This window comes from Eulemur rufifrons, chromosome 16, assembly GCF_041146395.1.
Source record: "Eulemur rufifrons isolate Redbay chromosome 16, OSU_ERuf_1, whole genome shotgun sequence".
Classification (NCBI taxonomy): domain Eukaryota; kingdom Metazoa; phylum Chordata; class Mammalia; order Primates; family Lemuridae; genus Eulemur; species Eulemur rufifrons.
Genome location: NC_090998.1, coordinates 40,132,308 through 40,276,486, shown reverse-complemented (window position 1 = coordinate 40,276,486; position 144,179 = coordinate 40,132,308). Strand labels below are relative to the sequence as shown.

Sequence of the window (144,179 nt, the reverse complement as noted above, 5' to 3'; positions counted from 1 at the left end):
CCTGCCTGGACACCTGTTACCCAGAGACGGGTGTAGTTTAGTCCTTTGCTTTATTTGGGTCTCTGCCCAAACACCACCCCTTCAGAGAGGCCTCCCGTGGCTACCCTGTCTAAAGGGAACCCAGCCACATGCATAACCCCATCACCCTTTGCCCCCTTACCCTCCTTCTGTCTTTGCAGCCCTGATCTCAGCCTGATACTATGTCACATATGAGTGCCATGTGTTTGCTTATTGTCTTTCTCCCTGCCTAGAAAGCCAGCCAGACGAAGCAGGGCCTCCACCTGTTTTGCTCGCTGCTGTATCCTGCTGCCAGTGCACAGCAGCCGCTAAATAAATGTCACTTGCTTGAATTCTCTAAGTTTCTAGACACAAGTGGAGAAAATATGACTAAACCTCCCTTTCCCCTCTCAACGATGGGCTCAAACCCAGCTTCCCCAGTCTCTTGCATTAGTGCTGTGTTCTCTGCCACCCACACCACCTCCCGCCCCCCCCCCTAGCGTGTGCCCAGCTTTTCTAGACTGGCTTCTCTTTGCCCGTATGCGGCGATTCCTCCAGACTTCTCAGCAACATTCTTATTTCCAGCAAGAATAAGACAGGAAAGAAGAGAGAAGGAGGAGGAGGAGGAGGAGGAAAGATGACGCGTTGGCTTTCCTTCCCCATCACCATCTCAATAAAAAAGTTGTCACTCTTGGCCATCAGGTTTCTACAGGGCTCCCCCGTTCCATATCCCCTGGCTTTGACATGCTCTACCCGTGTCTAAATTGCATAAAATGACTTCAGAGTTCTCTTTGACAGCATTCTGTAGCTCAGTGTTTTCTGACTGGATTCTACCTCTTAAAGGCTGTGCTTTTTGTCCTCTTTTGACCATTTTGAGAGGAAAATTATTTCCTCACAATTATGGGTTTAAAAGGGGGATTCAGTTGTTAAGTAGAGAAGACAAGGAACATATCAGTGTGAGCAACTGTTAGGAGTTAATATTCTGTAAGCAGAATATTAATGTTTGTATAAAAGGGGACGGTGGAGAATACATATTCAGTTTTTGCTTGTAAATCCATAAAATACAAGGAAAATATACACAAAAAATGAATAACATTGTTTCCCTCTGGAGGGTTCCTTCAGAGAAGGAAAACTTCATGGTTACCTATTCCAAGCATTGAATCAACCAATTAATCACAAGGGATTTGCCTGTGCAGGTGGACTAGGAAGTACATTCAGTCGTGTTCTGGAGAGGAAAGCAGCGTGTCTCTGGGTGCTCGTTTGTATCTGGAAGGTGAAGACTGTGATATCATCTAGGATGAAGTTGTGCAGCAGCTGGGGAAGAACGATCTTTGATACTCAGGGCCATTTTAAGAACTTGTAAGCCCCAGGGACTCCTAGTTTTATTATATTAAATATATTAATATTAAAATGGTCACGCCTGTAATCCTAGCACTCTGGGAGGCAGAGGCGGGTGGATCGCTTGAGGTCAGGAGTTCAAGGCCAGCCTGAGCAAGAGCAAGACCCCATCTCTACTAAAAAATAGAAAGAAATTATCTGGACAGCTAAAAATATATATAGAACAAAAATTAGCCGGGCATGGTGGTGCATGCCTGTAGTCCCAGCTACTTGGGAGGCTGAGGCTGAAGGATCACTTAAGCTTAGGAGTTTGAGATGGCTGTGAGCTAGGCTGATGCCATGCACTCTAGCCCGGGCAACAGAGTGAGACTCTGTCTCAAAAAAATAAATAAATAAAATGCACTCACATCTTATATTAAATATAATTTGCCCAGAAGATATGAAAGTTTTATAACTTTGCTTTGGAAATTATTTGGCCATGAGTAATATATAACTTACAACTGGCTACAATTACTCAGGAGTCACTGTCTCTACCCAAGAATTCTTAGGAAGTGAGAAAAATCTAACCCACAAATTCTTTTCAAATGAAATAAATATTCACAAATGCTAAATTTAGCAATGGATGAAGTTGATGTAATTAATGTTATGTTGTTCTGACATCTAATTAAACATTTATTAATTTTGTTTTACTGGGCTTTGTTTTTTGCATCTGGACCCAATAATTCCTTTCTGGGTCCTACAAGATCAAATGGCGCTATTAATACATGCCCCCAGAACTGTCCTTCCGGAACATCTACCCCAGGGTAAGTGGGTCTTCAGTACCCTTCTACTTCCCTCCAACCACCAGGCTCTCCCCAGCCTTGCCCACTCAACTATCTTCAGAGGTTGCTCATGCTCAACCCTCTCCTCCTTCATTCTTTACCCTTAGTCCTTTTCTAATCTTTCTTTGCCACCCAAAAACATTTCTCACAACACCTCTGCTCTCTGAGCTCTGGGATCTGCTAATGTGCTAATGCCCTAAATAGTTAATGACTCACAGTCCAGGCAACTTGTTTACATCTTCTCATAGTTACATTTTAATTGAGCCTTTTTGGAGATACAACATTTGAATTCCAAGGACTTTCTTTAAAGAAAGATGTGAATTTAGAACTTAGGTGTGGGAGACATTTCTAGGCAGGTGCAAAATCCTTTGGGAGTAAATTTCAACAACAACTAAAAATCCTTGTCCTCTGGGAGCTCACAGATTAGCTGGAGAGATAACATGTAATACATAACCAGGACACAAGGTAGACAGCACCCCATTAGGAAAGTGTAAATGAAGGGTGGTGAGAGCTTGCAGTAAAGAACTTGCTTCCAGGTTCAGGAATCAAAGAAGGTTTCCTGGAGGAGGTGACATTTAAGTTGGACCCTAAAGGATGCGTAGGAGTTGAGTGGGGTTTTGGAGCCCACCTGCTTCTGGCTTCTTCCCTCCTAACAAGCTGCTGTTCACGAGTTCCTCCAGCAGAGGGCAGGCTGAGCAAAGATGGGAAGGAAAATCCGATTCTTTAGCCAAGTCTCACGTGGGTCTCTGCACACCCAGAACTGTGTAGACAGCTTTCTAGGCTTACTAAGAAGGGTGAGTCCTCTCTATGTGAGTTTTGAAATTGTTTACCCCAAGTCTGGACTCCAGATTTACCCCTCTGGTTTTGCCCAGAATTGGCAGTGGATTTACATTTTCTATCAGTTTCCCAGGGTTTGGGGCGGTCTGAAGCCTGGTGCATTGTCTCCGTGGACACTAACATACCCATGCTAGAGAAGCCAGGCCAGGCAGGGTTGGGCAGTTCAGGCTGGGGAGCGGGAGAGGAGTGCCTCTCTGGGTTGCCACGGAAACAGGTCTAGCTCATTTCCCCTTCCTCCGGAAGAAGTGTAAGCCAGGGTACCCCCAGTGCTTTGGTGCTTGAGGTGTCTCCCTGTCTTAGGTCATAGGAGACAAAGATTCATGCACGAGTGGTTGACTAAGGAAATATTCCCAGGAAGATCGTACAAGGCAGTGTTGGAAAAAGCAGAATAGGGATGGAGTAAAAGCCAGGCAAGGGCTTGGTTTGCGGGGAGCTCTGGAGTACCCCTTCCAGCCCAGAGCTTGCCCCACCTCAGCCTGGGGGACGTGAACTCTCAGCCCTTCCGGTTCCTGGTGCACCTCAATGAAGTGCTTTGTCCTCTGAAGACAGTTGTCGATCTGAGACGTTGGGAGCGAACACACAGAGCTGGTGACGGCGATCTGAGGGCAGATGGGTGCAGCTCCGACAGCATTTGCTACTCTCTCCAAGGCCCCTTCTAGTTATCCAGTTTCTCCAGGACTAAAGACTTTGTCCTTCAGGGACAGCCACCTCCGCAGAAACCTCAGAAGATTCAGAGCCCTCTTACCTGTTCATAAGAGACCTCTTCTGGTCCCTCAGCACCTCCCCTGTTGCTCCTGGGAACCTAGATTTTTATTCAAGAGTCCTCACCTCTTTCCTCTAACCCCTCCTACCCTATCTCCTCAAAATGTATCACTTCTGAATTAGCTACTCTCAGCCAATTGTCAATTCAGAAGTTGCTATTTCCCATTGATGTTAATGGCAGAGAAATGCCCTGGAAGGCATTACATTTCACCCAGCTCTCCCCCCTATTATCAATAGTGTGAGCTCTTCATTTCTCATTCATCTTTCATCACGCTACCTAATGTCGTGTGTCTGGGTGTACCCAGACCTCCAGCATCAGACTCGCTGGAGGTGCTTGCTACGATACGAATCTCCCCACCCTTGGAAATCTGCTTTTTTCACAAGCTTCCTATATGATTCTGGTGTTCATTAAAGAATGAGAACCACTGCCCAGACACTCAAGGGACAAGGCAGGTCCTCTTGAGAACTTTTGAAGCAGGAACACACATGGCCAACTCCCTCACCTCTATCAAGCCACATCTCACCTTCTCAACAAGCCCCATTCCCACCCTGTGCTCCTGATCCCTGTATCTGTTCTATTTCTTCTTCCCACCATAGCACCTATCACTTGATTTATTCTGTTTATTGCCGACAGCCTCTCTCCTACCCCCACCATAATGTCAGCTCCCTGAGGGCAGAGATCTCTGTTTCACGGGCTAGTGTTCTTCAGTGCCTGGAATGCCGCATCTGCATGTTATAGGTGTTGGGGAAATACGTGTCGCATGAATGCATGCGTGCGTGAATGAAGTCATTCTATGGAGAGCTGTCAGTGCAACTGAAGACAAAGATTATTACCAATTACCCACTTCTAAGCTTCTTTGATCACAGACACTGTTGTTTGTGCCTTGAGACCACCCTCAGGTTCAATGATTGACTAGCAGGACTCACAGGACTCAGAAAAGCCAATGTACTCACAGTTATGGTTTATTACAATGAAAGGATAAGACTAAAATAAGCAAAGGGAAAAGGAACATGGGTGAAGTCCAGGAGAAATCAGGCTCAACCTTCTAGCTCTCTCCTCCCGGGAATGCACTTAATTCCCCCAGAGACTATGTGTGACAACACATGCAAAGTATCGCCAATGTGCATCCAAGCCTTGTCGTCCAGGGCTTTCACTGGGGGCCAGTGCCTGTGTGACTGGTCTTAGCTACTCAGTCTCCAGCTCCCCAACCCTTTGAGAGGTCAAACTGATAGAGCATGGCCCAGGGCCTCAGGCGTACAAAACAAGGGGTCACCATAAGTCATTTGTTAGCATAAACTATGATCTAAGTGTTAGGTAGGGATAAGGAGGAAGGGGAACAGCTTTGTCTAGGGGGTGTCCATTGAGGAGCAGATGACACTAGGAGACGCTTTGTCTATAATAGGAAAAAATAATTGATCATAGAGGGCTTCCAAGAAGGAGCAGATGACATGTCAAGGGGCTTCTAAGGACTGAACAGACGGTTGGTCTACGATAGGGCGTCTCCAAGAACTGATCAACCAAAAAGAGGTAGAAAGGCCACAGAGTGGAGATATGACCAAGACCACAAAAGAGGATCTTTGGAGCACCTAACAAGTAAGGTGACAGTATCCTCAAGTGACCTCCCCTCATTAACATAGTAAAACTCACACTCACCAGCACCATGACAGTTTGCAAATACCATGGCAACCCCCAGAAATTGCCTTACAAGGTTAAAAATGAGGAAGGTTCCTAGTTCCAGGAATTCTCCATCCCTTTCCCCCTAAAAAAGCAATGACTATTCCAACCTCCACTTAATATAAAACTAGGGAATCAACATAAAGGGAAAATCTTGTTAAACTCAGGGTCTCCTCTACTCGCGGGGTTGACCAGTTACTTCTCTGAAATGTACTATGCTTTAATAAGCTTTGACACTTTGCCTGCTTACGTCTGCTTGGTCTGCTCATTTGCTCCATCGACTCCACACCAGTAGCCGTTCTTCGGTACTGGGAACCAAGAGAACCAGGGAACACGGGCCTGACATCTGGTCCCCACACCTGACGTAAGGCCTCGGGCATAGAAAAAAAGTCTTATCCCAGGCAGGACATTCCAAGGGCTCAAAGGTCATCTCCCAGGACCCAGTCAAGGGCTGGTCCTGAAGACGGGCCTTTCTTTGGAATGTGCAAGGTTCCAGCAACCCTTTCCTGCGCAGACACCAATCAGCAGACTCTCTACACGGACCCACCCGAGCCTGTTCTGCAATTACCAAATGTGGGGTTGATCTGATGTCTCAGGTATCATTGTACCTAATTAGGGTATACTTGCATGCTAATGCTGCCTCGGAGTTCAGCCATACGTATGTTTTTGGGGTTTTTTTTTTTTTTTGAGATAGAGTCTCATCTGTTGCCCAGGCTAGAGTGCTGTGGTGTCAGCCTAGCTCACAGCAACCTCAAACTCCTGGGCTCAAGCAATCCTCCTGCCTCAGCCTCCCGAGTAGCTGGGACTACAGGCATGCACCACCATGCCCGGCTAATTTTTTCTATATATATTTTTAGTTGTCCATATAATTTCTTTCTATTTTTAGTAGAGATGGGGTCTCACTCTTGCTCAGGCTGGTCTCGAACTCCTGAGCTCAAACAATCCGCCCGCCTCTGCCTCCCAGAGTGATAGGATTACAGGCGTGAGCCACTGCGCCTGGCCAGCCATACGTATGTTTAACAGAGTTAACAAGCATGTGCTGTGTGCTAGATGTGGTGCTTTACTGGGAGTGCAAAAATGGACATGACCGACGTGGTCTCTGTCTTCAAGAAGTTTATAGTCTATTCTAGTTACGGGCCAGTTCTTGGACTTCGGCAAGCAAAGAATTTTTTGGAGATAAAATCTATTCCAAGGACAGTCATGGAAGAGAGAGGACCATGGAGTGAGGATGATAAAGATGTGAGTGAGAAAGCTTCTTCCCCATAGTCAGCTAAGCCCCTGAACCTGCAGCAAGCAGCTCCTGAGAGATTCCTGGGGCTTGTCCAGGGCCCTGGAGATTTGCCTGGAGCAAGGCTGCCTTCAAAGAAAAATGGGAACCAGGAAATATCAACGCTCTATCCATATTTACTTATCAAATACTTACATGGCCCTTACCACATGCCAGATGCTGTGCCAAGCATTCTGCAGATAGTAACTCACCACCACCCCAAGTCCCTGCCTGTAGCTCCTGGCACATTCCTGATGTTCTGTGGGCTGCATATCCTAGGGGAGCAGCAGATGTCATTTGCCCTGCCCCCAGAGCCCCTTCCAGCTCTAGTGCTTACGTACTTACTTAGTGCCCATCCCATCCCAGGCTCATGCCCTCCCTTTCCTCATATCCTTAGGAACCCCTTTCTTTAGTGAGCATACTCCCCTGTGTTCCTGAGTTTTCCCACTAACACCTCTGGCACTTTGCTTTTGCTGAAGTCTGACTTTCCCCAGGATATACTGATACCCAGGGCAGGTAATCAATGAGCTGGTGACAGATCAGTCTGAAGTCTAGGCAGCAGGCCAGGGCAGTAGCAAGGACAGAAACAGGAGTTCAAGAGGAAACACCCAAAGGCAGATCAAGAGGTCCCAGAGTCGCATTTCAGCAGGAAGGGATAGATAAGGAGCTCTAAGACACGGCAAGGGAGGATGGACCGAGGGGGTGGCGGATGGACTCCCAGGAGCTTGGGAGACACAGGATCACCATTAGCCCACAGGATGCCTTTTGCACATTGGGAAAAGGTGCTCTTTCCTCCAGCCAAACACAGCCATGTCAGGGCACCAAGCGTGGTGAGTGGAGTGTGAGCTGGGTTCCAGCCCCCATTCCCCCTTTAGCCAGCCACCTTTTCAGGGCACAGCCTGCACATGAACGCACAGACCAGCCCTGGGAAGCCCCACGGCAGAAGAGGCAGCCCTGCCTCCATTCTCCTGCCTGGGTGAGGCCAGCAGACCAAGTCCAAAGGGGGTTTAGCAAACTTAATTTGCTGTAAGCCTTCCCATCCACAGGGGCATGGTGGATTGCAGCTGTGGAGCTTGGCCGCAGTGGTTTTCAGAGCGCTCTGGCAGTCTGAGTTGCCCAGGAAGGCCTCTACCTGGAAAGAAAGACTTTGGAAACAAGGCAGCCAGGCAAGCAGATTTCCTTGTCCTGTTGTCACCTTTGCCCCATGCACCCTGAGACTCCCAAGTCCCTCTGCAGAGCTAGAACCTCAGACTGTGTTCCTCTATATCGTTTCTGTACCTCTCAGCTCAGCATCAGCTCTGCTCATGCCCAATAAATGCTTGTGGATTAAACACAGAGACCCATTCTCTCTGTGAATTCCATTTGTATATTTATGCACCATAAAATAAACACTAAATACATAATACGTGTGTTGCATTGTAGCAATTTCAAACACATCATAACATGATAGGGATAAAATGAAGTGACCTTCATTTCCTTCTTTTTACAGAGAAGAAACTGGTACCCAAAGTGGGGAAGTGTCTTACCCTGGGTGGGTCGCAGTAGTGAGTAGCAAAGCTGGGATGGGGGCTGAAATAACAGCCAGATGGGAGTGGAGTCGGGCCCAGGAAGCTGGGGGCAGGCTCACCAGTGGCTGAGGGGCCAGGCCTCGCCTTTGCCCCTCGCCTGTGTGGCTGAAGCCAGAAGAAAAATCCTGAGCATGTTCACTAGTGGGACAGAAAACCCTCCTCTCTGTGATGTGAATCTCAACATGGAAAGAAGTTGCCCTCTACTAAACCGGTGGGGTGGGTGTGTGGGAGGGTTTTCCTTGAAAAATGTAGAAATCCCCCAGAATCCAGGTACAGGTTTTCTAAATTTCAAAATATTTCTTGAAGTTCCTTGAAGTGCACGTGTACTGTGCTCAAGCAGCAGGTGACCCCCCGATAGCAGGAACCCTCTTTCTTTTCTCAGTGTTGGGATGTCCGAGGAGGACCTGGCCCAGCCCCGAGTCTGACACTTTCTTCGGCCTGGGGAAGAGCTGTGCTTCTTGGCAAAGGTTCTGTTCAAGTTCCGGTGGTTACAGAAGAATCTGTGCGACCCCTACTTGTTATTTTTTTTGGGGGGGTTGCTCAGTCTGGTGGGGATCTGGAGGGTCTGCTCAGGGATGCTTGATCATCTCTACCCAGCCCAAACCCAAGAGGTGCAAAACTGTCCTACTGCAGCAACACGGGCATGCGCAGACCCTGCTGGGGGAGCATCAGCGGGTGCTTCTGGTGAAAGCAATTAGCCAATCGTATCAACAGCGTTACAAACTGGTACATCCTTGAAACTGGTAATTTCCATTATAGAACATAATCTACAAAAATAAAGCGACATATAGAAAAACCTTTATGCATAAAGATGTTTGTCACAATGTTGATAATAATAGGCAAAAAATTAGAAAGAGCACTGATGTTCCACAGTAGGGAATTGGTTACATAAGTCATACTATATCCCTAGATGTCATCCAGTCATTAATAATGGTGTTTATAGTAACTTTTTGATGATATGATAGTGGTAAAAAAAAATCCAGACTCTTACCACAAGAAAAACTTTTAAAGGTAATTATGTGAAGTGATGGATATGTCAATTAGCTTGATGTGGTGATCATTCCACAATGTATACACATATCAAAACAGCTCACGCCTGTAATCCTAGCACCCTGGGAGGCCGAAGCGGGAGGATTGCTTGAGCTCAGGAGTATGAGATCAGCTTGAGCAAGAGCGAGAGCCCGTCTCTACTAAAAATAGAAAAAATCAGCGGGGAGTGGTGGTGAGCACCTGTAGTCCCAGCCACTTGGGAGGCTGAGGCAGGAGAATCGCTTGAGCCCAGGAGTTTGAGGTTGCCGTGAGCTAGGCTGACGCCACAGCACTAGCCCAGGCGACAGAGCAAGACTGTCTCAGAAAAAAAAAAAAGAAATCAAGTTGTACACCTCATAAAGTATTTTTGTCAATTATACCTCAATAAAGCTGAAAAAAGTCCAGATTCAAATGGCACAACTGCATGATTTTAATAATGTAAAAAGAAATATGCTCAGGAAAGTACTAGAAGGAAATATACAAAAATGTTAACAATGGTTCCCTTCAATGGTAGAATCATGGATGTATATGATTTGTCTTCTTTTCATACTGTTAAACTGTGTTGTGTTAGGCAGACTTCTCTCTCAGATGGGCCCTGGGATTCCCATCCTTCCTATAATCCCCTCCCTTGAGCGTGGATGGAACCCGTAAAACAACAAGCAAGTGCTTCTAACCAACAGACTGCAGCGAAGGTAATGGGATGTCACTTGTGATGACGTTACCTTATGCAGCAAAAGTGAAGACATTGTTTTCAAGGGCAATTAAAGCCCCTAATCAGTTGACTCTAAGTTAATCACAAGGGAGATTCTCTTAGGTAGGCCTGACCCAATGAGACGAGTCCTTTAAGAGCGGATCCAGGGGTAGGAAGTGTTCTCCAGCTGGCTTTGCAGAGGCAGACAGCCGGGCTGTGGCATGGCCGTGGAGACTAGTGGCCCCTGGGAGTGCAGAGCCTCCACCTACAGCCATAAGCATCTGGATTCTCCCAACACTTGAAGGATCTTGGGAGAGGACCTCAAGCCTCAAACAAGCCCAGAGTCCTGGCCAACACCTGGATTGCAGCCCCTGCTAGGACCCTGAGCAGGGAACCCAGCTGAGCCATGCCAGACTCCTAGCCCTGGAAACCGTAAGGTGATAAATGTGTTTTTTTAAGTCACTAAGGTTATGGTAATTTGTTACCACAGCAATGGAAAATGAGTACATTTGTACTTCTAGGTAACTTGATAATTTTCTGTACCTTCTGAATAGCTCTAACAGAACCTGCAGTGGTAGAAGCGTTCTAGCCGGTGCCGTTCAATACACAGCCATTGGCTACGTGTGGCTCTGGAGCTCTTGGAATGCAGCTGGTGAGAGTCAAGAGCTGAGCTTTCAAAATTTTATTTTAATTAAGTTTCAATAGCCACATGTCGCTAGTAGATAGCATATTGGACAGCACAGTTCTGTAATTTTTGTTTATGGATATTTTTAAAGATCTGACCCATGAAACTAACTGCAGGTAAATGTTCACTTTGAAAGGAAATGCTGGGAGAATGGACACATCTAGGCAGGAGGCATTGAGGTAGAGCAGCGACAGCATTAACCGGCCCTCTGGCCCTGAAAGGTCTTTTGTCTAAAAAGGAAGTAACAGTAACAGCCCGCAGTGTCAAGGGTGCAATAAGAAGCCAGCCCCTGTCACTCCCTCCAGCTGGGGCCAAACTGAACGGAAGAGGAGCTGCTTTCTGAGGAACCTGGACCTGGAACTTCCGGCCCGATGGCCCAGGCAAAGGAGAGAGGAGGGCTGGGCTCCTGGGTCCCACCCTGGGGTCCCTGGAAGGTCAGCTGTCTTGTGCTTTGACTGTGATTTCAGCTGGAAGGTGCGCGCGCCTCCCCCTCCCCCCCCAGGCCCTGGCAGGTGCCTTTCTTTCTGGATGTGCTCCTCTGGCTGAGCGCAGGGGAATTTTGGTCCCTCCCCAAATAGAATCACACCGCGCTGAAGCAGCTCACAGCCCTCGGGAGCTTCGGTGGGGGTGGCGAGAAGCTCTTCCTGTGAATGCGCACAGCAGACTCCGGGAGCGGGTGGTGACGGAGGAGCAGGAGGGGGTGCGAAAAAGCATATTTAATACTATGACACACTTGTGTATTTGGATCATAAAAAATTTACCTGTTGTCCTAATACAAGATACAGAAACTGAAGCTAGACAAAATCTCCTTGACTGGTGGGGCAGGAATTTAAAAAGCATAAAAGGGCCTCCCCTGGGAGAGAAATCAGTGTAGGGGAAAGAGGAAAGAGATTTGAAGACAGATCTGCCGCTTCATAGTTGTGTGACCTTGGGAAAGTGACTTCGCATCTGAGACTCAACTTCATCCATAAAATGGGAATAATTATACCCACTACACAGTGTTCCACGAAAGGTGTGTTTTACTCGAAACTCTGTCTGGCCCAACAGCATCCATGGACCTCACCCAACCAATTCCAGTCCTCTGGGGAGCCCAGCAGTGGCGGACCGAAGGGAAGGAAGCTGGCGGCCTTGCTGCGCATGCGCTGCGGGGGTGGGCGAGCGCAGGAACCAGGGGAGAGCTGGAGCCGGGGCCTGAAGAGAAGGAGGCCCCCCACATCCCCTGACACATGGCACGTCTTGGTGTGTTTGTCCTGTTCAAGGGGAGAGATGGACGAGAAGGGACCCGTAGGTGAAGATGTGGGGAGGGGCTGTGTTGGAGCAGTAGTCGGCGGGACGGGTGGGACCCGGAAGCAAGTGGGTGACTTCTGTCACCTCCTTGCAGCAGCTGGTGAGATAACTGTAGCGAGATGTCAGGAGTGAGATATTTGTCATGGAGATGATGAAGGGCAGCCCGGGAGGCCCAGCCATGCCCCGCCTTCCTTTCTGGGTGTTCATTTCCACCCTTCCTGGTTGGAAGACTGGCTCCGAGGATTGCATCTGCAAGGTCGCAGTGTTGTCTGGGGGTGTGGCTATCTCTGCAGTAACATACTGCAGGTTCCCTCTGGTGAGATTTTTCCAATAGCTCGTTAAAGGACATGCAAAGCTGAGTGTGTGACCTGGTGATAACGCAAATGCAGCCGTGTTGCGTTCTCCAGGCAAGAGATTGAAGGCCACAGACCCTTTACTTGGGACTTTCGTCAATGTCAATATGCCAGAGCCAGGAGACTTCTTAGGGACATGGGCACCAGACTGCCCCTAACAGGGTCCCTGAGGGCCTAGATCCTGTGAGTGACTTCTTCTCCCTGGTATGGCTGCCTCAAGCTCTAACCTGCTGGATTCCAGACTCCAGCTTGCCAGATCCTCCTAGACGTCTCTGGTTCCCTAACTATGATTCCCTGAACTCATACCTGCCCAATCTTCCATCCTTGTCACACTTCTGTGGCTCCTGGCCCACCACACCTAAGGCCCAGGGATGATCCTGCCAGGCAATTCCTGCCTTCATTACAGACTCAGGAAATGTTGGAAGAGAGCTTTGAAACCATCTAAATGTGTCCCTTCATTTATACTGATGAGGAAACTGGAGCCCAGAGAAGGAAACTGAAACTAGTAGCGAGCAGAGTCAGGACCAGAACCAGAATTTTATCTCTTGACTTCCCCCTGGCCAGGGCCACGTGACTGAGGGTAGCGGTCCCTCACAGAGGTGATCCGAACTGCCTGCCTGTTGGTGAGACCAGTCTCCTCCTCGGTGTGATGTACTCATGCATGTTGCTCCCTTCTAGACTGAAGCTCCATGAGTCCTTCACCTCTGTGTCCTAAGCCTCAGGGACAGTGCCTGGCACAGAGTAAGTGCCGCATCACTATTTGTTAATTCAATAAACAAGTCAGTGTAGGTATGGCCAAGCCAAATTACTCAGCACTCCAAGTGGGTTCTGGGCCTAGAAAACTGGACCAGCTGACCCAGTGTGTATATTCGAGCACAAATGTGCTTTGGACTCACAAAAGACTCAGAAAGACCAAGGTCTGAATCCCAGCTCTGCCATCTGCTGGCTGTACAGCATCGTGCAAATTACTTAATTTTCTTCACCTCAGTTTCCACACCTGTAAAAATGCAGTCGCAATGCCTACCTCAAAGAGTTGTTGCGAAAGTTACATGAATTATGCATTTGAAGTACTTGTCCTGGCATTTGGCACATCCTAAGCACTCAGAACATGGCAGCTCTTTATACGCGAGATGCTTCTCATTGCTGGTCCTGCCCACACCTTCTAGGAGCAGCCCCCACCCACAGCCTCTGCTGCCTGCATGGCCTGGCACTGGCCACAGCGGATTGGACCAGGGTGGGGAATTAGTAGGAAGCATCGACATGCTCAGTCTTCCTCTCTGTGGGACCTGGGCCTTGCAGGCAATTGTCACTTTGTAATGAACTCTTTTTCTTTGGCCCACTGGAGAAACCAAGGCAACGTAGCTTTGGGAATGCAAGCTCAGGGGGTGTCTCAACGCTGGGAGAAAAGGCTTCTCACTCCTGGATCGGGGAAAGCAGCTCGGCATTGCTGCACCGAGGGCCCTCGTGAGCCACGCCATCCGCACACAGGGTGCCGGCCCAGTGCGGAGAGCGGCAGCACAGCATGTCTGCAGGGGGTGGTGGAGGCAGTGGCCGCAGCAGGGTCACTCAGCAGTGGGTTGCCACTGAGATCGCCATGCTCAGGAGCAGACAGGATTCAGCCCTGGGGGCTTTGAGGAGGGTCTGGAGGTCTTACAGTAGAGGTGGGGGTGGGACAGTCAGGGAAAGAGCTTCCTGTGTTCTTATGGAACCCTACTTTTTAGCCTAGACCCATGAAACCTGGGTCCCATGTAACCCAAGACCCAGCCCCAGAGCTGTGGGGACTCCAAGTGCCGAGGCCCTCACCCACCTGCCGGGCCTCAGACGCAGACAACCTCATCCCACTCACTCTCTTCCTCGCACCCGTTTGCTCCCTGCTCTCGACTCAGACATCTGTTCCCCACCCACTCCTTCATCACCACCTCCCATCTCTCATCCTGCTCCCAGGCAATGTTGTCTGTCTGCAGCGCCCTCCCTGTCCCTGTCTCGGAGTCCCGGGCCCTCAAGGCCATCCTCCCACACCTGCGGTTTCCTGGCATCCCCGGTGCTGGGCGTTCACTGGTCCTGAGGCAGCCAGTTCCATCTTGGACAGCATTAGCCGTGAAACTTCCTCATCTTGAGCCCAAATCTGCCTCCCAGAAGCCGGTCTGGTTACGTCTTCTGGATCTGTCAAGTGAGTTTACTCTTTATTTTCCATGACAGCTTTTCTCTCAGACGCGTGACACTGGAGTGCTGTTTCACTGCACCTGCGTTTCCCCCACGTCCAGACCTCTCTGGCTCCAGGCCTGTTGTTTTTTCATTCGTCTCCATCTTTCCCTTCCCCTCCTTCCCCACTGCCCTGGCCCTGGCCCAGCTGCGTCAGGCTTTTTCCTCTTCCAATTCTCCTGTCTCACTGCTGCAAGATGAATTTTTCCAAAACATCAGTGAGCATACCTCTCCTCTTTGATGGTGCCTTGGAACTTATAGGATAGTCCTCACTCCTTAACCAGGTCTTCTCTCCTCTGTCCCCAGTTCTATGTACAATTGCTCCCTTATACAAAACCCTTAACTGCCAGCAAACTAGTTGATTCACTGTCCTCAGAACATTTCATTAGCACTGCTGCCCCTGGGACCCAGTCTATACCTCCTTTCCTTCCTCCAATCTTGCCTTCTTTCTGCAGGCCTCCCCGTGCCCTTCATAGGTAGGTACTCAAGGCATGAATTTTGAGGACAATCATGAGATAGACTCAGCTGCCAGGACTCCCTGAGTGTCTTCCACGTTTTCTTTGATATCTCCTCCCGAGGGCATGCTTTGGGCTTCTCTGTTTTTCCAACAGCCTCCGAACAGCCCACAGTACTCTCTGTGGGGTCTGACTACAAATATACCAGTGATGCCATAGTTGCCCTGAGTACAAGCTAGGGAGAGGGATGCAATGGATTATGATGTGACATTTTAGCCACCAACAATTATTTACTTGGGTTCCCAAACTATTTGATCAGTGCTTGAGCTCTTCGCATCTTAACAAGGAGTCCTATGTTCTTCCAGAGAAAATTTTTCCAGGATTGCTCAGTAGTGACCACTTCCCTTGTCCATTCATTTAAAAAAATTGTTGCATACCTGCCATATCTTAGGAAAGCTTTCTGAAACAAACTCCAGAATGCGAATTTGTTAGATTATTCCAGAATAAGAATTTGAATTGTTTTCTTGACTTCCTCTGCTATTTACAAGTCATGCAACTGGTATGTCACTAGTTTCACATTTCTCTATAATGTTTCATTTTCCATTATACCCTTTCACCTTTCTTTTTTTCATGTTTATAAACACTTTATTCAAGTCAGTATAGTGGGCAAGTCCCCAGCTAAGCCTTTTACTTTTCTATATCCATCAGGTGTGTGTTTTAGACACAAACCCCGTAGTCAGGACCCTGGAGTCAGACCCCTTGTGAGTCAGTGGGCAGTGGAAGCTGAGAGCAGGTTCCAGGCATAGCTTCCCCCCTGGCTCTGCCACTTACCAGCTGTGTGAACTTGAGTAACTTATTTCATCTTTTTGAGCTTCAGTTTTCCTCATCTGTAGAAGAAATAGTACCCATTGCATGCATGGTGGGGATTAGATCAGAGAATGTATCTGTGAAGTGCCCGTCTCTCTCTCTCTCTCTCTCTCTCTCTCACACACACACACACACACACACACGCACGCACACACCAGAAACTGGCCCCTGCTGCCAGTCATTCTCCGGGTGAAGGGCTGCAGCCCTGCTGGTAGGTTATGAAATGCCCAAGACAGGCCTGTGACGGTGATGATATAGTGATGATAATGCTCATAACAGGATAGGAGGCCCTTGTGGCTCAAAATTAGTGCCAGGATCACACAGCTCAAAGTTATTAGAAAACTGTTTTACCATATTGCCTGGGCAGTCAAGACCTGGGCATTTTCTCCTTATCCACTGTGGTTATGAGGGACATCAGGTGATAATAATTCATTGTGTAATTTCTGAGAGGGTAGAGGGGGTTTGGAGATTGTGGTAATAATAGGGAATGGTCATCACCCTTTAGGAGCTTGGGAACCTCCTACTGCCCCCTCCCCTCTATATACACCAAAGATCAATGGACAAACAAATTATTGACGATCTTAAAACTAGGCTAGCATTTCCAAATCCCAAATGAAAGGAGGAGGAACATGGCTCAGGCCGGGAGGCCCAAGCAAGGTCTCTTTTTTCCTACATCATTACTGTGTGTCTGTGGTCCTTGTCTCCTTCTAGGGGAGATTGACAAGTCACAGACCCTACTGAAGGAACATCCCTCAGCTGCCATATTCTTTACCAGTTGACCCTCACTCTTCCCCAGTTGGCCCAAAGGTGGCTCCAGACCCAAAGGCCCCTGATCAGTAAGCTGGTCAGGGACCTACAGTGTGGCCTGCTGAGAAATGATGAGCAGTGACCAATCACATTGTCAGCCTTGGGAATCTGACTTTGGAAATACAGAGCCAATGAAGCTGTGAGCAATGGGGGTTGAAGCTGAAAGAATCTGGAGGTGTCTAAACGGCTGTGATAGTCCAGGCGAGAGAAACTGGCACGGCAGCAGATCTCTACTGTAGAAGAGCGTATAGTGTGGAGGGCTGTACGTGAAGCAGAGAAGAGCTGAGCCGAGGCAAAGGTGACGCATCATAGCATTGATACTCAACCTGCCTGCACATAACAATCGTCAGAGAGTACTTAACACCTATGGCTGCCTGGCTCGTCCCTAGAGATTCTATTTAATAGGTGTAGAGTGGGACCCGGCATTAATAGATTAGAAATCTCCTCAGGTGAATCTAGCGTATAGCCAGGGTGGAGAACCACTGACCTTCAGAGAAGCTTCCTGGCCTCCCGAAGTTCCTGCTGCTGAGGATCCTAACTCTCTACAGTATGACTCCAGCTCTGCTGGAGGCCACATGGTTCAGATTCTCCTGGGTTCACTGGCAGACACTTCTGGATATTTAATCACTTGTAACTCCTGCCTTATTTTTTGCTAACAGAATCCTTATTTTATACAGGTATTAGAGCACCAATATGGTCAAGGAAGATGGGCCCAACTCCAGATGAAGAAGTCTAATTGGCCCAAACCAAACATAATAATCCCATCTCCCTTTTCCCATCTTAAGAGATGGGTGTGTGATCCAGTTCTGAACAATGACATGGGGGGCCACCTTCCGGGAAAGATTTGAGAGAGAAAGAGAGAAAGAGAGAGAGAGAGAGGCGGGGAAATTGCATTTGGAAGTTTTGCTATTGATGTAGTGGCTGGAGCTTCAGGAGCCATCTTGTGAATATGAGGTGAAAAAATAAAAGAACTGCAGAGAAGCTAACCCGAGCCCTGATATGATTATTCCTGAATTAACTAACCACCTACCTCCAAATTTTTATTGCTTACTAGGTGATTACTATAAGCCAGGTGCTGTTCTAAGCACTTTTCATGTATCAATGAGTGGAATCCTTAACAACCCTGAATGTGAGAATGATAAATGCCTTCTCCCTGCACCCACACCCCACCCTGCAGCTTAAGACATCAGAACTGGCTGTTTCCTGCAAGAGCAGTCACCCCCCCCCCCCACACACACACTACCCAACACAAGCATGTCTCTCTGTGAGACAAAGGACAGAAAGTGTATACTGCTGGGGTAAAAAAATAGACAAAAGACAGCAAAAGGCTGAGTAGAACTCCGTGGTATATCTATACCACATTTTATTAATCCACTCATGTATTGATGGGCACTTGGGTCATTTCCACATCTTTGCAATTGTGAATTGTGCTGCTATAAACATTGTAGTGCAGATGTCTTTTTTATAGAATGTCTTTTGTTCCTTTGGGTAGATGCCCAGTAGTGGGATTGCTGGATCAAATGGTAGTTCTACTTGTAGCTCTTTGAGGTATCTCCATATTACTTTCCACAGAGGTTGTACTAGTTTGCAGTCCCACCAGCAGTGTATGAGTGTTCCTATCTCTCCACAGAAAACAATGGTGATCTAGCACCTCTTGTATTATCCTGGATAGAGCTGGAGCCCATTCTACTATGTGAAGTATCCCAAGAATGGAAAAACAAGCACCACATGTACTCACCATCAAATTGGTATTAACTGACTTAACTGACCAACACTTAAGTGCATGTGTAGTAATAACATTCATCGGGTGTCAGGCAGGGGGGAGGGGGAGGAGGGGATGGGTATATTCACACCTAATGCGTGCAGTGCACACCGTCTGGGGGGGGGATGGACACGCTTGAAGCTCTGACTGGGGTGGGGAAAAGGCAATACATGTAACCTAAACATTTGTACCCCTGTAATATGCTGAAATAAAACAAAGACAGCAAAAGGCATCAGAGCTAGTGAGTTCTGTATCTACAGACCTGCACCGGCTCTCGCTTAACAAACGTTCACACTGCGCCATATATTCAGGATGCTTTCAGTGTGCCTTTCCTGTCACCCAACAGAGCTGCTGATGGCTCTCCCTCACCCTTTCCTTTCACCCCTCACTGCTCTCTCTACTCTTAATCCATTGCTTCCCTCTTCCCCTTTTCTCTAACTCTCCAAAAATGGGATATAAGAGGAAGAGAAACAGAGCACCCTCCCCCTAAATAAACCAACTCTGGAGTGACAGCAGATTTTTAATTTGGATTTCTAGGCAGCGGAGAGTCCTTAAATATTAACAATTGCTCTCATCAGCTTGGTTATATCTCCAAAATGGGTTTTGTTTTCCTGTGGTCCTGTTCCCCCAACGGAAGCCTAAGCACCCCCTAGGCAAGGGGACTGTGCACCAAGGAGGTACACACACCCCTCCTCGGTCACTCTCAGCGGCCACCACACCTTTGTTTCCCCCATCTTCAGAACTCTCACTCACAGGTTCTGCAGTTGGTCAGCTTTGGCGTGGTGCCTTGATTTCGGCTCAAAGAACATCACAGGTACAAATAGTTTATACAGACTTTATTTTTCACCCAGTGAGGCGAGCACACACAAGTCTGGGCAGGTAGCGGGTCCATGAGATGCAATGTCACAACTACCTGCCCTGGTTCATGGACACAGACCGTGAGACTTGGTGGTGAGGGACATGGGGTCTTTTTCCTACCACAAATTGCTACGGGATTATCACAATGACACATTTGTTCTCAGTTCTATCTACACCATGGAGTGTGGAGAGGGTACATTTCTTACACTAAAAATATATACTTTGGAATCTCTAAAACAAAAATATCTCTATCTCTACATGAGACCTACTAGAAAGAACATAGAAAACAAGGGAAATGTACCAGCACCTCGAGTTGTCCCCTTCCGTGGGAAGGTTGCTCTTCTCTCCACCTGACACCATTAGCTTGGAAGGGAAGCCGAATCTAACCAATCAGACAGACGGACACAAACAAACAAGAGAGAGGTTTATGATCCTGGAGGAGTGAATATGGCCGAAAGGAAGGAGGAGGAGGATTTTGGCTTCTTTTACAAAAGGAGTAATTGCACATTGAATCTGGTACTTCTGTTTCCAACATTATTGCACATGTGAAAAACCTGCGTGTCGAAGTCAATTGCAAACCTGCTAAGAGAAGCCCAAGCTCTGCTGATTTCTGCTGGTTTAGAAAAATGCCGTGGGTGGGTTCTCTCTGTCAGGAAATATTAATGCCATCAACTAGAAAAAAAAGTTCTCTATTCTCTAATGCTGAAAGTGGGTTAGGTTTAAGAAAAAATGCTATTCCTTTTCTCTCCCTAAGAATTAGAAACAACTCCATTCCCTTTGAGCACAGAATCTCCTAAAAGAATTATGCCTATGGATGAATCATTCTGCTTTCTGAATTTTCCTATTGGAAAGCTTCACATAACACTTCTTTCTCTTTTCACACTTCAAGCAATAATACAGTTACTTTACATCTCTTTTGGTTATGAGAATTACCCTCCTTTCTGATAAAGAAATGTTAACTGAGTCAACCGCTCATTCTCTATAATTAATGTTAAGAGACCAAGGGCACCAAGAATCATAAAGGAGAGATTTAGTAGAAAAATCACTTCTATTTGGCTTTGAAATGTCCTTTTCTGTTTACACTGAAACATGGATGAGCCTGAAAGCTTGAGAATTCTTAGTCCCTCACCCTAAATAAGGAAAATAACCATGAACTCCCCTTTCTGAGAAGCCCCAGAACTGTCCAACCTCACAGCTCTCACCATTCCCAACTGGTGGTGGTTTTAGGACCTCTGACCAAGAACTTCTTCCCTCCAAGAACTTGAAAGACTGAGGAACAAGCAGAAAAGAGAGGAGTAAAGGATGCTTGAAAAAGCTGAGATGGTGAAGGGGAGAGGAACTTGGATGATGTCTCATGTGGCCATCCAGGGCCTGCCTGAAGGATCTCTGCCTAATGGGAGGTTCAACAGCTACAACCAAAAGACAGTCAGGGACTGAGAACATTTACTGCAGGGATTCTGGATGCCCTGCTAGGATGTGGCTTGGAAACCTGAGAAGTTTGAGCAGAGTGCAATAACAAACTGGCAAAGATGACTGTTTAAAAGTCCTAGAAGGAGGTGCTGACTCCCTTGCAAAAGAAATTTAGAAAAGCTGATAAAGTGGCAGACAGAATATATTGATAGTGTTTCTGATGCTAGTAGAAAAGAAAGCTGGGGGCCTGGGTTGAGGCTGCTTCTATACTTCAGGAAAACTTGAAACTCAGACCATGGACATTGAAATCAACAGAGAAGATGCTGGGAGAATTACTGATTCCTCTACAAAGAGGGAAGTTTGGAGAGTTGAGTGAGAAGAAAATAAAGTAGGACTAGGAACTGTCTTTTTTGGTGACCAGAAACCACAGATTGCCCAAACCAGAAACTTCTTGAAGGTCAAAGCTATCATAGCCTGAAATATCAACCAAGCCTGAGACTTAGGACATACCAGGTTTTTATACCATCAAACATTTTTGACTAAGTTAAAAGCCAATCCCCTCTCAGACAAAGAGAAATAATGACTATTCACACTGTCTTTTTGAAATATGTGGTTCACTACTCCTCTACCTGAAAGGCAAGTTCCTACAAATAAGGAGACGGGGCTAGGAATTCTATGTGGTAAAGACCAGATCTCTTGAAAACCCTGTCTTCAGAAGCTGGAAATAATATCTAGCCACAAAGAGCCAGTCTGTGTTTTATGCAACCAAATGTATTTGGCAATTTCACAGCCTATTTCTGCTGATCTTCATCTTCTCTCCAGACCTACCCTTCCATAATAGTCGTGGCCAGGAAGTAACCTACCCACTTAGAAACTCGAGTTCTTTTCCCTTAGAACTAAGATTCCACTCACCATCACTTTCTTAAATCCCCAACCTTCCTCCCTTCCCATGTCTACACCACCAGCCTATCAGGGCATTGGACCTGCCAACACTTACACTGTTCCTGAAACCTCCTCTTGTCATAAAAGAGGTAGACCACTTCTCTGGCCCAAGCAAATGTGGGCACAGAAATCCCCTCACTACCTGCCTTGCTTTCCACCTCTAAATCCATTTCTCCTTCATGTTGAGCTTAAACACTTTTTTCTAAAGACTAATCTGCCTGTATTTATCCTCAAGCTGTTCTATCAGAGAAGTCTAAGATGGGAACCCCCTAGATGGGAGAATGACCATATTTTTGGATGTCCCCACAACTAGGTGCACAAAGGCTAATAGTGGCTATGAAATCTTGTGGCTACTCTCTCATTTGTCGAAACACATACATGCAAACACACATACACATGCACTGCTGCTGCTTCACCTTCACTCCCAGTTTCCTACCCCAAACACTGCCCATCTTCACTCTGCCACCACAGCCACCAGCCACAGACCTAAGCAAGGAAGCAGCCAGGACTGGGGTGGAGTGTTTGGTGGGATTTGGGAAAGAGGAGAGATTAAGAGTAAGCAATGGTTGCTACCACTGAGATGTAGCAGAAATGAGGCTGGCTACTGTTTGAGAAAAACCTAATGGCCTAAAAGCGCTGGCAACACCTTCCAAAGTAGCTAATGTTCCTAAGGTGCAGTGACCTGGCAGGGTCTGGCTTGGGAAGGACCCAAAGGTGCACACAGGGTCCTGCAACTGCACTGCACAGTTAACAAAGGCAGGTCTCCTCCCCTCAAGCAGCCTGGTGTACACAAGGCAACACAAGACATCAGTGTATTAAGAGGAGGCATTTTTTCTGAGTGATACTGTCACCTGGTTTTGTTACATTCCTTACAGCTGTGCTGAGGGTAGGGAAAGAGGTAAAATAGTCACCAACCTCCCTATACAGAGGATGGCAGGAAAAGATGGGAGGGGCAAGATGGAGCAAGAAAGGGAGGATGTTCTCCGGGAACAAAGAAGATGAAAAAGAGGCAAGCTCAAGAGAGCAGCTAGAGAGGGCAGGGAGAAGTCAGCAAGAGAGCTTCTCCCATTGCCGGGCTGCCTTCTAAGTTTTCCAAATTAGGTAGGTAGATGAGTACAGATATTACATTTGTCCTAAAGTGATAAAATATGAAGCTTTGGCTCACAAAGATTTTAATGCCCATATAGTTCAAAGAAGCATATCCAATCCAGTCTGCACCACCTGAAAGGAAGCCAAGGCTTTCCCTAAGACAGCCTTGTGAGTAGAAATCAGACAAACCAGGAATGATACCCACAATGCAGAAGGATGTCATTTTAATATTTGAAAGCAGCGTGATGTTCAGCCAATAGGCACTGGTACAACCACACATACTGCTTGTTTACGGCGGGCATCCGTTCTGAGTGGTTGGTGTCTGTCCTGTACCAGTTGTTAAATATTTTGAAAATCATCTCTGTATTAAAATAATTGTGGCCCTAAGAGATAGGGAAATATGAAAGAAACACAGGATTCCTTCAACATCGAAGGTCTTTAGAGTAAGGCTAGAATATATTAAAATACTTTAAGAGTTTAAGGAATGCAGAATTCAATAAAGTGATGTAGCCAACTCTTCACCTATGAAAGGAAGATACACCAGGGGAGCTTCCCACAGTACAAAGATTTTCCAGGATTGAAAACTAGTATGGTCAGATTCCCTGGGTGCCAATCGGCTAAGTAGTCACATTCTGTGCACAAAGGAAGGAAAGATCTACACACACTGGATCCCAAACCCTTGATATTCATTGCATCATAGAAGAGGAGAGAAAAACTATAAATGTAGTTTTAAATCAAACACAAATATTAATTTCACCACTTACAGTTCATTTCCCAGTGTGGCTTTTTACATCTGAGAGCCAGAACGTTGGCCAACCAAAAGAAATCCATGGTAATGAAGAAACCTGAAGGTGGTTTTGGTCCATTGAACTGATGATGGTTCACTACTAAGGCAGCTAAGGAGATAGTACATAAGCACTTGGATCTCACCAGGATGGAACCAGAATGTATCCTCAAGAGACAGCAGCAAGACATCACATAGTCCCACAAAATGGCCAATAAAAACACCATATCCCCCTTTCTACTCACAAACAACTGTTATCAAATCTCTTCCAGATATCTATTACAGAAAGCAGACACTATGACAAATCTTCAGGCCAGGAAGTCCTTCCTGGCCTCTAAACTAATTTCTTCTGTAGCAATTTAAGCTCATTCTCTTACTCTATCCTCAGTGAAAACCTAGAGAAGCTGCTCATCCTCACTTATCATTATTTATTTTCCCCTGAGCCTTTTCCTATCTTAAACAACTCCAGTGTCCCTCTTGGCCCTTGTATCAACCAAGGTTCTTGCTGAGTTATGTAGGCCGCTGCTAGGGAGTGATGAAGATGCAGCCAGGTTAGAGGCATCTTCCTGGCTGTGGTGGTTGGCACTGCCAATGTCCCAGTTGCTGACCCTCCTGGTAGCAGACCTCCTGACAACCTCTGGGTGTGACCAGCATCCCCCAGGGTAGGCAATCAAACCAAGGCCCAGGGCTGCCTAGGGGCCTGCAGCTACTAACAGGACTGGAGAGCCTTCCCTTTCCTCTCTGTTCCCCTCCTGCTCCCCTACCCCACCCTTTAGGAAGAGGGACCTCACTTAAGGAATCCTCAGTGGCAGAATGGACCCACATGACTCGGCAGGCCAGCAGAGAGTTCAGAGAAAATGTCTGGAAAATGGGAAGCTAGGTCTTCAGTGGTGGCAGTTCTGAAGAGGAAAAGAAGGAAGAGGAGGAGAAGAGCCAATAGGAGGCGGTCTTCTGCTTCCACATTCACATCTGATGACTGGCTGCTGGTAGGGGGGCTAGCTGGATGCCCTCCAATGCACATCAAGAATAACTGAACTGAATGCTTCAGCATGGCTTTGAGATGACCAAGGACAAGGCTGGTCTTGCTTCTTCTCTGAGAGACTCGCCATTTTCTCTGTAACCAGAACTTCCCTGAGGCACCTCATGGCCCAAATCTTCCATCCCAGCAAAGACTTAGTTGAACAGACTGAATAAAAGTGTTACAATTAGACAAAAAGGGAACACATGATTCATTCCTGCTTTTAACACAATACTTTGAAGATGTCACCACAATTTGGATCTGGCTATATTTTAAGTTCATTTACAAGTAGACTAGTTCTTAACTAAAAATAACCATGTGCGTTATACATTTCGACAGCTGCCTGGATTTTCCTCTGAAGGAAACAAGATTCTATATTTCACTCACATTCAGCACAGATCTATTTTAACCCATTCGATGAAGAGCTAAACCATCACTCCCACCCACTGGTGGCTGTGACTTTTCCAAGCACTTCAGTTTCTCCTCAGAGCGGCCTCAGGAGTGAGGCAGTTAGTTGTTATTATCTCCATCTCACTGCTGAGCAAACTGAGAGCCAGAAACTGAGGTCTGCCAAGTTATCTGTGGAATTAATTGCAGGACAGGTCTCCTGATTCCAAGCTTTCTTTTATAATAATGAGAAAAGTTGACTTTAATGAGCTCTCAGATTTCTTCCCTTCAGGTATTTGACTACTTAAACTTAGATGGTGTTTGGACTAAATTATTCAAGTAATTTGGGCACATAGACTACCTCAATGCAGGCACAGATGCCTCAAGTCCTTACATTTTCTTCATTAACCTGATTAAAATTGAGCTATGCCATTAGCAAATGATATACAGAATTTAGTTTACAAAATAAGAAAACAGTTACAATTTAATATTTCAAAATCTTTACTTGGCAATAATTCTCATTATGGAACAAGTTAGAGAATGTATCAATGCTATCAACGCCATCTGAATGTTTTAGCAATTTTCCAGTTTGCAGTTTCCAGGTTGCAGTAGCCAGAGAGATGCCCTTTAGATTTCGAAATGAGAATTAGAAAGAAGATTAAGGGAACTAAATAGGTAAAGCAAATTTACATCCCAAAATAATTCTATCCTGACTTTGGACCTGTGTAAATGGGCTGCTCAAAACAGCCTGTCTATTCAAATATTTAGAAAACATTTTTACTTTTCTTAATTTTATAGCTATTTTGGTGGGATTAGTGGCAGTCCTAGCAGTGCTACTTTATTAGATAAATTCAATTTCACAACTAAAATAGATTTTACCTTCAACATTGTCATTTTCAAAAGCCAGAAATAAATAAAAATAAGAAGTTATAATTCTTTTTACCTCTTTTCCTTTGTATTTCCAGGATTCATACTGAGAGCTTTCCAGACCGTGGTTTTAGGCATTTCATCAGATATATTAATCTCAGAGGGGTCACACCTGAAATCAATGCTTAGGACAGTGAATATCACAGACATGCAAGTAAAATACATATCTTGGTCTATAATGACCACCACCCCACCAGGAGGGAAAAAATTGGGTCTGAGGGAGCCCAGCCAACAGTTCTCAGGAGCTCTGGGAACCAGGTGGAGTCTGGTCATTCTGCTGCAGCCACTGAGGTTGGAAAGGGAAGAGGCAAGGTGGCTCATGAGGTGGTACACAAGGCTGGGCTGGTGTGCCAGGTGGCAGCCAGACCCATCCCCACAACTCTGCACTCCTCCAAAGGGCCACCGGAGATGTGATGGCCATGATGCCAACAGTGTAGCATCAGGAGCTACTACTTACTGAGTGCTCGCTGTATGCCGGGCACTCTTCATCCACTTTCCCACTTAAATGGCCAAATCTCTTCCATTTGTAGTTCACAAAGGACTTTCATAATACATCATCTTAACTATCACAGCAACAGAGATTATTAACATTCGCATTTTGAAGATGCAGAAACCAAAGCTCACAGGGCTTAATGACCATCTAAGGTCAAACAATAGTAAGTACTCAGTCAACTCCTTGAACCTGGTCCTTGGTCTCCTAGAGCCCCAGAGTACTGTAAAGTTTTCTGTAAGTGAGATGGTCTCCTAAAATGCCAAGACAGGAGGCAGCATCCTGCTCCTACTTTGCCGCCAGATAATCCAAAGCCTATGGCTCCTTCTGTAACAACTTGTAGAAAATTTATTAAGGACCAAAGAAAAAGACTTTCCCAATTTCCCCTGCAGAATAAACCACAACCAACTCAATGGTTGAGCAGTAAATTCTTCAAGATCTAGAATACCCAGATCCCCTGCTCTCTTCCTTCTCTGCCCGCTCTCAACTTCTGTGCTCTTTCAGCCTGTGTGTACCTCCTCCAGTGTAGAAACAAGACACCAGGAGCAAAACCACAAATGGACAAATTTAGTTTCCTGTGATTTGTGGTGAGCAATAGGTTTGATAGAGAAAGAGGCTAAAATCACCAGCAGAAATAAGGAATCTTTGTGATCCTAGTTCAGTTCCCCCTTGGCTCCCAGGACTACAGATGCCACAAGCCAAGCTAAAGTAAACTGTCTCTGCCTACCCCCAAAGGCTTGCCCAAGCATGGGAATTTCATGCTCTCAAGACTGAGAACTCTCTGAAAATAAAGACCATATCCTACTCATTGTTGGAAGGTGGCAAAGAAAGGCAGAAGGAGCACTGGTTTGAGGACTAGAAAGACTAGGGTTCATATCTTAATCTTTCTATTTAGCAGCATTGTAACCTTGGGCAAATTACCTAAAACCCTGTAGGCCTCAGTTTCCTCACTTGTACAAATGTGGATAGGGAGACTCGTATCAGAGAACCGTTGTACAGAGTAACTGAGAGCACATAAATAAACCTTCCAGCACAATCCTGGCCCAGAGGAGGCACTCAGCACTTGGGCTCCCTCCCTCGTCCTCTCCTTGTGACTCCCAGCCCCTGGTGTAGTGCCTGGCACACAGAAGGCACTCAACAAACAATGAAATGGAAAAGGTGTTTTCACAGGGGGAAACTTGGAGGCTGTTTTTACCGGCAGCTGCCCTTGTGACACCACCTCTATCACAAAGCCAGAACGTTTATAGAATAATCCAAACGGTAAAGTCCTTGGTGTTTTGGGAGTTTTACCTGAAACTGTTGTTCTTTCCAGGACTACTTAGTAACTTCCTGCTCTCTAAGGGGAACTTGTCTGCCCCCATTTCTAACATTTTCTCGGCCTCCTACAAGAAAAGGAAACATTATTATATCTTAGACCAAGTAAGACCACAAGTCTCCACCAGCCCATTCTTCTACCACCATGATTTCTACCTAATTTCCTCTCACATTTATTATAAAAGAATATAATTAGGTTCTTTCATAGATTTGACTCATCAGAAAATGAGATACAACCATGTATTTGTACATGTGGAATAGTATTGGGAAAAGAAAAAAGAACCTGAATCTGAGTAAGCCTAGAGTTAATGACCAATTTACTGGAAATACAGGGGACAGAAGAACATGTTAAATGACACCAAGGGACACATTTAGCAAAATCCAAATGGTGGGAAACCCTGGAGGTCAAAAACCAGCTTCCTCAATTAAAAAAAAAAATGGGACGAGAACCCCTAAAGAGATTTAAGAAAGATATCAACCAATTATAATATATGGCCCTTCTTCGAATTCTAATTCAAATAAATAAATTAATAAAAATAATAAGGCAATTGAGGAAATATGAATACTGACTTTTCTTTCTACTTTTTTATGTTTGAAATAATCTGTAATAAAATGTTTTCTTAAAAAACAATCCTGCTAATTTAAAGAAAATAATTACAGAGAAAAAAACATACATACAAAGATGTTTAAAGTAGTATAAGTAATAATAAAACCTAAAACAACTAAAAATCTTAACAAAGGAAGAATATTCAAATTAAATATTTAAATTAAATAATACTATAGAATATTATACATCTATTAATACAATAAATATGATTATATAGATACATAGAAACATGAAATTGTTTTATGAAATCAAGTTGAGGGAAAAAATTAGAATATATACATACTATATATATATAGATATATACACACAAATATACAATTATTACAGTTACATGAAAACTATATTAAGGATTTGAAAAGACCATAAAGAAATGAACATGAATGGAGGATGTTGAGGTGGTAAAATTTTTGGTGTTAAGTCTTCATCTTTTTAATTTCATTTAGCTTTTAAAATAATTACTTTTATAAAGTAACACATGTATTAAGAAATACATGCTTACTTCAGAAATTTTGGAAAGTAAGGAGTGTAACATCTACCAGCCACCTTGAATTTAACATCCAAAAGAAATCTCTTGATTTTCCCCCAAACCTGCTGTTCTTTGGTCTTCCTCATCTTAATAAATAGCTCAACCATTCATCCCATTGTTCAGACCAAAAATCTATGAGTCCTTAACTCCTCTCTTTCACCCATGCCCACCATCCCTTAGCAAAAACCAGGCAGCTTTAATTCTGCCACTTTCAGCACCTCTACCTTAGCCTCAGCCACCAGCACCTCTTGCCTCAACTGTTGCTGCAGCCTCCTGACTAGTCTCCCAGCTACCACTCGGACCTTCCAGCCTCCTGGCTTTCTCAGGGTTCCTCGAGCACACCAAGTTCTTTCCTTTTTCAAGACCTTTGCATTCTCTATACCTCTGGCCTGGAATGTTCTTACTCCCAGATATTCTCATGATTTGCCCCTCACTTTATTCAGGTCTCTGCTCAGATGTCTCCTCAGAAGAGTCATCTCTAATTACCTAAATAAAGTAACTCCTTCATCTGTTACCTTCTTAAAACATATCACTATCTAAAATTTTACATATATATAAAACACATTTTACATATATATAAAATTATACATATATATGTAAAATTACAGCACTATAATTAAGTAAAAAAATATATACTTGTTTGCTTATTTATAGTGTCTCCCTCATGAGAATGTAAGCTCCATGAGGCCAGGGACTCTGTCCTCTATACCACTGTGTCTGGAACCATGAGAACAGAATAAGCAATCAATAAATATTGAGGAAGGAAGATAATTAATTAATTAACGTATAATCTTACCACCCAGAGAGACATAGAGAACCATAACAAACATTTTGGTCTATTTTCTTCCAATCTTTTTCTAATGTGTGTGTGTATATGTATGTGTACATATATGTAATACATATATATGAATTAATATACTTTTTAATGAAAACAGAGGTTCTTACTGTATGTTCCATTTTATATTCTCTATATTTTTCACATAAACATGTCCATGTATCATCATTCTTTAAAATTTGATTTTTAAACTGTTGCACAGTATTCTATTATATTTTTATATATAATTTTCTTCTTTTGCAGTTGCTGTTTTGGATAACACCATAATTCAAATCTTTTGTCCACATTGCTGATTATATCCTTGGGATAATTTAAAAATTAGAGTTGCTGGGCCAAAGGGCAAATACACTTTTAAGACTCTATAATTAAACTGTTCTCTAAAGAGATTTATGCAACTTATACTACCATTTTTAGTACATGAGAAGACCATTTCAATTACAGTCTTGTCAACACTGGTTCTTTTTATCTTTTTAAAAATCTTTGCCAATTTGGTAAGTGAAAAATGTACTGTCCTTGTTTAAATTTCCATTTCTTTGATTTTTAGTGAGAATGAATTTTTTGTCATAAGGTAATTGGCCATTTGTATTTCTTCTTTTATAAATTATCCATTTCCATTGTTCATTTTTATTCCATTATTGTTCTTATTAATTTGTAAGAATTATTTGAATAGTAAGAGTATTAACACATATCTCAACCTGTCTGTTATTTTAAAATTTTGTTTATAGACTTTTGGATGTCTGAAAGCTTCACATTTTATATAGTGTATTCCAAAAATGTTCCCTTTAAAGTTTTCTTCCATTGCTTTTATATTTATAATTGCTAAAGCTTATTTAGTAATACAACATTCTTAAAATTCAAGATATTAGGGGAAAAATTCTTTTAAAATGCATTTTGAAGGACACAATTTTGGGCACTAACTGTATTTGGAAACACTTCTCAGCTCATTCATATCTTGGTCTGGTATTTTCATTTTGCTACACATTCTTTCTTTACAGGTATAAGCCACTGATTAAGGGTCCACTCTGTAGATGACAAGGTGCCAAGTGCTAAGGGAAATGAAGAAGGACAGAAAGTCCTATGCAAGTTATCTTTGCATGGTGCCAGCTGCAGCACCATCTGCAATTAAATACATAACAAATACCTTAGGAAATAATGGGTTCTATATACTTATTAAATTAGACCTTTTGGAAGAACATGACCCATTGGATCTGATAATAAGAGCAGATTCTATGTTCACATTCTAGGTGTGAACCTGTGAATAAACTGTAGACAAAACAAAGGAAAAATCACTGGTTATCGTCCAAAAATGAAGGACAGACAGGAGCAAGAATCCTTAATCCATTCTCAGCTGAGAACATCTTTGGGGTAATCTTCCCAGCTCCTAAATATAATAACCCTTGGGATTCTAGACATGCTGAATTTTCATGTGGCCCTATGTTCTGTAATTTGAGGCCCCAAAGTGTACAGTTAGTACAAGGACTATGACCTCTTCCTCCTTGGCCTTTTTTTTGGCATCATCCAACTTCTTCTTTTTGCTTTCTGGCATGAGATCATCTAACCAGCTCAACTCTCGCTTAGAGAAGCAGAGATCCATGACTTTCCTGACAAAGACCAAGGCTAAAACCTGAAAAAAAAAAATAAAGAAAGTGAGTTAAAGGGACTAATTTCCTTCCTGGAGTTGAAAGCAAAGTCTTAATTTCACAGCAGACTAGGACATTGCAAGCAAAATCAAACTCATAATAATCATAGTAGTTGTCATTTATTGAATGTTCTTTGTGCCAGATATCCAGGTGTTTTACACACAATATTTTAACTATCATTATAACAACTCTACAACTTAGAGAGCAACTAATTTAATTCCCTCATCAAAAAAAGAAACCCCTCGTCTGCAGATGATGGCTCACGGGCAGCAAGAAGGACTACAGGGCAGCAGTCCGTGGAAAGCCTCTGCAGGGCTCAGCCATGGTGGGGCCAGCCACACCCGGCCCAAGCCTGCTTCACCAGCAAGCGGATGGTGGGACTCCGGAGGACTGTCTTTATTTGCTGCTGCTTTGCCTGTACCTTCCCCCCTTCCCCCAATTCTTGCTTTTTCCTGCGTTGTGCATCTCTAGTGGTTTTTGTCTCTGTCCTCTGGCCTGGTCTGACACTCACTTTATAGATGAGGAAACTGAGGCCCAGAGAGAGGAAGTGACTTGCTAAAATCTGACAGCTAATTTCCCCAATGGAGACAGGCCCAGCATGTCTCAACTGCTGCTCCACTTTCTTTCCACGAGGGCCATTTTAGCGAAAGGGGAACCCATAATAACCAAGAAGGACCTACCTCGGTTCACTGGTGTTCACCAACTAGACAAGGAATGAGGCAAATCTGGTTTATTAAATTCAACCACATTTCTATCTAATTTTAATGACTACTTTCCTAATAAATCTAAAATTGATAGGATTCCTTCCAGGAGTTCCCAGGAATTTTCTATTTCTTTAACCAAATGCTCAACCTCTGAACATAACACACAAATGCAGAGGCTTATATGCATTCTGACAAAACTGAGAAAACCCACCAGGACTGTGTGGATCTAGAGGATTAAAAAAAAATTAAAAATAGAATTACCATACAATCCAGCAATTCCACTATTGGTATATACCCAAAAGAACTGAAAGCAGGGACACAAACAGATATTTGTACACCCATAATCACAGCAGCATTATTCACAATAGCCAAAAGGTGAATGTAACCCAAGTGCCCATAGACAGATGAATGGGTAAATAAAATGTGGTATATACATACAATGGAGTATTATTCAACCTTAACAAGGAAGGAAATTCTGACATGTTCTGCAAGATGTATTATCCTAAAAGACATTAAGCTAAGTGAAATAAGCCGGTCACAAAAGGACAAATACTATGATTTCAATTACAAGAGGTACCTAGACTAATCAAATTCATAGAGACAGAAAGTAGAATGATGGTTGCCAGGGGCTAAGGGAAGGGGAGAATTGGGAGTTAGTGTTTAACAGATACAGAGTTTCACTTTTGCAAGATGAAAAAAGTTATTATAAAAAGTTCCATGATGGGTGCAACGCGCACTATCTGGGGAACAGACACGCCTGGAGCTCTGACTTGGGGGGAAAGGCGGTACATGGGCAACGTGTGTAACCTGCAATTCTGTATCCCCCATAACAATAAGATGAAATTAAAAAAAAAGGAAAAAAGTTATGGAGATGGATGGTAGTAATGGTTCTACAACAATGTGAATGTATTAATGCCCCTGAACTGTACTCTTAAAAATGGTTAAAATGGTCAATTTTATAATATTTTATCACAACGTTAAAATAAAAATAACAACAAAAATAATTTATATATATAAACAAAACAAAACAAAACCTCACCATCATTGGGAAAACAATGGCGGCTGGGGATGCCTTGATGACCCAGAGCAGGACAAGGCAGGTCAGCTGGATGAGGGTGAAGAGGTGCACTTTGCGCAGCGGCACGTGCCGCAGGTAGATGAAATCTGGCTGGTGCTTTGCAGGCATCCCAAAGAGCTTCAGGCGATCAAAGAACTGAAAGGAAACAGCTGGCATTTATTTTCAGGAGGCTTCTCTGACCAGAAACCTTGTTAGACCCATTCATGTCTCTTGTATCACCTGCTCTGAAAGGTAGGTAGCACTGTTTCCACTGGACATAAATGGAAACTGAGTCTCAGAAAGAATGATTAATTTGGCCAAGGTCAGTACGTGGCAGAGTCAAGGTTCCAACCCATCTTTTCTTATTCTAGGTTCAAACACCTTTCTCCTATTTAACACTGTGGCTCCTAAGAGAGCTCCTTCTCAGGGAGTGTTAAAAACAAAACAAGCCAATTGCATCTTTTTGACTATTATCAAAACCAAATCTCTTACTTGTTCTTTGAGGAGCTATTCATTGATTATTTATAGTGAAATGAAACCTCAGAACATTCTGAATATAGAAAAATAATATCATCCTTATATGATAAAAAGGAAAACAGAGACCCAGAGATTAAATACCCTGCCCAAGGTCACATTAGAACTCAGTATATAAGAATGACCACTGGATATTCAGTACAAAGAAGAATCAGCCTAAGTGATTTTATTAATACTTAGTAAGTTATTTTATTACCTAGGGTACCCAAGTTGTCATTGACAAACTCCTGATTTTCTCTGCTTGAAGGACTCAGAGGAATGAGTTGCTAGGTGGGAAAGGCAGAGTATAACAGGAAGAGACATCTGTTTACCTGGACCAACTCCCACCACTCCCCAATCTCTTCTGCCAGCGTACTCCCAGAATTAAACTCCCCTCTTCTCATTCTTTAGCCTGGCATTAACCCAGAGGCGTCCATGGGTGAAAACCAGTTTGGTTTTTGACCAACCTTTCCGATCCAAGTTTACCAGCACCTGGCAAAGCGCCTAGTGTTTAGTATGTGCCAAATAATTGTCTTTTGAATAATTAACGAATGACTGGAACCATGATATCATGCCAGGCCACCCTGGAAGTCTCAGTACTCTCATGCCAACAGGACTGTATTTTGTCCCATATCCAAAGAAATGTCTAAAATAACCTAACTCGAGAGACTAGGAAATAACTTCTCAGGGACAAATTGTGCTTCCTGTGGGGAGCTGCCCCTCCCTGGACAGGACAGGTGAATTCACAGTGAGAAGACATTGCCCTAGCTGAAACATACCATACCTGAATTCCCTGTAATGAAGAAACTCCCATGTAGAGGAAAACTCCATAGAGAACCGGCATTGGAATAAACTGGAGACCAAAGGGCAAAAAGACCAGAAGTTAAATTTGGTATCACAGCACACTCAAGATTAGACTATATAAACTTTTAAATCTCTAAAAATGAAATAAAGTCACTATAAACATTGTGTTAATTTCTGCTGCCTTTACTTGATGTACAAGTAGAAGCAAAAGCAGAAGCTGACAATGATAAAAATCATTTTGTTCTGAAGTGGAATGAAATGTAAGCTAAATCGTAAGCCTCATATATCACCCCTGTCTGGCTATTCCTTCTCCATGAGGATGGGAAGACAGACAGACAGACACAGACACACACAAACACACCCTTCTTTTATGCTAATGATGCCTTTTAAATCTTCTATAATCACACAATCATCTCCTCAGGGATTTGGTGTATTTTAACATGGACTAAAAAAAGTTTCCTTTCCTTCTTACCGAGCAGACATGAGGGCAGGAGTGGGGAGATATCTTATCAGAGAGGGAATGATTGGGGGAGATACTAATATTATATTATATATTATAATTTAATATGTACACAGAACTTGAATATGACTTTCCCTTCACATCCTAGGCAATCTTCAGAGCAACTCTGAGGTACAGAAATGGGGTTTATAGAATCAAGGCAGGGAAAGTCTCATAGCTGAAGATTGAATTTGACTTACTTTCATACTGGGCCTAGAGAGCATTCCCAAACATAATTCCTCTCAGAATTAGAAAATACCCATTGGATTTTATGTTGTTCCAGCTCTAGAGTGACTAGACATCCTAATTCAGTGATAACCTTGTTTGTACAACTATTGAATGATGTCCTAAAAGAATCCTCCTGAGACAGTCATAGGAAGGCCAGGCGATGGCTTCGTTATATTCTTGGAGGAGCAGCACACTTTGGGACCCTCCAGATGGCACCTAGGCCAGGGGTGGGAGAGCGAGATGGGCTGGGGACAGTGCGTAGAAGGAGGTAAGGAGCATGAGGAGAGGTGGGTGGCAAGGATGAGTGGAAAGTGAGGGGACAGGACGAGGGTTTAGCAATCTTTACCATCCCTCTTAATTCTCGTCCGTGAAGAGCATCGGCAGCGCAGGCCGGGGCTGTCGAAGATTTGCTAAAAGAGGGAGAAAGGAGGCAGTGCTGCAGCATGGCTGGGGCCTGGTGATGCAGCCACAGAGCTTTCCTTTTCACCCCACTCTCCTACATGCAGGCCTTACACCCACAGAAAAAATTTTTCTCATGTTCAATGTATCTTCCATCTTTACAAAAAATCCTCTTTTAGCCCCACTCCTCACACCAGCCACTTCTATTTTTCTGTTCTGCTTCGCTGAAAAACCTCTTGAAAGAGTTGTTCGCACACATGCTCCTTATTGCCTCATCTGCTGCTCATGCTTCAGCCACCTGTAACTGGACTTCTACCCTATAGTTCCACTGAATTCCCTCTCTGATAAGATACCTTCCCACTCCTGCCCTCAAGTCTTTGCAAATTTTTTTAGTCCATGTTAAAATTTACCAAATCCCTCAGGAGATGATTGTGTGATTACAGAAGATTTAAAAGGCATCATTTCTGTAAAAGAAGTGTGGGTGTGGGGGTGTCTGTCTGTCTGCCTGCCCTTCCCCAAGGAGGAAGAAGAGCCAGACAGGGCTGAGATGTGAGGCCTATGGTATAACTTAAGTGTGTAATCATTTCATTTCAGAACAAAATGATTTTTATCATTGTTAGCTTCTGCTTTTGTTTCTACTTCTAAATCATGCAAAGGCAGTCGAAGCTAATGCAATCCACTGAATCTGCTCTTGTCAAGACACATTAGGCCTCCACGTTGCTAAATCCAATGGTCCTGGTTTAGTCTTTATCTTTCTAGACAGCTTCTAACCAATCCCTCTCCTTCTTGAAACACTCCCTTTGTTTGGCTTCCCTGACACCACATCCTCCTGGTTTCCCTCCTACCTCTCTGGCAGCTCCTTCTGAGACTCTGTTAATGCCTCCTCCTTTACTCAACCTCTAAACCCTGCTTTTCTCTTTGGTCTCTCTTTTCTTTAATATCTACCCTTCTCCCTGAATCATCTTATCTACTCTCTCGGCTTTCAATACACCCTTCGGGCTGCTGACTCTCAAATTTATATTTTAGTCCAGAACCCTCCTCACCCAGACATCTCACTCAAAATCTGATCACAGCCCCTGTCAACAAGGCCCTACATGATCTTCCCCTCCCCACTCTTCCATCTCATCTCACTATGCTCTTGCCTTGACTCAACATCCTTGAGCCACATGGCCCTGGTATTTCCTAGAACACATATTACTCTTTCCCTCCTCAGGGCTTGACTAGACTGCTTTCTTCCCCTCCCTCCATGCTGGTTCCCCTTCATCTTAAGTGCTATCTCCTCAACAAGGCCTTCTCTGACTACCCTAACTAAAATGGAACCCCCTTAATTGTGTGACACCAAAGAACATTACATGTTTCCTTTATGTTACTTATCACATTCTGCAATTATCATGTTTGTTTTCTTAACTAATTTTCTTAACCCCTTATCTTTCTTACCCTGCTAGAATAAGCTCTTTCAGGGCAGGGATTCGTATGTATATCAGTTTGGCGCCACTGTATTCCCAGCACCTAGCAGGATTCCTGGCACAAATCAGGCATTCAATATTTTCCTAATGAGTGAAAGGAATGATTACCTTTAAGATACCTGTCATGAAGACTGAGCAGCCCATCAGCACAAAAATCATAAGGCCTGTCACTCTCTGTTCTCGGATGCCCAAGAACTTGGGCTGTTCTCCAGGAGCGGAGCACTCAGATTCCAGTTTGAGGCTGTTCACGTGTGTAATGGACAGGACAGTTGCAGCCACAAACCAGGGCAGGCCCATGATGGAGCAGACACCCAGCATGATGGCCACCATCAGTAGGTCCAGGTGGTAGCCACAGCCTTTCTGTGGGGAAAAAGAGTCTCTGTCACCATCAGTGGGTTGGCTGCAGTGTGGCATAGAACAGTGAGCTAAGGGTCTCAGGCCCAAAGTAGAAAGGGGTGTATGGGTAAGAAGGAAGGGGTCCAGAGATCCCAGAGAAGTCTTACAGTCCCTACAGGTTTGGAAGAAACAAGAAAAAGGAAAATCTTGGCTTGTTCTGTATATGCCAATATCTATTCTTTATCCAAGTGCCCCTAGTTTACTCTGAGTCTCATACATTCAAAGATCCATTCTTCCCTGGAAGAGAAATCAGAGACCAAGCCACATCGTGACCATTCTAGATGGCAGATGCTACAGGAGTTGGGAATAAGTGTCCTTACTGAGTTCCTATAACAACCCCAGATCGTTGCCAGATTTGGATGTTGCCTACTCTGCTACCTCCCTAGGATCCTTGGGATCAAGGTTCAGTCTGGAAACCCTGGTAAGCGACACACACCAAAGGGAGAATACCTGCCTCTAAGAAATAGTGGCTCAGGCCCTGATTTGAACCTCAGAAAGACAAGCTACACAGTTGCCTGACTCAGAGCATGTAGCTATATAGGGATCACCAGCAACTCTGCCCAACCACCTGCCCACAGGTGGAGAGGACAGTAATGGAGTCCACGCTTCTTTCGCATCACACCACCATGCTCCACTCTAGTCTCATCTCCAGACCAATCTTTGTTATTAATGGAGGTAATGGAAACCCTTTCTGAGCCCCTTCTATGACTGTTTTTATCCAGGTTCTAAAGTTCCTGGTCTCGATGCACTGACCCTAAAATCAAAAAATGTAACAGGTTGCCATAGCAGTCTTCTAGGTCAGAACCTCTTGTTACCTTGAGCTTATGTTCCTTCCTGTTAATGATGACAGCTGTGATCTGCTGGTCCATGAATATCAAGATAGTGCAGAGAAGAGCTGGGATAATTGCAGCTATCACAGTCCACCAGGGATTGGGGCCAATGGGACTAATAATCCACCCTCGATCATCCCTTGTTGGCTAAGGGGAAAAGAACAAGGCATTATTTCTGTATTTTAAATTAACTATGGTCATAAACAGATCAAACTGAATCACAATATCCATGTTTCTGTTTATTCTTGAATAAGAATCCTTAAAAAAAAAAAAAGGCTTGAAATACAGCAACTCCTTAGGAAATCTATGACCTTCCTCCAAATCCCCTTTGAAATAGTCAATCATCAATTATCAACTTGCTGTGGAATAGTCATTAATCCTGCACTCTCCAGAAGCCATGGAATGTGTGCCTACAGCACAAATAAAGGCAAAGTGGAGCCAGCTGCATGGAATCTCTTGGGCTTAGATTGGATTGTTCCAGAGAACCTCTCAACAGCAGCAAGTCAGAGGCCCAGGCACCAGAGACTTGAGAAGGAGCCCAACACCGCTGAACTTGGACACTTGTTTGACCTAGGATCCCCTGCAATGCCCCTGTAAAACAGCTGTTTATAAGGTTTATTGGGATGTTCATGACATACCTAAACTCTCCTGGATTCTCAACACACCCTTCCCCCACCCCTAGCCTGTGTACTCTGGAGAAGACAAGTTCACCTTTTTTGGCACGTGGTACTGGAAGATAAAAGGCGAGGGATACAAACTGACCCAGAATTGACCCAAAGTCAATGAACAAAGACTGTCAGATCTGAAGCATTTGGTTCCATGTCAGTCATGATTCTAGAGACTCAAAGGCTCTCCAACAACACTACCAAGTCCCAAATTATGAGTGGGTTAGCTTCTAAAAGTTTACAGAATCTATGTTTCCTTAGTAACAGTGTTCTAAGTGGTAGTTAAGTTCTCAGACCAACACAACAACTTGTTAAACCCTTAAAGACATTATAACCCCTACTAATAGTACTAGCCTTCAGATTGGGTCTTAGGAGCTGGGAACCATACGATATAACAGGGAAGGGAAGAAAGAAAAAGACTTTCTCTCTGTCTCCTGAAAGTGGAGCCTGCCAAGAGCAATATTTTCTTTGACATCCTCCCATTTCCATTTTTCCTCTCTCTCCTACCTCCCAGAGGCCTTCTGCCCGGATGTCCCAGAAATTCAGTGCCTCCTGACTACCTTAAACCTACCTATCAGGGAATCTTTACAAGGACTGCTTAATGCTTTCAAATCACCTATTTTACACAAAATCCATTCCTCCTTCAGCACTGGCCTCAGCTAGGTGTTAGAGAGAAAGCTGATTGTGCTCATTCACACAAGGTGAGAATGTCACATTCTCAGAGGTATTATATTAATACTTATAAGAGCGTGTTTGTTAATTCATAAACTTCTAACTAGTGGCATTTCAACAAATTTAACAAAATTAAAAATTTTCAGACAATATGGAAAAGATATTTTTAACCAGGCCTCCTTTAGGGACACAGAGAGAAAAGACAAAGGGAAGACCAAGGCCAGCTGTACAGGGGCATTTACAAGTCAGAGATTACCTTTATTCCTTCTCCTCACCTCTCTCATCTTATTTCATAATTCTTCTCAAGCCACTGAGTACACCCAGGTTTTCTCTCCTTTCCACCCTACAGGGATCTATGGAACTGAGCTCAGCTCTTCTATCTTTTTTGTTTACTCAGTTAGTGTCCCCAGACTGAAACAGATTTGAAGTTCCCATGTATTGATAATTTGTTTTACTTTTTGTACAGGTTGTTTGAAAAATACTACAGATTATAGAGAGTTATAGAAACAGACAACACAATCGGGTTGAAGAGATGTCACGCTTACTCCAGCAACGGTCCTAGACTCCTGATGAGGTCCCTCTTAGTTCCATTCCCCTCCTCCACGGCAGGATCATTCAGGGGAGGGCTGAGTCCTTTACCTTTTCCACCCTCCCCAGTGCCCCCATACAGTGGATACTAAGTGAGTTAATGAGTAACTCAGTGCTGTTAACAAGACTTGTTCCAGGGACCCACCTTTCCATAGTGTCTGGTATATATTTATGTAAATGTACACATTCTATTGTTTTAAATCTTAACATATTAAAAACAATAAGTGGTATTAACAATACAAAATACTTTTCATTCGTTCAGCAACCTTAGTTTCTCTGTTCACTGACTCTTCTGATTTGAACTCAGCCAAGCCTGAAGAGTTGCTTTTCTGAATGGCAAGGTGTGAAGAGCAGGTTTGGATTTACAGGAATGTGTAACACAGCTCATCTTATGATTAGGATATGGAAAGGTGTTTGAAATCAGCTTGGGATCAGATTCTATGAAACTGCACAATGCACCAAGAACCCTGAGATCTGTTTACCTTGAACACACTGGGAACTTGAAGCTTTGGTGATGGGACTCCAATCAAAAAATCAATAATCACCATTGTGAAGATAGTGAGGAAAACTGCAAAGTCACTCACCATGGAGCGTACCTAGCATGAAAAGGAAGTAGAAAAGTGTTTTAGTAAGTTAAATACAGTAGAAAAGAATTCAGTATTGTAAAAAGTTTTAAAATCCTCAGAAGAATGCTTTCATTTTGCAGTTGAATTAATACAAGCATATTTAAACAACAGGAATATATTAACACACCCAAATTAATACCCATAAAGTACGAATATGATGAAGGAGAAGTAACCCTCTGACAAACTCTAATGTAACTCAGCCCAACCTCTGATGAGTTCTGTTTGGAGCACTTAGGGCCAGGTTCAGGCTCTAGTTCTGAGCACTTGAAATTATATTTTCTGGGAGCAGCCAAGGTTCTTAGCACTAGCCAAAACCTCAGCAGCAGTATCAACTCCACTTCTCCCTCATACCCAACATCCAATCTATCTGCAAGTCCTGTTGGCTCTGCCTTCAGAACATATCCAGAATCTGAGCACGTTTCACCACCACTTCTCCCATTCGGATCAAAGTCACCATCAGCTCATGTTTGGGTAACTATAGTGTTTTCCCAACTTGCTTCGGCCTTTGCCCTCTTCAGCTTTCTAATTTAAAACATAAGTTGGATCATGTCACTCCTCTACCAAAACCCTGAAATGGCTTCTGGTTTCACTGAGTTAAAAACCCAAAAAGCCGTCTTGGCCTGAGGTCCACACACTGGCATCATCACCTCTCTCAGCCCAGATCCTATTGCTCTCCTGCCCGCTCACTCTGTTCCATCCACACAGACCTCCTTGCTGTTTCTTAAACATGCCAGTCTCACTCCCATCTCGGGGTCTTTGTACTTGCCCATCCCTCTACCTGAAATTCATTTCCTCCGGGTAACCTCTTAGACAGCTCCTTCACCTCCTTCACTCAAATATCACCTTGTCCATGAGATCTTCTCTGATGATCCTACTCAAAATTGGCCATTCTCCACCCTAGTACTTCTTGCACTCCTTTCCTGCTTTATTTTTCTCCATGGCACTTATCTCCCCCAACTTATTGTTGGGGATTCCCATACAATTTAGCACCTGCCCTAAGAGGACTGTCCCACTTTATAGGTTAATGTAGCTTTAATAAAATACAGTGCCTATCAAATGACCTGTGCCTGCCTTAATCTGAACTTCCAACAGAGACAGAGCAAAATATATCTTAGCCACATGTAATATCACTGAGACCTTAAGCTGACTTCACTATGCTTTAAAGCCTAAGATTTCCAGCTCCTCCTGCATGGTTTTTTTCAGTTCTTCTCTGAATGTTATATAAACTCTCTGACTATCCACCCCCTCCCCCATCCCCTACCATGAAGCTCACTTGACCACCCTGGGGCCCCTCAATTCCTATGGCACTTACACCCCAGGTTGGCACCCCAGGTTTCATGTGTTTCCCCTTCCTATGTGATGACAGATACTATCTTTTAAACTTCTTTTACAACCCCCGTAGCACTTAACCCAGGCCTGAACAAGTAGTCAGTACCCTTGTTAATTATCTGTCCAGATAGGAAAGAAAGACCCAGAACTTATTTAATACGTGCTTCCTTGACTATTGTGTAGGCTCACTGAAGCCTAAGAATGTGTTTTAGTCATGTACATGTGTACGGTAAATATCTAATCAACTGAGTCCCCCACCCATTCACATGCCCTGTATTGTAAACGTGCTTGATTGAAACCTCACTTACAGAAAAACCACCATTTCCTCCAGATTTGAGCTTCCTTCCTTTCTTTCTTTGTATGTGGTGTAAAAATAGCTTTTAATTAAAACAATTGAAGCAATAAATCATCTATCTCTCTTTCTTTTCTTTTCTTTTTTTTTTTTTTTTGAGACAGAGTCTCACTCTGTTGCCCAGGCTAGAGTGCCATGGCATCAGCCTAGCTCACAGCAACCTCAGACTCCTGAGCTCAAGCGATCCTCCTGCCTCAGCCTCTCGAGTAGCTGGGACTACAGGCATGTGCCACCATGCACGGCTAAGTTTTTCTATATATTTTTAGTTGTCTAGCTAATTTCTTTCTATTTTTAGTAGAGACGGGGGTCTCACTCTTGCTCAGGCTGGTCTCAAACTCCTGAGCTCAAACGATCCGCCCACCTCCGCCTCCCAGAGTGCTAGGATTACAGGCGTGAGCCACCGTGCCCGGCCCTCTATCTCCCTTTCTAACACAGGCAAATGCTCTCCCAAAACATTTCATACAGTTTGAATAACTGTGACTAGTGCAAAATAAAATAAATGCAAATTCTTTCAGGAGCCAGCATTGAAACCTGCTAGGCAGGCGGGTACAGGCAATGGACTCAGCCTCTGCCAAGGCCAAGAGAAGCAGCCTATCAAGTGCAGCAAGATTTACACAGTATTTCAACACACCCAGCTTTGAACAGATGAAACAATACCTGGGGAGGGGAAACCAAAAGAGAATTTTGCCTAAAATGAAACAAATACACCCAATATCCTCATATAGCTAATAACCTTGGCACTTGGAAGATACTAGAAAAATTAGAACAAAGGTAGCAGCTCCCAGGCAAAGCTGAAGGTAGGCAGTTTGGGGCTCATTTATGTTTGTTTTTCAATTGGGGCCTTATATATATATTGGTTTTTAGGCAGAAAAATCTTCTGCTTTCTGGAAAGTGTTCCGTGCCTCACAGTGCTCCTGACACCAGAAAAAATATTTGCGTTGCTTCTTTTTGTTTGGATGCTTCACGGGATTACCCTTCCCACCTACGGGATTTCACTGCCTTACTCTACACCACGCAAGACTAGAGTAGCACTGTCCAATGGCAGTGCAACGTTAGCCACGTGTCTAATTTTAAATTCTTTAGTGGCCACATTTAAAAAAATAGAAATAGGTGAAATAATTTAAATAATATTTATTAAGTTATTGATATTTTATTAAATTAATATATCCAAAATATTGTTATTTCAACATGTAATCAATATAAAATATTGATGAAATATTTTATATTCTTTTTGGGTACCAAGCCTTCGAGCTCTGGTGTATATTTTATGTATACAGCATGGGAGAAAAAAAGGCAGCCATTGGCTGGGCTTGGTGGCTCATGTCTGTAATCCTAGCACTTTGGGAGGTTGAGGCAAGAAGACTGTTTGAGGCCAGGAGTTCAAGACCAGCCTGAGCAACATACAAAGAACTCATCTCTACAAAAAATAAAAAATTAGCCAGGCATGGTGGTGCGTGCCTGTAGTCCTAGCTATTTGGGAGGCTGAGGTGGGAGGATCCTTGAGCCCAGGAGTATGAGGCTGCAGTGAGCTATGATCGTACCACGGCACTCCAGTCTAGGCGACAGAACAAGACCCTGTATCAAAAAAAAAACAAAAAAACAAAAAAAGGCAGCCATAGCGCACTATCTTACAAGATGTTTAGGCATCAAAAGGGCTAAATTTACTAAATTGCTTTTTCTACTTAAAGAAATTAAATACTTTATAACCTATAATCTTAAGTACTGATTTTATACCATTGATTTTGTAAAGTTTTATTTATAAAATTTTATTATAAAATACATATTTTGTTCAAAATACACATGCTACCTTTGTCTACATTTTAATCCAAACCCCTAATCTCCCCCCATCCCCAAGAAAGGCTTTTTCTTTGTGACATCTTTGGAAACAATCCATTTTTGTTGTGTGTTTGGAGTCATTATTCTATGATACTCAGCCCTGAGGGAACTGGATTTGGTAAGGCTGCTTAGCGTAAGGATTTCCATGGGAGTCAGTGACTCGAGTAACAGAGTGGGACTGCTTTAGGATATCCAAGTCAACATTAGAAGGGGACCTCCAGTGAGCACACTTTAGTAGAGAATTACTGTACCATGAGCTCCCACTTTCTGCCAATCTCATTTGTTCTCAAATGGAAGAAAAGATCAGATGAGAGAAGGCAGGAAGTATACTCTACTAGGACTCACCATGGCGCACCACCAAAGGTTCATCAGATCAAATCTCACCGTATCCTCTGACTGGAAAGAGAGAGCAGGTATCATCACACCATTGTGCAGATGAGAAGAGAGAGGCACAGGGAGGATGAAGGACATGCCCAAGGCCCATGGCCAGATGATGGCAGCACCCAGGTCTCCAGGCCATGGGCCTTGGACACCGCGTCCCTCACTCATACGGCCGTAAGTGATCTCCTGTGAGACAGTGGCCTCAATCATAATCAGAATCCTGATTGTTCACAACTCACCACATCCTAATCCAACATTTGTTTTTTATTTCACCCAGTTGGTTCTGCTTTATTTTCCTGAAGTTTCTAGAAAGATCTTTTCAACCAAACAAATACATATTAAGCAGACAGTAATAAGTCCTTTTTCATTTGACTGAATAATCTGAAATAGAAACTCCAGAGACTCTGGAATTTGGTCCAGAGCAGTAGGAAAATTATAGAACACTATCGTTCAACTCTTTATCACATTTGAAACTCTAATTTGATCGCAGGTTGCAACTAAAATACCAAAATAACCAAAATGGGAAGGATGGTCTTCCATAATATCATATAAAGTTTCTTTGCATCTGAAACCCTTAAAGTGTCTAAGATCACACTGTTGGTCACATCAGATAAGCAGTGAAGGCAAGTCAGGAGGTGATAAACCAAAAAAAGGGCAGAGGTAAGACTCTGGCCCTAGAAAAACATGGAAATGGAGGCAGGCAATGAGTTCAGAGATGAGAAAATTACAGACAAATTTGGAGCACTTAACATGATATCAGGGAGGTATCATGTGGTATGATAAAAAGAGATTAGCTATTTTAACTAAAAATAAATACTATAACTTTTGGGGAAAGGGCTGCTGAGAAACAGAGAATTTATCTACCTTTGGCAAAGTACAATATTATGCTGCTATGGGCATCTGGCATCATACCACCAAATGTCACAAACTCAAACACAAGTGAATTCTTCACAGCACTTAAAGGGGTAACTCAGCCCTTTTTACTCCTTAATATCTAAAGGGGGAGCTCATTTTTTAAACTATTCCTGAGTTATAGTTTCATTAAAATGTTTACTTGCTTTTTCCAGATATGCTTGATACCAACTGGTTAGCCTTTAAAAACCAACTCATCACAGATTTTCTAGTGGACTGTAAATGTCTCACAATCTCACACACATTCACACAATTATATTATGAATTTTGGTATGATTTAAATTAAAAATATCTTTCATTGCAAATGCTCCATTATAGATACATACATACGTCAGAAATTATTGTGTGCAATGAAAAAAATTATGTCACAAATAAAGCCCCACCCAACTGATGATTTTCTATATGAAACAAAAGTGGGCTTTTCATTTACTGTGGGTAAGGCCACACCATTGTCCACATTAATAGGTTTCTCTGGAGGCCACAACCACTGACCCCAAAGCAAAATAGAGGGAGCACAACCCCATTTTTGAAGTGCCGATGGCAGATCCCCCACCAGCAATATGAATACCTTTTTTCTATCATCCTCTTCTTGAACATTCATAAAAACTATTTAGAATAGTATATCATCACTAATAGAAGTTTCTTCCCAGTTCTATTTCTAAAGGTATCAAATTACCAGGCTCTTTAAATAAACAAACTATAAATACTCCATGTATTCCTTCATGTCTGGCTGTCCCAACTTCTTTTTGTTTTTTGCAAATGAAAAAGGTATATGGTGGGGCACAGTGGCTCATACCTATAATCCCTGTGCTTTGGGAGCCCAAGGCAGGAGGATTGCTTGAGCCCAGGAGTTTGTAACCAGCCTGGGAAACATAGCAAGACCCCTTGTCTACAAAAAATAAAAAATTAGCCAGGCATGGTGGCATATGCCTTAGTCCTAGCTAGTCAGGAGGCTGAGGCAAAAGAATCACTTGAGCCCAGGAGTTCAATACCAGCCTGGGCAACATAGCAAGACCCTGTCTCTTTAAAAAAAAGTATATAGCTTCTTCTTGATGATTTGTATGTTTTAGGTTTAGTTTATTATACTGTGGTAAAAGTACATGTAGCCCAGGTCTATAGGGGGGCCTTTTTGAGGCACAAACTTTGTGGTCAATTTAGATAACCCATCTTCTTTTTTTTTTTTTTTGATATGGCAAATGGCAAATGTAATGGCTGCTCACTGTAGATGTTCCCATGTGACTGATGAATGCAAGTAATTCATACATGTATTATTTTTAGTGTTAACCTCGTGTGATGAGCTCCCAGTAGCCACTCTCGTCCTTCTTCTTTAGCTGCCTTTCAAAGAAACAGCCCATGTAGCTACTCTACACTGAGCTTCTATTAAATAATTCTGCCCTGCCAAAACTGGCAGAAGCCCTGCTCCTGACACAAACAATGCTATCTGCATCAGGGAAAGGTTGTGGAGGCTTCAAATAGTCATGTAAACCAAGTCAAGAGCATGCTGGCTGCTGTAGTCAATGAAGCCAGTGATTTCATAAGCTATCATTAGAGCCATCCCTGGGAGGACACTTTGGGGTCCCCTAAAGTATCCAAGATGATAATACCAATTTATTGTATTCAGGAGCCAGCTCTAGCTATTAATATTATATGCTAGGTGTCCCAGAATTCTGGAAATAAACTTAACAACATTCTGGAAATGCTATGTCTAATAGCTTTTAGACAACATTACTACAATTTTAAACTTACCTGGTACTTTTTTTTCCATTTACACTGTATCATTTAATGGTTTTTAGAATATTCTCAGAGCTATGCAACCATCACTACTATCAATTATAGAACATTTTCATCATCCCAAAAAGAAACTCAGTACCTATCAGTAATCACTCCCTTTCCCCTGTACCTGGTATTTTTAAGTCAAAAAAGTTTTAAGTATTAACCCCTCATTCTATACCACAGATCTATGAAAAAGGCTGCCAGACACTAGAAGAGAATGCCAGTATGGCTCATCAAGACATCTGGAGCTCTCCACCCTGCAAATCTACTACACGAGCAACAGAGAAGCTGAGAACAGGTTCTGTTATATTAGATTCTAACACAAAAGAAATGCATGAACATGCCACCTACTCTGGTTGGGAAATAGCGGCTTGTCTTAAAAGTCTTCAAGGTGCTCGAGAGGATGAAGGTGGTGAAGAAGAGAATACAGGACCAAAAAAGCACATCCGGAGTGTAGGGTCCATGATGGCCACAAGCGGATCCCATGAACTCTCCATGCATCTCCTGGCATTCCTGAAGGAACAAGCACTTCTGGGTAATGAAAGGCAGATACAGGGAATAAATACCTGTTTCCTTCTGAGTCTACCACTCACTGTCACCCCATAGTTGGTGGGAGCTCAGGCTGCCAGTAGCATCCACTTGGCCTCCATGTAGTTATAGGGCTCTCCCTTGCATAGGCGCCTTTGAAGTAGGATGACTACTTATGACCCTAACTAAGACACTTCAGAATGAAACCAGAACTGCTCTGAACAATCAGTGTTTCTAAGGCTCTAGGAAGACCTTGGTAATTTGTATCATTTTTATTACAGAGGACCTCCAAACTTGAATATTCCTCAAGTCCCCAAAAGCCTGGATCTACCCCTTGCCCTGCATGGTTTCATCCCCACCTATCCTTAGTGCAGGGTTACTGGGTAGGGTGTGTGTAGGAGAAAAGAGAGGGATAATCTTTCCCTTTTATGTTCAAGAGAACACTGGTAAGGAAAAAAGAAAGTAAGAAAAAATAGGTTTTTTTTTTTAATTTAAAAAAAAAAAAAGCTCTTTTCTGTAAATGCCAGAGTTTGCCAAAGGCCTACCCCTCTTCCACCTAGAAGTCCCTCCTAAACCTGGTGGTTACAAGGCTAGGACATCTGGCAGCTTCCAGACTTACACTGACAGTCAGGTTAGCCCAGTGGACTTCTGTTGTCACGATGTTGTGGTCCTTCCAGTACTGTAGGGTGTGATTGTTTGGATTCTCTGGGAGAGTACACCTGCAGCTGAGGGGAAACATAAAAAAGATTCCTAAGGAAAGCAGGTAAATATTCGATTAAATGTTTTTAGCCATGACTGAGTTAAGGCTCTCTCAGAGGCTGCTTTGTTTCTCCTTTGCATATTTCAGATCCCTGAGGTGGGTCCTAGTGGTTGAGGCCCATCTGTAGGCCCAGCCACACTCCAATTTTTCATTTGATCGTTACCAAAGATGGACTCAAATCAGGGTACGGGTCTTGGATTAAATTGTGCTGACAACCATGCTTGGCATATGATGTACCCAGAATGAGTCCTGGTCATTTTCTTGTTTGGTTTCTATCTCTTAGGCTCTTGCTATGAAATTCAGTCTACATCACAAGGAGGTCCTACTAATACCCCAATCAGTTCTCAACAACTTCCTCCAGGCTGGGCGCGGTGGCTCATGCCTGTAATCCTAGCACTCTGGGAGGCCGAGGTGGGCGGATCGTTTGAGCTCAGGAGTTTGAGACCAGCCTGAGCAAGAGCGAGACCCCATCTCTACTAAAAATAGAAAGAAATTATATGGATAGCTAAAAATATATATAGAAAAAATTAGCCGGGCATGGTGGCACATGCCTGTAGTCCCAGCTACTCGGGAGGCTGAGGCAGTAGGATCGCTTAAGCCCAGGAGTTTGAGGTTGCTGTGAGCTAGACTGACGCCACGGCACTCACTCTAGCCTGGGCAACAGAGTGAGACTCTGTCTTAAAAAAAAAACAAAAAAAAAAAAAACAACTTCCTCCAAGCCTGAATATCTTATTCCCTATATGCCCTCTTCACACTGTTGTTTTAAAAATTGTCTCCTAGAATTGTGATGCGCTTCCTGACAGTGTACTATCCTTGATAATATTCTACTGCCTTGGCCATTTCCTGGCTACTCATGCTACAGCCAGGCCTGGAAGCTCCTTTAACTTGCCCAGGCCTCCTCTTCTATCCAAACCAGACCAGACCACATCTGTCCCACTGGCCACAATGTTGACTTCTAGTTCCAGCATGTTTCATACCTGAACTGGCTCCAAAAAATGGTCAAATGACACAGCCATTCCTATCAACTTTGTATTATCCGTGAATTTAATAAGCATGCCTTCTAAGATATAGCATGATCAGAATTAAAAAAGATCTTAACAGGTTAGAATAATAGGAGGAAACCAACAAAATTAAAAGTAATAGAGAAAGCTCTAAAGCCTTATATTTAGGTTTGATAAATTCCAAATTTGGAAGCAACCAAGGTGTTCTTCAGTAGATGAATGTATAAATATAGTACATTCAGACAATGAAATATTATTCAGCAGTAAAAAGAAATGAATGATCAAGCCACGAAGACACAAAAGACCTTAAGTACATATTACTAAGTGAAAGAAACCAGTCTGAAAAGACTACATACTACTGTATGATTCCAACTATATGACATTCTGGAATATTCAAAACTATGGAAGCAGTAAAAAGATCAATGATTTTTAAGGGTTGGCGGGGGAGGGAGAGATGATGAACAGGAAGAGTACCGTGGATTTTTAGGGTAGTGAAACTATTCTGTATGATACTATAATGGTGGATACATGTCATTAAATATTTGTCAAATTCATAGAATGTACAACACCAAGTGTCAACCCTAATGGAGACTGTGGACTCTGAGTGATAATGATGTGTCAATGTAGTATCATCGATTGTAACAAATATGTAACTCTGGTGTGGGATGTGAATAATGGAGGAGACTGTGCATGTGTTGAAGCAAGGGATATATATCTCTGTACTTTCTAGAAACCCAACTTTGCTATGAGCCTAAAACTGTTCTAAGAAATAAAGTCTATTTTTAAATAATGAATTCCACACATATCAACATAAATTCATGTAAAGAGTTGAGGAGTTCTAGTTTTACATCAGCACCATATGAACCAACAGTGGAATACAAGAAAAATATCATCTTGAGTCTTATTAACAAAAAATTACAGTTTCCAGGTCCAAAGTCTACCCAGTTGAGAGCTGGTCACTTTTGGCTGTCTTCTCCCACTAGACTATAAGCCTCATAAAGGTAGATCCTTTGTCATGTTTACCACTATGCTTCCAGGGCCTAAGACAATGTCTGGCGCATAACAGGGGCTCAACAAATATTTGTTAAATGAATAATTGAATGACAAAAAGAGATTAAAGAATGAACCTTACTTACAGAAATTAGAATTCCAATGCTAACAAGCTAGGCTTGTCACTAGGCTTTGAAGATTATATCCCTTAATCATTGTTACTTTGTGATAATTAAAATTCTAATAATTTTTTTATTAATTCTGATTTCAAAAAGGTTAATGAATGGATAACTAGAATATAAAAAAGTGCGTTTGTGGCAGGCGGGAAGATGCCTCCATGCAGTGTGCTCTCTCTTCTCAGGCAGTTTCAGGCTAAAATTGTTTGCTTTATAACCAGATCCTCCACAGCAGAACTGTACAGCCAGAAGGAGGGGACTTGATGTCCAGAGCTAAAGGAAGAGGATCTTTAGTCATAATTTGGAGAATACTATTCTAGAGAAGAAATGATTTATAGGACCAGACTTTCCTGGATGGATGAAAGCACAGCCAGATTCTGTGTTTCTTTTCCACATAATCCAAACTATATTGAACACATGAAGAAATCATAGTCTCTTGGGTTGAAATCTAGGAAGTAAATAAGTGTCTAGATCTTTATGATATAGTGAGAGAGACCCCTGGATCTGAAAGGAATTATTAATACATCTCTACTTAATGATTCCTAAGAGTTGCCTGTATGTACTTTCAGAGAAAGAGAGTCCACTTTCTCACTTAGTAACATGGTCCAAGGGCTTACAATTTTTGCAAAAAGAAGTTCTTCCCAATAACTAGCTCAAATTCTCCCTGATACATTTACAGCCTATTTTTGTTTCAATGAATAGAATCAAAAGATATGCTCTGGAAAGCATTTCTCAAGTCCCCTCTGTGTCTCACTCTTAGTCTATCTTTGCAATCTCTTTTGATTGTTCTCCTCTGGCATTCCTCCAAGTCTCCTCATCCATCTCTGAGCTCTGTTTCCCAGAGGGCCGAGACACTTTACCAGAAGCTGCAAGCACTGCCTGGCACACTACATCAGCAATTTAAAAAAAGTAAGCAAAAAGCACACTTACTAATAGAGGCTAAGGTGGTCCAGCTGGCTGTGCATGTGGATGGGGTAGGTCTCTGCCAGGTGAATCAGCTTTTCTATTGCTTCATAGATGAAAATAATGCAAATCAAGGAGGCAAATGCTTCTTCAGTGAAGCGGGTTATGTAGCAGACAAGGGAACTGGCATCAGTTGCCACGAGGACAATACACAGGAAGGCGGTCCATAGTCCAATGCAAGCTCGAAGGGAGAGGTATGAAAGAGCATAGTCTCTGAAATAAGACCAAAGTTCATCAAAAGGCATGGATGGATGGCATTAAGAGACAAAGGGTCATAAATACAATTAATTCATCTCATATAACCCATACCAGCATTGGAACCTGGTTTATCTCTAATTCTTTTTTTTTTTTTTTGAGACAGCGTCTCACTCTGTTGCCCGGGCTAGAGTGCCGTGGTGTCAGCCTAGCTCACAGCAACCTCAAACTCCTGGGCTCAAGTGATCCTCCTGCCTCAGCCTCCCGAGTAGCTGGGACTACAGGCATGTGCCACCATGCCCAGCTAATTTTTTCTGTACATATTTTTAGTTGTCCATATAATTTCTTTCTATTTTTAGTAGAGACGGGGTCTCGCTCTTGCTCAGGCTGGTCTTGAACTCCTGACCTCAAACGATCCTCCCGCCTCGGCCTCCCAGAGTGCTAGGATTACAGGCGTGAGCCACCGCGTCCGGCCTATCCCTAATTCTGACTGCATTTCACTCCGAAATAATGCCCTGGCACAGCAGTAGTAAAGATTTCTCTCATGGGATATAGGCAAGGATATGAACAATGGAGAAGGAAGGAATTGTCTCACAACATTTCTGCCACTACTACCCAATATGATTAAGACCTTATTCTTGCAGTAAGAAAAAGGGGCTGACCTTAGTCCCACATGTTCCTAACATAGAATCAAAAAAAAAAAAAAAGATTTCATAGGAAAGGTAGGGAAACTGGAGCACTATTTAGTCCCACTATCACTAGCAACCAGAATATGAAGTGGAGATATCAGGATAAATTAAAAATTGACTTACAATGCAAATGGAGGAGTTTGAATTAGCCAGGAAAAGGGTTTTTTTTTAAAGATAAGTGAAGACTTCAATAATGACTGACAGACATTAATCAAGCTCTTTAAGAATAGGAGATCTGCTATTTTAGGGGTGGTACTACCTGAGGACAGGACAACAGACCAAATAATGTTCTTCTTTCAGGTTTCTTACAATCCAGAATATTGCCAGCTTGTGCTCACATAGGACCCTGGCATTCAACCCTGGCAGCACAATAAGCACATTGAGTTAGAGTTTTCAGAAAAACAAATGTCTTACTTGCAGAATTTGAATAAAATTTTTTCAAACACGAGCACTGGCCCAGTACTTCCCAGGATGGTCAGAGCCTGTCCCGCAAATAAGGAATAAGCAATCCCAGTCATGGAAGCTCCAAACAAGGATTCAATGGCACTCTGAGAGGAGAAAAAAGAAAATTGTCACTGAGGCCATAGCCCATCAGTAAAAAGCAACGTTGGTTTGTGTACATTCTTGACTTAGCTCTCATGTGTGCCTCGACAGTCATTTGCTTGTATCTCATCTTAGCAAGAGTGATGTCTACAAACCACTAATATTTTTTTTTTTTGAGACAGAGTCTCACTCTGTCACCCCAGCTAGAGTGCCAATGGCATCATCATAGCTCACTGCAACCTCCAACTCCTGGGCTCAAGCAATCCTCCTGCCTCAGCCTCCCGAGTAGCTGGGACTAGAGACGTGCGCCACCATACCCAGCCAATCTAATACTCTTCTAAACAGATATTACTTTAATAATCTAAGTGCCCAAATCCACTCACACATGATTCCACAACTAAGTCCTATCCTTCAGTGACTCAATTCAGCACTTGAAAGTATATAGAAAGCATGATGATAACACTCATGCTATGAGCTCTCATACAGAGTCACTAGAAATCTTATTTTCAAATGGTATCAATATAACCATTTTCCATCTTTACAGCAATAGACAATTCAACAGGGCAACAGCTACTGAAACTGATATGTAGCAGAAGAGTCTGTTCTAAAGGGGGAACTGTGTTGCTCTTACCAAGCCAGAAGTCCATGGTAATTCAGGAGAAAGAATCCAATCTCCTCAGTCCTATACTAGGTAATTTCTCCTCACCTCACCCTGCAGTGGACCTGGCTGCCACCACAGTATTTTAAGTCTTGTTTGACACCATTAAAAGTGGTCAAAAATTCTTACTATACGTCCTTCAGTGGCTTCTCCAAGCAATCCCCCAAAGGTGATGACAGGTGACATGCAGGCACAGTACAGGAACAGAAAAGAGGCCAAACACTGCAAGCTGAGTGCATCCCGGTAGTCGCTCCAATACCAGGGGGCCTTCCGCTTGATGTCCAGCACCAAGCCCCCAAATAGCCTGTGGAAACATGGCAGACAGGCCTCTAACACAATCCCTCTACCACAAAAGCATGTGAACAGCACACAGTTGAAAGCATTTCTAATGTGCTCTGTATTGAGGTAATATTTTGGATTCGATTTGACCCCAAGTACAGGAGATCTCTCTGGGGTCAGCAAAAAGTCTCTTTGCAACCAAGGGCATGACTTACAGTAAATTTGAATGATTATCCCAAGCATAAAAAGAATTAATTCGTATATGCATATTACCCATTCAATAAAAAGTTCAAAAAATTAACATGAAAGCAAGTATTAGCTTCAAACTTTAAATTCTGAGCTGTTATTAGGAAATGTGTAAAACCAACTCAAGATATGATGATTGTTAGTTTTATTAAATGTTTTCTAGATAAAAAGCCCCTATCACGTGCACTTTCTTGAACAACTACCCACCTTACTGGTGAGAAATTAGCACAATAATTCATTCATGCAATTGACAAGTAGTAGCAGACATTTGGCGACAGGCACTGTGCCAGGTACTGGAGATGCAGCAGTGGGCAAGACAAACACAGCCCTTGCCCTCCAAGACCAGCAGTCTAGTGCAGGAGACAGGCAGTGTTGTGAGGGTGGTATGGTAGCATAGAATAGGGAGGGGCATTTCAGCAATGACTCGAATGATGGATTGGGAGTTAGTTAGATGAGGCACAGGGCCCAGCATGGGTGACACTTAGAGGCAAGAGTGCATTGCAGGTTCAAGGTGCTGAAAGAGTTAAGACTGGATAATATAGCGTGAAGGGCAAATTCCAATAGATGAGGCTGGAGAATCTGAGTCACAGAGGACCCAATAAATGGCTTTAAGGAATTAAAACTTTATCCTAATTGCATGTCAAATTACTGAAAAACTATTAACAGGAGAGCAACATAATCAAACATGCATTCTGGAAGGATCACTCTTGCGGTGGTGTGATGAATGGAGCATGGATTGGGATGAGGAAAAGTGGATGGATTCAAAGGCTAATGAGTAGGTAGAACCAACAGGACTTGAAGGCAGGACTTCAGGACCCTCTCCACTTCCCAAAGATGAGACAGACCAATAACAAGGTATCCCACACTAAGGAGGAAGAGTACTCCCAGATTTGGCCACTTTCTCTAAAAGTGTAGTCACTGCCCCAGGGTGAAAGCTGTCAGGTGAGTAACAAAAAGAGCCACTCAGCATGTACAGCACAAATCACCTGGCTTCTTCCACAAATCAATGACACAGGAAAAAAGGAAGAGGGACTATTATAAAATGGGAACATAATAATCAAATGCAAAGCTTGATTGACTCCTATGTCAAATAAAAGAACTCTAAAAAGATGTTGCTAAGACAATCATAAAAAGTTTAATACGGACTGAGCATTAGATAATTTAAAGAATGACTTAATTTTGTTATATTTGATAATGGCATGATAATTTTTTAATGTCCTTATCAAACAGAGATACATACTGAGGTATTTACAGTTAAAATGGTATGATGTCTGTGATTTGGTTTAAAATAATCTGGAAAACATAAAAATAAAATTAAGTGGGAAGAAATTGATGAAACAAGCTTGGCAAAATGTCAGTAAGAGTTGATGGGTTGGGTACATGAGGGTTCATGATACTATTCTGTCTTCTTTTTTCATGTGTTTGAAATTTCCTATAATAAAAAGCTAAAACAAACAAACAAGCAACCCTCTCATGGAAGGAGTCTTGACCAGCTTTTTTTTTTTTTTTTTTAGACAGAGTCTCGCTCTGTTGCCCGGGCTAGAGTGTAGTGGAGTCATCACAGCTCACTGCAACCTCCAATTCCTGGGCTCAAGCAATCCTTCTGCCTCAGCCTCCCAAGTAGCTGGGACTACAGGCATGTGCCACCATACCCAGCTAATTTTTCCTATATATTTTTAGTTGTCCAGCTACTTTCTTTCTATTTTTAGTAGAGATGGGGTCTCGCTCTTGCTCAGGCTGGTCTCAAACTCCTGAGCTCAAAGGATCCATCCACCTCGGCCTCTCAAAGTGCTAGGATTACAGGCGTGAGCCACCGTGCCCAGCCTTGACCAACTCTTATTTTCCTTCTGTCACCTAGGATCCTGGAGGAGTATGAGGTGACCTGGGAACTGTATGCTGGCCCAGACAGCTCTTTCTCCACTTGAATGCTATCTTTCATCTAGCTAATCCAATGGGCATGCAAGTGGACACAGGGCAGATACTATGTTACCTTACCCACTTGCTCTTTTCCTCTGGTTTTAGTGGGTGTAGTTCATCCTTCCTCAACTTATAACATCACAGTCTGGACCTGGGTTTAGGGGAGAGAGACAAGGCCAACCTTGTGACCTGCCCTCCTAGTTTTAGCCTATCTGGCAAACCTAGCTTAGGTAAAAGCGTTATCTACAGGGTCAAGAGTTTCACCTCAGGGTTTGGGACCAAGGCTCCAGTTAGTAGTAAAGCATCACTTTGTCTTGCTTTCTTCTCTGGGTAAATAGCCCATCAAGGACCTTATAGGCAGCAGTGATTAGTCTGGGGCAAGATTTAAGGGTTTTGGGTCCTTAGCTAACATAGCATCTTTAATCATGTGAATATCACCTTCTATCATCAATAACCTTCCTTTGAAGGGCATTATTCTAGGAGAAGAATCTCCTTCTATAATACCAAGTCCCATCCCACTGAGGCCACTTGAGATGCTGCCATGATTGGTCAGGCCCTGGACACAAGAGACATCTTCAGAGAGGAGTGTCTGTGAGCAACAGACAAAAGATTTATGTGAATGGATTTATAAGAAGCCATAGAAAGGGAAGACATCTGTCTGTCTAGCAGTGATTAACAGGCAGGGAAAGATCTGAGATTCATATCAATGGTATAACTGTAAATTAATAAAATAATTTCTGAATACTGGTTATGAAGTCAGCTTCATACCTCATTCATGCATAAAATCAGACCATAATTGCACATCTACAACAGGTATTAATCAGGCATAGATACTTCTTACCATATTTGAGACTTCCTTTCCCTTTCAATACTGCCCTTGATGTTAAGTTTTGGGGGGCAGGAGGCACACAGGGATATGAATTTAAGCTTGATGCAAGAAAGGACTTACCCGTGCAGAGGGTCACTAGGATCTGGAGCACTGACTTAGGGAGCCCCTCCCTGGAGGGCTTTAGGGACAGGCCAGCCATCCATTTGTCTGGTGTGCTTTGGAAGAAACCTGTTTGAAGTGTGGGGGGGATCATCGAGATAGCAGCTCCTGATTCTTTTTTTCATTCGCCCTTCCCAAAAATGGTATCCCCAATAAGGGACAAAAATCTACCCTGGAAAACCCCTTTCCAGAGTTTCCTCTCCTTGCTATGGATCTTCTGGCCTAGGAACACTCTAGTCATGCTTTCTTCTTTGTCATGTACGGCATCCCTGCCTGAGTCAACATTAGGGAGGTTCAAGACACTGTCTTAGCCTTGGCTTGAAGGGTCATATCACACAGAATTCAGACTGCCTTTCAACTTTGTCTCCTTCTTACCTTTTTAGGGTCTACTCCAGCCCACCTTCAAATACCTCTCCACCCAACAAGGATAACATCCGCTAAGTCTCCATGTTTTGCCCCCAGGTTGTGCAACATGACCTGCATAAAGCAGGTTTTGCATCTCAAAGAAACACAATTAATTTGTTTGAAGAATTATAAAACCCGGGCTAATGTGTTTTTAGTTTGTACAGTCCAGGAAGGTACAGAAACTTCTAGGATGTCCATTTTCAGGGAAGGCTCACATTTATCTCCCACATAATTTGAGACTGGGAAAGGTGCCAGAGCTGGCCTGGAACTGTGATCCCTCATGCGGGCATTATGTCACCTGGCTTAAGAGACTAAAATGGTGTGAAGGTAATGTGTCTTGAGGTCCTTTACTAAGGTCTCTGAGGAAAACATCAGGAGTTCAGAAAGAAGAAATATCTCCCATACCAAGTAGAACTAACTTCTGAGCCCAGAGCTTCCTTTCAGCTTTGTCAGTTCCAGAAGTTCCTGATACAACATTATGGGAGAACTCCTACAAACTCCATATGAATTTGTGAGTTAAGATACTTGGAATTTGTGATTAAGCACACAATTATCCTGGCAACATGGGATTTTCTTTGGGGATATCAGGCACCATTTCTGAGATCTTATAATAGTTGAGATCCAACCTAATGGTCTCCCAAACCCCCATGTACAATTGATTATACGTGATCCTCTCAAAAAGCCTGCCACTCTAGTTTATTCTATTTTCTTTGGCACCAAAAGAAACTCAAAATCTCACCTGTGCACAGATATTTGTTTGGGGGAAACTCTGTTGCCTATAATTCCACTACTTTCAAACTCTAATTCCTAAGATGTGGAAACTCTTTATATCTAAAATATAAATCACAATTCTGAACTGTTATCAAATCCATACTCAAGACCTTTCCTTAAAAAAAATCACCTCTCCTTGAATAATTGCAGTCCTGGAACACATTCTAAGATGCTTTCCTCAAACTGCCTCTCAATACCAGGCCTCGCCACCCAATTCAGACTTCTCCCAACTTTAAAGAAAATATTTAACTCACTTTTAAAGGCTGCTCCCTCTTTTCAGTGACCCCTTCAAATCAAAGGGCCCCTCCTTTCCACCAATGCTCTCTCCCAGAGGATAGCTATTTCCCCTCACCCTCAAATAAATTCCTCCAACCAGAAAACATACTCCTCAAACCAGGGCACTGTTAGTTAAGTGCCTGCCATTCTATGCTGTTTCTCTGTCTCGTCTTTTCACTTTTCCCTGAATTTCCAAGAGTAGAAAAATAAATTGCTCTCCATAATTCCAAAACAACCCTGACTTTCCATTGCATAGAGTACTGAGAATAGAAGAGTAAGGAAAGCAACTTCAAGCAAGGGGGAAGAAAAGTAGGTGAAGGCAAGGGAGTAAAGGATGTAAAAGTTTCTTTCTATGATCTGAGTCCTGCCCTGAGAATCTACACTCAGCAGATCCTTTTAGACACAACACAACTTACAGAGCCAGATCCATAGTTTCAACCTTCTCCATGATCTGGGGGTACATGATCTTGGATGTCACACCAACCCAAAATATCATCCTCTTTTATCACTTTCCTACTGGGGAAAGGTAGGTAGGAAATAAAAGCTCCTAGTCTGGGGACCTACTTCCCTCACCTACCATAAAGGATCTCCTCCTTGGACATCTGTCTTTAAAATTTTGGTCTAGAAGAGTAGATTGTCTATTCTGAGGTACACACACCTAAAATAAGACCTATATTCCTGCCCTAAGGGAGCTTCTGAACCTAAAATGATCACTCAACATTTATCCATAGCCAGTCCATTCTACACTACAGAACAGGCATCATTCTAAAAGTATTCATTCATTCATCAGATATCGAGTGCCTATTCTGTGCAGGGCACTGTGCTAGGAAGCTAGTGGAGTCCCTCTCCTTTTAGAGCAAACAGTCTAGCAGGAAAGACAAGAAATCAAGCAATAATAATAAAGTATGATAAGGGCTATAATGTACGGGGTGGTTAGAGCTTGATGCTGTGATATTCCATATTGGGAACACCTAACCTCATCTCTAGAGAGTCCTGGAAGACTTTCTAAAGGAAGTGTGCCAAAGCTGAGACAAGGATAAGTAGGAGTTAGCCAGGAGATAAGGAAGGAGAAGAGTGTTCAAATCAGAGGGAACAATGTGTAGGAAGGACTAGAGGTGAGACAGAACATGGTAGGTGGTTGGATAAACTTGAATGAATGAATACAATATTTGATATGTTCATAATACTTCTAGTCAGTGCTTCCACTTGAAAAGTCATTCCCAGCCAATAAATTCCCACTACAGAGAAGGCAGCTGAATGAAACAAGACACCTCATTTCTTTACACAACTTCTGGCCAATAAGCAGCATCAGCTGTGAAGTGTCCCAGAACTTACCGCCCAGTACGCTGAAGTTCTGGCCCGCTATGACCCCCATGTGATTCCGGTTCTATGTGGCAAACGTTTCCATTTGGAACTCCAGGCATTTTCCTTTTCTCCTTTTAACAGAAGACCACAAAATTAGTAAAGCCAGCACCTCTCTGTCCTTTCTGCCTTTGTAGGGAGTGGCAATGGGATAATCCAAAAGCAACCAAAAATGCCCAGATGTTTGTAGCTTTTGAATGTATTTCCTGAAAAAAATATATAATTTCTCTTCCTCTCCAATAGTACCTGACTCCTAACCATGCTTTGCCCAGAAACAGAAAAATGGGGGATTTGGCATCAGTCATGACCTAAAGTTCCAGTTTCAAATCTGCCTCCGTATAATCTTACTTTACCTTAAAACCTTGCCTTAGAAGATAGTTTTATTCCTCATTTGTAAAACTAGGGATAACAATACCTTTTGGGAGATTTTGCAGGGAAGGTTGAAGTCACATATATGAGGCACCTGGCTGGCGTCTAGTGCACAGTAGGAGTTCCTTTCCCATCCTTAATGTGTCAGAAAAATACACAGAGCTCTATTTGCTGCTCCCCATATATAACTTGTTCTTTTCATCTGATGACTTTGTACACAATATACTCCCAAGAAATGTTCTCCCTTTTCCTGTCTGCCATTCCACATCAATCCTTCAAAATTTGGCTTAAAATTCATCCCCAGGTAATTCTGACTAACCCCATCACACCTGAGCCAATCTATGTTACAGCAGATCTATTTTTTATTACTGTTCCAACATTCTAGGTGCCCTGAAACAGGGCTACATCTCAATTTATTTAGCATATATCCATATGGTCTTTGCTTTGTCCATAGTGAGCATTCAGTAAGTGACACTAGTCACCATTGGCTAATGTCCATACATTACCTGGGAAGGGACATTTTTGGGTGGCTCAATTCTAATGGAGGGGTCCCACTCCCCTGGAGGGAGCACCGTCACCTGGTCTAGGAACTCATCAATCCCTGCCAGGAGATCGTCTCGCTCTTTTGCCTTATATGCCACATCGTGAAAAATCTACAGAGAAGAGAAAAATCCTCAGGAAAGTTGAAAGTAACTTAAAACAATCACCAATGGATATGGTGAATAATGGATACAACCTCTTGATTTTTATCTCTGTAATGAGGATCTGAGATGCAGAAAACTTTAGCACTTAGAGAAGTACAAGGATAAAAGGATTTTTTTAAAAAATGATTTTTTGCATTTTATCTCTATAATGAGAATCTGAGATGCAGAAAACTTTAGCACTTAGAGAAGTACAAGGATAAAAGGATTAAAAAAGTGAACCTGGAGATGAGATAGGTCAAAAAGAATTAAATACATGTCTGCTAGTATAAGAAGAGATAAGATATGACATTAAAGTCATACAACTATAATATCTCCACAAAGAATGAAAGAAGAAAAGGGAAGATGTATGGGAAATTCTCTTGATCATAATACTTGGAAACACTGGATAGAATTACTAATGAAGGTCATCCATGAAATAAGCCTCCCAATCAAAGAGAGCTGATGAAACACAGCCCACACAGTCCTCTGCCTCTAAGACACATGCCTTGAAAACCCTGCTCGGTAGCTTACATGAGCAGCGCAGTGCTCACCAGGGTGTGCATTGTGGACTCAACACAATGCCAACATCTGGTTGCTTTGGTACAGACAAGTCAGGACATTCACATTACACTGCCTGAGATCATACCTGTGACTTTATACAAACTGGTCTCATTACATGGAAAAGGAGTGAGGTTTCTTTATGTAAATAGCTTGGACATATTTAATTAACCATCTTCTCTTGAAAGTTAAGGCAACTTTAATGTATTTCTCTCTATACCCTACTTGGCAATAATAATTTTCCAAAAACAAAGGTTTCTCTGCATCCTTGATTACTCAGAAAAGGAGAAATAACATAGGAAGAAAAATCCCCCAGAGGGCTTTGTCCTCCTACAGTAGGCTCTGAGAGAGGTGCCCCAAACTGCTTCCTAGCAGACATTGCAATTATAATTATTTTATCCCTAACAACTAGCACAGTCCCTGGCACAGAGTAAATACTCAATAAATGTTTATGAGGTGAATAAATGAAGCAGAAGTGGCACATACTTCATCTGTCATGATGGTGGCCATGGATCTGCCAATTTCATGGTACTGCTGACCTTTCCCTACTGGACCCAATAAGATAAACAAAAACCTGGCAAAACACACAGAGGAGGAAATTATGTAAGTAAATATAAAGAAGTGGCATCTTACTCCTCTCTAAAGAACATAACATTTCTCTCTCCTATCAAACAGAAATCATCACTATACCTTCAAAAAAAAGCAAACATACTAACAATGGAGCACTTCAAGTCACCTTGACCAAATGGCTCTACTACGGGCATTGGAAGCTATTTGTGTGATATCATTTAATAATGTGGTTATATTTCTTAGGGTTTCTATAGACACAATTCCTAGTTATAGAAAGGACGGTTTATCAAAACATGGCATTGTAGTGCAAATTAAAGGTTATGTGAATCCCTTGCATTGTTCTAATAAGAAAATTATGGGGAGAGGAGCAGGATAAAGAAGTTGAAATGATCAAGCCCTGTAGAGAATCTAAATTGTGTTCTGGGCATCTGAATACTGTCTGTAATCAGGGGCTTTGAATCACCGGCAGCATCACCTTCAGAGCATATGAATAGCCTTTTGAACAAATGTGGGCACATTTGCAAGCCACATAAACCCTGCTAGAATTGTGTAAAGAGACAGAAATTCCTTTGCTCAGAAACATTTCCCTGGGATACAGCTCTATAGAACTGGGAGAGCATGACTTATGTTTCCTATTATGACAAGTGATTGGCCCTTGCTATGCCCTTTGAATGTTCATTAATTCTCTATTTCCAAGACTGTAAATACTGTGCAGTCTTAGAATTCCTCTCTGCATGGTGGTTAATCAAATATACTTTGATTTTCTAAGATTACTGCTGAATTTTAAACACTATTCTTAAAATTAACTAATCCTAAATTTTGGCATTAGCTGGTTTCTTCTACCAGTGCTACACAGATTTGCACTTTAGACAGAATGCATGGAGTTTTATCTCTGCCTTTACCTTGTTGGGATTGGCACTTCTGTCAGGCCTGAGAGAAGGACAGCTGGAGACAGTCTCACAAAGGCAACAATGGGGCGGTCCAAAGTATCCACCTCTCCAACCAGGACATTTGAGGCTTCTGCCCCAGTGGGAATTTTTTTCATGAAATGAAGGTCCACCTGAAAGTCCAAAAGAACTCTCTGACAATTTGGGAGCCATCACCTTAAACATCAATCCTCCTCCTACTACCATATACTCATATGTCATTTTATGGCTAATAAAAATTTTCTCATACTATTTTATTTGATCCTTACAAACACTCCACAAGGTGGGCAAGACAGATCATATTAGTTCCACCTTTTTTAAAAAAAATGAAGTATCTGAGACCTAGAGAAGTGAAGTTGACTTGCCCGGGAGCACAGAGCTTTTAAGATACAGAATCAGAATTTTAATCCAGGTATTCTGATTTTAATCCCATTCTATCATGCTGCCTCAAAAGGGAATATTTTTAAAACTCTGGGCCACATTCTTTCCCTTTTTAAACACTTGAACACTTTGTCAGAGATATCAGGTTTTCTAAATAAAATGGGAGGCTTGTAAGCAGAGAAAGTGACATGACGCTATCTGTTTTAGAAAGAGCAAGGAGAGGCTGGAGGCAGAGAGACCAAGGCTTGGACCAGACTGCAGTAAGGCACTGCTACTGCAGAAGGCCTCAGATACCAAAGTCACAGTCCTCAAAAAGAGTTTCAACCAAGAGGTAGTTTTAAAAGACAGTAACAAAAATATTATTTTGGCAAAACCCTTCAAGACAAGAAGGAAATGCTGGAGAGTAGGTACCCAAAAAACAACCAAAAAATCAGGGTGTCTGTGTTAGGGAAGATTCTCAGTAGCTAGTTTTCAGCATATTGAATCTGGAGGAACAAACTGCTGAGTCAGCCTCATCCAAGCTGGGGTAAAAAGGGAGTAGACATGTGCAAATGGGCCTCCTTTTATGCAGAAAGGGCTCCGGTCTTGGAGTAAGAGTCTTGAAACACCAAAGCTCACCCAGACTCAACAATTGGACTCTGGGTTCCACTAGAAATAACCTTAGGCCTAGAAGCCAACTTCCCAAGTCTCTGCTCACCTTGCTTAAATCCACAGGACTGTGTTCACAATTCACTCCATTTTTTACTTCAAGATTTGTAGTTAGAACAGACTGAGGAGACACAGTTTGACCTGTTTGGAGAAAACCAAACAGAATCCTCTGAGTCCCTGCCCTTTTCCTCTCTGACACACCCCACTCATCATCAGTTGGCTATGCCTTCTCCTGAAAAGCCTCCATGGAGAAGAGGTTAAGATGACTATCAAGCCAGGACCTACCCATACTTATCTCTTTACCTGCTAGTCAAGGGTGAGGGGAGGACCGAGGTCTTACTAATTCTACACCTTCTTCCTGAACATATTCATGACCCTCTTGTGTTTCTCTATTCAGGCAGTAATACAAAACCAGAAGTACATATGAAAGACCCCTATGGAGAATTTTTCAAAAGTATAGATTCCCAGGCATATCTCCTATACATGGTGATTCAGTAAATGTGGATACCAGGAGATAAATATACATGAGGCCCTTCCTGGCCACAGGAAAAGGAACCAATCAGCAGCTGAAATTCATTGATGGTTTACAACCCTCCATGTACCCAGCTAATGGCTTTACATGGATTAACTCATTGAAGCCTCACAATAAACTTATGGAGTAGGTCCTATTATGGTCCTTATTTTACAGGTGAGAAAGTGAGGCTTAAAGAGGCTTAGCAGGTTGCCCAAAGTCAACACTTTGTAAGTGGTAAAGCCAGAATCATAAACCTAAAAGCCTGACTCAAGAGCCTACTACTGTATTTTGCCTCCCTAATCTAAGACATGAATTTACTCAGTTCACCTTCTCTGGTCCCAAATATCCCCAGTGTGGATATCTCCCAAAAGCCACATCAGTTCTGAGGCCACCCTAGGGCACAAATCCCTCCCCTTGGGTCCACTGAGAACTATCTGAAGAACACATCCCATGTGCCATGAGAGGGAGCTGGGCACCAGTTCCAGCCACCCAACTTACCAGTCTCCAAAAAGTACTAAGTGTCTAAGTGGGGATGGAAACATATGAGACAAAGATAGCCCCTACCCTCTAGTAACTCAGCATCTCCAACTACTTCCCAAATGTCTTGTTAATAGAGAGAGAAAACAATAACTCCTAACAATCTTACCATTTTTATCCATCGAATGTGGATCAGACTGCTTCTTGCCAACCTCGGCAAACGAACGAACAATGGGAATGAGGTTGTTTCTCTTCTTTTCATTCTGATGATGATGCTTTTTGAGAAGGGCTTCTCGTACTTTAACTCTCATGCTGTCATTCAGGTCACTGGACAGTTCTTGCTGGTCCAGGATCAGGTCTGAAAAGTAGGTACTCAGATGAACATTCAAATTGAGGGTCAGTGAACCCAAGGAAGAAGCCAACACCAGGTGGGGTGAGGGTGTAGGACATGGGGTAGGGGGAGGCAGCTCCACTACGGTCATTGAGGTACAACTTTAGCTTTAGTGTCTGAAAGAGCTATTTGATGATAGTGGCTGTGAAAAGTTATACTTTATTCATGTAACAAATCATTATTATTAGGAATAGAAACTATTGAGCATTTAATATGTGCCAGGAACTATACTGTGAACTTTACATACATTATTTTAACTAATCCTTTTATTAATAAGAACCCTGGTCCCTGATCATCACCTAAATACAAATCTGGGAACGACACCAATTGGATATCAGACTGAGGTGGGGGGTGGGGGAGGGGATGGGGGTATGCCTACACAATGAGTGCATTGCGCACCGTTTGGGGAGTGGTAACACTTGAAGGTGCTGACTCGGGAAAGGGGGGGGTGGGGAAAAAATATGAAACTATTGTTTTTAACTTGCACTGTTCACTTAATAATTTATCATGAATAAAAATAAAATAAAATAAAATTAAAAAAAAAAAATAAGAACCCTGGGTATAGGTATCATTATAACAATTTTTACAGATGAGAAAACTGAGATCCAAATGTTACAAAATTGCCCAAGATGTCCCATCTAGTAAGTTACAGAGCTGGGATTCAAATTCAGAACTATCTAACTCAAAAGTCCACATCATTACCCACTATGTTCTGTCATCTGCCAAATTTCCCCCATATTCACTTCCTCCAAGACTTTAACATTGCTGTGATTGTCAACAGGAACTATAAACTATTGAACTTCACACATGGCTATCTAAAAGTGAAATCTATAAGAAAAATTAAGTTAACTAACCACTCACCCCAGGTAATTGTCACCAAGCATCACCTTTAAACCTATCAAACCCAAAAGAGTTGAGGGAAAACAAACAATCCCAATACCTGGTAATGAGTGTCAGTCAGCACAGCAGTTAACAGTATGGGTCGTGGAGTTAAAGGCCCACATTCTAGCCTAGTTCTGATACTTTCTAGCTGTAAGATCCTGAGCAAGTTACATAATCTCTCTGTACCTCAGTTCTTCATCTGCAATATGGAGCTAATATTATCACCTACCTTAGAAGGTTGTTATGGAAAATTAAATGAAATGATATATAGAGAGTGCTGTTTCAGTTGATGCAGTTTACCTAACCTTACCACTAACATTATAAATATATCAGATATTTGATGTGAAGAATCATAGCAGTTTTACTTCAATCCTACATACCTCTACCAAAGCCTTCCTAAAACCTCAACCTATTCTCAATTTCTAACTCCATCCATGACTATCCAAGTGCCAGAAGCAATAAATGAGGAAAATCTATTTCATATTCAACTGAAGATCCATATTCTGTACTTTAACCTTTGTATTGATTGGTTCCTTCCTCCCATATTATAATATAATCACATTTCAGGATCCTTCATCTTGGAAAAAAACCCAACCACCCCATGTCCCGCTCTTTCTACGGCCTCTTCTCTCTCTCTCTCTTCTACTATTACTTAAAATTCTCAGAAGAAAAATTCCTCAGCCCCCTGTAATTTAGCTACTCCAATGAAACTGCTTTTGATAAAATCATCAATAACCTTCCAGTAGCTAAATTAAATGGATGTCTCTAGTTCTTACTTCACCTGACTTCTCTGCAGCATTTCACACTGATGAATCGAAACTCTCTCCCCTCTTGGCTTCTGTAGCTGGGTGAACAGTGACTCCCCACCCCGAACCTGTGAATGTGACCTTATTTGTAAAAAGGGTCTTTGCAGATATAATTAAGGATCTCAAGACAAGGTCATCCTGGATTATTGAGTTGGGCCCTAAATCCAATGACAAATGTCCACACAGAAGAGAGACATAGAAGAAGAGAAATCCACATCAAAACAGAACCAGAGACTGGAGTTATAAAGCCATAAGCCAAGGGACACCTAGAAGCTAGAAGCCAGAGGAAGTTAGCTTCTCCCCTAGAATAATTTTCCGCTAGAGACTTTGGAGACGGTATGGAGCTGATAATATTTTGATTTTGGACTTCTGGCCTTGAGAACTGTGAGAGAATAAATTTCTGTTGTTTTAAGCCACCAAATTTGTGGAAATTTGGTAAAGCAATCATAAGAAATGAATACCAATTTCATGGCCATTACCTGATTCTCCTCCTACCTCTCTGACCACTCCTTCTTATTCTCCTTGACTGACCTCTTTTCCTCTAACCCACCCACAACCCCTCAACAGCCACCCTTAAATTGGAGTCCCCACCAGGCATAGTGGCTCATGCTTGTAATCCTAGCACTTTGGGAGGCCAAGGTGCAAGGATCACTTGAGCCCAGGAGTTCGAGGCTGCAGTGAGCTATGATCATACCACTGCACTCCAGCAGCCTAGGCAACAAAGTGAGACCTTATCTCTAAAACAAACAAACAAAAAAAAAGGAGTTCCCCTGATTTCTGTCTTCAGTCCTCTGATCTTCTCTCCCTTAAAAACTTCAACCCCTTCCAAGACTATAAATACAAACTTCCTATGAACCAAGGACCCCCTAAAATGATATCCTAGTTCTCCATATCTCTCCTCTAAGCACCAAAGTTCCAATTACTCACTAGACATCTTCATACACAAACACCTAGAATTCAATAAGTACAAAACCAAACTCATTATCTTTCCCATCAGACCTGCTTATTTTCCAGCCACTTAAGCCAGAATCCTTAACTCTCTTCCCTTCATTACTCCCAATGAATCTGCCAGACTAGTCTCATCAATTCTACCTCCTGAATCTCACTGGAAACTATCCCCTCTCCTTTCCATCCTCTACTGCCATTGCCCTTAGTGTAGGTGGCATCTCGTCTGAACTACTGCAACAGCCTAATCCATATCTCCCTTCAATTCACCCTCTATATTCTATCATTATTATCTTTCTAATATGCAAAATTTGATTGGTTACTACCCTGCCCAAAGCTCTCCAATGGCTCCCTGCTTACACAGAGTCATAATCAGCTTCAGTAGCTCCCAGGGATCCTTCTACCTTACACAAACCTTTTACGGGACTCTCACGGGATTTCAGACACACAGCCAAAAGCTAGCAAAGTATAGATGCAACCCAGTGGTGAACACCAGAACTCCATTTTTCCCAGACAGTGACAGTGGCACTTCTGGGGCACTTCCTAAAAAAGGAGGGGGACACAGGATCCCAACAGTGCTTACCCCTTCCCTAGGTCCTCATGTGACCCCAGAGAGGCAGAATTACTTGGATACTTGAAATGGAAAAAGGTTTGGAGAAATTTTTATTTAACTTGCCCAGCCAAACAAACCCAATCCAAGGGAAAAGTCCCCACATGCCCCCAGGTGTTTCTCCAACCCTGTTCCCAAAACACTATAATAACCTAACAATCACTCAATCAGAGGAAACTCCATCAGACTCCATCAGACTCCCCCGCTTCACGTGCTTTGGCTCAATTTCATGCATGTCTGCCCTAGATGCCATAGGAAAATTTTTTAATTCTCTTTAATTCCTTTTTCTCCGCACAACTCCCAAGTTGCCCCTTTCTCTAATTATTACCAAACATATCTGTGTCATTGCATTTATTTTAATTGCTATTTCCATGGCTATTTCCCCCACTAGAAGGTAAGCTCCTTGAAGGTAGGAACTTTCTCTTTATTTTCCTGTGCTAGCACATTATCAAGCATATAGTAGATACAAAATAAACGTTTGCTGAATGAACGGGCAAATGGAAGACTAAACACCATGACATTTGAATCGCATAATAAGCCTATGAAATAGGTAGAGTAGTTTATTAGTTTGAAACCCATCCCACAGCTGAGGACATTGAGGCCGGGAAGGTTATGACTTGTCCAAGGACACACAGCCACTTTATTCTTTCTGCCGCACCACACTTCTTTTTTTGTTCCACACTTCTTAAATTTACACAGAAGTTCTCCTGTTTTCCCTCATCTACTCTTACCTGAAATTTCTTCTATGCTATTTGCCCGCATGTCCAGAAGGACTGTTCCATTTATAAGGCAGCTCCTCAGCTCAAAGAGACTGTGCAAGGAAAGGGTCGCCACGTAAGGCTTGCTCCAGCGCTCTCCCCCATCTTCAACATCTTCTTCGAACTTCAGCCACCTGAAAGCATTACAAATAACTGGATGCCGGAGATAGAAGATGAGGAATTTTCTTTCTTTCTTTTTTTTTTTTTTAAGAGCAACAGATGCTGGCAAGAAAATGAGGAATTTTCAAGAAGAATCTATAAGCCATAAAGATATCTGAATAGTCATATTGAGCATTATAAAATCTAATCTACATGTGTAGGGTACATTGGTAAGTGAAAAAAGCAAGTTACAGAACAGTGCAAGTTTGAGTATAGTTTAATTCCATTTTTATTTAAAGAAAATTTTAAAAATACAAACACACAGACATGAATAAGAAACCAAATATTATATTCCTCATTATTCCTGGGGTAGTAGGATTACAGATAATTTTCACTTTCTTCTTTTTGCTTATCATTATTTTCTAGCTTTCTATAATGAGCATGCATCACCTGCACAATTAAAAAATAGATCTAATCTATATCACTTGGACACATTGACAAATCACATTAATAAAATGGTATTTTTTTTCTTTTTATCAGTGTCTTGTGTGACCTTTAGAAATTTGCAAAGACAGAATGACAAAAGACTAATTGCCTTTTCACTTATTATTAGGTTGATTGGCCTATTTAAATCTTTCTACCTGTAGAAAATGTTGACAATATAGCAAGCATCCAGGAAGAGCTGTTTCAATGAGAGCTGCAGCCATGCTTTTCTAGTTATCCACTTACCTCCCGAGGCTCAGGCATGCTATCTTTGTATCATCTGTAAGGCTAGAGGAGCCTAGACATGGCCCTGGATATCCTGGAGGCTCTCCTGGGATTTGAATCTCAGACAAGGATCATCACTCTACAGCTATCCCAGGAAGCCTCGTGTGGGCTGGCTATAATCCCAAGGGTCTCTGTGAGGTTGAATTGTGCCAGAAGAAGTTAAAATCTCAAAAATTCTGGTACTGCCAGTGAGTTAAAACCCAAATGACTCTATGATTCATCTGCAGAAAAAGTCTGGACCTATGCTACGTCTGTTAGACGAGATCCCGACCAAGGTGGCACTGCCTACATCTTCTACATTAGACCTATAATATCAAGATAGCCCATAAACTTACTCTGAGCCCCAGGCATATGAGAGAGGACCCCCTGGACATCCCATGTCTCTGTCATCAATCCCATGCCCCAGGTTACCTGGCATAAGTATGACCAGAGGCATTATAAAGAGGCCAACACCAAGACTCCCACAGGAGACTCTGGAACATCAGTCATCACTTCTCCCAAGAAAAAACAAAAGGCAGGCAGGCCTGTCACTTGCTGAAAGGTACACATTTGCCTACCCAAGCAGATCTTGATGCAGGTTATTTTAGGGCCTCACCTAGCGGTCTCCTTCCACGCAGCATCTTCTCCCTCTTTCACACAGATCTCATCCAGCTCTGTGAACAGCTCATGAGGCACATGCTCTTCATCCTCCTCGGTGCCAAGAATGAACTGAACACGCTGAGATGGTGTGTCTAGGAAATCAACCAAAAAGAAAGGTCTGCTCCTAGCCTCAAACTTAGAACAAAAATAGCATTTTGCCTTACCTAACAACTTGAGGAATATATAAAAGACAATCCTGAATGCAGATCAAAAAGATTTCTTTATTCTCAGAGAAAAAGTTATTCTGTGGAAGTCATTTCATAGGAGGAAAAATTTATGAACTAAGCCACTTGTGGAAAACCCACAAGAAACTGGAAATCTGACAAATTTGATCAAAAGGAATGGCTAATTCTCTAGCAAAGGATTTTACCTATTATGGTATTGATTTTGGAGGGCCTGAACTGTGAAATTTTCATGAAGATAACTTTGATGTTTGGAGGCATTTCTTCTTCTTGGAAGCAAGCTCTGAAAACCCTATAATAGGGCTAGCGAATCAAGACCACATGCTTATGTCCTTCAAATGTCCCCTCAGCCTCACCACACCTCAGGCCACAGACACCCGCCCTCTCTCTCAAAGCTGTTACCGTGGGCCAGGGGTTCCAGGCCTTCCTCCCCCTGGCTGGCTCCTTTGCCCCGCCCTCGTCTCCGGTGCTTCTGGCCATGGGTGCGATGGTGCCGATGGCTCTGCCGGCCCAGCGGCATCCGAACTCCCACATATAGAGTTCTGTGACCTGGAAAGAAGCAGAAGGTCTATGGAAAGGACTCCTTTGGTAAAAGAAGCCTGGCATAGTTAAGAAGAAAGATTGCAGTTCTTTGGCCTGGTCACAACCCTGGAATGACAAAACTTCAAAGACTTCCAAGACTAAAGATACAGAGATCTCGGAGTTGAAAGGTCTCTTCCTTTGTCCTGCATGTAGCTGCAAACCTCACAGGGTGTCATGAAGATCCAAAGAAATAATATGTGTGAACGTGATTTGCAAACTGTAAAGGCTAATATTGATGTTAATATTATTACAACAATATGACTGAGTAACTTTTAAAAAAAAGGCAATACAGTCGCTCTATGACAATTGTAGCAAGTCTTGGCAGGAAGGCAGTTTAGAAGTCAGCCTGCCTGGGTCCAAAACTTAATTCCATCATCCACTAGCCATGGAACCTTGAATAATTGATCTAATCTTTCTATGACTTGTCTTTAAAAGATACTAAAAGCTTTTTTTAAACTCACAGAGTTTTCATAAGCAGTAAATAAGATAATATATGTAAAATTCTTAACACAATGCCTGGAATAAATTTTAGCAGCCAATACATTCTAGGATCAGCTTCCATTATTTTTGTTTCTGCATTGTAGAATATACAATCTAGAATAGTGGTGAAAGACTGGTTATAAATTATAAGGAGCATGAGGCTGGGGTTAAAGAAAGATATTAAATATTGCACAAAGAGAAAGGAACATGAAAAAATAAGTGGTCCTCTCCTTATCCCTCTTGCCTTCTATAGACCTTTTTGTTTTGATCCTGACTTCCAGCCCTCTGTCACCTCCACCTGGATTCCTCTGCCTGCCTTCCAAGCTTGGAGCCAGAATCAGTAGCTTGAGAGCTGCTCCCACACCTGACACACAGCGCCTGGGTCTTCTTCCATTTCTGCCAGGTCGCTGCTGCTCAGCACACTAGATCGCAGGCCCATCCCCCACATCTTCTGCCACAGGAGCTGTTCCAATCTTTAGCCACTGTCTTCAAATCCACAACCTTATCCACATTCCCTCCCTGTGAGCAGGTGACCTTACTTCAGATTTTACCAAGAAGACTTCAGCCCTTCATGTCCCCGTCTCAACCTGGCTCACTCTCCTCCCCAGCTTCTCCTCTGCCAAGCTAATGGGCATGGCTCTTGATCTCATCACCTCTCACTCTGGAGTCCTACTGCTTTAGTTATCCCCAGTCGCTTCTTTCCAAACATCCCTTCCACAGGCTTCTCCTGACATATCCTAAAAAGAAACCTTCCCTCCGCAGTGCTATTCTCCCAAATTCCTGCCCTGTCCTCCTTCCTTCTCCATCAAACCACTTTCAAGAACAAAACCAACTTAACTCCCTGTCCTCACCATTTCCTCATTCCATGTGGCTTCTGACTCCACTCTCGACTGAAGCTGCCTTCATTAGGGACACCAGACACCACTTAACCACCAAATCTCTATCATCTTACATCTTTCTCCATTCTGTTCAAAAGACTTTCTTTCTTTCTTTTTTTTAAGACTAGCCAAGTACAGTAGTGAGAAAGAGGGAGAGAATAGAACAAGGAGTTCAATCTGTAATGAACTGTGAAAATCAATTGAGATAATTCACTACATTCAGACCAACCTCAAAAGACGTTCTTCAGAACTCCCCATGTGTCAGGCAGTATCCTCGGCCACGTCCTCCTCCATGGTGCTCTGGGCTCCCTTGGCTCCCGCACCACTGCCCTCTTCTGGTTCACTCACACTCCTCTGACTGTGCTTCTCTATCCCTCCACAGTCCACCAAGGGAAGGCTTCCTAGGTTTCTGGCCCTGGCCCTTTTCTTCTCGGCTTTTAGTGCTATCCACTCTCCTGACTTCAAAGTCCACTTCGACAGTGACTTCCAAATCTTTATCTACAGTGATTGAACATGTCCCAAAGAAAATTTATCATCCTCCATCTCGAATCAGGCTCATATTCATTTCTTCCATATTTCTGTTTGTGGCATTGCCATTCTCTCAATTTTTGAGGCTTGAAACCTCAGAGTTCCCTTAGATTTTCAGCTCTATTCCCTTGCCCCTCATTGCACATCCTATAGATTAGGGGTATTGAGCCTTTCTTTCCTCCTGTTTTAACAAAGCAGGAACCTCCTTCCTGCCTTCCATGCTAATTTAACCATTTAAGCCTAGAAACTAACCCTTCACAGTTCTGATCATGGCTCACCTGTACCAATTCAGGACTCTTTATGCTCAGTCTCCAGAGTCCTTTCTAGTCTTTCCTTCCTTTAGTACAGACTATACATTCAATGGGAAAATAAAAGGAAAGACCTCTAAGATAACTGAGTAATCAGGTCAAGCGAGATAAAGGTGGAAACCGCACATGCTCACATAGGATAAACATTCTAGGGAAAAAAATCTAGAGATGTACAATTTCTGCATCTACCCCAGCAACACAACACCTGGTTTTGACTCCATCCCCTCCTTATGGCCTTGGCTGCTGTACCCACCAGCATCTCACACTCTTTTCTCTACCTGAACCAAACTGCTATTCCACAAATGTGCCAATGCTCTCTGGACACTGTCTTGACTCATTTAAGGTTCATTGCAAATATACCTTCCTTCTTGGTATTATTTCTGATTTTCCCAATCAGATGTGCCACCTCTTTCCTTTAAATTCCCAGAGTCCTTGGCTAACACTTTTCTCATGCATTTATTTTCTGCCTTGCATTAAAGTTAAGCAGGTATCTATCTTATCACTCACTGTTCATCTGTGAGCTCCCTGACATCCCAGATTAGACCCTCCTTTCAGAATCCATACATAACCAAGCACAATGTCTTATACCAGTCATTGTTTCACAAATGTTCAGCAAATGGAATCTCTCCTAAATGCATCCCTTGGAGTATAACCCCTTAGGCACCCACAGAAATACACAATCTGACCTAAGAAGGCCTCTGACTCTGAGCTGAAAGGGGTCACAAAAGGAACATGTATTGAATGTGTTTAGGGTAAATAAGTACTCACCCGAGCATGGGGGGATGGAGAAGGTCCTGACCTATCTGACAATGGAAAGCTTACTTAGAAAAGACTTCCCAGAGAAGGAGACTTTACAGGAAAAGTTGCCATGTCCTCACCTTCTCTTCCCAGCAATGGGGTTTCCTAAGACTGTGCACCAACTTCCTTAATAGTGCTCTCCACTTCCAAGTGGGGTTAAAATGCATCAGGTGCCGCTCTAACACCCGTTTCTCCATTTCTCCCTCTTCTCCCTCCTCTTATTTGCCCTCTCCTGTTTTCCAAATTCCACGGTGATGAAACAAAATAAAAAAGAACCAGTGAGGATGAGAGGAGAGGATGGCCAGAGATTTGTTAGAATGTTGAGAGGCAGGAGGATAAAATATTTTAGTATCTGGAGGAATCGCGCCTCTTACCCTCATCCTGTCTCAGGATGGTCCTGTGTTGCCTCATGCACATCTCAGGACATTTTTGACAGGAAGATGTCTGAACATAATGTAGTCATCTTGCAACTTCATAGAAACAGAAATATAGAGCCAGAGGAGGTCATCTGCTAAGATGTGGAATTCCAAACATTATCAGGATAAAGTGTATAAAGTGTGAAAAGACCAAATTGAATACCATCTTAATAAAATACCATTTGTTAACTAATTATGTTCCACTATAGTATGTTAATGAAGTCCCTGTCATATACTACTGAGATCAACCCACATGGCAGTGGCATTAGCAGCAGTCTGGGGTCACCTAATTGTGCCAGGTCTTGTCCCAAGGGCTGGAGATACAGTAGTGAACAGCACAGAGTCTTCAAGACACATATTCTGGTTGGGGGAGACAGACATCATGAAAACAAAAAAATATTATTTTAAATATCAATAATTACTATGAACCAAATAAGGTAAAGTGCTCAAGTGCCTGGGGTAGGGGTAGGGTGGAGAAGGGAGACTTGAGCTAAGATGATTAGAGGGGACATCTGAGTGAAGAGAAGAAGACATGAGAAAACCTGGGAGAAGAGTATTCCAAGGAGAGGGAAGATCAAGTGCACAGGCCCTAATGTGGGAATATGAGGGGCTGGTTTCAAGGCAAAAGGATGGCCAATAGGGCCAGAGCAAGGAGGAAAAGGGAAGGAAAGGAGATGGAAGAGGGCAGAAAGATAGGCAAGGGCAGATCAGGCAAAATTCATAGGCTATGAAGAGTATAATTAGATCCTAGGCAACCACTTCAATTGGCCCCTAAATAGTGACCTGGGTGCTGTAAAATCTGGTGCATCTAGGTATAGCTAGACTTAGGTTAAGAACAGCCCCAGTGAGGGGTGACTTTCAGTCTTTCAATAGAACCATCCCAACCACGGGTTTCCTCTTCCCTGAAAACCCCCAGAGGATTACTTGCCAGGCTAGAGCCTCTACTTCTCCTTGAGCACATTTCAAATTCTTCCACTGGGGTCACACTGGTATATTACTAGTATTATTTAATTGTAAGGGAGAAATTGAAGAGGCAGTGATTGGGTATTAGAACCTGTGTTATTAGATCTCATTTTATTGGTTAACTTACTGTCACTATTAAAGTAAAACAAGAGGGTTGGACCAAGTGACTTCCCAGGTTCTAATGTTCAAGACCTAAGAAAGGTTCAGGCTAGGTCATTCTTTGGAGAACATATGATGGCTCAATTTTTCTCACTATCCTTACCTATTGCTACAGAAAGAAACAATAGAATGGGCTCAGTAAATGTGTATTAAGTGAATAACGTATGGGTTTGCTTGATATCTAAATTCCCACTAGGCAGCTCTCAGGCATAATGAGGAAGACATCCTTCAGATGCCTTTGATGATTCTGCAGGAAGGAGGGCAAAGCTTAAATCTTAGAGAAAGATGACTTCCTTCTCTAAGAAGTCTTTTTGGAACAATCAAATCTCACAAACATTAGCCAATCATAGCACCCACCTTTTGAAGATACCAGAGAGACAGGTGGAAATGAAAACAAGCTCAGCAGGGAGTCAGAGCTAAGAAGGATGAAGTGGCTGTCAGAAAATTAGGTATCAGTTTTTAGGCTGGGGATTCTGAAGCAGGGATTTGGATTTTCTGAGTGAAATTAGCAGAAAAGATGATAAATGAATAAATACTAGGAGATGAATATAGCACCAATAAAATCCAATCCATCTAACTGGACTCTGGTAGTCCAGTGACTTCACTAAACTAATCCTGTGGTCACTCTGCTGGCCATTCAACTGCTCTCCTACCTACAGTCTTTGCCCACCTCATCTACCTACCACCCATCCAAACCCCATTTCTTCCCATCTAATTCCCCATTCTTTCTTCCAGTCAGCATCAAACCTAGTCTTTTGGGGCTGTGTGCAAATAAAGTATTCTAATTTAGTAAAACTTATGGGAAATATATAATTTTAGTGTATATATTTAAAATATGTATGTATACACATACAGAGAACAATCATTAGTGAACTGGCACTGAATCTTGTGGAGCAGGACAAAAACCATAGGTGTAACCCACCCTGCAGATGGAGATTGGGCCTGTCAACATCCAATACTGTACATGCACACTGTTTGCCAAGCACTCACACAGAGCTCATTAGCACATACAATAGGGTGTTCTGCTTCTCTGGGCTACAGGTTGACTCAAAGTCAATAACCACAGCAGGGAATCTAACATGTGAAGCAGATGCAAGCCTGTTTTTTAAGTTTCAAACATGATCAAATAGCTCTTACCTCTGTTAAAAACTTATTAGAAGGCATTAAACTTACTCCAAAAATCATAAATCTAGTAGTTAATCAGGAATAAATGATCTGTCAGAAAAAATTGAAAGAGCCATTCCTCTAACTAAAGCTACTGCCCCGTGTTCCTCTGGGACCAGGAGAGTCCACTGAAATACATCATAAACTCTTGCTCTTCTTGAGTTTATCTTTGGGAAGCTACTCTAATGTTTATTTTTGACTCTTCCCATACATACAAAAAAAGCAACATCATGGTTTAATGTACCTTCTCTTGCTGATAGAATTAAATTACACAAAAAGGCTCACATTTACAAAGCTTCTTACATTGTCCAGAGACTAAATCTCAGAAATAGTTCTGCAAATGGGGTAAGGGAATGGGTAAAAAGGTCATGTGGGTAGAAAGTATGGAATAAAAGGTAAGGAAGACCCGGAGACTTTTCTGCAGGCACAGAACCTTGTATCATGGCATGCATATTGAATTAGAACACAGTTTACTTCTGTCTTCCATCAAAATGGGACTGACTTTATTCGATACCTTCAAGAGGCAACACCACACTGAGTACAGCCTCACTGAGTGCTAAGGCTGCTCTTCAGAGTAGTCTGGGTGGAACCCACAGCACAGCCAAGCCTACAGCAAATCTCAGTTCCCTCTTCTCTTCTCCACAGTTGCTCTACAACCACAACAGGCCTGAGGAGTAGGCACCATTTGTCCCTCATTTGCCTGTAGTGCTTTTTTAAAAAGTGCTAACATAAACAAGATTCTAGTTTTCAGAAAAGTCTGTGTATAAAGGACCATTTCCCAACACACTATGCCCTAGCAATGCCATCATCATAGGCAGCTTTCTTTTACAGCAAAGTAGAGCAAGCATAAAAACAGATGATGTCATCTGGAGGAGTTGCTCTTGCTGCCAATTACTCAGCTGACCTTGTGGATGGAACCAGACCTCAGGATTCAAGAGAGCTTGCCCAGGTTTATTTTTCTACTCCCAATTAGACAAGGGTGTTCATAAATGGTTACCTCCTTGCTGAGGGCAAAGGTCAAGTGGGTGCTTGCTGGATGATAACTAAACTGATAACAACATGCCCCTGAGGTACCACGAAAGGACAGAGAGACCACAGGATTATCCAGACAGAAGAAGAAGCAGAATATAAAAATGTTTGTATTATGAAGCAAGATATTAAAGTTGGGTGGTAAATGCTGGATACTGTCCTCCCTTGCAAGCAGTATGGCAGAACGAAAAAAGCAGGATTCTATCCCAGCCTCACCGGCTATTAAGTTATATGACCCTGAGCTGTTTCCCCACATGTAAAATAGGGATAATAATACCTACCTGCCTAGAGTGCTATAAAGATGAAAAGACAACTTGTATAAAGTACCTAATCTAATGCCTAACACACAAGGGGCATTCAACAAATGTTAGCCTCCCACTCCACACCCTTTCCTTCTCCCACTCTTTCCCAATTGCTGAAACCCACATTAGCTCTTCTTCCATCTGGTCAAAATAACCTGGAAAACTTGACCTTGATATCCTCAACCACCACTGACCTCCACCGAGCCACCCACATAAATTCTCATGGTAACAGACCCAAAGGCTGAGTCAGCCTCTACAGCTTCCGTTCTCCCCATCCAAAGGACAAGTTTTCTCTGGGGGTACAACTTTGATGAAAAAACCGTCACTGGAACAAGCAGTACACAGAGAACATTTCACATGCTGTCTCAGGCATCAGAAAGTTGCTGTATCATAGCCTCAACATCGCAGGGGATGCTGCAGAGATTTCACAAAGGCTTTTAATCCAAATGTGGCTTCTCATTAAAGCTATACTGGACTTAAGCCTTCCTCTAATAGAACTGAGCATCACCAGTAATCAGGAAACCATGGCCAGGTGTGCGTCCAACTGCTAACGCTCCAACTAGGCCCTGGGGAAAAAGGAAAGCAGGACACCACACATGTCGTGTGGGGAGCAAAGAAAGGAAGAAGAGCCTTAACAAGGTCAACTAGACAGAGCAGGTCAACAAAAATGCCTCTTCCTTCCTTCCACTCCAGTTGGGATTTTGTATAACTTTGTGTTGTGAACTCTTAGGAGTATGTCACAGGCTCCGTTTTCTTGTTTAGATGGGAATACCAGGCAGAAATGGGTATAGTTAGAGCAAATATAGGAAATGGGGTAAAAACAGGGTTTTATAGCCAAACTGAGTTTTTAAAACTATTTGTATTTTATTTTCTTTTGAAATTTTGTATATATTTCCGGCAGTTTTCAAGAACCAATGAACTGAACTGAGTACTTCACATTCTCAAGGAACAAGTTATTTGTTAATATTTATATTGGACTTGGCAGTGCTCAAAGCACTGTCTCGCATGCTATTAATGAGATGCTAATGATACCCCTGTTAGGTAGGAATATCATTACCCCTACTTTTATTTATCAGATGAGGAAACTGAGGCTAAGGAAAATTATTTTTCCCCAAGGTCTTACAGCTAGTGAGAAAGAGTTACAACTCAAATTCAGGTCTCCTGATGACAGAGCCAGGTCTTCCCACACCAGGCTGCTTCTCACCAGTTTCCCGGATCGCACAGAACGGCAGTTCTTACCTTCCAACTCTTCTTTCTCATAGTGAATGTTGAGAATTGTACTGGTCCCACCCTGATCCACCACAGCTTCTTCATCTGGTCTCTGTTTAAACACAAACAAGTAGTGATAGTAACACACATACATTCATGCAAACACTCACCTAAATACCTTGTGTATGCCAGACGCTTTTGGGGGGAAAACACAATGATTTACATATAATTTTACATTTGAATCTCACAATACCTTTTAGATGCAAGTATGGCAGCCATTTTCTTTCCATTTTATAAATGAGTAACCTGAGACTTGGAGAACATTAAGTAATTATGGCTCGAGGTCACAAGTGTGGTAACATGCAGAGCTTGGACTGAGCCCAGGTCTTCTGAGTGCAGATCCCATGCCTTTTCCACGCACCCACTCCACCTATACCTCTGTATAACATGTTGGTGTTTTGCACGTGTTGTCAAACAGGTGGTTTCATTTGGTGTAAATTAGCCTCCTCAACCTCTTTGCAGCATTTGAGCCTGTTTACTATGTTGTCTTAAAATTCTCCATCCTGCTCCTCCTCTTATCAGGTCTCCTCTGTCTCACCCTTAGGCTCATTTTCTTCTTCTAACCTAATTCCCAAGGAAGAGCTGTCTACCCTTTTTGTTTCCCTAGCTTGAGTCTTACACTTTCAACAGCAGCCTGAAAGTGCGGCTCAGTACTTGATAAGCCACTGGAATGCCGTAGCTCACGATCCATGCGTCTAAAACTAAACTAACCTTCCTTCCAAAATTCGCACCCTGTGCCCATTTATTTATTCCTGCCATGGCACCATCATTTCTTAGCCCACATCTGAAATTTCAAACTTATATAAATTTACTTATTCCACATGTATTGAGGGCCTACCATATACCTTCAGGGAGTTAGTTCCCTTTTCTTATCAAGTCCTCCTTTGCAATTTCTCTAAAAATTCATCTCATCTGTCATCCACTCTACCCCACACTCTCCAGCCCTTCATCCGTCCCCAGGGACCGGTTTCATGGAAGACAAGCAGGGGTGGGGAGCTCAAGCAGTGATACAAGTGATGGGGAGCAGCTGTAAATACAGAAGAAGCTTCCCTTGCTCCCTCGCCCTCCGCCGCTCACCTCCTGCTGTGCGACCCCTCCCTTCCTCAGTTTCATGGAAGACAGTTTTCCACCGATGACGACGATGACGACGACAGGAGGGGCTGGGGTGGCGCTGAGGAGATCTGCGCCCAGTCCCTAACAGGCCACGGACTGATACCGGTCTGGTCTGCTGCCCGGGGCTTGGGGACCACAGCTTTAAGTCATAATGGCACTTTATCAGTTTTGGAACCACACCCACCTTCTTTACTGAGTGCTGCTCTCCCTTCCTGGAAACATTCTCTCCCTGACACTCCCATCCTCACTACCAGTAGCTAATACTTATTCAGCATCTCTTAGATCTCAGCCTAAATGCACTTCCTTGGAATCCTTCCCTAACTACCCCCTCACTTCCAAACTAAGCTAGGCAACCCCCACACCCACCCCCCCGCCATTTATATACCTTCATAGCACACTGCTGTTCTCCTTAGTAATGTCTCTCTTTCTGCTCCTTGAGGGAGGGACAGTATCTGTCTTCCTCACTACTGTATACCAGCACAGACTTTTCACACAGTAGGCACTCAATAAATCTTTGTTGAGAGAATGAATATATATTCCTTAACAGAAGACATACAAATGGCCAAAAAACATGTGAAAAAATGCTCAACGTCACTAACCATCAGGGAAATGCAAATCAAAACTACCATGATGTATCATTTCACCCCAGTTAGTAGGCCATTATCAAAAAGACACACACACACAAAAATGCTGGCAAGGATATAGAGAAAAGGGAACTCTCATATGCTGTCGGTGGGAATGTAAGCTAGTACAGCCACTATGAAGAACAGTATGGAAGTTCCTCAAAAAACTACAAATAGAACTACCATATGATCCTGCACTCCCGCTACTGGGAATTTATCCAAAGGAAAGGAAATCAGTATGTTAAAGAGACATCTTCACCTCCATGTTTATTGCAGCACTATTCACAATAGCCAAGATACGGAATCAACCTAGATGTCCAACAAATGAATGGATAAGGAAAGTGTGGTATACATACACAATGGAATACTATTCGGCCATAAAAAAGAATGATATCCTGTCATTCATGGCAACATGGATGGACCTGGAGGACATTATGTTAAGTGAAATAAGCCAGGAACACCACATGTTCTCACTCATATGTGGAAGCTAAAAAAAGCTGATCTCATAGAAGAAAAAAAATAGAACAGAGGATACTAGAGGCTAAGAAGGGAAGAGGAAGGGAAAGGGAGAGATTTGTTAAAAAGGATACAAAATTACAGCTAGATAAGAGGAGTAAGTTCTAGTCTATGTAGGATGACTATAGTTAACAATAATATATTAATATTATATAGTTTCAAATAACTAGAAGGAGGATATTGAATGTTCCCAACACAAACTAATGATAAATGTTTGAAATGATGGATATGCCAATTACCCTGATTTGATCAGTATACATTTTATGTATAGAACTATTACTAGGTACCTCATCAATATGTACAATTATTATTTGTAAATTTTAAAAACAAGACCCTGAATGATCTCAAAAAAAACTTAGCTGATTTCCTTGCCAATCTATTTCCCTTCTAAAACCTGCAACTCCAGCCAGGCTGACTGATCCCAAGGGCACTACACAATTTTCGACCTTCATGCCTTTGCTCATACTGTCTGGTCATCTGGTCATCCAACAGGCCCTTTCCCCAAACTCTCTAGAGCAAACTAAATCCTCACTTTCCTTCCAGATTCTGTTCAAATTTCTAGCTTACTATTCTAATGTTATTATTTTGTAGTTATTATCTATGCCCCCAAGTAAGACAATCTTGAACATAAGGCAATCCATTTTCCCAATGAGAAGATTCGAAAAAAGTTTTTGAGGCCAATTTGAATAAACAAACTTTTAGGGAAGTAAATAAAATAGTTGAATGTCTACTTAGGATGTTTTAGTTATTAATTTAGCTTTATAGCTGTATTTAAAATTACATATTATCACTATCATGGAAAAATCTCCAAGATATTAAGTTTAAAAAGCAAGGAGGAAAAAAATGGTATCATTTTTTACCTTTTATCTATCTAAGAAGAGGTGTTGGAATATAGGTATCTGCTTATATTTAAAAACAAATAAAGGGGCCGGGCATGGTGGCTCATGCCTGTAATCCTAGCACTCTGGGAGGTTGAGGCGGGAAGGTTGCTTGAGCCAGGAGTTCAAGACCAGCCTGAGCAAGAGCTAGACCCCATCTCTACTAAAAATATTTTAAAAATTAGCTGGGTGTTGTGGTGTGCGCCTGTAGTCCCAGCTACTCGGGAGGCTGAGGCAGGAGGATCCCTTAAGCCCAGGAGTTTGAGGTTGCTGTCAGGTAGGCTGATGCCATGGCACTCTAACCCAAGCAACAGAGCAAGACTCTGTCTCAAAAAAAATAAATAAATAAAATAAAATAAAAGAAGAATAAGCCACAAAAAAACTTTTAAAAAATAGTTACCTATAGAAGAAGGAGGGAATAGGATAGAAGAGACAAGGAAAGAAGCTAGACTTCTTTGAATATACCTTATTTTTCAAATAATTCACATAATTTTATTAAAAAATTTAAAAAGCAGTTCCCTTAATATTCCATGGTATGTATGAAAAAAAAAGCAATTTCCAAAAATCAAAAACGAAATGAAAGCAAAGGCCAAATTGATGGGATAACTATTCCAAGAGAAATTATTCCAAGTAACATTAAAACAAACATCCTTAGTGGCATATACTCTTAAGAAAAAAAGAATTTTAAAAGATCTTAAACTTCTATTTAATTATATTGTTGATTACAGGGTTGGTACTGGTATTCTGAGGCCATTGTGTATTGTGAGATAAAACAAATGAGTAGCTATGTGAACTTATTCTGTCATTCCCAATATGACTGAGAACTGGGATTCTCAACAGAGGAGAAAGGAGATATAGTTGTATTATCAAGATAAAAGGTAAGTAAAAACCATGTAGTCCTGAATTTGAATTGGAAGTACCAACAAGACTATCTGATGTATTTTTATTTTTAAATGTTTTTAAATTTATAAATTTTATATTTTCTAGCTCTGCCCACTCAAAAGGCCTAAAAAAATGATTAATCAGTAGCAATGAGTATCATTAGCACCTAGATTGTGGTCTCTTCAAATACCTTTTTCTTTTTTTTTTTTTTTTTTGTTGAGACAGAGTCTCACTTTGTTGCCCAGGCTAGAGTGAGTGCCATGGCGTCAGCTTAGCTCACAGCAACCTCAGACTCCTTGGCTTAAGCGATCCTACTGCCTCAGCCTCCCGAGTAGCTGGGACTACAAGCATGCGCCACTATGCCCGGCTAATTTTTTCTATATAGATTTTTAGTTGTCCATATAATGTCTTTCTATTTTTAGTAGAGACGGGGTCTCACTCTTGCTCAGGCTGGTCTCGAACTCCTGGCCTCGAGCAATCCACCCGCCTCAGCCTCCCAGAGTGCTAGGATTACAGGCGTGAGCCACCACGCCCGGCCTCAAATACCTTTTTCTAATAAAAGGAATTGGAGCTCCTCGGAGAAATGCCTGGTCACAGGTCTCAGCAGGAAATGTACTAGATGAGTCTAAATGTCATATCAAACAGTAAGGAAGCACTCAAAGACAACTAGGGTTGTGTAAAAAGGACTCAGAAGCCAACTTAAAGTCGACCCTTGACAAAACTAGGCCAATTTGAGCATCAAAATACCTGCCACAGACTGAATATATCAAATATATGAAGATCCATGAGCTCACCATGTCACTTTAAAAATTAACTAATTGGTCACCATTGAAGGATAATGCTAATAAACCAACTTGTTATTTTGAAAACTGGTAAATAATTTGGAGCTTTCCTATACAAATTGTACCATAGAGTGGTACCATAGATTAGATGAGAAAAGTTTCTCATTATGGAAGAGAATAAATGAAAAAGGAATGATTAAAAAAAAAAAAGGAACGATAGAACATCACTATTTTGTAATCTTTAATGGATTGCACTGATTTTCAACAGCTGCTAACATCACAAAAGAGAGAGAACCAGACATTATATACCTCCTAATGGGAGGCCATACATACCACCACCCATGAGGTAATCTTACCAAATAAACTGTCCCTGAATCTGATCAAGTCTCTAAATCCAAATACTAACTTACCGAAAATACAGTAAAACAGAGTTTCATGAAAAACAACACGATGGGAATAGTCAGCAAAATCCAGATTCTGTCCTCTCAAAAGGCCTAGATAAGATGATGAACCAGTAGCAATGAGTGTCATGAGCACTTAGATTATGGTCTCTTAAAATACCATTTTCTACTTAAAGGAATTAGAGCTGGGTTAGAAGAGACAATGAATCAATCTCAATGTATAGACTTTATTTGGATCCTGATTCAAACAAACTGAAAGCTTAAAAAAACATTACCTACATACCTATTAGGATGGCCAAAATGCAGGACACCAACACCACCAAATACTAGAGGGGATGTGAAACAACAGGGACTCTCATTCTCTGCTTGTGAGAATGCAAATGACAGTTTCTTACAAAAATAAACATATTCTTATCATATGATCCAGCAATTGTGCTCCTCAGGTATTTACTCAGAAGGATTGAAAACTTATGTCCACACAAAAACCTGAACACAGATGTTTACAGAAGCCTTATTCCTAATTGGCAAACGTGGAAGCAACCAAGATGTGCTTCAGTAGGTGGATGGCTAAACTATGGTACATGCAGACAATAGAATATTATTTAGTGCTAAAAAGAAATGAGCTATCAAGCCATGAAAAGACATAGAGGAAATTGAAATATATATTACTAAGTGAAAGAAGCCAATCTGAAAAGGCTACATACTATATAATTCCAACTATGTGACATTCTAGAAAAGGCAAAATTATGGAGACAGTAAGAAGATCAGTGGTTACCAGGGGTCAGGGGTAGGGAAGGATGAATAGGCAGAGCACAAAGAATTTTAGGGCAGTGAAAATACCTGTGTGATACTATAATGGTGTATACACATCATTATACATTTGTTCAAACCCACAAAACTGTCCACCACCAAGAGTGAACCCTAATGTAAAATATGGATTTGGGGTGATAATGATATATGAATGTAGGTTCATCAATTATAGCAAATTGGTGGGGGATGTTGATAATGGGGGAAGTTAGGCATGTGTCGGGGTGGGAGATATATGGAAAATCTCTGCATCTTCCTCTCAATTTTACTGTGAACATAAACCTGTAAAAAATCAAATATTTAAAAAGTTAAAAATGTGACTTATGAGACAATTGGAAATTTGAATACTGACTAGAACTTTTATAATATTAAAGAAACCATTTTCTCTTTAGGTGATACTATGCTTCTTTTTCAAGAATCCTTATCTTTTAGATATAGATACTAAAATATTTAGAGATGAAACTGAAAAATTACATATATAAAATATTAATTTATAAATTTACTTTTTTCACATTTTATGACATAATGGTATGCAAAATCTTCAAATGCACCTTTAACATCAGTGTCTTCTTGTCACCATGGATGCTTTGAGTGAATTAACACAATTTCCCAAGGAATATCAGTTTTCACTTCCAGCTAAGTTGTTAAGACTGTCACATAAAGTCCTTTCTGAGGAATAATTTTTAAGCAGAAAAAACTTAGCTGTATTTTGGACTCATGTGGTATTTGTTTACCTAGCTTACCTTTTGGATCATGAATTCCCTGACAGCAAGAACCAGGTATTTTTCATCCTTGTTTTCCCAGCGTCCATTACAGTAGCTTGCCACTGTAACTTGTGCTCCTGTAAGTTCCAGGAGCATGGATACTGTGTCTTATGTTCACCTCTATGTATCTAGCACCCAGTACAACGTACAGCATATGGTAAGTACCTAATAAATGTCAATGAATATTTTTTAGTTTTATGACCTCTTTGATATTTGATTATATATTTTCTCATAAAACCATATATATGAAAATTGTATATATGAATAATTATTCCTGTTGGCTTCCTCCCTAGTTTTTAATATCCAGAGGATTACAGTACTTAGTACTGTCCACAGACACCTGACACAGCACAAAACACAGTGGGAATCTAAAAGAAGAGAGGGAGGGCAGAAGGAAGAGAAGATTGATTTCTTGACTCCAAGATTTATAAAAGCAAAATATCAAAAGAAAGGTTAATCATCTGAAAATTTCAGGTTGAGAAATTGACTTGTTATTTGTAGTTTCCTTAATTTCTATTGGTTAACCACAGCCTAAATTCATTGACTAATTGTTCCTCCACTTTGTCTTGCCAAAGAAAACAGAGCCACTGTCAATAACCATTAGCCAAAGCATTCAAAAGGTCAGGCTTGAATGTGAATATGTAGACCTTGTTTGGATACTGGTTCAAATAAACCAAGTATTAAAAAAAAAGAATTACAAGGCACAGAAATTTAAACTAAATGAATATTTGATTATATTAATGAATTGCTGTTACTTTTTAAGCACAATAATAATCCTGTAATATGGCAGTTATTTCATTTTAAAAACAGTCCTTAATCTTTAGTGATACACAATGAAATTTTTACTGATGTGCGAGATTTGGAGAATGGATGGAGACATAGATGAAACAAGATGGTGTGTTCATTGTTGAAGCCAAGTCATGGGTACATGATGATTCATTATGCAAATCTCTCTACTTTGGTATGTGCTTGAAATTTATACAGAATTTGCTTGAAATCATTAAAAATGAAAAGAAAGGAACATCAGGTCTGTATGGTCTGTGCTTGCTGCAGATTCCTCACCAGTTGGCTATTATTTCCTCTGATACTATCATTATTTATGGAAAAAAGGACTTTTCAACCTGGGGTGCATGGATTTCTAGGATGAATGGGCTTCAGAGGATCTGTGAGAATATTTGTGAATGTGCATTTTTCTTGGGAGAGGTTTCATAATTTTCATCAGATTCTTACAGGGGCTTGTGACTCAGAAAAAATTAGAATCATAAGAAACATATTATATATGCTTAGGAGAAAAAGGGAAAGAGGGATGGAGGAAAAGAAGGTTGAATTAGAGAAAAAGCCTTTTTCTAAGTATCCTCTTTTCTGTATTTCCTCTCAGCTCACTGACAATGACCCACCACATAAATGTAAATTGATTTTGACTGCCTACCCTCAAGGACTAGATAAGATAAACAGAACTAAATGGGTTAAATACACATTAAAACACTGAAATTGCAAGGCAGGTCTTGAGAAAGCATAGTTATGAGCCTTGAAAAATGAATGAATTATAGCTGAGTAGCAGACCAGATTCTCACTTACAGTTAATGGACAAATTAAAAGGCACGGGGAGAGCTGAGTCTTACATCACAGCCCCAGTTCCTGCAAGCAGCCACAGAGGCTGCAGGGAAGGGGGAGGGTGGGGAGCTTTCTCTCTGACACACTTCCCCTGCTGCTCCACTCTGCACCTATGTAGTGGTCCACCCGCCCAACTAAACCCCACCTCCTTTTCTGCAATAGGTCTCAGACTTTTTACCTCAAAAAACCCTTTCATTTTTTTCCCTAAGGATTCAGTGTTTTCAGAAATTGTATATAGTGCCTTCCTACTCCACCCTACCTCCATCCCCACCTAGACAAAAAAAATCCAACCATTTTGGAATCAACAAATATAGAGATGACTTTCAGGGTTTCTTTTCTTTTCTTGTTTTTTTTTGTTTGTTTGTTTGTTTGTTTCTTTTTGTTTTTGAGACAGGGTCTCCCTCTGCTGCCCCGCTAAAGTATACAATCATAGCTCACTGCAACCTCAAACTCCCGGGCTCAAGTGATCCTCCTGACTCAGCCTCCCAAGTAGCTGGGACTATAGGCACGTGCCACTACACCTGGCTAATTTTTCCATTTTTTATAGAGATTGGGTCTTGCCCTTGCTCAGGCTGATCTCAAACTCCTGACCCCAAGCAATCCTCCCACCTTGGCTACCCAAAGTGCTAGGATTATAGGCATGAGCTACTGCGCCTGGCCAACTTTCAGGGTTTTTAATGAGCAAACTGTTGATACAATTAATATTAGGAACAAATATTTATTGAGCACTTATTATATGCCTAGCATTGTGATTTATATGGATTGCCTCACTGAATCCTCAGAATAATCCTAAATCAAGGCTAAGATCTCACAAGAGCTAAGTGATATAGGAAGAACTCCAAGTCAAGTCTGTCTGTGTTCCTTATTAACATTATATGGTAATACTGCCAAAAACAAAGAATCTGGTTGTTATAGAGAGTTCAGATGACCTAATCACAGCTTAATGTCCACAGTGTGAATAGCTCCAGAGCCACATTATTACCTTCTTAAATCCCAGTGCTCCAGAACCTTGTATTCTAAACTTCCTCTTTACTGACTAGACCTCCAATAGTTCTCCATCTCCTTATTCATTTGCATCTTCTTTTTCATCCAGCAGAGACTCTGAATTCTGGCCCGTTGTAGACCCCATCACTGAATCTGACCCACAGATCCCCAACTCTCTAATGCACTCAATTATTTCCTCATTCAATGCAGACAACCTATAGCAAGAAAATTGGTTCCATGAGGACTTGTGCAGCTGTTCCAGACCTCCTCTTCTCAGTGGCCATGAATTCCTGAATATCCATAAGCTTCCCATTCTGACTCTTCAGCAACATGCTAGGGGCCTAAAATTCCAAAAATGGCTCTGGTTTCTCAGTGATTCTTTTATCAAACCCCACTTGGAGTCACTCCTGTTCAGTATAGATTACTAGTTAGTACATTATAATAGGGAAAATAATGGCCCCCTAACGAGATGCATATCCTGGCCAGGTGGTGGCTCATGCCTGTAATCCTAGCATTCTGGGAGGCCGAGGTGGAAGGATTGCTTGAGGTCAGGAATTCAAGACCAGCCTGAGCAAGAGCAAGACCCTGTCTCTACTAAAAATAGAAAGAAATTAGCTGGACAACTAAAAATATATATAGAAAAAAATTAGCTGGGCATGGTGGCATATGCCTACAGTCCCAGCTACTCGGGAGGCTGAGGCAGGAGGATCGCTTGAGCCTGGGAGTTTGAGGTTGCTGTGAGCTAGGCTGATGCCACAGCACTCTAGCCCAGGCAACAGAGTGAGACTCTGTCTCAAAAAAAATAAAAATAAATAAATAAAATAAAATAAAAAGAGATGCACATCCTAATCCCTAGAATTTGTGAATATGTTACTTTACATGGCAAAGGGGGATTAAGGCTACAGATGGAAGTAAGGTTGCTAATCAGCTCCCTTACAATAAGATCATCCTGGAGTATGTAAACCACAATGTAATCTCAATGTAATAACAAGGATCCTTAAAAGTGGAAGAGAGAGGCAGAAGAGTAGAGTCAGAGAAAGATGTGATGACAAAAGCATCCAGGAAGTGCTATGTTTCTGGCTACGAAAATAGAGGAAGGAATGAAGGAAGGGAACTATGAGCCAAGGAAAGCAGGCAGTTTCTAGAAGATGGAAAAGGCAAGGAAACAGATTCTCTCCTAGAACCTCCAGAAAGAAACACAGCCCTGCCAACACTTTGATTTTAGCCCAGTGAGACCTGTGTTGGACTTCTGATCCACAGAACTGTAAGATGATAAATTTGTGTTGTTTAAGCCACTAAATTTGTGGTAATTTGTGATGGCAGCAACAGAAAACTAATATATACATTATGAATTTCTGATTACCAAGACCAGTAAACTTGTCACTACCTTATGGGTAACAACCAACCTTTCCATTATCTAAGATTTGTTGCTGTTACCTAGCAGCAGATTTAGAATAAACATGATTGCTTTTCTGTGTCCTGGTTACTCCTGTGAGCCCTGTCTACCCTGTCAAGGCAAATCACGAGCTAAGATTATCTACAGGTTTTGAAGGAAGTAAATTTGCAGCCTGAATTGGCCCCTAATTCTCTGCTCAAGTCTCCACTTGGCAAGTCAGCCCACATTTCTTCTACTAAAGCAGAGCTGGTATGACCAGGTAAAGAGAATGCCCACAGGTTCCCCAGTTCTCACATATGGAAAGAACGCCTAGCATGTTGTGAGGAGAGGATAAAGGGGTATGGATTTTATGTTGCAATGTGCTGAGAGAAGAAATTGCTATCTGTGGTTGATACTTTTGTTCAATAACATTGAGCAAATATTTACTGACTGCTTATCATAAACTGACTTTGACCCTCAGAAAAGTTGACCTGCTTTCTACAGAGCATTCATTCACTAATTCATTCACTCAGCAAACATTTACTGAGCTCCAACATATGCCAGAGTCACTGGGCACTAGAATTCAGGCCTCCTCCAGGAACTCTTGTCTTGGAGCTTTTTCAGGTCCACTGTAAGACATGGGGTGTGACTCTATTCCCATCGGCCATGTTTCTCAATTATCACCCATTTACCAGGACTTGTTATTCTGAAGATTTTTGCAAAATTTTCCATTCTGAGCAGGCCTGATCCACATAAAAGCCTTGGTAATTGCCCGAATTCACTTGCTTCCCCCTTTGCCACTTCCACCCTCCCTGGACTTCCTTTCAGTTCCCAGCACCACTTGGCTCAAATGCTGAGGGCTCCAACCCCTCCTTCTGTTTGGTTCTCAAAGTACTGATGAGAGCTGTGAAGCTATAACATGTCCCCAGTTCCAGTCCAAAGTAGAGGCTTTCTCTAAAGCTTTCTGAACTTCTTACTCTATTACTAAACCCTTTAAGAGCTCATTGACTCTTAAAATTTCAATAACCACTTCCAGAGATCTCATCAAAATAATGGAGGCCTTCATGAACTTATCCTAAATTATACCAACAGCCTCCTAGCTGGTCTCCCTCATTCCAGTCTCTTCCCACTCCTATCTTCCCAAACACTTAATTAAGTGCTCGCTCAGAGCCAGGCACTGATCAAGATGTCAAAGAAACACCTGCAGTAATTCAGTGATTAAAAGCACATCCTTTGGAGAAAGGCAGCCTTGGATTTGGCAGAGCCACAGGCAGCTCTGGCACTCATTAGGAGTTACTTAACCTCTCTATATCTCAGTTTCCTCATTTGAAAAATGGGGATAAAAAGATCCATAATTCTCAGGATTATAGGGAGCATTAAAGAGATAGTGCACAGAGAACACATAGCACAGTGCCTGGCACGTGGCAAGTACTCAACAAAAGTGAACTAGACAGTAACAACAAAGGGAGCCTCAAGTGAGCAGCAGAGATGAATACGCATATTTCATAAGTTAGTGGGTGGGAGAAGTGATAGCACTTGGTAGGTGTTGTGAGCAGGGGAAACTGAGTGATGAATTCTGATAGAGTGATATGGAGCCAAACCTTGATGGTTAAAATGAAACTTTCTAGGTTGAGAGAAAGGGAAAGATTTTCTAGCTTCAACACCTGAGCAAAGGTACAGAAGTATAGAAGGGAGAGCTTTTGTGTAATCAAGTAATGGCCATCTGTTGCTCTGTGCTCATCCTATCTAGACCATGAGCTCCTTAAGGAGAGGCACCTTGGTTTTGGATATGGGAGAGTTGTTCATTTACTCATGCAGTTGAGTACCAATTTTATACCAGGCACTGTGCTAGATGATAAGATTTTCTGCCTGGCTCCTGCTCTCATGAAGCCTCTGAAAAGATAATAAACTAGAATCAAAACAAGAACACTTCAGATAAGTTATATGTGCTTTTTTATTACTTTTTTCCCCCCCTCCTCTACTCTGATGGAATATATGTGCTATTAAGAAACATAAAACAGAAACATATCAAAGAGGAAAATTAGTGGTAAAGGTCAGGAAAAGCCACTCTGAAGAGGCACCATTCAAGTTGAGTCATGAGAAGGCCTGGGTGGAACAGTGTCCTAGGCAGAGGGAATGACAAGAACAAAGCTCCTGAGGTATAAAGGAGCTTGAAAAATTAAAGAAACAGAAAGAAAGCCAGAGAAGTGGTACACAGTGAGAGAGTAGTAGAGGCAGTCCTGGGAGGGTGGGCAAGGCCCTGATCATGTTAAAGCTTGGTAGACCATGATAAAGAGTTTGGATTTTTTCAGAGGCATTTATATATGCCAATAACAGTCAATCGGAAAACCAAATTAAAGACTCAATACCCTTCAAAATAGCAACAAAGAAAATAAAATATCTAGGTATATATCTAACTAAAGAGGTAAAGGACCTCTATAAGGAAAACTATGAAACACTGAGAAAAGAAATAGCAGAACTTGCAAATAGATGGAAAAATACACCATGCTCGTGGATCGGAAGAATCAACATTGTTAAAATGTCTATACTACCCAAAGTGATCTACAGATTCAATGCAATCCCTATTAAATTACCAACATCATTCTTTACAGACATAGAGAAAATAATTATACACTTTGTATGGAATCAAAGAAGACCCCGTATAGCAAAAGCAATTTTAAGCAACAAAAACAAAATGGGAGGTATTAATTTGCCAGACCTCAAACTATACTACAAGGCCGTGGTTCTTAAAACAGCCTGGTATTGGCACAAGTGCAGGGACACAGACGAGTGGAACACAACAGAAAATCCAAATATTGAACCATCCTCATATAGTCACCTAATTTTTGACAAAACGGGAAAGAATATACTCTGGGGGCAAGAATCCCTATTCAATAAATGGTGCTGGGAGAATTGGTTAGCCACTTGTAGAAGACTGAAACAGGACCCACAGCTTTCACCTCTCACAAAAATCAAATCACGGTGGATAACAGACTTAAACCTTAGGCGTGATACAATCAGAATTCTAGAAGAAAATGTAGGAAAGACTCTTACAGACATTGGCCTAGGCAAAGAATTTATGAAGAAGACCCCCAAGGCAATCACAGCAACAACAAAAATAAATGAATGGGACATGATTAAATTAAAAAGCTTCTGCACAGCCAAAGAAACAGTCAAGAGAATAAACAGACCACCTACAGAATGGGAAAAAATTTTTGCATACTACACATCAGATAAAGGACTGATAACAAGAATCTATTTAGAACTCAGGAAAATCAGCAAGAAAAAAATCAAGCAACCCTATCAAAAAGTGGGCAAATGATACGAATAGAAACTTCTCGAAAGAAGATATAAGAATGGTTAACAAACATATGAAAAAATGCTCAACATCCCTAATCATCAGAGAAATGCAAATCAAAACCACAATGAGATATCACTTAACTCCAATGAGAATGGCCTTTATCAAAAAAACCCAAAACAACACATGTTGGCATGGGTGTGGAGAGACAGGAACACTAATACACTGCTGGTGGGACTGCAAACTAGTGCAACCCCTGTGGAAAGCATTATGGAGGTATCTTAAACAGATTCAAGTAGACCTGCCATTTGACCCAGCAATCCCATTACTGGGCATATACCCAAAGGAAAAAAGGTCATTCTGTAACAAAGACACATGTACCCGAATGTTTATAGCAGCACAATTCACAATAGCAAAGATGTGGAAACAACCCAAATGCCCATCAATACATGATTGGATTAGTAAGCTGTGGTATATGTATACCATGGAATATTACTCAGCAATAAGGAATGATGAAGATACAACATCTCTATGGTTCTCCCGGAGAGAGTTGGAACCCATTATATTAAGTGAAGTATCCCAAGAATGGAAAAACAAGCATCACATGTACTCACCAGAAAATTGGTTTCCCTGATCATCACTTAAATACAAATCTGGGAACGACACCAATTGGATATCAGACTGAGGTGGGAGGTGGGGGAGGGGATGGGGGTATGCCTACACAATGAGTGCATTGCGCACCGTTTGGGGAGTGGCAACACTTGAAGGTGCTGACTCGGGAAGGCGGGGTGGGGAAGGGAGGGATATATACCTCATGATGGGTGCAATGTGCACGACCTGGGGAACAGACATGCCTGGAGCTCTGACTTGGGGGGAAAGGCGGTACATGGGCAACGTATGTAACCTGCAATTCTGTATCCCCCATAACAAGATGAAATAAAAGAAAAAAAAAAGAGTTTGGATTTTATTTTAAAATACACTGGGAAGCCACTGAAGGCTTTAAAGATAGGATATGACAAGATCTGATTGATTTGTGTTTTTAGAAGCTCCCTGTGGCTAACACGTGGAAAGTGGACTACAGAAGGACAAGAAAGAAAGCAGAGGGAACTTTTGGAATACTAAAGCAGTAGTCCACACCAGAGAAAGCAGCATAGACTTATGACATTTAGATGTGATGTCTGGAACCTGTTTACATGAAATTACACAATCTACTCACTTTGCAAAGCCCATCTCCCCTGCATACCGTCTAGTTGGCACACAGGAGGCCTTATTGGTAATTGCCAATCAGTTGACTGTGTCTCCTCTGAGTCATCCCCTTTTCCCATCCTCCTTCTACTCTCATTCTTTTTTCTTCCCTATCTCTCAGGTTCTTATTTGCCCATTACCTGACGCCAGCCTTCATGAGGTCCTACTGTTCCCACTCTATTCCTTTTCCTCTCCTCATACCACCACCCATGAAATTTTCACAAACTAGATGTAAAGGAGATAATTATTTTCCATCCCACCCCAAAAGCACTCACGAATTACCAATTTCACAGAACACTAACAGAAACCTAAGCATAATTATGCCCTCAATAATACAACCAGTACACATTGTGGATGTTAAGGACACTGTCTCCTCACACGCGTTCCAGTCTATTCTCCTCACTGCAGCCAAAACAACCTTTCAATAGGAAAATCTGATCACAATCTCATTCTCTCTCTCTCTCTCATGCCTTCTTTCTCTCTCTCTTATCCTCCCTTTTCCCCTCCCTGCTTAAACACTTCCAGTGGCTTCCCCTTGTTCCTCAGAAAAACACCAACTTCCTTGGTATAGACTATAATGGTTCTGTATATTATGACCCCAGAATACATCTCATACCATTCCCCTCATCACTCCCTATGGCTCCACCACATTGGCCTTCTTTCAGGTCTTCTAACCAGATGTGGCTCTTTCTGCCACAGGACCTTTATGTATGTTGTTCTCTTTGCCTCCAAGGCCCTTTGATCTCCCTCTTCCTTCAGTTGACATTTATTCATTCGTTAGCTCTTAGCTCAAATTTTCTTCCTTAGTAAATCTTCTCTGATCTGAGACCAAGGGTGGAACCCTGTTATACACACTTATAGCACTATCTTTCTTTCAAAGCACTTATCACAGTTTATAATATTTGTGTCATTATTTGATTAGAAATGGTTACACTTCTCCCCTCCCCCACTAGATGGTAAGCTTCAGGAGGGCAAGAACATTGCCGATTTTTGCTCATCATTGCATCCCAAACAGAGATTAAATGCACTTAATAGGTCTTAAGAGGATTAAATATGGAAAGATTTTCCAGAATTTTAGATGTTGTTCCCTTTTTGACTGAGCAAGCAAAGAAGGAAGTATGGCTCTTCAAGTAGCAAACTATTACCAGGAAGAAGAGGAGACAGTCAGCATCTGGTACCCCATTTGGCTACTAACTCAGAATGTTTTCCCTGCTGAAAACAATCCCTGACGTTAACATGTCACTTGTTTCCAAGACCCGTCATCCCTCCTGAGATGGTCCATCATCCTCTTCACAGCCCTCCACTTCAGACTTGACTCCCCTTCAAGCCCTCTTTCCAGGGCAGTAGCCACACCCTCTGATTGCAAGGAAAGGGGAAGTGAGAATTCAACGAGCTACCACTCACTTACTGGCAGTCACACAATAAAAATTATTTCACAAAGCCTTTTCACAAATAGCACCTTGTTTGATCCTCAAAACAACTCTGTGAGGTAGACAAAGCAGACATACCACTCCCATTTTAATAGATGGGGAAACAGGTTCAAAGAGGCAAGTGACTTACTCAAGGTTACAAAGCCTGTGTGAGGTAGATGTAGCATTGGAATCTACAGACGCGAACACCTAGTTCAATGCTTTCCCTTACATTAGCAACCCCAACAGTTCCATTACCAGTTACTTAAACCTGGTTTTCTCATCCCCTTAAATAAGCACCTGTTCCTGACCCCTCAACACTTCCCCAGCCCATTTGTGCTTCGGTACCCAGAACTTGGCAGGTGTCCATGCAATGAGGCAGAGGGATTCACAAAGCTGGCCACACTAACAGGGACTGGTCCCAGACTCCAGTCTTTCTGGCTCTTCCTCAAACCATTGAAGAACCTGAAACCCCCAGAAATCAAAACACAAAGGGAAGACCTGCCCCACCAGTGCAAGGTCCCTGGGTACCCTTTCTCCCCACGTTCCAGCAGGAAAACGCGAGGCCAGAAGCCGGCCTCTTCCAACAGGGAAGACCCGAGGAGAACAGAGGTCACCGCCCGCCGGCCGTCAGGGCTCCTTCAGGGGCGCAAGGGATGCGGCAGTGACGGGCCGGCTCCCGGGTTCGGGCCAAGGTCACCCTCTCGCAACCCCGGCTCGATCCCCAACCGCCCGGAGCGCCCCCTGGTGTCCCGGGTTGGCCTCCCCTCGCCCTCAGGGAGTGTCCTGGGAAGCCCGGGCTTGGGGGCAGAAGGAAGGAGGGTGGGCAGAGGATGAGGAGGCTGAGCCCCGGGGAGGGGCGGGAGGCGGAGCCCTACCTGATAGCTGAGGACGCCGTCCGGCTCGTTACTCCCGGCCGGCATGGCGGAGCCGAACTAGGTCTCCCCCACGGGCTCCAGGCCGAGCGTCAGTCTGGTCGAGTCTGAGCGGATCACCCAAGCGGCGACCCCTACCCTGAAGCCAACGGTCAACCATCAACCGCCGCCGCCTCCATAGCCACCGGCCCGCGAGGCATCCGCTGCAGCCAATCAGCGAGCGGTCTTTGCAGCCAATCAGGGCGCGGAGCACGGGAGGACGCTGTCCGGCGGTACCCTGGGCTACCAGGAGGAGGAGGGGGGAGCCGGAGGAACCAACCGCTCCAGGGCCCGGTTGCCGTGGAAACCGCCTCCTCCCTTCAGGGGCCTCTGGGCTTGAAGGTCCTTCCAACTGCTTGCTGGAAACCGAAAATCTCGTGCTTCTGTTTGCAGTTGCACCTGACCCTTGAAAACTGGGAAAGGGTCGGTTTTGCCTATTCTGATTTTATTCCTTAGGAGATGATTTTTAAATTTCGGGAAAACGTCCCTCAGAATCGCAGGAGGAAGTAATTGAGGATGAGGGGAGAGGGCCTTCTAAAATTAATTGTTAATCCCTGAGCTAGTGGCCAGATCAAAGGGAAGCAAGCAGGCAGTGATCAGGCCCCTTCGCATACTCACTATGACTTAGGTGTTCTCCCTGAGTCTCAGGTTGGCAGCAAAAAGCACAGAGTTGAGCTAAGGGTAATTGTTGAAGTAATTCCACAAAAACACTTCCAACTTTTCCAAGAAATGATCTAAGGCAAGTTATTATTTAACAACAGAACTACTGAGCTAAGGCAAGGTTAGAAAATCGTCAATAATGCATTCAATTTAATTTGGGTTTGAAAGAAAAGAGAGGCTGGCTAAAATCGTTAACAACTCTGTATCCCCAAGAGGAGGAAAGGGGCATTTTGTTTTATATGTACCATCACAACAGGCTGTAGGTTGAGTCCACATTATTAGGGGGAAAGAGTTGTTGCAAATAGTTCTCAGCCTCCAAAGGAGCTACACTTGGGGAACACAGTCTGGCACATGTTAAAGTTTTGGTCCCTGCATACCATCTCTTGCATTAGCCCTGAAATTGAAAACAAGGTTGGGCTTCAGTATCCCTGAAGCGGAACCATATTTCTGATCTCCTGTGTAAGCCCCATGTGCAGTTTCTGAGTTTTAGTGTTCCTTGCCACACTCTCGGTCCATCTCTTTGCTAATCGTCCCCCTAGAATCTGGAATTCGCATCCCACCCTCACCCCCATTTTTGCCCATCAAAATCTTGACCATTCTTCAAAGGCCATCTCTTCCAAGAAGCCCTTCTTTATTTCACTCTTCCTGACATCTCTAAAAGATGTCATCTCTTCCTCCTCAGAATCCTCGTAGCATATCAGACCTTTCTTACAGCAGTTACCATGCTGCGGTTATTTAAGTACTTTACATGTTGACTGTAGCTTAGTATAATATTATAAGGTCTTTGAAGGTGATGATTATTTTTCTTATGCCCATCTGTATACTCCACAGAGTCTCAAGAGTGCTGGGCACATAGAAAGGAGTTAGAAAATACACATGCTTTTTAATTTAATCTAATTAAAAATGTGTTGAACACCTATTAACATATAGGCCTAAGTAGCACTGAAAATACAGAGAAATCTAAAATATGTATCTCCAATGAACTTAACAGTCTAATGTGGGAAACAGGATATATGTTAATACAATGACAAAACAATACAACATAGAATAAGAGCCATATGAATAATATAGACAACAAAGATTACAAAAATTCAGAAGAGAAAATGATCTTTATAACTTAAAGACACTTCAGGAAGGTGACACAGGATATGCGTTTGAGCTAAGTCTGAAAATATGCATAAGATTTAGTTGAGTCAAGGTAAGGAGAGCAAGCATCTCAAGCTTTGGGCAAAGACTTAATAGTAGTAATGCAAGGCTAGGTGTGGTGGTTCACACCTGTAATCTCAGCACTTTGTGAAGCTAAAGCAGGAGGATTGCTTGAGGTCAGGAGTTCAAGACCAGCCTGGGCAACATAGCAAGACTCCATCTCTCCAAAAAAAAAAAAAAAAATTTAACGTAGCTGGGCATAGTGGCATATGCCTCTAGTCCTTGCTACTCAGGAGGCTGAGGCAGAAGGATTGATTAAGCCCAAGAGTTCAAGGATATAGTGAGCTATGATCATGCCACTGTATTCCAGCCTGGATGACAGAATGAGACTCTATCTCTAAAAATATAATTAATTAAAAATAATTTTTTAAAAAGAGTAGTAATGCATATGGCCCATTCAGGGTAGCCAAAATTTGGGCTAGAGCAGAAAGTCATTGAGAAAAGCAGTAGGAAGTAAAAGTTGTCATAAAGAAAGGCAGTGTTCAAATTGTAGAGCTGGCTAATTAGTTCAGGCTTTTGTTTTTCTTATATGACAGAAAGTAGGACACTGCTGAAGGTTTTAGGAATGCTTCCAAGTACCAGGCCCTGGGTTTGGTGGTATAAATGTATTTAATAGTCATAACATCTCTGTTATTTCTCCATTTCACTGGTAAGAAAACCAAGGCTTGGCCGGGCGTGGTGGCTCATGCCTGTAATCCTAGCACTCTGGGAGGCCGACGTGGATGGATCGCTCGAGGTCAGGAGTTCAAGACCAGCCTGAGCAAGAGTGAGACCCCGTCTCTACTAAAAATAGAAATAAATTATATGGACAACTAAAAATATATATAGAAAAAATTAGCCAGGCCTGGTGGCATATGCCTGTCGTCCCAGCTACTCGGGAGGCTGAGACAGGAGGATCGCTTGAGCCCAGGAGTTTGAGGTTGCTCTGAGCTAGGCTGATGCCATGGCACTTTAGCCCAGGCAACAGAGTGAGACTCTCTCTTAAAAAAAAAAAAAAAAAAAAAGAAAGAAAGAAAAGAAAAGAAAACAGAGGCTCACAGAAGTTAAGCAATTTCCTCAAGGTCAGGCAGTCATTCAACTGGGATTCAACTATTCATTTATTAATTCAAAACACGTTTACTGAGAACCTATGTATCTAGCCCTGTGTTGAGTGTTGGGAAAACAGCAATAAAACAAACAGGATCCTTGGCCTCGTGAGCCTTACAATGGAATGGGAAGACAGTAAGTAAGTCAACAAACAAGGTAATTACAAGTTATAATAGATACTATGAAGTAATAAAAGGTTGTGTGATAGAGTAACTGGCATGGGGTGGGGAGAGTTTCTCTGAGGAAGTGAGAACCTCTGTCCTATACAAATGGTACCAGGGCTGGGCAAGGTGGCTCACACCTGTAATCCTAGCATTTTGGGAGGTCAAGGTGGGAGGACCACTTGAGACCAGGAGTTCTAGACCAGCCTGGGCAATATAACGAGACCCCATCTCTAGAAAAAACTGAAAACAGCCAGCCGTGGTGGTGCATGCCTGTAGTCCCAGCCACTTGGGAGGCTGAGGAAAGAGGATCCCTTGAACCCAGGAGTCTGAAGTTGCAGTGAGCTGTGATGATGCCATTGCAACTAGCCCAGTCAACAGAGTGAGACTCTGTCTCAAAAAAAAAAAAAAAAAAAAAGATACCATCTCTGAAATCTGCCATTACGGCAGGATGGATTAGAGAGGGAAACCTGAGGCAAGGGTCAGTTAGACTGACTCTGGCAAAGTGACAATTCAGGAGAGGCCAAGGATAGTGGCCAAAAGAAAAATGTGCCAGCATTCCCCACTCCCCTGGAAGACAGGTCCCACTCCTGGCAGAAATGAAGCGGGCAGGGCAGAGACAGGAATGAAAAAGTAGAGGTGATTCCTGGGAGCTCTGGTGGATCTGATTTTCCTCCACTTCCAATGTGGGAAAATGTCAGAGCCTCTGGCCCTTGACTCCAGGGTCAAGAGCCCCATCTTCTGGCCTAGTGTGCAAATTACAAAAGGAAGTAGATCACAACGGAGGCAGCTGCCAAAGCTTCTGCTATCTGGGCCACTGCAGAAGACAGGCTCTCCCTCCTAGGGCTGATTTGGTCTCTCCTTCCCAAAGGAGACTGGCTCGCTTGGCTCCAGGCACCAGCCTCCTAGCCTCTACTGCTCCCTACCCTGGATGGAAAAGTGCAAATATGTGGCTGACAGCCTGGCCAGCAAACAGGCCCTGGAGGAGCCAGAAGAAGACTATTCAGCCAAGGACACCACCTCACACTGATTATTTTCCTAAAGGCAAAAAACAAAAAAACAAAAAAAAACACCAAACCAAAAAAAAAAAAAAAAAAAACCAGCAGAACAGAATTCAGAGCCTTCTGGGCCTGCACTTGGCCTAGAAAGAAGCATAAAGTGGATATGAAAATGCAAAATACATGTGTAGAGACAGAAACCATAGAAATACACACACACAAATCAACAGGCAAGCAGGGAGGCATGCTATATGGATAGCCTCAATCATTGCAATAACTCTATGAAGTAGTTTCTATCATCCCATTTTATAGTTATAAAACTGAGTCTTAGAGATGTAATTTGCCTGAGGTCACACAGCCAGCATAGTTAATAAATGGAGACACTAGGGTCTGAGCCCACATGTATCTGATTCCAGAGGGCATGAGCTTAACCAACCGCACTGTCTCCCATGGAGCTGCCTGGGGATTCCATCCTTCTCTAACTTTTATAGGCTCCACCCTCTCTTCATGGCTTCCAAATGTGGCCATCCTTCCAGATTTTGTTTCTACCCTTCTCTAATATCAGTGGTTGTTAAACTTTGGGAAAAGAGGGGGTCTTGAACCCCACGGAGACATGATAAAATCTACAGACTCTCTTTTTAGATAAGTACACAAAAGCCCAAATTTTGCATATAATTGTAAACATGTGTTCATAGACTTTCTAGAGAAGCACTAGGCACCTTATATATATTATCTTTAAATATTGGCTGAAAGACATTGAAATTCTCTTAATTCAGAGACAGACAAAAATGCAAGAAACTCAAAAAGTCTGAGAAAATGTTGTTACATAACTGCAACCTATTTTTCCATCAAAAGCATGTTAATTCCTCCATCAGTTTATCATGACTGTTGCTCTGTTTAAACTGTCAAAAGGGCTGCCAGGGCAGAGGTCCTAATCTTTACTTGCCATCAGATAACTCTCAATTCCCAGCTGTGTCTTACACCTGATTTTGTTTCTCTGCTCTCTTCTTAATTACATATCTAAACCCCAGAAAAGGTTGGAGGAAAAAACATCAGGATCCGAGGAAAGACTTAATTAGGGCTTGTTCATACTGTCGTCTTGGAGCCTTTCCTGTGGAAGGGAGGGGCAAGAGAGCGAGTGGAAGAGAGACACAATTCTTTGTCAAGCTGAAAAGGTTATGCAGGTGCATGATTTGCTTTCAGCCCTTGCCAAGTCACAGCATATCTAAAGAGACTACAGAATGCAATTTTCATTGTTCACAGCATGCTGCCAGCCTGGAACACTACACATCACAGGGAAGAATACCGAGGTGCCACAAAAACCGAGAGCTGAGCTCCCAACTGTGAAAATCATGCCCACTCCATTTGTCATCATCAGCATCATCCCTGAACTTCGTTATACTGCACTCATTCACACCTTGCTCCAGAATAAGAGAGGCTCTGAGCTCTGACACGGAATGCAAGTCAAATGGCAAAAACCTAGCTTCTGCCATCTTTGGAATCACCATTAAGATATTTAGACAAAGGCTAAGGAAAGGACCTCCAGAGGGAGGAGAGCAGAGCAGAACAGGAAAGCAGGCTGTAAAAATTTGTCATATGCAAGCCAAGAATAGGTCTTGCAGGAAAGAAGCTGTGGGACTTCCAGATGGGAAGCCATTCAGAAATTTGAGAGAAGCAGGTGTTAACCAAGGACCACATGCCAAGACCTTGAAACAAGATCTGAACACATTTGTATTAAATATATTTATCTTATCGGTTTCTAATCAAACCTAACCCTGCTTAGAAATCAGGTCTGTTTAAAGTGGTTTCGCTCCACATCTTATCTACCTGGGGATAAGGCCTCTGAGCATGTTATACTAAGGGAAGGTCTTACTTCACTTTTAGCCCATAGGCCTGGGATAGCTTTAAGGTGTCAGCAAATTCATACCTCACATTTGTATTATTCTATATACTCAATTTTTTTTTATCACTGTTATCTCATTTGTCTCATGGGTCTATAAATGCACAAAGAACATTTTATAGACTAGGAAGCTGAAATGAAACTTGGTAAAGGGACTTGCCCAGGCCAGTTAATAGTGGAGCTGGGTCAAAAACTACTAATGCTTTCCACTTCATTCTGTGGCTTCCCAGAAATATAATTCCACTCACCCACTTCCTGCATGAAATTGAATTGGCTTCAATGGAACAATGAAAATATGAATCTCCTTTAGAACTGACATTAACTGCCCCCAAGTAAAAGCCCAGGGTTTCTCCTCTGTTACCCTTTCCCGTAAGATGAAAGTTTCATATAATTTCCACTTTGGAATGCTTGTCAGTGATACCCATTCATTAGTTTACTGAGCAAACTCCCATGAAGTTCTGAAAATAACTATTACTGCTTTTTATCTCTAGAAACACATTATCTGACATAGATATAAATTCAATCCAAGCTACTCTTACTTCCAGTGATATATCCCTTGAGGCCTTTTATTTTGCAGTTAATAAAAAAGAACAGAGACCCATTTTGACATTTGGGCTGGGGCAAAAGGGAATAGATATAGAAAGTGAATTTATTTCACTTATTTATCTTTTTCTATCTCTAATCTTTTGCCAAATTGAAAATGCCAGACTCCTTTTTAAAGAAGGCAGAGTTCTCTGGTCCTTTCTGCAAGCCAACAGAAAATGTAAAAATAGTTATTTGTTGGATTTACCAAAAACAGCCAGGGCTATGAGATGGTCAGTGAATAAATAGCAGAGAAAAAAATTCCAGCCTTAAAACGCATATAGGAATAATCAGCTTTGTTTGAGGTAGGCAAAATAGACTAGAGCCATTACAATTGGATTATAACCTGTAAATCCTTTTGGGTCTCTGGAACTTTTTGTCCTTGTCCCCCAAGAATTGTTGGAAGAGATTTCAAAGTCCTATAGACCAGTTTCTATCCAACAGCCCTCCACAGCATCCCTAGGTATCTCCAGTGACAGAGAACTCACCACTGAATGAGGCTGGCAGCCCCATTCCAGGTTCAATTCGCCTCCTTGAAACTTCCACTCATCATTTCAAATGCTCTCCTCTGTAGCTCCAAAGGGAAAGTCTGCTCACTCTTCCATATGACAGCCCTTCAGATACTTGTAGCCAGTTATGACAACCCCCCTTGTTCTTGTCTTCCCGAGACGGCATGATCAGGATGGGATTCCTGTCTTCAGCAAGCCACTTGCACCCCTATAGTTCCAGGCCACTAGAAGTCCTTCCAGAGATGGAATGCACAGTTTAAAAAGACTTCCCCCATGGTTAATTTTCATATGTGATAATGGTATTGTGGTTATATAGGAGATGATTCTTTGTCTTAGGGACTGCACACTGCCATATTTAAGGTAGAGTATCATGATGTCTACAACTTACTTTTTTTTTTTTTTTTTTTTTGAGACAGAGTCTCACTCTGTTGCCCAGGCTAGAGTGAGTGCCGTGGCGTCAGCCTAGCTCACAGCAACCTCAAACTCCTGAGCTCAAGCGATCCTCCTGTCTCAGCCTCCCGAGTAGCTGGGACTACAGGCATGCACCACCATGCCCGGCTAATTTTTTTTTCTATATATATTTTTAGCTGTCCATATAATTTCTTTCTATTTTTAGTAGAGGTGGGGTCTCGCTCTTGCTCAGGCTGGTCTCGAACTCCTGAGCTCAAACGATCCGCCCACCTCGGCCTCCCAGAGTGCTAGGATTACAGGCGTGAGCCACCGCGCCCGGCCTACAACTTACTTTTAAATGATATAGCAATACAGATATAGAAATAGATATGCCCAGATATATAAAAAGAAATAAAGCAAATATGACAAAATATTAACAATTATGGAATCTAGTGGAAGTTTTACAGATGCTCGTTGTCCTTTTTTTTTTTTATCTTCTCTTTGTTTTCATAACTAAAACTTTTCATGAGTAAAATTTTTATAATTAAAAGTTTGGAAACAAAGGGCCAAAAAAGGTGGGGAGGAATGAAAGTGAAATAGAGATCTTTTCAAAAATACAAACTATCAAACCAAAAAAACCACCATCAAACAGGCAAATTATCAGGCCAGTGGACACTACTCAGGTGATCTCCAGCCCCAAGCAGGTCAAATACCAAAAGTACAGATTATCCCCAGAATGTGAGTCATGACCAAAGTAAGGTGACTCAGAAAGTTTGAAAGATAAACAACGGGCAAAGGTATACCAGGTAAATACAAAAAAGAAAAAAGAAAAGAAAGAGAGTGGAGGTCATGATTTTACCTTCTATTAATACTGATTTCAAGCCAAAAAGTAAGAAACCAGACAAAGATAGGCATACTTTATAATAATAAAGGTTTATTTTACAATGAAGATCTAACAAACACTTGTGTAAACAAATAACATAGCAACAAAGATAAAAAAGGTTACTGGACATATGAGGAAGAATCAACACACATATTATTATAAGAAGAGCTTATTTTACTTCTCTCAGAGTGTGACAGAGCAAGACAAAAAAATAAGTAAAGCTAACAAATTGGACAACCTAGAGGAAATGGACAAATTCCTAGATACATAACTTACCAAGATTGGACCAGGAAGAAATAGAAAACCTGAACAGGCCAACAGCAAGTAATGAGATTGAATCAATAATAAAAAGTCTCCCAACAAAGAAAATCCCAGACTAGATGGCTTTACTGCTGAATCCTACCAAACATAAAGAAGAACCTGACAAGGACACAACAGCAGCAAAAAAACAAACAAACAAACAAAAAAAAACCCAAAAAACTACAGGCCTCATGAACATAGATATAAAAATTCTCAACAAAATACTAGCAAGCCAAATCCAACAATACATCAAAAAGATAATATACCATGATCATTATGATCATGTGGGATTTATCCCAGGGATGCAAGGATGGTTCAACATTTACAAATCAATAAATGTGATACATCACAACAACAGAATGAAGGATAAAAACTATATGATCATTTCAATAGATGTTGAAAAAGCACTTGATAAAATCCAACATCCCCCTTCATGATAAAACACTCAACAAATTAGGACTAAAAGGAACATACCTCAACACAATAAAGGCCATATATGACAAACCCACAGCTAACACCATTCTGAACAGGGAAAAACTGAAAGCCTTTCCTCTACGAACTGGAATAAGACAAAGATGCCTGCATTCACCACTCTTATTCAATATAGTACTGGAAGTCCTATCCAGAGCAATCAGTCAAGAGAAAGAAATAGAAGGTATCTAAATTGGAAAACAAGAATTCAAATTGTCCCTCTTTGCAAATGATATGATTTTATAGAGAGAGAAACCTAAAGACTCCACAAAAACATTCTTAGAACTGACAAATTCAGTAAAATTATAGGATAAAATCACACTCAGTAAAATTATAGGATAAAAAAATCAACATACAAAAATCAGTAGCATTTCTATACACCTATAATGAACTAGAAAGCAATCCCACTTACAATAGCTACAAAAATAAAATAAAATACCTAGGAATAAATTTAACCAAGGAGGTGAAAGATTTCTACAAGGAAAACTATAAAACACTGATGAAAGAAATTGAAGAGGGCACAAACAAATGGAAAGATACCCCATGCTCATGAATCAGAAGAATTAATATTGTTAAAATGACCATGCTACCCAAAGCAATCTACAGGTCGAATATAATCCCTATAAAAATACCAATGACATTCTTCGCAGAAATAGGAAAAAAAAATCCTAAAATTCATATGGAATCACAAAAGACCTGGAATTGCCAAAGCAATCCTGAGCAAAAAGAACAAAGCTGGAGACATCATACTACTTGACTTCAAAATATACTCCAAAGCTATAATAAGCAAAACAAAATGGTATTGGTATAAAAACAGACAGACTAATGAAACAGAATAGAGAACCCAGAATTAAATCCATTTATAGGCATTTGATTTTTGGACAAGGTGCAAAAAATATACACTGGGGAAAGGAAACTCTCTTCAATAAATGGTGCTGTGAACACTGCATATCCATATGCATGGAGAAGAATGAAACTGGAACCCTATCTCTCATCATGTACAAAAATCAATTCAAATTGAAATAAAGACTTAAATATAAGACCTGAAACTATAAAACTATTAGAATAAAACAGGGGGAATGCTTTAGGACCTTGGTCTCAGCAAATATTTCATAGCTAAGACTTCAAAAGCATAGGTAACAAAAACAAAAATAGACAAATGGGACTATATTAAACTAAAAAAGCTTCTGCACAGCAAAAGAAACAATCAACAGAGTGAAGTGACAACCTGCAGAATAGGAGAAATTATTTGCAAACCATTCATCTAACAAGGGACTAACATTCAGAATATTCAAGGAACTCAAACAACTCAACAGCAAAACACCCCCAAATAATCCCATTAAAAGCGAATGGAGGATCTGAGTAGACATTTCTCAAAAGAAGACATAAAAATGGCCAACAGGTATATGAAAAAATGCTCAACATCACTAATCATCAGGGAAATGCAAATTAAAACCATAATGAGATAGCATCTCACCCCAGTTAAAATGGCTATTATCAAAAGACAAAAAATAACAAATGCTGGTAAAGATACAGAGAAAAGGGAACTCTGATACATTGTTGGTGGGCATGTAAATTAGTACAGTCATTATGGAAAACAGTATGGAGGTTTCTCAAAAAACTAAAAATAGAACTACCATGTTATCCAGCAATCCCATTACTGGGTATTTATCCAAAGGAAAGGAAATCAGTATATTAAAGGAATACTTCCACCCCTATGTTTATTGAAGCACTATTCACAACAGCAAAGATATGGAATCAACATAAGTATCCACCAACAAATGAATGGAAATGGAAAACGTAGTATATATGCACAATGGAATACTATTTAGCCATAAAAAAGAATGAAATTTTGCCATTTGCAGCAACATGGAACTGGAGGACATTATGTCAAGTGAAAAAAGCCAGGCAAGGCAACACAAATATTGCATGTTCTCACTCGTATGTGGGAGCTAAAAAAGTTGATCTCATGGAGGTAGAGAGTAGAATGATGGTTATCAGAGGCTGGGAAGAGAGGGTAGGGGATGAAGAAAGGTTGGTTAATGGGTACAAATATACAGTTAGATAGAAGAAGTAAGTCATAGTGTCTGATAGCACAGTATGGTGACTATAGTTACAAACAATTTGTATATTTCAAAATAGCTAGAAGAGATTTTAAATGTTCTCAACACAAAGAAATAATAAATGTTCTATGTGATGGGTATCCTAAATATCCCACTTTGATGCTTCCATATTCTATGCATGTATCAAAATATCACATGTACCCCATAAATATGTGCAAGTATTAGGCATCAATAAGAAAACTTTAAAAAAATAAGTAAAGATATACACTAAGTAACATAATTGATAGGATCTAATTGATAAACATTAAATTATATATTTTGAAAACAAAGAATACATCTTTTCAAGGGCTCGTGGAATATTCATCAAAATATATTAGGCCCAAAAAAGCCTCAGTAAATTCTACAGGTAAAAGATATTCTGTTATCATAATATAATCAAACTTCAAATCACTAGCAATTTTTTTAAAAAACTCTACCAAACAGATCTTTTAATTTTTTTAATTTTTATTGGAGGGGGTTGTGAGGAGGGGTGTTCAGTTGCCTTGCTTTGTTTTTGTTGAGACAGAGTCTCGCTCTGCCTCCCTAGGTAGAGTGCAGTGGCATCATCATAGCTCACTGCAACCTCTGACTGTCTCTTGCTAAGGCTAGTCTTGAACTCCTGAGCTCAAGCAATCCTCCCACCTCGGCCTCCCAGAGTGCTAGAATTACAGGCATGAGCCAACACGCGCAGCCACATCTTTTAAATTCTTAAGCAAGGCTTTCATAAGAAAAGGAAATTAAAACTGAAATTGCAAAAGACTAGAACCAAAAGTATTTTTTAGCTTTAAATAATTACATCAATATGAAAATGAAAATAAATGAATTAAGCATTCTACTCAAGAAGCTAGAAAAAGAGCCATAAAAAAAACTAAAGACTTTTTAAAGATAAATGTAGAAGTTATGAAATTAGAAAGCAAAAAAGCAATAGAGTTTTTAAATATATTCAAGGGCCAGAAGCAGTGGCTCATGCCTGTAATCCAGGGGTCCCCAATCTATGGTAAGTTGTATAATTATTTCATTATATATTACAATGTAATAATAATAGAAATAAAGTACACATTAATCTAATGCACTTGAATCATCCCCAAACCATCCCCCAATCCCCGATCTGTGGAAAAATTGTCTTCAGTGAAGATGGTCCCTGGTGCCAAAAAGGTTAGAGACCAGTGCTAATCCTAGCACTTTAGGAGGCCAAGGCAGAGGATCCCTTGAGGCCAGGAGTTCAATACCAGCCTGGGCAACATAGTGAGACCCTCTCTCTACATAAAATAAAAAATACTTAGCCCACCTTGGTGGCATGCACCTGTAGTCTCAGCTACTTGAGAGACTGAAGCAGCAGAATTGCTTTAGCAATTTGAGGTTGCAGTGAGCCATGATCATGCCACCGCACTCCAGCTTGGGCGATAGAGAGATCCTGTCTCTCAATCAATCAATAAATAAATTCAAGAACTAATTTTTGGGAAATAAAAAAGATAAGCCATCAGCTAACCAAATCACTGCATGGAGGAGGGGCAGGGAAGATAAAAAAACATAAATGCAAAAAATAAGAAATGAGAATAAATAGCCTCCATTGATCAAGGATAATGTTCTCAACTCTGCATAAGTAACAGAAATGTTCTCTATAAAGAGATAGGCTGTGGGCCAGGTACAGTGGCTCACATCTGTAATCAATCCCAGCACTTTGGTAGGCCAAGGTGAGAGGATCACTTGAACCCAGGAGTTCAAGGGAGACCTAGGCAACATAGCAAGACCCTGTCTCTCAAAGAATAAAAAAAAAATTAGCTGTGTGCTGTGGCTGCACCTGTAGTCCTAGCTACTCAGAATGCTGAGGCAGGAGGATTGCTTGAGCCTGGGAGTTGGAGGTTGTAGTGAGCTGTGATGACGCCACTGCACTTCAGTCTGGGTGACAGAGTAAAACCCTGTCTCATCAAAAAAAAAAAAAAACGGATTGTTAGAAGAGATAGAAAATCCAAACCACGAAGTGCCAGAAGGGGGACAAGAAAATTTCAAAGAAATACCCTCCAATTAAAAATGATTAAATTTGGCCAGGCACAATGGCTCACACCTGTAATCCTAGCACTGGGGGAGGCTGAAGCAGGGGAATTGCTAGAGGCCAGGAGTTCGAGACCAGCCTGAGCAAGAGTGAGACTCCTCTACTCAAAATAGAAAAATCAGCCAGGCATAGTGGCCTGTAGTCCCAGCTACTGGGGAGGCTGAAGCAGGAGGATCACTTGAGCCCAGGAGTTATGATAATACCACTGCCCTCTACCCTGGGGGAGACAGAGCAAGACTCTGTCTCAAAAAAAAAAAAAAAAAAAAAAATTAAAGCCAGTATCATTCTTAGTAGGAATATACTAGACATATTCCCAGTAAAGTCCAAAACTAGTTAAAGATGACAACAATCACCACTATTACTTAATGGGTGGTGATCGGACAAATCAGTGAAACTTAACAACAACAAAAAATGAGATACATAAATATCAGGAACATAAGTGATGCATGCCTATAGGCCCAGGTATTCAGGAGGCTAAGGCAGGAAGATCCCTTGAGCCCAGGAGTTCGAGGCTATAGTGCACTACGATTACACCTGTGAATAGCCACTGCACGCTAGCATGGGCAACATAGCAAGACCTTGTCTCAGAAAAAAATCAGAAAGGAAGATATTAAATTATATGATTGTAAACCTAGAAAACCTAAGAGAATCAACTGAAAACTACTGCAAACAAGACAATTCAGAGGCCAGGCATGGTGGCTCACGCCTGTAATCCTAGCCACTCTGGGAGGCCGAGGCGGGAGGAACACTTTAGCTCAGGAGTTCCAGACCAGCCTGAGTAAAAGCAAGACCCCATCTCTACTAAAAATATAAACAGTTAGTGGTGCATGGCTGTAATCTCAGCTACTGGGGAGGCTGAAGCAGGAGAATCACTTGGGCCCAGGAATTGGAGGTTGCAGTGAGCTGTGATGACTCCACTGAACTCTAGCTGGGGTGACAAAGGGAGACTCTGTCTCAAAAAAAAAAAAAAAACAAGTCAGACAAGTGACTGAGACCAAAATTATTATGCAAAAAGCAACAGCTTTCCTATAGTACAAAGCATAACTGATTAAATACCAGGATGAGGGAAAAGAGATTCCTGCTACATTAGCAAGCAAAGAGAGAAAAGATTTAGCAAACAGTGTGCAAGGACTGTATGAAAAAATCAATAACATATTACTGAGTAGCAAAAACACTCTTGAGTAGATCAACTTATATCTGACAGGAAAAACTCAATTTTATTAAAGATGTTAATTCTCCTTTCACTCATCTATAAACTTCAGGACTTCACAATAAAATTATCAACAGGTTTTTTTTAATGGGCAAGCAATAATATATAGGTATCCTAAAAAAAAAAAAAAGAAAGAAAAAAAAGAAAAGAGACTGGGCAACTAGTCAGATGCTTTCTTCACTCCTTATCCTGGAAAGAAAATGCTCTGGAGTGAGCATCACATGCGTAGTCCCTTTTCTTAAGGAACAGCTGGAAAAGGACTCAGCAAGGGCTCTCTTGACAGAGACTCAACCTTCCCCTTCCTCCAGATGCAACATCACTGCTGTACCGCCCGGGAAAAGCCACGAACCTGGGCAGTCCAGGGTCTTCAGGCAGAGAGATGTACACCCTGTGCTCCTGAGCAGCCCTCACCAGACACCGAACCTGCTGGAGACTTGATCTTGGACTTAGCCTCCAGACTGTGAGAAATAGATTTCTGTTGTTTATAATTACCCAGTCTCAGGTATTTCATTATAGCAGCCTGAACAGACTAAGATATCCCCCAGGGCGAGACATCACTCCAGTACCCACTTCCTTTCATAGCCTCGAACTTTGCCCAGCTTCTGCCCTGCAGATTGACTGGCCAAGGCTGCCTTGTCCTCATTAGCTATTGTCCATTACTGCAATGAGCCCTCTGAGCCAGAACCAAACTGGACTCACTTCCACCCCTCAACTCTAGCAACCCCACGGACCCTGGGGAGAGGGCCACAGACTAGACTGCTGGACCAGATATCACTGCATGTAGAGCCTGGAGCACTAAACTGTGGGTACTAGCAGGGGCATGTTATTTGCACCCCAAACTGTGGGGGCCACAGAGATCACAAGTATGCCCTTCACTCTACCTGCGTCCCTCCCACTTTCCCACCTGGCAAACTTGTGCTCATTCTTCACAAACAGGTCATGTCACCTCTTCTAAATCCTTCCAAAGCAGGTGAAGTTAACCACACCGTTCTTCATACCATCTCCAGGACTACTATGTACACTCCTCTATTATGGCTTATATCACATTCTAGAATAACTGTCCAACTGTCCAGTACACTGAAAGCTCCTTACAGACAAGGAGCATGTCTTTCATGTCTAACTCCCTCATCTAGCTCTCTACTCTACACTTTATGTTCTCTATAGTCCTTCTTTCCTTTCTTCCTTCCATATTTCTTTTCTTTTCTTTCTTCTTTCTCTCTTCCCTTCTTCCTTTTCTTTTTCTTTCTTTCTTCCCCTCTTCCTTCTTTCCTTCCTTCCTTCCTGACAGAGTCTCTCTCTATTTCCCAGGATAGACTGCAGTGGCATCATCATAGCTCAAACTCCTGGGCTCAAGCGATCCTCCTGCCTCAGCCACCCAAGTAGGTGGCACTACAAGCACACACCAACACACCTAGCTAATTTTTGTATTTTCTGTAGAAACGGAGTCTTGCTATATTGCTCAGACTAGTCTAACCCCTGGCCTCAAGCGATCCTCCTACCTCGGCCTCCCAAAGTGCTAGGATTACAGGTATGAGCCACCACACCCAGCCCATGGTGCTTTCAAACACATTAACCTTTCCAACTGTGGATAGACTATTAGAATGTTCTTCTTTATACTGGGCCAAAATCTTTCCCTTGGGATGTTATCTGTAGCTTGTGATATCTCTCATTTGACAAAGAGTTCCCTGATAGTGAAGTGCTAGCTCTTTGCCCTCCTCTGGTCCCAACCCCATTTACACAGAAGTAAATACTACTATAGCTGCTGCTGCTACGCTTCCTATTCTCAGGATACTCTCAAGGAAGCACCCTGTCAACCCCATTACATCATCTCTCTGGTGTGTTTGGTCTGTGTGTCTCTAGGGAACCAGACAGTTCAATTTATTTAATGCCATGTGATCTGCTGCACCCACATCATGGTTTATGGTCTTAATTTAATTTATTATAGACACTGTGACATGGCTCTCTTTTTCTGAAAAACAGGTCACCTCTTACGTTCGTTATTTGGCAATCAGCCCTCTCCTGGTTGACAAGGGCTGGAACTTTTTAATCTCTCTTTCCTAGTAATGGATAATATTTCTTCCTGCAATATGAATCAAAAACCTTAATAATGTTCATAGCCTTTGAGCCAATTAGTTCCACTTATAGAATTTTACCCTAAGAAAATGACCACAGATGTACACAGAAAGGGTTTATAGCAGAATTATTTATATATAATGGGGGAGATCCCAGTGGGGAATTTGTGTGCAACCTCTCCAAAGCAAATATGAAGGACGTGGTTAGCCACAGAGGATCAACAGGCCTGAGCCTAAAGTTGTAATGAAGTGGAGAAATGGTGATCTCTCCAGTGTTCAAAGGGATTGAGGTACAATATGCCCTGAGGGGCTTGGAATAGGCCAGACACTGAAACAGCGTCTTGCCTCTCTATTCTTGGGACCACCTCCTCTCCCAAGGGGAAGCCCTCCAGTTCCCTGGTCTCCCATCTATCTCCAAGACCTATGTGGGAAATTGCCTATTTCAAGGGCATCTCACAGGAGAAAGTCTAGAAGGATGGGTGGTCCATCACTCCCAATCCAACATGGCCCCACCTCTCCACTGTGAGTCACCACTCACCTCCCTTTCTCTTCTCCCTGGAGATCAGAAGCATCATTTCCTAAGCTTTTCTTGGGAGTTTCTCTCTACTTCTTCTCTGCCAGACCTGGGTTGAAGTGAACATAGGTAGCCCTTTTATCAACTCCCCTATAGCAATAACTTAATTCATAAATAATTCATATTATTTATTGATCAGATTCTTTTGATTGAAAGTGACAAAAACACATTCAAACAAATTTCAACCAAAACAAGAAAAAAGAAAAGAAAAGAAAGAAAAGAAATGGAAGAATGGAGAAGTCTTGGAATAAATGACTTTAGGTACAGCAGGATCCAGGAGTCCAAAAGATAGGGTCCTCCCACTCTTTACCTTTTTCTGCTTTCCCAGTGTTGGCTTTATGCTCAGGTTGTCTCTCCTTCTTCATGTAATAGCAAAGACGGGCACTAGCCACTCTAAACTTACATACCTTCCCATCCAATGATTCCATTGGTAGTCGTGGGGATGGGGGAAGGACAAAGGGTGGGGGGAGGGGTTCCTCTCCTTTGCTAGTTCCAGGAAATGTCTCAGAGAAGGCTCCAAGTGGTCTGGCTTGGATAATATGCCAACCCTAAGCCAACCACTGTGGCCAAAGGATCATAGATCCACCTGTGGTGTTGGAGGGTGAGGTAGGGCTCATCTGAATTTCATGGACTTAGAATCGAAGGAAAGTAGTACCCTTAAAGATGCTAGATAAAGAAAAAAGCAAGTTCTTTGCTCTTGACTGCCCCTATCCCAATCTCTGCCTGTCCTTGTACATAGTCAAGCTCCCTAGTCTCTCTTGCATTTGGTCAGGAGTCAATCCCCACAGACTAACAATTTTATGTTCATCAGGCAACCCAGGGTTCCAAAGCCACCCATCCCCGTCACGTAGTTCTGGACATCATATTTGTGTCTGCTTTTGTGTTGCAGCAAGCAGCAACAGTGGCTAAGCAGTAAGAGTGCTATAATTTGAAGTCTGACTTCACCCTGAGTGAAACCCACATCCCTTGCCTACTATAAGGCAGAGGTCACTGTGGCAGGCCCTGAACAGAAATAAGAACTCCAAGGCCCTGCAGCCACAGACACATGTGGTTATGCAATTTGTCCTCTGCACAAGCTTGGCTTGTCAAGCCAAGCATCATGATGTATCAGTCCACATCTGCCCGCAGAAAGGGTGCCTTTTAACAATGCTCTTTATGGGCTAACAACCGCCCTGCCTACAGCACAGATACAGAAAAGGGATGATTGCCCCAAGGCTGACATGAGAAGAATTTCAAGGCTTGAACTGTAGACCTGGGTGACATGGATTGAGTAACAGAGTTACTGCCTCCTGAAGTATTTAGTGCTTCTGGGTGTGATGTGGCTGGGGTATAGGGCAGTAAACCTGCAGTGCTGTGCTCCTCCAGTCTGCAAACATCTTGCTCCCCTGCTGACCGCCAACATGGCCAGACTCTGAGGGGAGCTTCTCGGTGAGTGACACAAGAGGCTTCCGGGAGCAGCAACCACCCACCTAGATGTACCCTTGTCTCATTCCTATCCTTTGCACTGCTTTCAGCTGCTTTGGGAGTAAACCAAAATGAAAGAACTTTGAGAGAGATACAAGTGGCCATTCTTACCCATCCACAACCCCAGACCAAATATCGTGATTCAGCCAAGCTCATCAACAAGTTGTGGAGGTTCCTGTCCAAACTCTGAAAATGAGTAAGTAAAGCTTTCTGGTGGAGTTACAGGCATGTCCAGAAAGCCATGAGGCCACATGCAGTGGCTCACGCCTGTAATCCTAGCACTCTGGGAGACCGAGGTGGGAGGATCACTTGAGCTCAGGAGTTCAAGACCAGCCTGAGCAAGAGTGAGACCTCATCTCTACTAAAAATAGAAAGAAATGATCTGGACAACTAAAAATATATAGAAAAAATTAGCCAGGCATGGTGGCACATGCCAGTAGTCCCAGCTACTCAGGAGGCTGAGGCAAGAGGATTGCTTGAGCCCAGGAGTTTGAGGTTGCTGTGAGCTAGGCTGACATCACAGCACTTTACTCAGGGCAACAGAGGCTCTGTCTCAAAAAAAAAAAAAAAAAAAAAAAAAAAGCAAGCCACATGTTGTCTCCACTGACACTTCTGTTCAGGGCTGAGTGGCCCCATCACATTTAGCAGAGTTCAATTATCCTGGGTCTCCTTGGAGGTAGTGAGGAGTGGGCCTGGGTGTCTATGTTGTTGCTATTGTTGTTGATGAATACAGAGCATTTATTATGTCTTGAGCACTATTCTGAGTAATTTACATACATCATCTCATCTAAATTTCACAACAGACCTACACAATTATCCTCTTTTATAAAAAGAAGAAGCTGAGGTTAAACAACTTGCCCATAATTACAGAACCACCAGCTAACTGAGGGACTTCCCGTAGTCACTCTCAGAGTCTCTCCTCTGACTAGAGGAAAGTCTATCAGCCCCAGCCCCGTATACTGAGATGTGTCCCTCCCATAGCATCTGCCTGTAGCATGATGCCGTGAAGAACTGGTGAAGTGAAATGGCAACTCCAGAATGTTCCCTGGTCTCCAACTCTCTGGTTCCAAAGGCAAGAAGTGCAGGAAGCCCAGCTCCATGACTTCACTCCTTTGCAGGTCTCAGAGCAGCTCTCACATGGGCAGGAGGTTACGCCATCTAGACATGGCTTTCTCAGCCATTGGAGTAAAAATTTAGTTCATATTGGCTGCAAGGTTCTCTGGTTCCTGGGGTAAGATTATTTCCATTATTGCATTCCAGGTTCTGCAGAAAATTCTAGTTTTTGCAGACTTAAATTGAAAGTTTAATGCCCTTGGAGGAGGACCAGATCCTTTTGGACTGGTACACTCTATTTTCCCCTTTGGTCCCTCCTTTGGCTCTAGAACAGCCTACTGAGTTTTCTCACATGAGACAGGAGGATCAGGCGAACCGCATGAGCAGTATAAGGTCGGAGTCAACAGTGTCAACAGGGCCCAGGTTCTGTCTTTCCTCTGCTCTACCCTGTTCATGGTATGGGCTTTGTCCTCAAGTAGACTCCTAAGGGACTGGCTTATTCTTGTATCTGTTTCTTTCAAATGAATGAAAGCTTCCCAGAGGCCCCCAGCAGACACCCCTCTTTGCCCATCATGAGCAAGGAGAATGGGATCACCATGTTTGATGAGGAAAACCCCCATCTATTACTTAGCACAGCAGCCACCTGAGACCCCCACCCCTCACGGAAGACCTACATTAGCATATGACTAACCTAACACTTGGCACATTAGCATACCACTAACCTAACATCTAGCACATCAGCATAACACTAAAACCTAATTACCTGGTGCTAGACACTAACCTAACACCTAGTACATTAACATATCACTAAACTAACATCTGGCACATCAGCATAACACTAATCCTATTGCCTAGCGCAAACACTAAACTTACTACCTAGCGGGCATTAGTCACCTGAGACCCCTCCCCTTGTATCACCCCAACTTAATAAAAATGGGAAAAATTGGGTAGACGGTGCTCAGAATTTGGTGGCGAGACCCCTCTGAGCCTGCCGGCAAATAAACGTTGATTCTCCGACTCTCTGTGTGCCGCTCGGTTTGTCCTCGGGACCACTCGCTGTAATACTTGCCATAACATGTTGAGCTTAGGCTCAATAAATGCCAAGGAGTTAACTAACCTGACCACTTTAGCCTTCAAATTTAGCACCTGTGAGTTCATCAGGGTAGCAAAGCCAGGACAGGATAACACATTGCAGAGCCCATCAGTGTTGTAACAGTCTGATCTCAAGCTCACCCTCTATTCTTTTTTTTTTTTTTTTTTGGATTTTAATATATAATGGTCTTTATTTACAACTTTATTGGCAAAAAAGAAGAGGGTAAACTTTTAAACAGTTTAACACAGGGCATTGTAGCTGATTCTGTCAGATAAAAGTAGTTCCATTTTAAACACCCATCTGATTGCCCAAAGATAGACAATACTGAACCTGCATATTCTTTTGTGAAGTACAGTGCTCTTGTTTTAGGCTTTTAGGCAGTCTTTTAAACATATAAATACAAAAGAAATTAAATCACTCATTAAAAACTGTGTCAAATGAAGGGTATTTTAAATGTAAATTTATGTTGTTCTTGGTAATAGCACATGCCCAGTGAAAACCAAAAGCTGGAAAAGCAGTCACACTTCCTACTTGAATGGATAATTACAACGATCAATCATTTTCTGGAATAACCATTATATTTTCAATTTACCATGAACTACTCTGAACTTACTATGAGATGTAGCCAAAGTCAGAAGAGAAGAGGTAGGGAGAGTATTCCTTTTTTTTTTTTTTTTTTTTTCTGGAGGAGGCTAAGCCCTCCAGAATCAGCATGGGAAATAAACATCCTGTTCATTCTAGGCAGAAAATAATTAGTCAATTTCAACTCATGCTGAGCTGACTTAATTTTTTCATTGACTTGTTTGATGTCATTCTTCTAAATCGAATGTGTTTAATTCTTCTTCTAGTTCGTCCAAATCCTCCCCAGTAAAAAGATTTTCATCAACAGGAACAGCATCGATGGCTCCATTTTCCTGTCCCTCACCTTCGTTGTCCTCTTCCAAATCACTTCTTTCACCATTTTCAGCCGGACCTCTAGAAGCTTCACTTAATTTATTTTCATCTTGATCTGAAGTACATGTGCTGAATCTTTCAAGACTGGCTACCGTAATACCTGTCTCATTTACATCTCTTGGGATATACAGGCCTAAATCTATGTCATTTATGCTCACTGAATCATCAACCTCATCACCACCTGTTCCCTGGGTGTAGCAGTTGTCATCTGCTTCCTCCTCCTCCTCCTCATCATCATCAACCAGTTTAAGAAGAAATTCAAACGCCTCTCGGCCCCTGATTACTAGTGCTTTCCCTGCTTTGAAGTCGGCTTTCCTTCTTTTCATATCTTGTTCAAGTTTATCAATCTTTTTTGTCTTTTCCTTTTCTTCCATGCAAGATTCTAGAGTGATTTTGGTAACATTTGGACCTAGGGCAGAATGCTCTCTTTCAATTAGATCTTCTAATGAAATTTCATCTTCTATCTTTTTTCAACACAAATCCAGGAGGAAGTGCATGACAATACATGCAAATATCACCCACTCCGGGGCATACTCAAAACCAGCCATACTTGTTGTTTTCAATAGCTTCAAGGAAATGCTTGCATACTGTTTGAGTTTTTCGTTTTTTCTTTTCCTCCTTACCGTGCTTCCTGTTTACTACTTCTTCCAGCTTTTTCTCATCCCAATTACCCACAGTATCCTTTTCAAGTTCTTCATCTCTTGCATCAATGTAAACCCTTCTCTTTTCAATTTTCTCTCCAGAGTCAAGTCATGAGAAAACTTACACTTATCTCCTTTAGTACACTGTCCTAGCTTGAAGAATGCACATACCACGGATTTGGAATCTGCACCTTTACTTATTTTTTGAGCAGCAACTACAGGTTTGAACAGCTCATTTAGTTCCTGCAATTCTTTCTTCTTGTCATCTTTCTTCCATTTCTTTTCAGCTTCACTCCTGTGCTACCTGACGTGGATTTTGCTGACCAAATTTAACTTGATGTGTGACAGCCTTGATAAACTTCTGTTGCTTCGCTCCTTTCTTATTCTTTAAACCAAAAGTTTTGTCTTCCATAATCTTCTCCTTTTTCTGCTCCGCCTTTTGAGCCTGTTTCTTGGGGGACATTGTGGAGACAGATGACACCAGCCACAGGTAAGCGCAGCTGGATGCCGTCAGGGGATCTGCCCCTGCAACAGGAGGCAGAGGAAGACCCAGGCGCACAGATAGTGAGTTGCTCATTCACCCTCAACACTGCCTTTCTGACAGGTCGGTGCCGCAGAGCACTGCGGGTAGTGAGGAGAGGCGCCTTCTTCCTCTGTTGGAACATCTTTGCTTTGCACCCCTTAAGCCACTCAATGGTTTGGCAAGCCTGGAATAGCTTCTCATACACCTCTTATAACAGCTGAACCCCAGTATATTTCAAGGCTTGATAATTAGTAAGTGGAGCCAATATCTTTTCAATGTCTGAGCTCGCCCTTTGTTGGGACGACATTTGCCCAAGTCTGACAGAACACACATCTATCAGGGTGTCACTTCATTAAGATATGAAGGAGTTCATTTATGCAGCTCTAAGGTCCTACTGAAAAATGTTATGTCATATAACAAACTAGACAATCCATATCCCCAATCATTTTTTCCATTGTGTGGTTAAAGGGACCAAGGATCCCTGAGATGTTCTGGGGCATCCCTTCAAAGTGCAAAAATTCAGTTTGGACAAAAGAGTGTATTTGTTTTTTCTTTTTCCCCCTCGCCACAGTTTTTTCTTAGTACCACTCCTCACCAGAAACCAACACCAAATTACCACCAACTCGGTGCCTGGAAGTGGACCCCAACCCTGAGAAAACCTGTACATGTCCCCATGGTGCCCAACTGTTTTACCCACTATCACGGTGGGGGATTTATAGGGTCCCTATGATAATCAGTAGTTCTTCACAGCATTTCTGTAAACCTCTGATTTCAAACAATAAAATCTATTTCAATCTGCTGTCAACACAACCCACATTCCATTCATGGAGAAAGAAAAGGATATTCTAGTTTAGGGCTTCCTTTTCAATCTCTCTTCCTGATCTCTAGGTGGTTAGAAATCCTTGTGATGAAGGCCCATTAGAGTTATCAAGGTCAAGGTGGAAAAAACCCAGAAGCTGACTGATGAACGAGTGGTCAGCAGTAAAAAAAAAAAAAAAAAAATAGAAAAGAAAAGAAAAGGCAAAACCCAGGAGAGGGCCAAAGAGCAGTACTTGGCTCTGTGCAGCCTCTGCCCAATCCACCTACCACAGCTGGGGACCACTTTGTACCTACTTGCTGCCTTTGGACAGTGCCAACATTTTTTAAAGGTTGGATTTAAGTTTAAGATCAGACAACTGGTAGCTAGAAGGGTCAGGATTCAACCCCTGTCTCACTCCAAAACTGTTTTCACTTTGCCAAAATCACATGCTGTTGATATGTCTCTCTACCTAGAAAACCAAGACAATCAACTGGAAATCTATCAGAGCCAAAAAGAGAGCTCAGTAAGTTGACTGAGTTTAAAACAATTTTAACCATTTCAGACAATATAATGAAAAATGTTACTATTGAAGGCACTTGCCAAAATCAAGGCGACTCCTTCTCTGGGCTAAGTTTCTAGAAAGAATAAAAAGAAATTAGTAGCAATGGCTGCCCTTCAGGAGGAAAACCAGGTGACTGAGGATGGGGGTAAAAGGAAGACTTACCCTTCACTGTACTTTTAAGCTTTAGATTGCTGTGCCAATATGCACATATTATCTATTGGAAATAAGTAAATAAGATTCCATGGGAATTAATAAGCAATGAGGCAAAAATTTCAGGATGTTAAAAGGATATTAAACATTAGGACATTAGAACTGCCAATGAGTCATTCTATCACCTTTCCTTTACTTTTCAATCCAAAACAATATTAAACAACATCCAGATGTTATCAGATAGATTTCAGCCCTCTCTAATGAAATTTATGATTTTTTTCAAATGCCTAAGAAGATAGGAATTGCCTCTGCTGTTTTTTAGGGATAGACAACAAAATTTACTTTTAGCTGGGGGACAGTTTGCTCTGGGGAGGACAGTTTATAACCCCTTTTATTACTTCCATTTTGGGCACAATGATTATCAGATTGAGATCCAATTAACTCTGTTTCAGAAGGTTAAATGTGCATATCTCTTTCTTTTTTAAAAGAGAGATATTAAACAACAAGAAATCATAATTTGGGGCAGAAAGAGTTCTCACAGCAAAACTTTACAAGCATTTAGATGTTTTTTTCATGGCAATTATGAAATTTCTCTTTTGCAAAAGGTACACACAGATCTTGGGCATCTTGATCACTTTTAAGATCTTGTGTAATTTAAGTAGAAGAGTCCACAGTCAGTTTGCCAATCCCACGTGTTTCTCAAGAAAGGAAAAATTATTAATTGTATATTAAAATGCTATAGTTATATAAAAGAAAAATTGACCAAGAGTTTCCTGGAATACATAATATTTACAACAGCAATCAAAATATAAAACATACAGAAGTCATTTTAACAAGGACTATGCAGATTGGGAAGAGAGAACACCAGAAAACTTTTCTGAGGATCGTATGAAATAGGGCCGTGAATAAATGAGGAGACTTGCAGAAAGTAGTGGCTAAGAGCTCAGACTCTGTGGTCACAGGAACCTGCTGTGCTTATAAACTCCTCACTTGTACAAATGGGGATACTTATAATACCCACTCCAGTAGAGAGCAATAGAGAGATACCCAGTCCTACCTCAGAGAAGGGGTGTTATTACTTGTGATGTTGTCTGCATTATACCAGGCCTCACAAAGGATAAAGATACCAGTATCTTCTGCAACATATGGGACAAAGGCCTAGACAATTTAGGCCTAAACTCGTGATAAGCTGTATTTTCTAGTGCAGTCTCTACTATGAGTATCTGCCCAATGTCCACAGTCTTATGCATGCCTGGCCACTGTATTAGAGTTCTCTAGAGCTGCAGTCCCCAAATCCAAGGCTGTGGACCAGTACCAGTCTGTGGCCTGTTAGGAACCGGGCCACACAGCAGGAGGTGAGCAAGCAAAGCTTTGTCTGTATTGAGAGCTGTTCCCCATTGCTCACATCATTGCATAAGCTCCACCTCCTGTCAGATCAGCAGGTGCATTAGATGCTCGTAGGAGCACGAACTCCACTGTAAACTGCGCGTGTGAGTGATCTAGGTTGCACGCTCCTTATGAGAATCTAATGACTGATGATCTGAGGTGGAACTGAGACAGTGATGCTAGCACTGGGGAGCAGCTGCAAATACAGATTATCATTAGCAGAGAGGTTGACTGCACAATAAATGTAATGCGAAATCTTCTCCCCCACCACCCCCCATTCTGTGGAAAAACTGTCTTTGATGAAACCAGTACCTAGTGCCAAAAAGGCTGGGGACTGCTGCTCTAGAGAAACAGACTCAAGAGGTATGGGGGAGGGGTGTGAAAGAGAGTAGAGGCAGATGTATGTGTGCGTGCGTGTGTGTGTGTGTGTGTGTGTGTGTGTGGAGAGAGAGAGAGAGAGAGAGAGAGAGATTATTTTAAGGAATTGGCATATAAAATTATGAGGACTGGCAAATCCAAAATTTGTAGGGAAGGCTAGCAGGCTGGAAATTCAGGTAAGAGTTGAAGTTATAGTCTTGAGTTCAAAATCTGCAAGACAGGCCAGCAGATTGGAAACTCAGGCAGGGCTTCTATGTTGCAGTTGAGACAGAATCGATCTTCCCTAGGAAATCTCAGTCTTTGCTCTTAAGGCTTTTAATTGATTGGATGAAGCCTACCCACATTATGGAAGGTAATCTGCTTTACTTAAAGCCAATCGATTATAAATGTTAATCACATCTACAAACACTTACATAGCAACATCTAGACTAGTGTTTGACCAAACAACTGGACACCACAGCCCAGCCACGCTGACACATAAAATTAACCATCACAGCCACCTCCCAACTACAAGGGGCCTCCTAGACCCACCACCCAGATCATCTTTCCTTCCCCTATTCATTTTCAGGGGTTTAGTATTTCTCCTTTTCGATCCTCTTAACACAAAAGGGCTGATCACATCCCACTTTCCTGTAGACTACATGCCTACTTCTGGTGGTCTCCTCAATGCCTCCCAAGGTAATCTCACACACTCACACACATACCTCTTTGGGGAGAAGGAGCAATTTAAAGGACACGAAGGTAATTTATCCTCTAAAAGCTAACCAAGGTGACTTTCTGTTCTCCTCCTTCACTTGAGAAGGGACAGAGAAGGAAAGAAAAATATATACATAGATTTAAACTCTAGTGGAATAGCCAGCTACATATGACAGAAAAACAAGGCAAATAATCTAAATGTCCTGCAATAGATGGTAGGTTGAGAAAAAAAAATATGGCTCATATATACAAGAAACTACTATGCAGCTGTTAATGATCTTATGGAGAAGATTATTTCATCACCTTGAAAAATATCCACCCTATAGCAAGCAAAAAAAATAAGGTCACAAAACAGTATGTTCAGTATGATCCCTGTTTTATAATATAGTAATTACACACATAAGTAATTTCATCTATGTATAATTTAATTTTATATATGTAGTCATCTAACATAAGATTATAAGGACAAATCATTATCTTATATGCCATAAATGAAAGAACACTGCTAAATTATGACAGCGTCAATTTAACATAGATCCCAATTTCAGAAATGTTAAAAAGATTCATCTTAGAACTAATGAAATACATGGCTGGGCACGGTGGCTCACACCTGTAATCCCAGCACTCTGGGAGGCCGAGGCGGGCGGATCGCTTGAGGTCAGGAGTTCAAAACCAGCCTGAGCAAGAGCAAGACCCCATCTCTACTAAAAATAGAAAGAAATTAGCTGGACAACTAAAAATATATAGAAAAAGTTAGCCAGGCATGGTGGTACATGCCTGTAGTCCCAGCTACTCGGGAGGCTGAGGCAGGAGGATTGCTTGAGCCCAGGAGTTTGAGGTTGCTGTGAGCTAGGCTGACGCCACGGCCCTCTAGCCTGGATGACAAAGCGAGACTCCATCTCAAAAAAAAAATAATAATAATAATAGAACTAATGAAATACATATGTACATATAGACTATATATGGATAGAAAAAAAGTAGATTATACCAAAACAGAAACATTGGTTATCATTAGGTGATATAATTATGGATAATTTATTTTTTTCTTTGTGGTTTTCTGTGCATTCTAAATTTTGCATATTGAAAAGGTGATATTTGGATAATTAGAAAAAACAATATATTTACCACCACACACCCAACTCTTCTCCTTTTCTCTCTTTTTTTCAGACAGAGTCTCCCTATGTTGTCCAGGCCAGTCTTGAATTTCTTGCCCACCTTGGCCTTCCAATGTGCTGGGATTAAAGGCGCGAGCCACTGCACCCGGCCCTTTCTCCTTTTCTCTTATTCCCCCTCTATTCTCTGCAGGTCCTTTGTCCAGATCCCAATCCAGTGTCATGCTGAACCGTATTGGAGTTCTCGGCAAAAGGGAAAATATGAGCTCCTGGCTTTAATGCATGCAAACTCAGTAATATTTTCAAAATCTACTTCTTCACTTATTTCATTTTCAATTGAGAGACTGCCATGTTTGACAATTTCTCTTGATCAAGTGATGACCTTAAATAAATTCTAATTAACTTAAACAGAAGTAAAATCATAATAAATTCTGTTTTGGAGTAAATAAAATACTTAAAATAATGTTGTGAGTTTTAATATGCCTACTTTTTAACTTACCTTAATGCTCTATGAAAAAATAACCATTAAAAAATACAGAAAGCCATGTATGGAGTGGTGCACATTTTTATTTTTGCCTCTGTTCTTTAAATTTTTGATACTTTGTCCATCAAAAATATTTTGCATTTTGATGTTTTTAAAATATTGCATTAAAGTATTATTTATCTTGACTACTGAGTGTTTTGGTGGCCCCTTAAATTTTGCACCCAAGGCAAGTGCCTCACTGACCTCACCTAGTCCTGGCCCTGACCCAGTCATAACACTTTTTACGTTTATCAGCCTCCCCGATAGACCATGGGTGTCTAGAGGAGAGAGGTATGGCTTATCTCTCCTTGTATTTCTGCATCTGACCCAATAGCTAGCACAGAGGCAAGCGCATGGTGGGCTTCAACAGCATTATGTTGAAGGAAAGAATGAAGGAAGGAAAGAAGAAAAACAGCTAATAATAATGGCTAACAATTATAACATCTATTGAGTGTTTATTGTGTACCAGGTAATGAGTTAAATACTTTGCTTATTTAATCTAACAACCCAATAATAAAAATAATATGTCCATTTTACAGATGAGGACATAGAGGCACACAGAGGTGAGTGAATTATAATGCATGAGCGATTATGGCAGAACTTGGAGCAGATCTGCTTGGGTTCCCAAAACATCTCTTGCTTTGACTGTTTCTCTTCTGAGCATGGGAATGAGATGAGGAGGAAACATGAATATGGGGAGAATAAAGGTAAAGAAATATGTAATTGAGAAGAACCAGACTGTCACACTTTCACATCAGTTATCTCACTTGAGCTTCACACTAGGCATCACTAACCCCACTTTATAGATAAGAAACCATGACACAAGGATGCGAAGGGAGACTTGTTCAGTTCCTCCTGGTGGGGGGGCAGTGGGGAGTGAGGTAAAAGGTTAAGAGGTAATGGGTGAGCTGGGCCAGCTGGCTTCCCTCCTAACCGCCGGGCTACCTCATGGCATCGCCCACCCCCCACCACCACCCTGCCACTTCCCCAGCTAGTAGAGCCAGCACCTCCCCATGAAGGTCAGGTCTCCCTCATTCTGCCCCACCCAGAAGTGGGCGTCCTCTCACCAGGGACTGTGTGTGGAAGGGAGCTGATGAGGGCCAAGCTGACGTCAACAGCCTCACAGAGCTGCCCCCGTCTCACTTCGACTGATCTGCTGCCCACCAAGTTTCCTGCCTTCGGTGGGGAAACCCCCTGAAGCACACGGATGTGAAAAGTGAAACTCAGAACACCCAAAAACGGAATCTAAAATGATCAAGAAATAAAAACAAGATTGGGAGGAACAAATGAAATTCACAGGACTTCCTAAGAAGGGGTCATCTTGGGTCTTCGCAGCTAGGGGAGTTCAGGCATGTCCTGCAGAAGCGCTTGTGGGAAGGTTCAGTTACGAACATACATACATAATTTCTGGAGAGAGGGATGAAGGTCTGGGGAGGTAGGAAATGTAGCTTTCATTGTATATCTTTTCACGGTGCCTTAAAAAAATCTGCATATATAACTTTTTCATTTAAAGAAAACCATTCTTTAAGTGGCCTGCCACCAGTGGAGGCTGAAGTCACTGTCACCATTCTGGGGTGGCTTACCTACAAGCCTTCCTGGAGCAGTGGGGAGGGAGCCACAACCGTCCTTCCTGCTAGGAGAGAAGGGCTCAGTCATGACACATTAGGGGTGGGTCACACATTCTGTGGACTACATCCGCCTCCAAATTAGGAAGCTAATTATTCTGAGGAGTCAAAGTCACATTTAAAATCAGAGTCAGCTGAAGTAAAATCGGATGAGTAATTTGCTTCTGGAATGTGAAGCACACAACACACACTGATGCTCCTTTTTGGGAAGCTGGGCACAGCGCTCTCAGGAGCTCTAGGCTGGGGATAGAGTGATCATGACTCTGTCTTGGGAAAGAACAGAGATTACTCACCTCAGGTCAGGTTGGGTCCTGACTAAGGCTCAAGACCCGGGTCAGCATTACACAACCCCTGAGAGTCACAGAGCAGAGTGGTAGGAAGGAAGGAGCAAAGACAATAGGTCAACCCTGTACGGGGAGTGTCTAGCCCCCAAGAAGAGAGAAAGGAGAGGCAGCATCCCACAATCTTCCACAGGAAATGTCCCTATGCTGAGAAAGATAGCTCTCCCCAGTAAGGCAGGTGACAAGATGGAGGCAGCTGGGGCAGTGAGTTAGAATGAACCCTGAGAGCCTGCAAAGGGGCTAAAAGAGGCAATCTGGAGACAGACAGCTTCTCTTTAGGAGCTTAAACCCCAGACTCTCTGCTGTAAAAGGAAGGGAATTGTGGGAGGAAGAGGGGTTATCAGCTGTTTAGAGTAGGGCAGATGGACGCCTCCCTTTCTACCCACGTGAGAATGTCAGTCTTTCCCCATCACTCTAATCTCAGGTAGCTGAACAAGCTCTTCTTCTGCAAGCTCTGCTGGCCTTCTCTCCAGATTCTATCCGGTAATACCTCTGCCTCTGGCCTCTTTCTCCATAGCTAAACTCTACCTTGGGGCCCCAGATTAGAAAACAAGATTATTTTTCTTTATTGAACTGTTAATCTCCAAGTGGCTTTCCCTGCCCTTCCCAGTTCATATCAGACCTATCTTCTTGCTAGGATCTACCCATCCACGCCGCTGCCCCTAGGTCTTGGGGTCTTAGGAATACAAACTTATTTATATATCAAAACAAAAACAGAATTATTGGCTCAAGTTTCTACCAGAGAAAGTTTCCAAATTATAGGCTATTTGGAGTCATCCATGCTACTTCTCTATTACTAAAATAAGGACCGGAAAGATTGCATCACAGAACTACAGAGCTGGTGAGGACCCACAAGCAGCAAGGCTCTGGCCAGAAGATTGAGAACATGGGCTTGGGAACTGGATTTACCTGGATTCTAATTCCAGCTCTGCCACTACTTGTGCAATGGTTCTCAAAGTTGAGTGCGCACCAGGATCACCTGGAGGTCTTTTAAAACACAAATTGCTTGGCCCCATCCCCAGAGTTTCGGATCATTTAGGTCTATGGTGGGGCCCAAGTATCTACATTTCTAACAAGTTCTCAGATGACGACGAGGCTGCTGGTCGGGGAACCACACTCTGAGAAACACTCCCTAGCTGTGTGATCAGCTGCCTCTCGTGTATATTCGGGATAATAATCGTAGGCATCTGCTGGGGCAGGGGTTTACCTGCCACCTGGCACTTGGAGCCCCTAGCAACGTTAGGGGCACACGGTTAATATTAGCTCTTGTGGGATGGAGGTGGGGAGTCATTTGCCCGAGACTGCCCAGCAAATGAGAAGCAAACCTGGCACCAGGACCGGGCTCCTCACTGCCCGGCCGCGTTTTTCCCCTCCAGCACTGAGGCCTCCGGGCTCTGAGCGCTCCAGCCCGCGCGCAGTACGCTGCGGTTCCATGCACGCGCAGCCCGCGGCTCAGCTAATGCGTGTCGTCTTTGGGGTGGCTAGGACCCTCCAGTCTTTTTCCACGCTGAGAGCCTCGCCGCGGAGACTGCACCCGGGGCGGGGGGCTGAGATCAGCACAAGCCGCGGCAGCGCCGGCGGGCGCGGCGAAAGCCCGGCTGCACCTGGCCCCGGGAGGGGCGGGGCGGGCGCGCCCGCCCGGGCAGCCGAGGAGGGCCCGCCCCGGCCCCACCCTCCCGGCCGTCCCGTCTGGAAACCGCGAGCGGCTCAGCGGCGGCTCTGCCTCGGCGCGACAGGTAAGCGGCAGAAAGACCCCGCGACCCTCTCCCCGGCTCTGGCACCCAAAGTTCCCTGGCTTCTCGGGACTGGCCTCCAACTGAGCTCGCTTCTGCCAAGTCCTCGCTCTCCACCACCCCAACCGCCAGCCTTCTCCTCCTCCTCTTCCTCCTCGCCACCCGCCCCTGTAAAATGAAGGGGCTGGGCCAGGCTGGTCCCTCCTGCCTTCTCTCTTTGCTTGTAGCTGTGGCCTCTAGCTCCTCCCTCGGTGGGACCCCTCCCTCCCCCCCTTTTCGCCAATGTAACTAAGAGATGAATGGGGAGCCAAGACCTCTGGAACTTGCAGGAGTAGGATGGGGACAAGCCATAGCCCTCCCTCCAGGGCTCTACACTCTCTTCCCCTCACCCACTCATGCCTCCGCATTCCTTCTGTGCCCCGTCTCCCCAGACCGGGGCACAGCATGTGGTCTGGTACAGAAAATCTTTCAGAGAGGTTCCCTCCTGCTGGTGCCGGTGCCACGTTGCGCCTGAGCAGAAGGGGCGAACGAGGGGAAGGCTCGCTGGCGGGGGTTGGTCTGAGCCCTGCTTGGTTAACCTCCCTCTGGAGGCTTGGGGCTTTGGGGGGTGGGGAGGGATCTGCATGGTATCGTGAGGGAGGGAGTCTGGTGAGTGTTCATGACTGTGACTGTCACCAACTTCCCGATTTCCCCTCACTTGTTCAGTGACAGAAAAGAGAATCAGCTTGTTACTTGCCCCAAGGGCCAGTCGTCCTAGATCCAAACCTCTGCAGAGGATAGGAGGGGGCTCTCCTGCACGTGTAGGGCTGCTGCTGCTGGTCAGTTTGCCAGCAAGTTTGGAAGAGACCCTCTCTATTAGCCAATAACCTATCACAGCAGTTCCAGAGAGGGTGTTGATGCTGTGCTTCTCAGCACACCCCCAGGCCCCAAATGCAGTTTACAGACACTGGGTGAGGTTAATAATTTTGGACACACCAAAGAGCCTTGAGGGCTTATGCTCATTTTACCAGAGATGTGCGTGCACTGTGCTGACCCTATTCTCCTCTCCAGACAGATGAGCTGTATCCCTACCCATCAAAAGAAGGGTAAGAAGGATGAGACAGGCAAATTCATGTGATAACTAGCACCAGGTCAGGTAAGGGGATTGAAACATAATTGGGTTCAAATTATCCAACAGAAGTCAGCCAGTATCATTGCCAGCATTTCCCGAACTCCTGTTCTTTTGCAATGGCATGCACTTTAGGAACCCAAAGGTACCAAGAGAAAACTTCTTCCAAGGCACCAGGGCAGCGAGCAGGACAGGACCGTCAAAGGGAAGAGGGAAGTCTGGAGAAGGAGACTGGGCTGCTCAAGATGACCTCACCACAGAAATCCTGCCCGCAGTTGGCAGGACAGCTCACTCCCACCCACAGCAGCATGGAAGAGCTAAGGCCCCCAAAGTGGAGGCCCTGATGTGTGTCAAGTGCCCTCTGAGATCAGAAACATCTTAGCCCAAGTTCAGCTGAAAGAAATCTGGACAGGAAATATAAGGATGGACTTAGTCCATGCAGCCATTGCCTAGAACAGAAGTCAAGACTAGGAGGGCAGCTAACCCTAGGGCCGAGGGCTTCTCAATGCAGGGGGGCAGGCAGCTGACTCAGCTCTGTCACTAATTTGGCCAAACCCTCCCTGGGTGGGGAGCAAATGAGAAGGTATATATGAAAGTGTTTTGGCAAAGCTCCAAGCACCAGCCAAATGCAAAACAGTATGGTGTCATGGTTAAGAGAGTGGGCTTTGGAGATACATGGGCCTGAGTGCAAAATTCTGCACCTGCTCCTTTCTAGCTGTGTGATATTGGTCAAGTTACTTAATCTCTCTGTGCTTCAGTTTCCTTTTGTGTAAAACAGAGCAAATAATTGTAACTTGATTTGATATTAAAAATGATGGTATTGTCCTAAACATCCTCCGGCTCCCATGGACATGGTCCAACATCTCCAACCCTGGAAATGAAACTGAGGACCAGGGTGGGTGCATCTATGCCAGAGAAACCCAGTGAATGGCCATGTACAGCTTGGGTGGACTCAGCTCTTCGTATAGTCCTCTGCCCCTCTCTGTGAAAGCCCAAAATGTCCATTCTCATTTGTTGGGGATGAGAGAGAATTTGAATAAGCAAGAGGTCAAGTGCAGGGCAGTGCCTGTCTCTGTGCCGAGCTCAATGCTGTAATTGTGCTGTGTAAAGGGCTTGCGTGGTGAACAAGGATGTGTTCAGTCCAGGGAGAAAAAGGACTGTTTTGTGGCACCTGAGAGCCCTATGGGGTCAGGTTATTCGCCTGTACCCTGTGCAACCTGGTCCTCAGCCCTCGGTAGAGATTTGAAGGAAGAAACCTAATCCTTACCCTCAGCTCTGCAGATGACAGAGAACAAAGGACACACAACCCAGGCAGTGAGACAGCAGAACCATATACCTCAGGGCAGAGGGATGCTACAGGGATTAGAAAGCCACATGGATTGCTCAGGAAAAGCATTCTGGAGGCAGAAGTGTGGGGACCGGGATTTAAGGATTGGGAAGAGAAGGAAAACACGATCTAAGTGGCCTAGTGTCTGGCCTGTTGGTTCTCCCTCATTCATAAAATCTAGTGGGGAAGTCCCACCTGGGGGAAGTGAGTGACATTTGGGAACAAATACACCTGGAAACTGAGGGTGGTGAGATGATCCTTAGTCTAGTAAGCCTTCTTGGAAGAAGGGGGTTTCTAGTAGGAATTTGAAAGAAAAGAAATTGTTTGCTTTTAGCAAGAATAAGAAGGAAAGACGTTGAGGAGGAAAAGAGGCTGTGCCAAGAATCTGGTCAGGCTCGAGGGTGAGCAGCAAACAGGAAACCGACCGTCCAGGCCCTCCGAGTTTCTGCCACAATCCAGTAGCGCTAAAAGAATATGAATATGGCTGTTGGGATTGTGAAAGGGAGAGAGAGGCCTGAGGCGAAGCAGGCAGCTACTGCTGATCCTCCAGATGCTGGCCGATGAAGACACAGTTTCAAATGACAGTTGTGAGAGTGGAGAGGAAGGGGAGGATCCAGGAGGCAGAGAATGAATCAGCAGGACTTGAGAGTGGGAGTGGGCGTGGGGTGAACCTGACATTGAGAAGGGATTAAAAGCTACCTGCCTGGGAGTGGGGCAGGGACAGGGTTGTTTGAAGGATTTCCATGCTACTGGCCGCAGCAGAGAAATTGGGAAGGGGGCTGGGCACAGACTCTGAGTTCAGGGTGAGATATGTTGAGTATCCAGTTCTGTATCCAAGAGCAGACTGTGGGGAGGAGAGAAGGAAAAAACCTCAGTTTCTACCTTCTAAGCCTGCTTCCCAATCTGGAGACTAGCCCAACCCTTCAGGAATATCCCTCCTGCTATACCCCTTCTCATCCCTTCCCTGCCCCTCCTCCTAACCAACAGATGGTAAGACGCAATTCAAATTCCTTTGTTTGCCTTCTTTCAAGCCCAGCCTAGTTGTCACTGGGGTTCCTCGGTGATTAAAGAATCCCATCTTGTCCCCTCCTGGGACCCTCCATCCTGGATTCCTCGGGATGAACAGTTGCACACCGCTGCCCCACCTGGCAGCACCTAGAAATCTTCCAGTACAAAACCTGTGAGCCGTTGAACTTCCTGCTTGGTGACATATTATTTTGATTTTTGGTGACTTTTACTTGTAATAAGTCAACAAACATTTACTAAGCGCCTACCATATGCCAGCATTATTCTAAGTATACAGTGGTGAGCAAAGTTGGGTTGGGTTTTTCAAATGAAAATCCGTGTTTGTGTAACTTAAGCTTAAAATGTATGCAAATGTAAAATGAACCTAGATATTCTGGGGCATGGGTAACTTATAGACTAGCTACAGAAGTACCTTTCGGTGCATCTTTCTGGGAAAATGAGCCACAGTACTGCATCTTGAACCTTGGGGAAATGCTCAAGTGTCTTGAAGGTATAATTATGGGAAAAAGTGAAAACCTCCCAGCATTCTGTGATCAAAAGGGTCAGAGGTGGGAGGGGGGCTCTAGAGGAGATAATTTGCTCCTCTGTTCCCAGTGTGAGTACAGAAGACTCGGAATGAGTGCTGTGTTTGACGGAAAGTGCTTGCAAGGAAGAAAGGACGATCATTTGGCCTGAACAGCCTCCCAGGCCTTTCCCCCCACCAGTAGCTTGAAATTGACCTGTCCCCTCCCCAAATGATGTGTAGCTGCACACACCCATGCCCTTGGTGAGAGTGATGACAGTCATCACTCTCAAAGAAGCTTGTAATTGAGCCAAGTCTGAGTAACTTGAGCAAACATCCCTGTGGGGATGTTGGTGACTGCTCCACAACTTCCTCCTGCCACGTCTGCAGGAGGTGAACAGCTCAGTTGATAAACAAAAAGAAACTTTGTTACAAAAAGGCCACCTGGCTAGCAAGGGTGTGTTCTGAATGGTTGACCCTGGCTTTCACAAAAGCCAAGACTTTGCCTGGGTCTTGCAGTTTTGGCACCTTTAAAGCATTTGTATCCCTGAGTGGGAGGAGGGCAAACGCCAGGGAGGGAGTCTAAGAGTAGAGTGGGGGAGGCCCGGGAAAACAGCCCTGCCCCAGGCTCAGGGGGGCTATGCTTAGTCCCCAGAATCCCCATGTGCCCTCCAAGGTGGGTGAACAGAGCAGCAGCCTGGGAGTTGGGAGACCAGGTTCTGTTCCTGGGAGCCACTAGCTGTGTGTCACTAGAGAAGTCACCTAACCATTCTGGCCTCACTCATAAAATGAGGGCATAGGACTAACAGACCTAGTCAAAATGCAAGCTACCATGCAATGGCAGAACATCCTATAACTCAAGTACTTGTAGTAAGTGCATTCAGAACGTCACTTAGTGAAACCAGTGCTTAAGCTAGGGCTTAACCCTCTGGCCTCATCTCATTTAACAAGAGTTTATGGAACACCTGGTACTTATAAAACTTGCACTAGACTTTGCAACTGACAAATAGCTGGAAACAACATGGCCTTTCTAGTCCAAGAGTGAAGGAGACACAAGGCAGGCTGTGATGAGGCTGGAGTACAAGTAAAAACAGAGTGCGCAGGGGGCAAGGCCGGGAGAGATTAATTCTGCTAGGAGATCTGAGAATGCTTCTTGGAAGAGGCTAGGGTATAAAATGGAGGGATTGGACTGCATCAAACTTCTATGACTAGACCAAAGTAAGAAAGACACTTTACAATAAAATGTAAAGTGTGTGACAGGATATCCCAGAAATCTTAGGGCAGCTTTATACTTTAATTGTATTAGAAGTATAAATTCTACAAACTATTTAATAACAAAAAAACCATCCTTTGAAAATTTAGTCATTTAAACTTCTTTTACCTTATTTAGGTGCGTGAATTTTATTTAATTTATTTTTTTTATTTTCTTTCATTCTTACACTGTGTGTTTCCAGTAATGCATGAATTTTAAATAACACATTTTTATTTTATGTTGTTTCGGTCTACTGAAGATGATAAACATTGCCCTGATACAAAATTGAAATTTAAAATTTATTATTCAAAATTCATACAACTAAATAAAGGTAAAAGAATCGTAGATAATATTTTCCATCAGTGTTCTTTATTAAGTCTATAGCATTTATGCTTCTGAAGTTATTAAACCTTAAAACTGCACTAAGACTTTTGATATACTCGATATATAAATAGTAACTGAAATAAAAATTTAACAAAAATCCATATTTACCCATATTACATGTGACTTACTTTGATATTTTCTTTTCCATTCTATTCTGGTTGTCTTTTAAATTTTTTTTCATGCTGACTTATAACACTGTAAGCTCATTTTACAGTGCTATAATGAGTTACATTCAGCGGTTTGATATACACCGGGCTAGGTGAAGCCTCAGTTCCTTACACCAGTGCGAGTAGGTGAGTTCATGTTCTGGCCAGTGGGGCCAGGGAAGTGAGTCTCATTTGTTCTCTCTAGGAAGGCTTCCTAGGAAGAGGATTTCTGGCATCATCTCAATATCGAAACTAAGATAGTCTGATGAGTTGCAGGTCCAAGGGTGACCGGAGGAAAAATACCGGAACAAATTCTCAGCAGCAGGGGGAGGGGAGCGAGTCCATGAAGACCGGGAGGCCAAGCTGTAGGAGCCCAAAGGTGAGGAAGATCCGCGGGACACCGGGGGGTGGAACCCTGTGAAGCCCCATACTTGACAAAGTACTATATATAATAGGGGCTAGTCTTTCTCCATGGCTGGTGGAAGGGTGACTTCCTGGACTTTGCTAACCATATTTCTGGGAATCATCTCCTACTCAGGGAGCAGGAATCCTTAATCTCAAAGTCCTGTGGCTTCCACTGGACTGTGTATTTTTTCTAAGGAACTCTTTCCTGTTGCCTGCATGCTGAGCAAACAAACTAGAGGGAGTCCCTTACCACCAAGGCTAATCACAGGTGTCTGCTTTCATTTCAGGATGTGGTTAGTACCTTGAGGAACTGCAGGTTTCACAGAGAAAGTAGACAGCCAGGTTGGATCGAGAGAACAGATACCTGGGAAGAGCTCAATTTAACCCACGAGGTCTCTTTCTCCAGGGGAAATAAAAGAAACAAAGACAAACCCCACTGCTTAGGACTGCAGAACAGTGCCAGGATGAGGGAGTTGAAGTGACCTAGTGATTCTGAGTGAATCAGTCAGGGAGGCCTTTCTGAAGGAGGTGAGTCTTGAGCAGAGCAACAGCTAGTAACTACAGTGTTGCCATGGCTTTTTTTTTCTAACTGTGCACTCTCTTTCTTGCTGGAATGGGGAGATAACAGAAAGCAGCAGGGAAGATGCAGACTGTGGGATGGCTCAACACTGTCACAGGCAAACGCTCCCGGCTCTGCAGGCCCTCTGTCTGGAATTCAGTTCCAGAATCGATGGGGTATCTAGCTGAAGCAAAACCCCCAAGCCCCTGTGCTGGCCCCAGCATAGTTCCACCCCTGGGACAGGAAACTGCCTATATACTGAAGCCCGATTTCCTCCTTGAAGCCTACTTCAAGCCTACAGGGAACTCTACACTTCCTAGCTTGGCACTTACTGTATGTGCTTTTATTATGTTTTAAGTTTTGAATAGATAACATAGGGTTCAAAGTACAAAAGGATATTCAGTATCTCCTCCCTTGACAGGTCCTACATTTACCCAGTGCTACTAGTTCTTGTTCTCCAACAAGATTTTAAATTCCTTGGGGAAAGGAATTGAGCCTTATACCCCTTTGTGTCCCTCTGTGTTCCAGATGGGGTAAACTGTCCCACCTCTTCACCCAAGGGAGTTTCCCTAGCACCGTGTCCTCTGTCTTCCATCCACACTGCTACTACCTTGGGTCAAATCCCTAAGCCTCTCTTAACTGGCCATCTAGCTGCCAAATGAGTCCCTTTCCTAGACAACCTCTGCCAGCTGTCATTGCTCTTCCTGTAATGCTGGGCTCCCAGCTAATCCTTTATTGCTCCCCAATGCCTCAGGTCAAGGCCGAACTCCTCAGCATGATGAACAAGGCCCTCAGGACCTGGCTTCAGCCACCTCTGCAGGCCCATCTTCTACTCATCAGACTTCACGCTGTCACCATGCCAAACTACTTGCAGTTCTCTGATTGGCGGTGCTGTCTCTCCCCCTTGGCCTTTGCATATGCTATTCCCTCTGCCTGAAATGCACTCACCTCGCCTGGCTGACTCCTACTCATGGGTTAGTGCTCCATACAAGTTGGCCCAAGTTTCTACCCCTGCAGAACTTCTTCAAAGACCTCCCCCTTTGCTGAGTTTCCTGTACCCCATCCCCTGCACCTCTTAGGCTGCTTTCTCAGTGGGTAATCTCTGTTTAAACTCTGACCCCCTCGACTGACTCAATGCTCCTCGAGGGGTAGGGTTGCTCGTCTCTACATCCTTCACATCTTGCAGAGGACCCGGCAGGTAGCAGGTATTCAACAAACATTGGTGCAATAAACAAATCTTCTCTTCTACCTCCTAGACAATACTTAATAAAAAATAGATATTCAAAGATACTACTTTTGTTCAATTTTTGATGCTGCTGCTAAATCTGATGTTATGAAAGAAACCACCTATCTCCTCCAGTCCAGAGTGAACCTGGCTCCCCACTGAGATCATTCCAGCCACGTATTCCCCAGCTCTCAGACACTGGGCTTCTCCACAGGTGGGAACTTGTCGGTTTAAATAACACCATCAAGTAGTTCAACTAGAGTTACTTTTAAGCAAAACATGCAAGGGGTGATGAACATGGCTTTGGCCAAGGACCAGGTACTTGAGGATAATTGCTGGGAAGCAGAGCAGGGATTTATTATAATAATAGAAATAATTGATACCATTTATTGAGGGCTCAGTGTATGACAGGTACTCTGCTGAGTATTTTGCATACATTATCTGATTTAATCCTCACCACAACCCTGTGAGTTAGGTATTAGTTACCCCTACTTTATAGATGAGGATATAGAGGCTTAGAGGTATTAAGTAAATCACCCAAGGACCACACACTTGCTAATGATAAATATTAACACCTTTTGAGAGCTTACCCCTATGCTAGACTGCTAAGCTTTTTCCATGAATTGTTTTTTGAACTTAATCCTTATAACAACCCTAGGAGGTAGGTGCTATTACTAGAAGAGGCAGAACTGGGATGTGTGCCCAGGTCTCTTGCCACCAACATCTAGTTGCTTACCCAGCGAGCTTTATACTTTCAGAGCTCTCCACAGAAAGTTCTGCAAGCATTCATCCTCTGCAACGTGGAGCCACATGCCTGGGGGTGGAAGGTGGTGAATGCCCCTGCCTGGTTCTGCCTGGAAGATATTGTTATACAATCTTAGATTTCTTTTAAATTCTTTTTCATTAAATATGAGTAGATAAAGAAGAATATTTCTAAAATGTGTGTAGGGTATGAAGAATAACAATACCACCAGCAGTCACCATTTGATATAAGAAAAAACACCTCGAAGTCCCCTGTCCTCCATCTCTAATCCTATACCTTTTCCTTTCTCCTCAGAAACTTGGATTATATTGAGTCTTTAGTTTTCTTTATAGGTTTATCACATATTTGTATTCATAAATAAGATATTATTTCCTTTTAGCATGTTTTTAAATTTTCTATAAGTGGAATCATCCTGTCTGTGTCTTTCTGCAACTCGCATTTTTCACCCAACATTACATCCGCCTTGTTGCATGGAGAAATGGTTCATTCTTTGCCATTGCTGCAGAGAACTCCATGGTATGGATGTTTCTCATTTTATTTGTTCATTCTATTGCTGATGGACTTGTAGTTGTTACGAGTTCTTACCGTTTTAGTCAGTGCTGCTGTGAACATTCTTGTACATGCCTCCTGGTTTGCATGGACCAGGGTTTATCAGGGATATAAAACTAAAAGTGGAATTGCTGGCTCATAGATTGTGCTCATTTTAAATTTTGCTTGAAAATGGCAAGTTGTTTCCTAAAGTGGTAGTAACAATTAAATATCTTTGTGTAATGTTTCAGTATTTGGTTACTAAATGTCAGAATCTTGGGGCAGAAAAGAAACACTGAATCTTTTTTTTTTTTTTTTTGTGAGACAGACTCTGACTCTGTTGCCCAGACTAGAGTGCCGTGGCGTCAGCCTAGCTCACAGCAACCTCAAACTCCTGGGCTCAAGCGATCCTCCTGCCTCAGCCTCCCGAGTAGCTGGGACTACAGGCATGTGCCACCATGCCCAGCTAATTTTTTCTGTGTATATTTTTAGTTGTCCATACAATTTCCTTCTATTTTTAGTAGAGACGGGATCTCGTTCTTGCTCAGGCTGGTCTCGACCTCCTGAGCTCAAATGATCCACCCACCTCGGCCTCCCAGAGTGCTAGGATTACAGGTGTGAGCCACCATGCCTGGCCAGAAACAATAAATCTAGACTCTTCATTTTGTGGATAAAGGAAATCTAGACACAGGAAAGTTGTGACTGTTAAGGTGACGTCACCATTAGCAACAGAGCCTAGACTCGAACCCCAAATCCCAACTCCCTCCCTAAGCCTGTCTTGGCTCATTTCTCTCTCTCACACCCTCTCTTCTCAGGCTGAGGCCCCAATGTGTGGCCACCACAACAAACCAGGCTATTTCTAGGGTTGGGCCCAGGATTCTGGAGCTGACCTGGCTGGGGTCTCCATTGGTCCTGGAGGATGAGGCTCTTCCGCAGACGCCGCATGCCCCTGCGCTTGGCCATGGTGGGCAGCGCTTTTGTGCTCTTCCTCTTCATCCTGCAGAGGGATGTAAGTAGCAGGGAGCAGGCCACGGAGAAACCGTGGCTGAAGTCCTTAGTGAGCCAGAAGGATCACGTCCTGGATCTCATGCTGGGGGCTGTGAACAACCTTAGAGATTCAATGCCCAAGCTCCAAATCAGGGCCCCGGAACCCCAGCAGACTCTGGTCTCCACAAACCAATCCTGCCTCCCCGGGTTCTATACCCCAGCTGAGCTGAAGCCCTTCTGGGAACGGCCACCGCAAGACCCCAATGGACCTGGGGCAGATGGGAAAGCATTTCAGAAGAGCAAGTGGACCCCCCTGGAGACCCAGGAAAAGGAAGAGGGCTATAAGAAGCATTGCTTCAATGCCTTTGCCAGTGACCGGATCTCCCTGCAGAGGACCCTGGGGCCAGACACCCGACCCCCTGAGTAAGTAGCACCCAGAGTCCTGGGGGGAGGTAAAGGCTTTGCCAAACCAGTGACTGGTATGGCCATGGCCACAGCCCAAGTGCCAGGAAAAGAGCTGAAGGATATTTTAGAATATGGGCAAGAATTTCCTCTAAGCTCTCACTTCTTTCCCAAACCAACTGTACTGGTCCCAGGGGTTGGGGTTCAGGAGCATGATAGTCCAGCCAGAGGCCCAGGAAGACCTGTGAAAGTGAAACACAATTATGAAGGTGGGAGGGTACAGAAGAAGGAGTGAGGCCTGGAACCAGAACCTGGCACAGGGGTGACCGGGAGGAACTGATACCATGCTGTGGTTTTGGTGGCCTTGCCCTCTGCTGAGGCTGTGGGACTCTAATGCTGAGCTGTTGGGAGAGGGGACATTTCCTGACAGTAGCCCTGGAGGTCAGGAATACCTTCACATCTGGTTTCCTCCAGTAAAGGCCCATAAGGCCATGAATTGATTCCAACCTTTATTTCAAGCTGTTTATATTCCCAGTCTTGAACAATAAGACCAGCACATAGATCTTTGAGAAGCAGCCCCTCACTCTAATGTAGCCATGGCTGTGTTCCTACTGTCCTGAAGTTAAAAATATTGTGTCTTCCCCACTTAATCTTTGTCTTTTCCAAATCAAGAGTTATACCCTTTTTGGCCTTTTCTCACATGACAGCCTTCATCCCCAAATTCATGATTCTATAGAGCTGTGAACCTGGGTTCCTCTGACTTGGACCAAGTATTATAGCCCTGGGATAAGGAGCCACTTGGAGTTCTCAGAAGCTTCTCAGCAGAGAAGGGTGTTGGGCATGAGGACAGCCAGTGGAACAAGTTGGAGACTCTGGAGGATCCCCAAGAAATCCTGCTACCAGCAGAGGAGGTCGAGAAAGGGTGTTAGGCCACATGGTTCCTTGAGACCCAGGATTCACATGTTCCCACCCCCACCCCAAGATGGAGTGTGAAGAAGGTGGCAGCCTGGCCAAGTGCCACAGAATGTTTGGAGTGGATAAGAATAGAAAAAAAGGTCATAGGAAATTGTTTGTGATAGTAGTGTCAGATTACAGGGAGTTAATGAAGAAATGGGTGAGAGAGACACGGTAAATTATAAAGGCAAGAGCCTTTTCCTCTCGTTGAGTATGGAAATTGTAGTCACTTTTCTCAGACGTCAAATTTGCCCTTTATTACTTCCCCGCTGGGAGCTCTGGATTGGATTACATTTTGTGCAGTACACATGTTACGGAGGGAGAGCAGCAGCCCTGGGAATTCCTAGCATGGTAGCAGAGAGCAGATGAGAGAAAGAGTGGGGGAGTCTCAGCATCACAGCTGGGGGGGTGGATTTTGGAGTGCTTTGGCTAGAACCTGTGGAGAGCCTCAGAGTGGGTAGCAAATATAGGGGAAAGAAGGACAGGGAGCAGCTGTTCCCAACTGCAGCAGAGAATGTAGGCTGGTGGCTCAAAGGAGCAGGGAATGGTTTGGGGATCCTTGGACAGAGCCCTCCCCACCCCTGGAACTCCCAGGGGCCTGGAGAGCTTTGTCCATACTTTCATCCTTCCAGGTGTGTGGACCAGAAGTTCCGGCGCTGTCCCCCACTGCCCACCACCAGCGTCATCATTGTGTTCCACAACGAGGCCTGGTCCACGCTGCTGCGAACAGTGTACAGTGTCCTACACACCACCCCTGCCATCTTGCTGAAGGAGATCATCCTGGTGGATGATGCCAGCACTGAGGGTGAGGCTAGAGGGGCCCTGAGCAGGGGGCCGGGGTCTCCCACGGGCACTCGGATAAAGAGGGCAGGTCCTCTCAAGGGAGCAGGCACCACCTCACAGCCTGTTGCCTGGCATCACAGCTATTTAGGCCAGGAGCAGGAAGAAGGCAGGGAGGGGACAGGTAGACCACATTCTTGGAGCCTGGACTTCCTTCACACTTCACCCAAAGAGCTCCAAGAGCTTTGCAACTTTGGCCTTCAAGACTCCCTTAGTGCTGCCAAGTCCAACCCCAACTCAGAAATGCTGGGAGAGCCAGGGCAGAGGGTGGGGAGAGGCCTTCCCCTCTATTTTGTACCTGCTAGACCCCTCTGCTGCTCTTGGAGGCTCCACCTCCAGCCTTTTATTGCTGTAGTTTTTAATAGGTAAGTGAGGTTGCTCACCAAATTTCCACACTTCAAAGCAACTCCACAAACATCTACTGAGTACTCTGTGTCTGCCTCTGTCCTAGGCATAAGGGGATACCATGACAAATAAGACAGACCCTGCCCCGAAAAGGCTAACAACCCTCATAGGTCAGAAGGCCACTTACAACACCAACCACAGAGCTATGGCCACACCTTGAAGAGATGTGAAAGGGTGTGGACTGGACAGTCTAACACCCAGGAATTCAAATCTCAGCTCTGACTCTTCTACCTCTGTGACCTTGGACAAGCACTTGGCCTCTCTGAACCTCAGTTTCCTCTTCTAAAAATGAGGACAGTTGGCTTGCTCACATGGTGGGTGAGAGATCTGAGATAAGTCATAGATGAGATCATCATGTGCCACAGAGTACTTGGCATTGAGTAAGAGCACTCATAAGCATTAGTTTCATTTTATTCATTGCATGGGAAGAATGCACTTGGGAGTATGTAGCAGGAGGTGTTATTTCTGCCTGGCATGGCTGGGGCTCGTCTACAGTGGAGACTAGATTGGAGCTGGGCCTTAAAGGATGAGTGTCTAGGAGAGAAGAGTTGGTGAAGGGCATTCCTGCAAGTGAGAACAGCATAATCAGAGAACAGCATAACCATGAATGTGTGTGTTTGGGAGAGGTGATGTGTCGGAAGCTTAGGTTTGTTGCAGGAAATGAGACTGAAAAGATGTTGAATTGATACTCATGCCGTTATAAAAGTATTTATCTAGAAAGAAATGAGGGGTCATTGAAGGTGTTTCATCTGGAATGTGACCTTGTTTCAGAAGGATGGCAGCTTTGGAAGAGTATAATTGGCACGAAAAGAGGCACAGACCCAGAGGCCAGAGAAGAAGCTCTTATAATCACTTTGAGAGTAGGGTGGTGGGGCTAGAACCAGGAAAGGTGCTACGGGACTGATGCATCCTTAGACTAGGAGTCTCCAGGAGCTGAGCCCTCCTCGCAGGTGGCACATGGTGTCTGAGGCTCTCCCAGGTTCACCTGTGCTCAAGCTCCCACCCTGAGAGCAGGAACTGGCTTCACGCTTCCCAGTGTAAGTGCCGGAGCCACTCCAGTGGAGTGGCTGCCTCTCCTTGCTTCCCCAGCCTCCCTCCTGCCCTCTGGGTTAGGGTGATGTTGAAAAGAGAACTAGGGCTGTGGATGGCAGTGGAAGGAGGAACTGAGCATGAGCACTGTTGAGCCCATTTCTTCAGGGAGCTCACACCTTCCCGGGGAAGACAGACACTTACCAAGCAAAGGCAAGCAAGTTTCAGGGATGTGGTGAAAGGGTCTGGTGGATGAGGGATGTGTAGATTAGGCTTCTGGAAGGAGAGTGGTGAAGAGTTTGCAGAGATGAAAGGGACTTGGGAGCAGCCTCTGGGGAATCTTGGTAGCAATGGACTGGTTGTGTGGAATAGCAGCAAGTCTGTCAGCTGCCCTTCCTCTCAAACTGGGCGCTTCATAACCCTTCTGCCCCCAGCCCTGTGCCACCCACCCCT

The 144,179-nt window shown here is 42.9% G+C and overlaps 2 protein-coding genes and 1 pseudogene across 2 annotated transcripts in view; 1 reads left to right on the top strand and 2 right to left on the bottom strand.

Annotated features, from left to right (window-relative positions):
• Window positions 1-31,022: 31,022 nt before the first annotated feature.
• Window positions 31,023-116,997, bottom strand: SLC4A8 (solute carrier family 4 member 8). Its single transcript, XM_069491565.1, has 22 exons — window positions 116,907-116,997; window positions 80,060-80,141; window positions 71,616-71,762; window positions 70,988-71,123; window positions 69,499-69,659; window positions 65,303-65,491; window positions 64,192-64,283; window positions 63,090-63,247; window positions 62,104-62,191; window positions 60,883-61,029; window positions 59,981-60,081; window positions 53,893-54,067; window positions 52,977-53,110; window positions 51,646-51,891; window positions 48,408-48,513; window positions 47,612-47,773; window positions 40,534-40,647; window positions 38,112-38,273; window positions 37,009-37,260; window positions 34,289-34,357; window positions 32,974-33,147; window positions 31,023-31,214 (listed from the first exon to the last, which is right to left on the bottom strand). Exons 1-22 carry the CDS (start codon window positions 116,949-116,951, stop codon window positions 31,023-31,025), a joined length of 3,132 nt encoding a protein of 1,043 aa, XP_069347666.1. The 5' UTR covers window positions 116,952-116,997.
• Window positions 116,998-119,270: 2,273 nt separating this feature from the next.
• Window positions 119,271-120,519, bottom strand: LOC138397092 (zinc finger CCCH domain-containing protein 15 pseudogene; annotated as a pseudogene).
• A 19,509-nt stretch (window positions 120,520-140,028) lies between these two features.
• GALNT6 (polypeptide N-acetylgalactosaminyltransferase 6) overlaps window positions 140,029-144,179 on the top strand; it is a 20,011-nt gene continuing 15,860 nt past the window's right edge. The window contains exons 1-2 of the mRNA XM_069490683.1: window positions 140,029-140,519; window positions 142,085-142,257. Coding sequence (XP_069346784.1) covers window positions 140,029-140,519; window positions 142,085-142,257 — 664 coding nt within the window. The remainder of the gene's footprint in view (window positions 140,520-142,084; window positions 142,258-144,179) is intronic.

Excerpts from the sequence above, each read along its gene's own strand:
- SLC4A8 (XM_069491565.1), bottom strand. The coding sequence starts at position 116,951 with ATGGGGCCACTCAGCCCTGAACAGAAGTGTCAGTGGAGACAACAT. Across the intron at positions 61,030-62,103 it reads CCACCATCATGACAGATGAA|ATTTTTCACGATGTGGCATA; the intron begins GTATGTGCCACT and ends TCTTCTCTGTAG. Across the intron at positions 48,514-51,645 it reads GACCACCTTAGCCTCTATTA|CTGCAGGTGTACTCTCCCAG; the intron begins GTAAGTGTGCTT and ends GTTTCCCCTCAG.